The sequence below is a fragment of the Notothenia rossii genome, assembly GCF_949606895.1.
Source record: "Notothenia rossii genome assembly, chromosome: 6".
Taxonomy (NCBI): domain Eukaryota; kingdom Metazoa; phylum Chordata; class Actinopteri; order Perciformes; family Nototheniidae; genus Notothenia; species Notothenia rossii.
In genome coordinates this window covers 64,879,764-65,022,838 of record NC_136909.1, presented here as the reverse complement: position 1 = coordinate 65,022,838, position 143,075 = coordinate 64,879,764, and the positions used below count along the sequence as shown (strand labels likewise).

Genomic DNA, 143,075 nt, shown 5'->3' with positions numbered 1-143,075 from the left:
AGTAAGTTGTCAACGGGGGGAGTGGGGGATGTGCTAGTGACTTATCCGGGATATATCGGGATTTGTCCCGATGGCCAGTCCGCCACTGCACCCAGCCCAGCCCACGTAAATTGTCAACGGGGGGAGCCTCGCTGCGGGGAAACGGTGGTGTTCCGATCGGAGTGGGAATAATAATAATAATAATCATAATCATAATCCGTGCATTTTATCCATTAATTTCCCCAACATTGTGGTAAAAAAAACACACGTTTAATCCATGTTGGTGTACTACAACTACAAAAAGCATCGGTTTGTTTCTTCATCAGGAAATGCAGACCGGCTCAAACAAACGATTTTTAATCATCATCCTCACGATCATTTAATGTATCATATGTTCGCCGAATTGACATGAAAGCACTAATAAATGTAGTTTCATCCACTTGAGTTTACAACTACAAAAATAATCGATTTGTTTTTATATCACATCCGACGGGAGGAAATTCAGCAGCTCTCACTACTGATTTGTAATCCTAATTTAATCATCATCTTCACCACGATCATTTATGTTTATGTTCGCCGAATTGACATGAAAGCACTGACAAATATGAATATACTGTAGTCAACTTCATTAAAACGTTATTAACGTGCCTCAACTCAGTAATTCACCATTTCTACGCATGACAACACACTTTGTCCATGTTTGGCTCTCTCGCCGCACAGTGAAGCATTCCCGCATTGAGGTCACTTCCGGATTCCCCCAAAACTTCAAAATGAGTCGAAGGAATTTCCCCGCGATGTTCGAAATGATTGATATTTATCGGAACGGTATCGCAGCTTCTTTTTTAAGATGACGGTTCGAGATGACTAGTAGCCCAATATTTAAGGGTAAGGGTAAGGGGATTGTCCGGTGCCTTGCTCAAGGGCACCACGGCAGTGCAGGTGAACTGGGACCTCTCCAAGTAGCAGTCCACACTCCCATTTGTTGGTCTGGTCGGGGACTTGAACCGGCGACCCTACGGCTCACAGTCCAAGCCCCTACTGACTGAGCCACTGCCAATACATGGAGTGTATTTCATTAAAATTGTTCAAAGACAATATAACTAACTATGTAAAAGTAGTGGCAGGGTGAGGGAAAACCAACAGAAGAGCTTCACCAGAAAATGACTTCTGTTTACAGGTTAATGATCTGTGACACTTTGAGAATCATTTTTCTTCAAGGCAAATTTCACTGCAGGTTTGACGGACTGTGGAGCTAAACTAGAAGGATGCCTCTTGAATGAATTTGACTGGATGATGATTTTTTGGAACATGCTAACACTCGTCATGTAATTAAGTAGATTATTCTGTCACAGTCACATTGTATGGATCCCTTACAGGAGCTCTAGGTCTGTTGTGTTGTACCTGAACAGGTAGCAGCAGAAGATGAGGGTGAGCATGAGGATGAAGAGGCCGATGCCCAGGATGATGATGTAGACATTGAGCGGCAGGTGGAAGAGCTCTTCAGAGGTCATCGTGCAGTAGGGGTCGTCACACAGACACCCTGAGAGGATAGGACACATAAAAGAAAGATTACAGAAATGAAAAAGGGAAAAAATGTATTGCATACATAAAACATAAAGCAACAGGATGAAAAACATACATAACAGCAGCAGATAATTTCCATATTTCCTCAGATTTGTATTTTTGTCCGAGTGAAAGCCTCTGAAACTGCATTTAAAAAAAGGCATTGTGAGCTAGCCATTAAATATGTATTTAAACTAGTACAAATATTAATTCATGTGGAGGCTTCCTACATACAGTGAACGAATAATAATTGTGACAATTAAATACTATTTATCAAACTGCATCATATCCATCATATCAGCATATATAATATAGCATGACGGCATTATAGTCCAAACCAAATCAAGCTTGTTTTCATACAAAGAACAAGGCACTAATGGACAAAGCCTAATGTTAGTAAAAATGCAAATAAGTATATATTAATGTGGTCAAATGCATTTGGAATTTTTTTTTTTTAGACATGAATAGCCTCAGTTAACAAAGCAGCAGTCAGTTAATGTAAGGAATGTAGCCTACATCATGTGGCATTTAGAAACCCAGCAGAAATGACAAAGACATTTTTTTACGACTTTCAAAACAAAGTGCATACAGAGGGTTTTACAAATGGCATTTAAAGAATGTTGATCCATTTGAAAGCAATGAGAGGTTTAGCTATGTTGTGTGTCTGTTTGAATAATGTATGCATAAATGATTTTGAGTAGTGTTGGTGTTTCATTTCGTGGATGATCTGATAATTGGACTTGTTTTTTAGTACCCAAACCTGAAAGCTCACTTTTCATTGTGGAATTGTGGATTGCAGAACAACTTTTAAGATGACAATCTCACTGTTGACAGAATCAAAACGGTCCCCTTATAGATAGTGGGACAAGTGCATGACTGTATTATCTTACAGTAAACACTCTCACTCTTAAAGTGGAGCATAGGTCATCCAAAAATTCTGTTCACTTTTATCTTTTTAGAAAGTCATTGCATTGCAAGCCACGAGTAAGTCTCAAGTCTTTTAATGCAGTCCCAAGTCATAACAGGAAAGTCCCAAGTCCTAAAATTCGAGTTTCAAGTCCTAAGTTAGTCGTTTTGCATACTACACATTCATTTTCTGTTGATCACACCATAGTCATGTACAAGTACAATATTATATTGGTATCATTTTTCAAACTGGCAGTCAGTACGAAATGTTAGATCTTCAAGGTCCTTTCCTGCAACTTGATTGGCTGCTGTGAGATTAGTTCAAAGAAAGTTGATCTGGGGAACTCAGTGTAGACTTGCTGGGAAAGAATGTGTTAAAGTGTTAAAGTTGGTTGATTCCGGAGATAAGTGGATTTGGGGAACGCTTTAAATAAAAAAAATGTTTTAGGGGCAGGTTTAAAGTATTTTCAAGTCAAAAAGGCCAGTCCAAGTTGAGTTGTAAGTCTCATGATTGAGTCTAAAGTCTTCATGAGACTCGAGCCCAAACCTCTGCTAGCCAGTTTGTTTCAATTGTCCAAACTGGTCTCCTACCTAGACAAAGATATCCCATCATACAGCACCCTGTCTGTGTAAACCTCCTATTACGACGATGTGGCATACAGATGATCTATGTAACTTGTAAGGCTGGCGCATAAGCACCACACTGCAACTGCTAAGACTCGTATTTCAAATCGCAATGTAATACTACTTAGCAGATGACATGATCCTTAAGCTGCATAGCGTTTGTTTAACTTGGTGAAAGTTGAGGTCATGGAAGTACGTCATATCCAACTTTGTGTTCACATAAGAAGTGAGTAAGTGGGAGAAAGAGCCATGTTGTTTTAAAACGTCTACACTCCCATTTTTGAATCATATCTAGCCCTTTCTTCAATGTGATTTTAAAGCACTTATTATACGTGTGTTTTGGCTGAAGGAGGAAGCAGCTGTTCTCTTAGCACGATGTTAGTAAATCATTGATAGTCGACTGCTAAAAGGTAGGCCACTGCGCAAATGCATGCAGACTGGATAGGGCTGTACCTGAATACTGTTTAACAGGAACAGAACCTTTGGTTTTACACTTTAAACGTTCTGGCTGGAAACTGAAAGAACTTAATAGTAAAAGAATATGTTTAAAGGTCATTTTTGGAAGTATGTTTAAGGTCATATCAGTTGTAAAACACATAAACACAATGTGATCGTTGTTCTTATTGATCGTGTCATAAAACAATACATTAGGATTGGGTTGTGGCAGCTTAATTTAGTGGTAAGTGTCAGGGTTTGAGTTTTGTGTGTCTAGTTTTGGGGTTATTTTGCTGCTCTGTCCTCCCTGTCGTTAGTGTCCCTGGTGTGTCTGATTGTCTGATTGTGTTCACCTGTTAGCTTTGTGTTTCTCCTCCCCTGCCCGGCTGTTTCTCGTCTCGTGATTACCCCTCCCTGTATTTAGTCTTGTCTCTTCCTGTGTTCAGTGTTGGTTCATTGTTTGTCGTTAATGGCCCCCTTCATGTTGGTTACAGTCACCTTTGTTTGGATGCTACCTCGTACCTGTTCTTGGATTCTTGTTTTTGTTAAATAAAGCTCGCCTTATGTTTCCATTTGAAACCTGCTTCCTCCTCAATCTGCATTTGGGTCCTATTTTTCCCCAACCCTGACAGTAAGTTTGTTTAGGATGTCCTGATTGACTAGAATACGGAGAAAAAAACATGTGCTCTTTTCTTTTTTTTTAACACTTTAGTAATGTGTAAATGTCTGCTAGGAAATATGCTATTTAAACTATTGCCAGTTAACCTCTTTTTTAACAGCATTTTGAGATTAGCAAGCTAACATTAGCTTTGTCAGTTAGTTGACAGTTACACCTGGTGTTATTATTTGGAAAAAGTATTTGTAACCTGGATGTAACTCCAGTATTGTAAGTATTTGCATAGCCCTCTGACAAGAAATATAAGCCTATCGCATGTAGGCTAAAACCTGTGCTTAAGTCTAGTAAAGTAAACCACACATTTTCCTTCAAAGTTGACCAGTCCAGCTAAAAGGTCTGAAGCTGATGTGGGCTGCATGATTCCCGCTTGGCCCTGATGGCAAATACTTGGGACAGTTCATGAAAACGTAACATAAAATACAATGACCACAGTAGGATAAGCCAGTAAAGGAACCTAACCTTGCTAGAGTCAAACCAGATAAGTATTAGCTAGTGATACTATCACTATCATAATAGGTCAACCCAGTCTCACGGCATTTTGTGTTATAGTCACGACATTTAATCAAATGTTCACCAACACGATTTTCCCTTTTTTTTGTTCTTTTTTTTTGTGTCACACAGGCAGAAAGGTATATGTCTTTTAATGGTAAGCTATTAAAATTCTGAATCCATAAATGTATCTCCCATCATCCAAAACCCCTGACTATTATTTCAACTCAGTATTTACATTCTTTAATTCAAAGAAAATCAGTAATATTTGCAGTAATTGCTGATATATTTATGATCCACGTCATGTATTCAGTTTCGGTGGCAGTTCTTCCAGTTTGTCTAGAAGTCTTCTAATCAGGGCTCTATAAATAACTACGGCAGATGTGTAATATTTAGTGCAGCCGAACCCTGTATTACAATGCCATTATGTGATGACTTCCAAAGAGAAAATCAAGCACACTCGGATTAAAGTATTATTTTAATTTTTTTGAATGTTTTTCGCATAAACACCATATCCCAACGTGCATTGCGGCTAAACAATCCAATCACCGAGCTTACCATAGCTGAGGATCTTAGGTAATCAGTTCAGTGGGTGTGTATCTGTCTCCGGTTATTTTATTTTGAAATTCAGTTCCTGACGGTCGCCAAAAACCCCAGAGATTATAGAATTAAACAAATAAATAAAAACAAGGATAATTGTGTGTTATTGTTGAGTAAATAACAGTGTGTTATTTAGAAAAGAATAGCACATTTGAAGGAAAAAAATATTTAAAAAATATAGATTTCAGTATTCTGAGGCTCTGAGCCCCATTTCTTTTCCTCACTGATGGCAAAAAAGTCCGACATAAGATTTAAAATAAAAGACTGTTGGAGGGTAAAGCGCAAACAAAGTACAATTTGTTTGTCTGTCACTACTCTGTTAAAGTTGAGCTTGAATTTCAATCTCCGATTAGTAAGCAATAAAATGATTACTAGGCCAGCTTTGAACTTACATCAAAACTATGCACACGGTTCCAGTACACTTACCATTACACCACTGGACAGGATGCATCAGATATGTGAATGTTCGGTTGGCAAACCGAGAAAATCTTTGAGGTCGTGACCTCTCCAATATCACAAAGTCTGGTTACCACAAAAGCACAAGCTTTGTACCACCTTCTAGGTTCAGATTACTTTAACCCCAATAGTAGAGCGGATGTGCAGTGACTTCTGGTCAGGAGTAAGCAGATCTGATAAGAGACTCCCAGTTTTCGAGAAGACATTACTCAAAATTGAACCTCATTTGACCCTTAGTGTGCAGTGATGATGAAGTGTGCAGCCACTGAAAGACAAAGACAACAATCTTGTAGATGAACCTGTGAGCCTTGTGGATAAAAAAACACTGATGACAGTATGAGGAAATATACTCCAAATCACATCCAGCACTCTGGTTATGTACCTCTGGTCATAGGTGCAGTCCCAGCTCTTCTGTTTTGCCTCCTGTTCAAAACATTGTCACGAGGCTCTCCCTCCCTTCCTCCTCTTCTTTGCTCTTCTCCCTTCCTTTCCTCTCCTCTTCTGTCCTGTCTTCTTTAGCTCCCCACCACTGAAAATCCTGCCGAGCCTAATTATGGAGAGACAAAGGGAAGGACATGGATGTGTTTCCCGGCAGCGCGGCCAGCCAAGCAGGCGAGCAGAAAGGCAGGCAGCCTCAGTGTTCCTGTGGAGGGCAGAGTCTCATCCCTTTCCCTGCCTTCGTGCTCTGAACAAAGCATACAGGGAGGTAAACAACACAGGAACACAACGGGCTGATGTTAATCTTCTCCTGCATTTGCTTCTCACATTGCTTTCCTTCTCTCTCTTCTCCACTTCTCTACTGCCCTCAGTTTGTAAACAGATCCCTGCTCATGTGATTCGTTGTCTGCATCACAGATCTGCTTTCACCGCCCCCTCCTTCCTTCTTCCTCCCTCCCACTTTCCTCCCTCTGCCTGCCTGCCTGCCCTCCCTTCACCTCTCGCCCCTCTGGGTTTTTCCTTCCACCCCCCTAGTGCTTCCTTTGCAGCTGCAAGCTATTATTGAAGTGGCTGCAGAGCAGATGGCAGACAGGTAGATGTGAAAACTGTCAAAGTGAGAGTCTGCGATATGAAAGGCATTAGATGTTATTGATTCCATGCCATTTGTAGAATTGGTTTACCAAGATTAGTTTATACAAACTCCTCCTTAGATTATACAACTGATTACCTAAACTGACTCAGATAGGGAACTAGGCCATTACCAACAAGGCTAGAACAAAACCTGGGTGAAGCAGGAAACTGTGCCCAGGTGCATAAACCTCCTCAAGGTTTAAAGAGGCTCTGTTGTGCTTTTGGGGGTTTCCCTTCCCTGTAGTGTTAGGTCTTAGTGCATGTAAATGGTCTGCAAAGGCTAAAATCCCTGTGTTCCCTCCAGAGGGAGTTTCTCTCCCGCACACTCCCCCCCCCCCCCTGACTGAAATACCTCCAATGTACTCCTTTGTTTACTTCTGTAGTGATATCACTATATAAACTCACACTTCTTTTGGCTAGCGCTCCAACTCATTGTACAAGATAGGCTAAGGGGCGGGACATCTCCAAGCGTTTGACAAATCACAACAGAGTCTACCAGCTAACCAATCAGAGCAGACAGGGCTCTGGTTTCAGACAGAGGGTGAAAAGAGGTGCTGCAGTATGAGAAAAATAAAGACATTTTTGAACATTGAAGCATGTAAACACGTCACAGTAGAGACAGAAAATATAATTATGAACCTGAAAGTTTGCATAATAGCTCTTTACGTGTCTTACGCTAAATATTCCCCTAAACTCACGGGGTCATTTAGGAGCTTTGTAATGCAATGTCTAAAGAGAGCTGCATGTGGCCAGTTTGAGTCTTTGCCAAAGTGCGGCCGAAGGAAAGGATTTTGACCTTATGAAAAAATGACTTTTGAAAGTTTACTATTAAATTGATGTAAGAACCCTTTAACTGGGTGAATACATTAACCATATTATGATAGTTGGGAAGTAATCAGTTGAATATGTCAACACACACACACACACACACACACACACACACACACACACACACACACACACACACACACACACACACACACACACACACACACACACACACACACACACACACACACACACACACACACACACACACACACACACACACACACACACACACTTGTGAACTCGCCCTTAGGTTATAGACCAACTGAGAACTAATAATGCAACCACTGAGTTTTTTCCACCGAGGAAGCTCTTTAAAATCAAAACTGAAAGCTGTTAAACAAACATTTTAAAGACAAATATGTGCTCACATCTGCAGTTCAGAAAGAAGACAAAAACTAATAATAAAAGTTCTTAAGGTGAGTGAATTCAGCTAAGTTCCCCTTCTTATACTTAATATAGCTGTAAGAATTAAATTAAAGGAAAATAAAAATGGAAAAGAGATGACTCAGTGAAAGCGGTAGCTAGGAAACTTGAACAGAACAGAGTAACATGAAAGTAAACAATTAACTTTTTGTTTCTGAGGAGAATCACCTTCCTATTACCTGGAAGCTGAATGAATGGAAGGGTGAAAGGTCTGATTACAGCCCCCAACTAACTCTGTGTTTGGTTGCAAAACAATATAATATGTCAACCTATCTTAGCTATAACATGCAGTATGTGAAGCCAACTTCAAAGTGACATAAGGTCCATCTAGTGGCTGATTTGCAGATGTGCAGCATATGGCTACCCGGGAAGTGACGTTTGTTTAGAAGTACATTGAAGGTTTCTCATTTCTCTAATTCCCCTCCTCGACTCCTATCCTCGTGTCTTAGTCCCGCCAACAGGAGATGTGAGCGGAGGAGTCGAGGAGGGGAACCGAGGAGAGAGGAGTGGAAGCAGCAGGCGTTTAGAGAAATGAGAAATGCTCTCCTCTGAGCAATCATTTTAAAGAGACGTCCGTTAATGATGACAGGAGGCACAGCACTCTGTATGATGGAGAGAACTGTGTTCATGATGAATTATAGCCTATATTTACTTTGAATTCATCACAGTGCGGTATAATGAGACAATAACAGGCTACAGATGCGGACATATGGCTACACACACACACATATATATTTTATATATACATTTATATAAATATATACAATTTCAGATTCAAACAAGTATGAGAGCACTCTCATAATAACGTAGGTCATAGGGGCGGATCTAGACAAATATTCATGGGGTGGCAGGAGATTCTGAGGGGTGGCATCCCCTGGCAGAAGTATATGCTGATTTAATCGCAGTCATATCAATCAATGTTAACTTGGAATAAAATTATAAAATGACATGTGACATTATTGTGGCACATCATTAAAGCCTTAAATATAAATATACGAGGTGGCAGACATCATTTAATGAATTTTCACTGAACAATAAGTGAAGGAGTTTGTTTCACTCTTAGACCAGCAGGGGTACCAAATCTATGCAGACTGCTGCAATAAGTACATTAATTAGCTGTCTCATCGATGTGTGTCTGTATGAATATGATACTATTAACAATCACATTATTCCTATCAGCTGTCAATCACTGTTATGTTGACATATTCATTTATTATTGAATAAACTATATTTTTTGGATGAGTTAATGATGAATGTTCCTCAAGATGCTTGCTCACCCTCCTTCAAATTTGAAAGACAAGTAATTACTATCATGTATCAAAATTCAAAAGATTCAAAGGAACAGTTCAGCGCCCAACAACTTTACTGCAAACAGTTACAACCTTGAATTTACATCAGAAAGTACAAACATTAAAGAAGTGACTAACTGCATCAATTAGGGTTAAAAAACGTGTATTCAGCTAAAACATATAAATCGCTGCAGTAAGTTATTATCCAGTGGAAAGTCCTTACCTACTGGCCTAGATCAATCAAAGTGTTACTTTTTTTTGGCTCGGCAGTGAAGTTTTACACACCGTCTTACTTGACTTTCTCAGGACTTAAAACTGTTAACCTGTTAAGCCCGAGAGAGCCCAGTACCGGGGGCCTCCTGCAACATCTTGCAGGAAACAGTGTCTGAGGGCATGTTCATTTAATAAACTATGAATGTTTTATATCCATGTAACGGGAAAAAACTCATCTAACTGATCATTTTAATTTTTTTTCCAAAAAAAACCCCACAATGCTAACGCTGAGCCTCAACGAGCGAAAAATGCTAACAGATGACTGCACCGAAATTCACTCACAAAACCTTATTATTTATCTTTGGGGCACATCCAACCCATCGTGAGGAGACACAGAATCAAGGGGTACCCTTCATTATCACTCAATTATACGAACTCTTGGAGATAATAACAAGAACAGACATCAAAAACATATGGAGCTGGGTAGCTAAAAACGCTAACATGGCTCACCTGTGTTGTAGTCTGGTCAAAAGTGGTCTTCAATGGCATTACAACGATAAAAACGATGCTGAAGATAATCCATAGTTTAATCCAATGTGTCTGTGTACCTTTGAATGATTTCTGATAATCCATGAGCAATAAATCTCCTTTTTGGTTTTCAGAAGTCAGAGCTACAGACTACTTCACTCTGGTGCAAACCTGCATGCGCAGAGCCCCCACCTTTTTTTTTTACCACGTGTGTGAGTGGGGAGATTCCCCTTCGATTCTATTGGCTCTAACGGTCAGAAAGAGATGTCAATCACCACAATTTACCAATGGGTTCCAGAGAAACGGTAAAACCCCCATTTCCACCCAAATCACCTCAGAGGTGGAGTTTTTTTTGCTAAACCTCTCTAAAAAGGTCAAATGTCACTTTTTTTGCATCAATCTTGATACAGGGTACTTATTATATGTTGTACTTTGGATTCCTAAAGCTTTTAGTGTACCTTACCATCATCCAAGGGTAATTTCCACTGTAAAACATAATTTGTGGACGGACACTATAATTTACAGTTTTTACTATGTTCAATCTGAATTTTTTTTTAAATAAAAGACATCTATATTGATTCTGACGTTTCTACATCCAACTCACAGGTTTATCATTACTTTGAGAAAAAAGATTATTAATTTAACCCTTTTAGAAGGGAAGATATGGTCATTTGTTCTGGGAATGTCATTTTCGAGCCTGAGACCTGAAAAACAGGCTCAGGGCTAAACTGACCCCCACAAAGAAAAAAACATAAACACACATACAAGGTCATCATCTTAAAAGTTTTTTATACTCATCGAGTCATCCGTGAGCAGAGCATCAAGTTGGCATGCATGCCTATTACAGCTGAATGCGGCGATTACCATCTTGTTCAGCAAAATGCTTCACAAACTTATTAAGATCAACAGCTTTAGTGCGTTTTGATTCAATGCTGAGTACAGCCAAACTTGACAGTCTCTTCTCTGTCATTGTAGACCACAAATACCTCATTCCTTCCATGTACTTGGGACAAATAAAGAGAGTAATGTAGGCATGTTATACTGAGTGATATTATACACACTGCTCTGCTTTCTGCACAGACCTCACAGCTGTTCTCACTGTAAACATCGCGTTGTGATTAAAGCAGTTAATAAAACAATATCCAGGGGACGCATGCAGAGCTGTCATTGGCTGAGATAAATCCGGCCTTGCGTCACGACTCTTTGAAACATCACTGTTGCCGTAAATACATCCGCGGAGGAACCATAAGTGTATCCTCGATTATAGCTCCTCCAGAGAGCCTCCTCGACGCTCGATCCTCGATGTGCATTTAGAAAAATTAGATGTCCTTCAACATGGCTCGCTGAAATCCATTTCTGGGTCACTACCGGAGGACCGAGGATTCGAGGAGTCGAGGAAATTAGAGAAATTAGCAACCTTCATTGTGAATAATGAACCAGAAGGAAATGCTTAGAGTTCAAATATCACTGAGACTTGGTTTTGATTGTAATATTCCCATAAGATCCTAACGGGGATTTAAGTTCTATATGCAAATAAGTGTAGTAAATACTAACTTTATCAAACCCTTCTAATCTTACTTATTTTAAAGCTCTTATTGGCGAGTTCACTTCTGAGCGAGCTAGCCAGTGAGTTGGCAGTGTTCCATTGGTCAGTTTCCCTTCTGGGCGGGACCCCAGGTAGTGAGTCCGCAGTTGTTGATTCCGTGTGTGTGTGTGTGTGTGTGTGTGTGTGTGTGTGTGTGTGTGTGTGTGTGTGTGTGTGTGTGTGTGTGAGCCTGGCCCTGCCCCCTCCTCCCCCTTCCTGCCATCTTATCACTAGACAGAGGGGGGAGGGGTTCTCTCTAAAACACAGTGTCTGTAAAGGTGGGGGAGACTGCCCCCCCCCCTTCCTGCCATCTCTCTCTCTGTTTCTGCTGATGTGTAAAATATACAAAATAACGTTTTATATACTTACTCTCTTGTTAAAAGGTGATGAAGTTTGCAGCGTAAGCCGGCCATCAGTGTTCTAGTTTTAAGGTTTTGCATACCTCAAAGTGTGTCTAAAAGTATTTTGGCAAGAGAAAAAAGCCAAAATCCGCCTAGGCCATTAAAAAGAAACCGAATTCCACGTTTTACAAATGAACAGACACAAATGCAGACTTGACTACTTGGCAGTTGATTAAAGCAGATTTGTCCTTTTTCATCTCTCAAAGGTTTGGGTCCTGTTCAACACTGGGTACAGAAATATATTCAATATACAGTCATTTGTACGTAAAGATTTTTTAAGTTGTAAGCACTTAGAAATATACATTTGATTGCATTTAAAGTGGCTGTAGACAACTTATCATAATGAAGTAGTTGATTGCACAAATTTGTAATGGATGTAAAATAAAGACGACATTAGCATTTAAATTGGCTCCCTATAAGACTTGCTTTCTCTATGAAATTATGTCTGGTTCTGAGTAGTGTTCTCCCTTTCACAATAAAAAGCCCAAACACAATACTTTCTGAATCACTGCAGGAAGTAATGTGCTAAAATGCAAATACAAATAGCTTACAGTAGCTCCCAATTAGTTGAACAATTGGAAAACCGCAAGGACTGTGGAAACACCTACTGGCAAAGGATTGTGGATGCAAATTATGCAAAGAGGAAGAAAAAACATTCTATCTAAAGCTATATAACACAATCTACGTATTGACAGTATGAGTACAACAAAAACAGTATGCATGTTGATGCAAACGACGATGTTCAGTAAACGATCAATCAAAATCGAAGGATCCAATGTATTTTTAAATGGAGCAGAAATAGAACTAGTCTCCCAGTTCAAGTATCTTGAACAGGGAGTGTCATATTGGACTCGCACTTGACTTTTTAAGAAACATATCCAGAAAGTATCCAATACCATTAAATTCAACTTGCAACATTTTAAACAAATTAGACCTTTTCTTAACTGTCAATGCTGCAAAGTCATACCTCCACTGTATGATTCTATCCCACATTGAATACTGTTTTACAAACTGGTCGTTTGCTTGTGCCACACACACCTGAAACCCATAGAACAGCTGTTCAAGAGAGCTATCCAGGTGTTTGACAGAAAGCCACAGTCATACCACCACTGTACCATCCTTGAAAATCACAATTTCTTGAGTTTTTGACAATTTTAAGTCTTTTAAAAGTATGTTTTTTTTAAATAATATTTACATGGGCTGGCCCCCCTCCCCTTGGGGGAATTCATCCACAGAAAACACACTGGACGCAGCACTAGGTCAGAAACCAGAGGAGACTGTGAAGTCCACCACAGACCACGGACCACCTTTGGACAAAATGTCCTCTCCATTAAAGGCAGCTCATTGTGGAATAGCCCCCCAGCTGAGATACGGGATTGTCCCACTCTCAATAGTTTTAAAGGTCAACTTAAAGAATGGTTGAGCAACAAACAGACGTGTAATCACCGCTAAATAAATGCACTTTAACACAGGGGTATCTCCTCTTGCACTTTTATGTAGCGCTTTTTATCTTATCTTGCACTTTATATATCATAGCTGCTACATTGTACTGCCATGTGGTAAATGCTTGTATGCTGCTCATGCTCTTTCTGCATATCATGTATTTATTTTTGCTGTATATATAAATGTCATGTTCTTATATGCTGTATGTGACGGGACTACAGATGGAAATTAGCTCAAAACTAAAATCCGGCTCATTTACACTTGTAGGCATTATTTTTGTTTTAAAGTGTTCATCAATGTGCACTACGGTGGCCCTGAAGAAAATTAAACATTAAAATATGTTATCGATGTCCCCATTCCCAGTTTGTTTTGGGAATAATTGCGATGTTTACTATGTTTTGGTAGCTCTTGTAAAAGACTGCGACTCTAAAAGGCAAGTTGGTGATTTTAACACTGTTTCGATGAAACAATACATTATACAATATTACGACTTGTTGCCATATTTTTAACACAATATACTTGTACCTTTTTTTTTGTTGTGGTTGTAGGGCTTCAAGATATTTTGCATGTCATGCATAAACACGGTGTCATCTCTTCCTTGAAACTGACGTGCTGTCCGTTTTACAAAACAAGTTATTTTTCTGCTTCTTCATCCTCTGAATTTTCCTCCCCCGTCCCTCTTCCTTCAGCCAGCACAACAAGAATCAAGGTGGATCTGTGAAATGAAACACCTCTTCCCAAAGCGTGACTTCCCTATTGAGAGCATGCGTCTAGGGCAGTAGGGTCTAAAACCAATTGGCCAGATATACTAACATGCAGAACGTACGGTATATTTGAAGACTAACCATTTATCCAGTTCAAGCTGTCTTTAAGATGTGACATTGCGCTCTGACTATTTCCCGTAAAATGGTGACAAACTATTACTTATTCTTAAATTTGACCTCTTGCTGCTTGGTTGAAAATTATAGATGAAAAATAACTTTAAAAAAAAATACTCAAACAGTGAGGGACATTATACTGGTGAAAAAACTCTCAATTCTACAGGTGACTCCCCCCATTCAACGCAATAAGTCCCTCCCTCCACTCAGCAAAGCATATAAAACTAAGGACCCCACTAAGACGACAGTTTGAAAACTAGCCATGGATCTGAGAAAAACCAAGTCTGATGTAGCCTACCCTTATTATCACCAGGATAACGGATATGGGCTTAATGAATGGATGTTACAAAGTAGGGGAGAGGATGTTCCCGAAGAAGAGCTCTCCTCTATATCATATCCATGTAAGGTCTTTAGGACAAAAGAGGACTATGATAACATGACATATGAAGAATATCTTTCTTTAAAAGATGGTATTATAGATAACCTCTATAGAAACAATATATCTCATACCACTCGCCAAGATCGCAAACGACATTTAGCAGATAAGAAAAGCAAAAGTAAAGAAAACCAAAGAAAAAGAAAAAGAAAAATGAAAAGGAGAAGAAAAATGAAAAGCAAACGCAGAATGCGAATGAAAAGAAAAGGGACCATAGGACGGAAAACGAAAAAGACAAAAAGAAGGAAGGTGAAAAGAAAAAGGAACAAAGTGAAGAAATGTCAACTAACTATAGAGGATGGTGTTGTAGACCCATTACCGGATCATAATAATCTTATAGATCAGCTACCGCTAACCGACTGTTGCGAATGTGTTGAACAAATATCAAAAAGCAATGGCAGAGCTTTGCTTCAATATAATGAGAGAAAAAGCACGATACTACGGAATTGCCCAGATTGGCGACAGTGCCAGAGCATGTATTAAAAGACTGTTGGAGGATCTCTATTCTAGTGTCGGTTGCCATTACATCAAAGGAAATGCCAAAACGTGTGACGACATAGACAAAGCTTTTGAAGACCTGTCCTTACAGCTAAACAAATCCTATGCCAGATATTCAACAGACCACAAGAAGCACAAGAAGCCCCAGAAAGGATTACATTCAGAGCTAATAATGGTGAAACCGAAGAACAAGCAAAGCAGATTATAATCGTTGCGGGTGAAAGGATAGAGAATTTGCAAGTGATGTTAATGCATTTATCTGATATAAAAAATGCATTCGTTTACTTCCAAGAGACCCCTAAACATCTACTTGGGCAATGTGAATTGAACGATAAACCGATCACTGTAAATGAAAGGCGGAGAGAAGCAGCAGTGCAAATCGTTAAGTCTATTACCATGTATGCACTACGACATTAACTTGAAATGGGGTGAATGTTGTGTTTTCAATTAAACAACCAAAGCAAAATGAAAATGTGTTTTATTTTTGCTTTCATGTATAGTAATAGTATTGTAAACGAAACATTTAAAGTGGTCCTGGAATCTTCATTTTCCGAAACATTCTGTAACATTACCGAAGAAATGAAACAAACACCAAAAGTATATCATGTGCTCTCATTGTATGCTCTGTTTGTAGATGTAATGCATCTTTGTGTCAAAAAGAGCATACACATGAATACTTTGACTGAAGTGAAAATACTCCATGATGATATTTCCAGTAATCTGGGGAATTCTAAGCTGGAGACGGTCCTGGGGATGTTACAATCAGTATAACTATTGAATTTGTGTGTGAAAAAATAAAAATGTAAATAGGAAATAAAAAAAAAAAAGTTTTTACATTTGAAAAACTGTTGTCTTCATTATAGCAAGGGGAGCGTGTCTGATACATGTGTATTACCAGGGGTGCACATAACTTTCCCAGTGAGGTACTCAGATGAGTACCTGGAGTCAGTGATTGGTACTCCAACTTCTGGCTCCACTCAAAGTTATGTGATGAAGCCCTCTGCATGGGCGCGGGAAGGGGGGTGCTGAGGGCGCTGCAGCACCCCCTAGCGGCAGGCAGGGGGTGCGGAGCTCCCCTGTCTGAATTATTATTTGACGGTTATTGCTGCTCCCGCTGTGCATAATCTGTGTAATATGTAGCCAATAAATTCCACATTATTGGTAAAATAATATTTTGGCCTGCCCCGAATGTTTTTTCTGTAGCCCCGGACAATTCTACCTCAATAAATATAACACATTAACCGTGCTTTACGTGAACCTCATCAAGATACTAGAAAGGACGGCAGGACTGTAATTTCCCGTGTTCAGTGAATGCAACAGAGGCAAGACACCAGACCAATTAGAGAGTTGCATGGAAATAAAAGTGTGCTTGTGTCATTCAAGCTCGCGGCTCTGTGTGTGTGCGGAAATAGCGCATTTATTGTGTGTGAGAGAGGGGGAGAGAGAGAGGGACCGGTGCCAGCAGCAGGGACAGTGTTGTTAGCATCTGGTTAGCTAGCTGCACTAACGGACATACGGAGCTGTTTGTTCCACAACAAGCTGGAGGAGAGCTCTCCTCTCAGACTGAGAAGCTCAGGTGAGCTAAAGGACTCTCTGAGTGTTTAGATAGTTAACTTTAGTCTAAGTTATCTCAGTGGGTCTCAAACAGTTTGGTCAAAATGTATTCAAAAGATTATTTCCGCGGCACACCTTCATATGATCATTATAGTTATAAAAAAAATAAGAGAATAAAGGAAAAACAGTTATGAAATACTATATGGCAGTAAAACAAGAATACAGTTTGAAAGGGGAGTGATTTGTAAAATATCCATAAAGAAAAAGAACATCTGCTTACAGTTGTGTTTCATCTGGGTGTTGAGAGATGTATCCATAGATCTCTTAATGTTGCTCTCAAAGTGCACCAGATTGATGCTTTTAACTTCAATATTAGGGGGGGGGGCTAGTGGAGTACTTCGTGACCACAGAGCGTGAACGTTGTGATCAGCTGTTTTAGCGCAGTGAAGGGGCGGGGGGGTGGGGGAGTCTCCCTCCGCAGCCGGTTGGCGTAGTTTTGGCACAATTCCGTTGTACAGACCGACGTTAACAGCAGCCCCGTCTGTGCACACGGAGACCGACTTTGTTGTCCGGTGATCTAACCGCCTTCTGGAAAAGCTTCACAAGTATGTCGGTATGCAAATGCGCTTTGTGACACAAATAACGGTACGCATTTCAGATTGTTGCAGCGCATGCGTATCTGCGTACCAGTTATGTGCACCCCTGTGTATTACAGTCCTTCACATGCATTGTTGTCTTCATTATAACAAGGGGAGGGTAACAGGGAAGATGTATGATACAAGTGTATTGAAACGTGCATATTATACCCCCACAGAAACACAGAAACACGGAAACACGGAAACACAGAAACACAAAAACACAGAAAAAACACTGAAACACTGAAACAACACAGAAACACTGAAAAAAACTGAAACACAGAGACACAGAACCACAGAGACACAGAAACACAGAAACACAGAAACACGGAAACACAGAAACACAAAAACACAGAAAAAACACTGAAACAACACAGAAACACTGAAAAAAACTGAAACACTGAAACACCGAGACACAGAACCACAGAGACACAGAAACACAGAAACACAGAAACACAAAAACACAGAAACACAGAAACACAGAAACACAAAAACACTGAAACACCGACACAAAAACACTGAAACACCGAAACACCGAAACACAGAACCACAGAAACACAGAAACACAGAAACACAAAAACACAAAAACACAGAAAAACACTGAAACACTGAAACAACACAGAAACACTGAAAAACACAGAAACACTGAAACACCGACATACAGAAACACCGAAACACCGAGACACAGAACCACAGAAACACAAAAACACAGAAACACAGAAAACACAGAAACACAAAAACACTGAAACACCGACATACAGAAACACAGAAACACAGAACCCCAGAAACGCAGAAAACACAGAAACACAAAAACACAAAAACACAGAAAACACAGAAACACAGAAACACAGAAACACAAAAACACAAAAACACTGAAACACAAAAACACTGAAACACTGAAACACCGACACACAGAAACACCGAAAACACTGAAAACACTGAATACACAAAAAACAGGCTTGTGTGCTAGTATGGTTTTTGAATAAACACATCAATATTTTAAAAAGTCAAATAGTATCAGCCTCCCATCGACTTTTTAAAATACTTTTTGTGTTTATGTGTTTCAGTTTTTCAGTGTTTTTGTGTTTTTGTGTTTTTGTGTTTTTGAGTTTTTGTGTTTCTGTGTTTCTGTGTTTCTGTGTTTTCTGTGTTTCTGTGTGTCGGTGTTTCAGTGTTTTCTGTGTTTCTGTGGTTCTGTGTTTCTGTGTGTCGGTGTTTCAGTGTTTTTGTGTTTCTTTGTTTTCTGTGTTTTTGTGTTTCTGTGTTTCTGTGTTTCTGTGGTTCTGTGTCTCGGTGTTTCGGTGTTTCTGTATGTCGGTGTTTCAGTGTTTTTATGTCTTTGTGTTTCTGTGTTTTCTGTGTTTCTGTGTTTCTGTGTTTTTGTGTTTCTGTGTTTCTGTGTTTCTGTGGTTCTGTGTCTCGGTGTTTCGGTGTTTCTGTATGTCGGTGTTTCAGTGTTTCAGTGTTTTTCAGTGTTCCTGTGTTGTTTCAGTGTTTCAGTGTTTTTCTGGGTTTTTGTGTTTCTGTGTTTCTTTGGTTCTGTGTTTCGGTGTGTCGGTGTTTCAGTGGTTTTGTGTCGGTGTTTTTGTGTTTTTGTGTTTTTGTGTTTCTGTGTTTTCTGTGTTTTTGTGTTTCTGTTTCTCTGTGGTTCTGTGTCTCGGTGTTTCAGTGTTTCTGTTTTTTTCAGTGTTTCTGTGTTGTTTCAGTGTTTCAGTGTTTTTTCTGTGTTTTTGTGTTTCTGTGTTTCCGTGTTTCTGTGTTTCTGTGTTTCTGTGTTTCTGTGGGGGTATAATACGCACGTTTCAATACACTTGTATCATACATCTTCCCTGTTACCCTCCCCTTGTTATAATGAAGACAACAGTGCATATGAAGGACTGTAATACGCATGTATCAGACACGCTCCCCTTGCTATAATGAAGACAACAGTTTTTAAAATGTAAAAACTTTTTATTTTTTATTTCCTATTTACATTTTTATTTTTTCACACACAAATTCAATAGTTATACTGATTGTAACATCCCCAGGACCGTCTCCAGCTTAGAATTCCCCAGATTACTGGAAATATCATCATGGAGTTTTTTCACTTCAGTCAAAATATTCATGTGTATGCTGTTTTTGACACAAAGATGCATTACATCTACAAACAGAGCATACAATGAGAGCACATGATACACTTTTGGTGTTTGTTTCATTTCTTCGGTAATGTTACAGAATGTTTCGGAAAATGAAGATTCCAGGACCACTTTAAATGTTTCGTTTACAATACTATTACTATACATGAAAGCAAAAATAAAACACATTTTCATTTTGCTTTGGTTGTTTAATTGAAAACACAACATTCACCCCATTTCAAGTTAATGTCGTAGTGCATACATGGTAATAGACTTAACGTTTTGCACTGCTGCTTCTCTCCGCCTTTCATTTACAGTGATCGGTTTATCGTTCAATTCACATTGCCCAAGTAGATGTTTAGGGGTCTCTTGGAAGTAAACGAATGCATTTTTTATATCAGATAAATGCATTAACATCACTTGCAAATTCTCTATCCTTTCACCCGCAACGATTATAATCTGCTTTGCTTGTTCTTCGGTTTCACCGTTATTAGCTCTGAATGTAATCCTTTCTGGGGCTTCTTGTGCTTCTTGTGGTCTGTTGAATATCTGGCATAGGATTTGTTTAGCTGTAAGGGACAGGTCTTCAAAAGCTTTGTCTATGTCGTCACACGTTTTGGCATATCCTTCGATGTAATGGCAACCGACACTAGAATAGAGATCCTCCAACAGTCTTTTAATACATGCTCTGGCACTGTCGCCAATCTGGGCAATTCCGTAGTATCGTGTTTTTTCTCTCATTATATTGAAGCAAAGCTCTGCCATTGCTTTTGGTATTTGTTCAACACATTCGCAGCAGTCGGTTAGCGGTAGCTGATCTATAAGATTATTATGATCCGGTAATGGGTCTACAACACCATCCTCTATAGTTAGTTGACATTTCTTCACTTTGTTCCTTTTTCTTTTCACCTTCCTTCTTTTTGTCTTTTTCGTTTTCCGTCCTATGGTCCCTTTTCTTTTCATTCGCATTCTGCGTTTGCTTTTCATTTTTCTTCTCCTTTTCATTTTTCTTTTTCTTTGGTTTTCTTTACTTTTGCTTTTCTTATCTGCTAAATGTCGTTTGCGATCTTGGCGAGTGGTATGAGATATATTGTTTCTATAGAGGTTATCTATAATACCATCTTTTAAAGAAAGATATTCTTCATATGTCATGTTATCATAGTCCTCTTTTGTCCTAAAGACCTTACATGGATATGATATAGAGGAGAGCTCTTCTTTGGGAACATCCTCTCCCCTACTTTGTAACATCCATTCATTAAGCCCATATACGTTATCCTGGTGATAATAAGGGTAGGCTACATCAGACTTGTTTTTTCTCAGATCCATGGCTAGTTTTCAAACTGTCGTCTTAGTGGGGTCCTTAGTTTTATATGCTTTGCTGAGTGGAGGGAGGGACTTATTGCGTTGAATGGGGGGAGTCACCTGTAGAATTGAGAGTTTTTTCACCAGTATAATGTCCCTCACTGTTTGAGTATTTTTAAAAAAAGTTATTTTTCATCTATCATTTTCAACCAAGCAGCAAGAGGTGAAATTTAAGAATAAGTAATAGTTTGTCACCATTTTACGGGAAATAGTCAGAGCGCAATGTCGCATCTTAAAGATAGCTTGAACTGGATAAATGGTTAGTCTTCAAACATACCGTACGTTCTGCATGTTAGTATATCTGGCCAATTGGTTTAGACCCTACTGCCCTAGACGCATGCTCTCAATAGGGAAGTCACGCTTTGGGAAGAGGTGTTTCATTTCACAGATCCACCTTGATTCTTGTTGTGCTGGCTGAAGGAAGAGGGACGGGGGAGGAAAATTCAGAGGATGAAGAAGCAGAAAAATAACTTGTTTTGTAAAACGGACAGCACGTCAGTTTCAAGGAAGAGATGACACCGTGTTTATGCATGACATGCAAAATATCTTGAAGCCCTACAACCACAAAAAAAAAAAAAGGTACAAGTATATTGTGTTAAAAATATGGCAACAAGTCGTAATATTGTATAATGTATTGTTTCATCGAAACAGTGTTAAAATCACAAACTTGCCTTTTAGAGTCGCAGTCTTTTACAAGAGCTACCAAAACATAGTAAACATCGCAATTATTCCCAAAACAAACTGGGAATGGGGACATCGATAACATATTTTAATGTTTAATTTTCTTCAGGGCTACCGTAGTGCACATTGATGAACACTTTAAAACAAAAATAATGCCTACAAGTGTAAATGAGCCGGATTTTAGCTTTGAGCTAATTTCCATCTGTAGTCCCGTCACATACAGCATATAAGAACATGACATTTATATATACAGCAAAAATAAATACATGATATGCAGAAAGAGCATGAGCAGCATACAAGCATTTACCACATGGCAGTACAATGTAGCAGCTATGATATATAAAGTGCAAGATAAGATAAAAAGCGTTACATAAAAGTGCAAGAGGAGATACCCCTGTGTTAAAGTGCATTTATTTAACAGTGATTACACGTCTGTTTGTTGCTCAACCATTCTTTAAGTTGACCTTTAAAACTATTGAGAGTGGGACAATCCCGTATCTCAGCTGGGGGGGCTATTCCACAATGAGCTGCCTTTAATGGAGAGGACATTTTGTCCAAAGGTGGTCCGTCTGTGGTGGACTTCACAGTCTCCTCTGGTTTCTGACCTAGTGCTGCGTCCAGTGTGTTTTCTGTGGATGAATTCTCCCAAGGGGAGGGGGGCCAGCCCATGTAAATATTATTTTAAAAAAACATACTTTTAAAAGACTTAAAATTGTCAAAAACTCAAGAAATTATGATTTTCAAGGATGGTACAGTGGTGGTATGACTGTGGCTTTCTGTCAAACACCTGGATAGCTCTCTTGAACAGCTGTTCTATGGGTTTCAGGTGTGTGTGGCACAAGCAAACGACCAGTTTGTAAAACAGTATTCAATGTGGGATAGAATCATACAGTGGAGGTATGACTTTGCAGCATTGACAGTTAAGAAAAGGTCTAATTTGTTTAAAATGTTGCAAGTTGAATTTAATGGTATTGGATACTTTCTGGATATGTTTCTTAAAAAGTCAAGTGCGAGTCCAATATGACACTCCCTGTTCAAGATACTTGAACTGGGAGACTAGTTCTATTTCTGCTCCATTTAAAAATACATTGGATCCTTCGATTTTGATTGATCGTTTACTGAACATCGTCGTTTGCATCAACATGCATACTGTTTTTGTTGTACTCATACTGTCAATACGTAGATTGTGTTATATAGCTTTAGATAGAATGTTTTTTCTTCCTCTTTGCATAATTTGCATCCACAATCCTTTGCCAGTAGGTGTTTCCACAGTCCTTGCGGTTTTCCAATTGTTCAACTAATTGGGAGCTACTGTAAGCTATTTGTATTTGCATTTTAGCACATTACTTCCTGCAGTGATTCAGAAAGTATTGTGTTTGGGCTTTTTATTGTGAAAGGGAGAACACTACTCAGAACCAGACATAATTTCATAGAGAAAGCAAGTCTTATAGGGAGCCAATTTAAATGCTAATGTCGTCTTTATTTTACATCCATTACAAATTTGTGCAATCAACTACTTCATTATGATAAGTTGTCTACAGCCACTTTAAATGCAATCAAATGTATATTTCTAAGTGCTTACAACTTAAAAAATCTTTACGTACAAATGACTGTATATTGAATATATTTCTGTACCCAGTGTTGAACAGGACCCAAACCTTTGAGAGATGAAAAAGGACAAATCTGCTTTAATCAACTGCCAAGTAGTCAAGTCTGCATTTGTGTCTGTTCATTTGTAAAACGTGGAATTCGGTTTCTTTTTAATGGCCTAGGCGGATTTTGGCTTTTTTCTCTTGCCAAGATACTTTTAGACACACTTTGAGGTATGCAAAACCTTAAAACTAGAACACTGATGGCTGACTTACGCTGCAAACTTCATCACCTTTTAACAAGAGAGTAAGTATATAAAACGTTATTTTGTATATTTTACACATCAGCAGAAACAGAGAGAGAGATGGCAGGAAGGGGGGGGGGCAGTCTCCCCCACCTTTACAGACACTGGGTTTTAGAGAGAACCACACACACACACACACACACACACACACACACACACCTCCTTGTGAGGACATCAGTGAAGGTCCCCACACCCACACACACACAAACACACACACACACACACTTGGGGGCGGGCCCACCTGTCACTTTTTTATGCATACCAATGTGATTGAAACATTTTTTATTATACACCATAAGGCGCAACAGTGGGGACTTTTCACACCTGTGAATACACATCACCCCCCTCCTATCGACGGATCTCACACCTACTTGGGATATCACACCTACTTGAGATCTCACACCTCGATCAAAGGGGAGGCGGGACTTAGCTCATTAGCATAAGTAGAGAGAGGTGTGACCTGTCACAGCACCTGTCACTTTTTATGCATACTAATGTGATTGAAGCGGGATGAATATTACTACTGATACATAAGAAGGTCGTCCGCATAAAGAGAGACTCTCTGTTCTGCGCCATTTCTGGTTATCCTAGTAATGAGGGGGTTAGAGCAAAGCCTGAGGCCTGAGGCGAGGAGTAAAGCAGTTTATTCCAGGTCGTAAACTTTTTCCCAAAGCCAGATTTGTCTAAGGAGTAGAAGAGATAGCCCCACTCCACACGGTCAAAAGCCTTCTCTGCATCCAGGGATATTAATGCTTCTGGAGCACTAGAAGAAGATGGGTTATAAATTGTATTAAACAACCGTCTTAAATTAAAAAAATTGTGTCTATTTTTAATGAAACCTATTTGATCAGGGGAGATAACAGAGGGAAGTGTCGACTCAAGGCGTAAAGCTAAGAGTTTAGATAGTAGTTTGAAGTCTACATTCAGCAAGCTTATAGGATGAAACGAGGCACAGGACAAAGGGTCCTTATTCTTTTTCAAAATGAGGGAAATCGAGGCCTGAGTGAGAGTTTGGGGTAATTTAAGAGATTCAAATGAGTCATTAAACATGTCAATTCAAATAGGAGCCAATTTATGTAAAAATGCCTTATAGAATTCAGCAGTGTAGCCGTCTGGTCCTGGACACTTGCCACATTGCATGGACTTGGCTGCAGTAGCCAGTTCCTCAATAGTAATATTTCTTTCCAAATCGTCAACAAAGTCAGGGTGAACGGTGGGTATATGGAGTGAGTTAAAGAAACTATCCAAGTGTGAAGAGTCGGATGTGTTTTCAGAAGTATACAACGATACTTAAAAATCTTTAAACTCATCATTGATTTTCTTTGGATCAATTGTCGAGCCTGAAGAGGTCCTAATCTGGGGAATTTGGTGAGACGACGATGTCTGTCGCAGTTGATAGGCTAGCAATCTACTAGCCTTATCCCCATGTTCATAATAAGTATGTCTAGATTTCAGTAACATTTCTGTTGTGTGATCCGTAGCTAAGACCTCAAACTCAGTTTCTAAGGAGAGTTGCTCCTTGTATAAATCTGGAGAAGGAGAAGCAGAATAAATTGCGTCCAGCTGTGCAATGCGTTTCCTTAAATTATTAAGTCTTTCCCTCCTCACTTTCCTCTCATAGCCGCTGTAAGAAATTATTTCACCTCTGATGTATGCCTTTAAGGTCTCCCACAACAGTGACGCGGAAACATCAGGAGTTTTGTTTACACTAAGAAAGAGATCTATTTGTCCGGAAACAAATTCCACAAAGTCTTCATTTGAAAGCAAACGATTATTGAAACGCCATGGAGCACGGTTTTTATCAGACCCTGTGAAATGTATCCTCATAGTGACTGGGGCATGGTCAGATATGACTATCGCATTATGGGAAATTGATTTAACAGAAGGAAGAATTCTATTGTCTACGAGAAAATAATCTATACGAGTAAAAGTGTGGTGGACATTTGAGAAAAATGAATATTCCTTTCCAGAGGGATTAAAAAAACGCCAGGGGTCAGAAATGGCAAATTGTTTTTTAAAGGATTGAATTGCCTTAGCAGACCTCGACGGCTTACAATTTTGGGTCGATGATCGGTCCAGTTGAGGATCCAGCCAACAGTTGAAATCCCCTCCCAAAATAAGGAAATGTGAGGATAACCCATCATCATCCCAGTTTGGTCCATATACATTGACAAGAAGCACTGGAGTAGAATTAATTTTACCACTAACAATTACGTACCTCCCGTTTTGGTCTGTCGTCACATTTGAACACAGAAAAGGAATTGACTTGTGCAATAAAATAGCTACTCCCCTAGATTTCCCCCGTGAAAGAGGAGTGGTAGGTATGGCCAATCCAACTGGCTTTTAATCTGCTCTGATCAGAGACCCTAAAATGAGTTTCTTGTAGAAAAATTATCTGTGGCCACAGGTGCTTGAGATGGTGCAAAACTTTCCTGCGCTTAACAGGATTGTTAAGGCCCCTACAGTTCCAGGTACAAAATTGACACAATATAGAACAAACCTTTGTGGTAAAAGAACCACGTTACTCCCTCCCACCTTGGCAGAAGTGCCTCCCCATGCAAGACACACCGATCAAACCTTATAGGAATTGCTAAACGCTCCGTCGTAGCTACTACCATCCTAGGCTACTACTAACACAGCCTAAAGCTACCCAAAGAGAAAGGTGACTGGGTAAAACAAGAGTAAACACACACAAAATAAACAGAACATTAGTACGTTCATCACACGTTTAGACATGTTGTCAGCGACTAATTATCATGGAAAGCTACAATGACTTACTGGGAGATGCAGTCCAAGTTGTAATGAACAAAAAAAAGAAGACGTGTGACAAGGAGCCGGTTCTGCTAGCTCAGCCCTGCTCCGTCACACAGCACTTGGAGTGACTGCTTTCTTGAGTTTTGTATTGACAAAGTCATTTGCAGCTGTAGGATCTTCAAACCGATGTGTGTCTCCGCTCGGCAGCGTGATTCGGAGCACCGCTGGGTAGAGAAGTCCAAACTTAATGCCCGGACATGAGTGCAGCTGACGCTTGACAGTTCCAAAAGCAGCTCGCTTTTTAGCGACGGTGGAGGTGTAGTCAGCAAAGATAGAAATCCTCCTACCCTGACAGAGGAGGGGAGAAAGTTCCCCGGCCCGACGTAGGATCTCATTGCGAATGTGAAAGTAATGAACTCTTACGATGAATGGTCGGGGTGCATCTCCCTCTCTGGGCCTGTCCCGCAGTGTACGATGAGCTCGATCTAGCAGGGGCTTTTCATCCAGGCGAAGTATTTCCTGAAGTAGTTTGGCGATAAACTCAGTAGGACGAGGTCCCTCCAATCGCTCTGATATGCCCACCAGCCGAATATTATTCATTCTGGATCTCCCCTCCAGGTCCTCGCACCGATCATCAGCATGTTTAGCCTGAGTCGTTAGCCTGCTAACTGTAGCTTCCAGCTCCGTTATCCGGCCGCTATGGTCCGTAGCAGCTCGTTCAAGCTCAAGCACAGTTTGCCCGTGTTGCTCGACTTTATCTTGTAATGGTCCTATTGACTCTTTTAGTTCTTTTCGGACAGAGGTAATCTCGGAGCGTAGGCTGGAAGACAAAGAGTACATTTTGCCAAAAATGTCGACCTTCAGGGAGTCCATCATACTTTGCAAAAGTTTGGCGTCGAGTGCGTTAGCTTCAGCCACCCCTCGAGTAGCGTTAGCCGGGTCAGGCAAAGGCGAGGTTTTGCTGCGGCCTCCTCTCTGTGCTTCGGATTTTTGGCGAGCAGAAGACATTTCGGTTGTTTTGGTTAACAAAAGTCACGTACGACGAATCCTTAGTTTATGTTCTATTTCATTTCAACAATAAAATACCAAAATTGTGCAGGATTTATGAAATTAAGTCACATTCTCAGGAGCAGCGGAGAAACACATCTTACATCCTCAGTGCCCGTGACTCCTTCCTTCTGTTTTGGTAAAGTTAAATGTCAAATACAAACCTGACACTTTGCTAGGTATGGTTATACCCAAAAATACTTTAATAGTTTACCGTTTACTGACAAATAAAGCCCAGAAAGAACTGTAAAAACTGTTTGTGAAACTGACCGTTGAGCGGCCCGACCAAGCAAGGAGGCAGAGGCCAAACGTCCCAAATACAACCCGGTGTGGGCATTTATTAAAATCATAGAGACATGACTCACAGCCTCAATCCTGCTGTTCTCCCTGAACACATCCTGCAGCCACAAGGATCTCACCCACACAAACAGGAAACACAGAGCCTAAATGCCCACAGACTAATCAATCAACAAGACACAGGTGAGGGGGGAGGAGACAACACAGGGCACCAGGTGCACACAATCAGCAGCAACAGACATGGGTGATATGTCAACTTTACACAGAGGTAACTTGTACAATTAATGCAACTTAACGTCCATGATTTTCACACCCTCAACATATTATTCGCACCCTGATTATTCTCAACCGCTGTCATTCTTACACCAGCATGAACTCCCTATTTTTTCAGGCGGAGCCGAGGACCCGACCAGCACCTGCCAGACAACATTCCAATCAATACGGTTTAATCAGTTAATAAATACTACCTCAATAATTAGTATAAATTATATCAAATTTGCAAATATGCAATGTCAAACTTTACTGTGCAATCACGCTAATAAAGTGTAAACTGTTCACTAAAGTGCTGAGTGACTTTATCTCTGCAAAGGGAGGTTGTTGTGCAAACCCACATGTGCAATATTACAAGGCCCGAAGCCGTCAGTCCACAGTGACGAAGTTACCCAGTCACACTGTTTTATCCAAAATGTGTCCAAAATGTTAAGTCCTGAGTTTGAAACTGAGGCCTTCATTTTTCAGCCTCAAATATACCTGTCATTCCCATATTACTAAATACAACATACAGCAACAAGTGTCACTTTTTTGCAGCACTTTGTTTTAGTTACACAAGGCCTTTTTTAAAAGCTATTCACCTTTCAGTTGCTCAATTTAGTAATTTACCTGATTTTGCAATAAAGTTTCTGACTGCTGAGATTTATGTATTTATTATTATAATGTGCTGTTTTCATCAGGCTGGCTGAAGTTGTTTTTTTCAGCAATCTCAGCGATCCTGTTCACAGACGACTAACAGTCTTATAAGTGCCATTGGTTTTGTTTCCTTCTTGCTCTCCACTTTCTGGGGCGGGCTCCACCTTCTTCATTTGCAAAGGAAATACTGAGCCTGCTGGAGCCAGTGAAGAGGTCCTTTAAAAAACTCATGAACCACGAGGCGACGGAGATGTCAGGAAATGTCACTAAGAGCCCATTCTTCTCCTTCTGTGGGGGAAAAACAATGTTAGATAATGTGTGATGCTGCATCGATAAACAGCATCTTAAAGAAGACTTGTCATGCTTCATTTCAGGTTCAGGTATGTTGGGTTTACACTAGAACATGTCCACATGCTTTAATGTTCAGCTAACACGTTATTATTCTCAAGGTATCCAACTGAGTTGTATAAACCTACTGTCTGAAATGCACTGCTTTAGTCTTCTGTCTCTTTAAAGCCCCTGTCACACTGTCCCGAAATTGACACCAGATGGACACACGATAAAGGAAATGTTCAAATTCGGCACTGATCGTAAAAACATCGGGCCATTCGTGAGGGCATCTTAAGCCATCGTATGACCGCCGGTGGAGTTTCACAGGCTCCGGTGTTAACATATAACTTGTGGGATGAACAACTGAGGCTCGGCTCAATTGAATATTTCATCTCCTCCTTTCCCTCACTCGTCCCTTCCTTGCGTCTAATGGCGCATTTCCACTGCAGGGCCTCGTACGGTATAGTTAGGCCTTGGTAGGCCAGGCTTATTTTATCATATGCTGCGTTTCCATTAAAGCTTAGTAGCTGTGGCAGTAACTATAGTAACGCAGTGTAGGCGGAGCTGTGACGTCATCTTCAATGCGAACCACAGAAAACCAGCCGTTAGCTGTTAGCACTCACAGCTCAGCTCCTCATATCTGTTCAGAAACTAGACAAAAGTTAAACAAGTACAAACCACAGACTATCTGTGTCATGGCGAATACAGTCACTGGTTTATTTATGTCTGTAGGCCGTTGTTGTGAGTGTGGACAGTCGGAGCTTCTCCGCTAAGTTCTCCGCGCACCCCCCGCGAGAGTGAGAGAGAGGTGACAAGGGGAGCAAGGGGAGCACGTCTGTAACCCGACACCGTTGCATTGAATCGACATCTGACCAATCACGGCTTTGATACTGCCACTAGTGCAGGTGAAGAGATGACGGTGAAAAGACAGTTTCAGTCCGGCGCAAGCAAGAGGGGAAAAAAACAAAACATGAAGAAACTAGAGCATCACTCGAAGGTGGGTTATTGTATGAGTCAAATGTACAACTTGCGAATGTTGTATAAGTCAAATTGCCAATTGCCATATTAAAACATCAGCTGCAATTCACGACATGAAGAAGGCAGTCTCTGCATAGCATATAGGCTAATGGAGATGCAGTTATTTCCAGCATTCTTTATTTACCATTCATTCAAGTATGTTATGCCTTTTATCTGCTAATGTACAGGAGGAAGAGCGATAAACTTTCTGTCTAGTTGGCTTACATAACAGTTAAAGTTTACAGCCTAAAAAACATGGGGCATTTTTCCCCTTTTATTCATTTTTATGTCAATTTGCACATTTCATGGTGATGCTCAGCCTCTCCCCATGTCAACCACAACACAGAGAAATACTGATAGAAATGTGTGTGTAGTTGTTGATACATTGCTGACAGAGGGAACTACATTTGAATACAGATTTAAGAAAAATCAGTTTTTGAGCATGTAATAAGCATGTTTTGTCTTGACTATATTACAACTATATTATAATAATATAATATAGTATTTAAATTATTGAATTGATTATGATTATTATTATTAGTAGAAGTAGTTTATTCGCATTAATTATATTTTAATCTTTTTGAGGCTAGTATTTGGCAGGAAATGCAGACGTATTCACCTGTAAACGCATACTGAATGACATACATGCACATTTACCATTTACCTCACTGCATAAAAAAGTAACTGTGTTGATAATAATAATAAACAGGAATTATATTTGCAAAGTAGCCTACTTTGTTGGTTGGGGGGGGGTGCCTCATCTCACAATGTCGCTTGGGGCCCAAAGTTGGCCAGGGGCGGCCCTGACTGCAGGTAATAACAGTTCAGATCATGGGGACATTACATTACCCGCGGCCACTGTCGTGGACACTAACGCCCGACTCGCCGGCTTTGCCCGCCTCGCCCACGGAGGCGGAGCAGCCGCAGCCGTCTTCGTTGCCCCAAACACTGCCACCCCTCGGTGGCCCACAAGTGCCAGAGGAAATCAGAGCCTGCCCAGGTACAGTATATTTAAAAAAGTACTCAACTCGCCTGTGCAGTGGGGTAAGGCGCTCATTGCACGCAGCTCATGGTTTCAAAACAGATATTGGCTTGAATATTCATGTAAAAAAGATGTAGACATTTCGGTTCAAGTAAGTCAGATGCCTTCACCACAACTGGCTACAACAACTGGCGCCATGCTCTTGTACGTGAGAAGGGACTGGGAAGGCATGAATCAAGCAAAGAGCACATAGATCCATAGATCTCTTCATGAAGCTCTCAAAGTGCACCAGATTGATGCTTTTAACTTCAAAATTTAAAAAAAAATCTTCCCGGGGGAGCATGCCCCCGGACCCCCTTAGAGGAGGTGAGGACCCTTCTAGAGGAGGTGAGGACCCCCCTAGAGGGTGTTAGGTCCACTCCCCACTTATAAAAATAGCACTTTATCACTGCACCCTCTCTAATCTCAGATGCACCCTGAGTCATTTTGTTCTGGAACCGGGCCTGATTTGCAGCTCTCAACCATAGACTGTATATATAAATGGACGTAGTGTCCGTGACTTCACCCATAGGATTCTGCAGAGTTGCCGAGAAGCCCTTAGTAGGCGGAGTCGGCCACTAACGGCTTGACAGCGACGTCAGAGTCTAATCCCGCCTGCTCCAAATAAGGGCAAAGAGGCGGAGGCGAGGCGGGACCTGCTGCCTCCGAACTGGAAGTAAACAGAGCTAGCTCAGGCTAAGAAGCTAAGCTAACATGAAATACATGCATACCAAGTTACTGCTAACAGTGTAGTTCCCCTATACAAATGTTACATTCATAATCAAATGAGACAATCTGCAAGAGAATTAGCTATATTTTGTTATTCTTAATGCTTGTCATTCACACGTTAAGAAAAGAAGTACCGATACATAGCAGAACAATTGTGGCGATGTTCAGCTTAATAAGCCTTGTTCAACATAATTTATTTAGCTAATACTACAGCAGGCGAACCAAGTCTGCGTTTCGCAGCATTCCTTGATCTCCAGTTATAACGACAGACTCCATCGCCCGGACCTAAAGGAGCCGCAGTGGGCTAGCTCCGGGACGCCGGCTGGAGCTAGCCCCCTGCGGCTCCGTTAGCTCCGGCGGCCACCACTGGGATAATTGGGTCCCCTATTAACATTTGCTCCCGTTTAGCATTATGGGCGTCATAGCCATAGACTATAAAAGTCTTACCCAAGGCTGAATAATAAACTAAAATGTATAAGTATGTATTTGGGTTACGTCCTTAGCTGGCTAATAAGTAACAAGCTAAGATACCAAGCACACAAACACCTGCGAACGGGATTAACATGTATAATATTATCATTTTAGACTTCTTGGAAGTTCTGTTAGTACATTCAAGCGCACAGCACAACATTTTAATTGTCTGGTATTTGTAACAATATTCCCTAAAAGGCACAATCAGCACGGACACGGCTAAAGCTAAAGGGTCGAGTAAAGTACTATGACTAACTAACGTTGTAGCCTCTATGGTTGTAGCCTAGCAGAGTGGACAAGTTGCTGTTAGCTGACAGTGAGGCATGTACATGTCCATCAAAGTGACCACGCCCTAATTTATGCAAAAACTTTAAGACCTAATATAAATAAAAGGGTCGTGTTAGAAAACAATTCACTCACAGATTCATAATCATGAAGGTGGAATCTAACTATATCGATAATAATATTTATTGCATCCATGGGTAGAAACTTGTTTTTTTCTGCTGTAAAGTTGGGCATTTTAACATGGGGGTCTATGGAAATTGTTCCTTTCTGCAGTCAGTCCCTAGCGGCCCATGTATGAACTGCAGTGTGTGTTGCACTTCCGTATTGGCGTCCCGGCTGTTCCCCAGAGTTTGCCGCTTGCTCTCAACATGCCCAGACTTGTAGTGATTTCTCCTCATTTAATACTTTTCGTGTCATTCTGAAAGAAAGAAGTGAAATGTGCCAACGTGACGGCCGTCTTGGTGTGTGGTGCAAGACGGGAGATGTAGTTCATTGAGCGGTTTCACCAAAAAAAAGTGTTACTTCACAGTTTTACAACACATTTAAAAAAAAATTACTTGTAAAATTATCTTTTAAATTGACAAACATCATATGTGTAATTCGTGGCACAATTCAAACGGGATCGAAAAATAATCTTTCTCTCGCCATTGACAAAAACTAAGAGATCTATTGTTGCGTGAGACATAATTCAGCAGACGTCTCCACGTTTGCAGTCAGCCAAAGTAGTGTAAGTATGCTAACGGACAGAAAAACACACGACCACTATCGCTCAGAGTTTGGCCTGGAGTAAGAGCCGTTTATTGTTTCTGCGCATGCTCATTAGCATCACCACGTTTCAGGCACATTATGATGATGTCATACACATGAACATAAACATGACTTTGATATTATACAAATATGCTCAACACTCCCACTCAAAGAAATGTTGATAACTCTCTACAGTGGTACACAGAATCCAAATAAACAAAACAAAAGCTTCTCTAGCAGTGTTCAATTTGTATACCTGCAATTCACATTACTCTCCAAACAAATACCGATTGAACTTGTCAAATTGTGCCTTTGTCAACGGCTTGGTTAGGACATCAGCTACCATGTCTGCAGTAGGACAATATGTAATAGATATCTTCCCCTCAGCATGTGCAGATCGTACAAAATGGTATTGGATGTCTACATGCTTGCTTCTCTGTCTGGATACAGGGTTTTTGGATAGAGCTATTGCTCCCTGGTTGTCCTCGTATATCTTCACTGGTACATGTGGGCTATTATGGTCTACCCCTTTTAATAACTGTAAAAGGTACATGCTCTCTTGAGTAGTAGCCGCTAATGCCATGTACTCGGCCTCACAGGTCGATAGCGCCACTGTTGGCTGCTTCCTGATTTTCCAGGATATAACCGGACCATTTTCAGTTAAGCTGAAACAATATCCAGTTGTGCTTCTCATATCATTTTGATCGGCTGCCCAATCAGCATCACTGTATCCCTCAAGCTTTAGGCGTTCCACACTTTTCTTCTAATGTAGCTCTTGGTCTATTGTACCCTTTAGATACCTCAACAGTTGTTTTGCTGCAGCCCAATGTTGTTGTTTTGGTTCTGCTAAGTGTTGTGATAGTTTACTCACAATCCAGCTCAGATCAGGAATAGTACATGTCATAATGTATATCAAGCTACCTACTATCTCTCTGTATCCTGTAGAATCGATAACTTCACCCTCAGTGTCAAAATGTAACTTTTGCTCACATGGAGTTGACCTTGGTTTGCACTCTGACATGCCAAACCTCTCTAGCATCTTTGCTATGTGTCTCTTTTGGCTCATTTTGATCTCCCCCTCACTCTGTGTAAAGTCGATACCTAGGAAGTGTTTAAGTTCTCCCAAATCTTTCATTTTAAACTTCCTCTTCAACATCTCTTTGACATCACTGAGTGAGCCGTTGTTATTGGCCGCTATAAGTAGGTCATCTACCCATATCAACAGAATAACTCTTTCTTTCTCAGACTCTTTTCTGTAGACACAATGATCAGCATCATTTTGCACAAACCCATTCTCTGTAAGATGATCATGCAGTAACTTGTTCCAGTTTCGCCCGGATTGCTTTAAACCATACAATGACTTGTTGAGTTTGCACACTAAGCGTTCCCCTGTTTTAGATTTTGCCTCAAAACCTTCGGGCTGTTCCATATATATAACTCACAGTCTATTGGTGCATGGAGATAAGCTGTCTTCACATCTATTTGGTGTAGGATAAGATCATCCTGTATAGCCACCTGCATCAATGTACGTACAGAAGTCATATTTGCTGTCGGTGAAAAAGTTTCCTTGTAATCAATTCCCTCTACTTGACTATAGCCTTTAGCTACATATCTGGCTTTAAAAATCTCAGATCCGTCTGGGCTTTCCTTTACTGCATATACCCAACGACCTCCCACTGCTTGCTTGCCCTTTGGCAGTGTGGTCAGACTGAAGTTCTCATTCTCTGTTAAAGAGTTCATCTCCTTTTTCATTGCATCAGCCCACATTTTAGATTTCTTAGAGCAGGGGTTTTCAAAGTGTGGGAAGGTGAGCCTCCCCTCAGAGACCATAAGAACAGCTGCGCCCCCCCTCCCAATTATCATTGCTGTTATTATTATTATTGTTGTTGTTGCTATAATGCACGGGTATTCAATTGCATTTCAAAGAGGTCCAGTAAGAGAAAATGTAATTAAATGCTCGGTTTTCGCTGTCTACCTTCCGCCATTTGAAATTACTCCGACTGTTTCTCTCTTCTTGTCTCGTCTCTGTTTGTGTGTTTGAATCTATCGTGTTGACTGCACCGATTTGATTGGCTGAGTAGCGTCACCTCCTTAAAACATTAAACAATAACTTTTTTAAACCTTTTTAATTTGATGTTTTAAACATATTGTATAAAACTCGCCCACTACTTGGACTATTCCTTGCACCGCTCTAGAATAAGCCCGAATGGCCTCAACCATATTGCATCAGTAACGTGCACTTGTTATTATAACAAGATCGCAAGGACGCTGGTAGCGATCGGGAAATTGAGTGTTGTTCAGTTTGTGTGTTGTGGAACATGCGTGTGCGTGCATGAAAATATACCACACACCCAATTACAATTGCATGTTCAATTCACTACCATGGAAGTTAATACAGTTGTTAAAGTTGGAACAGCCTGTGGACAGCCGTTCTTCCTTGCATGTCAGTCGCCGACACCTTCTTACAGAGGACAGGCACATCTAGCTGCAGCACGACCCGTATATTTCCGCACGCCGTGTTGTCAAGACATTTTTTTTTTTTTTACATTTTCAACATCGTGGATACATCGTTATATGCTCCCGGTAACACACTGAACGTCAACTTTGCCTCCTTATTACACTCACCCCTACTTTAGTGGGAACAATGAGTCTGCGTATTTGAGGCACACAGGAATAAACGCAGATCATCCTCTGGCTGCAGCCTTTACCGGTACTTGCTTTTGATCAAAGTCAATGCGGAAAACCTGCACTCACGCAGGTAGGTGGAGGTGAAGGGAATGAGCACTTTTACAGCCTTTTTGGCGAGGTGGGGGAACTCGGTCTCCATGACAGCCACAAGTGGGCAAGTGTCACTTTACTCTTCTTTTTCTCGTTCTTTTGTGTCTCACGCTGCGCCTCCCCTGAAGCTCTCTGGCGCCCCCCAGGGGAGGCGCGCCTCACACTTTGAAAACCGCTGTCTTAGAGCCGACAGCCTGCATGTATGTTTTGGGTACGTCACAAGCAACCCTGTAGAAATAATCTACATTTTCACCTTCATCATTACAATCAGCCTTACACTGATACTCCGTTAAATATTCTGGAGCGTTTCTTTGTCTAGTGCAGGGGTCGGCAACCCGCGGCCATCGAGCCGCATGCAGCCCTTTAAGCCCTCTGCTCTGGCTCCCTTGAGCTTAGACAAAAATAATTAGAAAATAAAGGTATTTTTAGGACTATTTAAATGTTGTTGCATGGTTGAAAATGTTTCGTATCTTGTATTTTGAGGTGATACTGTGACACATAAATAAAAAACAAAACGGTTTTAATTAGGTCAACTAAAATATGCGTCATGTCCTGCTACGGTCCCGCGCCAGCGCCTTTTCCTGCGGGTGAATAACCTGACCGCCGGCTCGATGAGCGAACTATGGATAAATCAAAGAAAATAAAAGTACCGGAGGAACACAGGATTTAATTCTGCGTGGACATAGTTATATGCTTTCACAGCAAACGATGCTGGTTTACCGGTATGTTTGATATGTAGAGAGAAGTTGTCAAAGGTGCTGCAGCCTTTACGTATCGAGGAACAACACGGGAGAGGAAGACAGCTGACGATCTTCAGTCATAATTCAATAGGGTATGTAATTTATTTCAGAAAACACTTTTTTTTATATTCCATGGGATGCTCTTAACGTCCCGATAGCAATGAATATATTAAATGCTTTGACAATAAATACATAAACAAATTAATCTCTGGAAGCCGTAGCGATGTAAAAAGCACGACCAATCATCTGAGCCGGTGTCGGTACCAGATGTGTTCGGGGTACCATATGTGTTCGGGGGCCGTCTCTTACCAATGACGTCACGCATTGTACGCATTGTGATTGGCTGTACGGTAATTTACCCAGGGGTGCTCGGGGGCAAATCACATCTACAGATCATGACGAACCGAATTGAATTATTCCTATGCTCCTAGCGTGTGAAAATGTTTGTGAAAAACATGTTAAAAAAACATGAAAACGGAGCAATGGCTGTACGCCATTGGCTGTACGGCAACTCAAGAGGACCATCATACACGGTCAAATTCCGAACATTTAAACATAGCTTACACTTCATTCTTTACTTTGTCCGTTATTATATGTAGAAGATGAACTACCTCTCTGAAAGGTCCCAATGTGTTCATTTTGATGGGCTGTCTTCTGAGTGGTTAAACATCACTAAAGATTTTCTGACTTCTGACTGCTTTGGATATATAATTACACCACAATAAGGTTTTACTATCACAGTGCACTGAGATTTGTGACAAACTGTAAAGCACTTACGCATCACTGTACACTGTAAACCAAGGCGGTTTTGCCATCACTTACTGTACTGAGGCTCAGTCACTGGTACATTTTCATTTAGAAAAGCCATGTTGGATAAAGTACCATCTTATATCTGCTCCCTGATCTCTCGGCAAATTGAAAGTACTTATTGCCTGAGATCTCATGCTGTGGTTTTATTAAATGTGCCAAGTGCTAGGACTGTCTTAGGGAAGAAAGCTTTTAGATGTGCAGCTCCACTAACTTGGAGCAGTCTGCAAAAAGAATGTAAAATTACCAAGCTGGTACCACTACATGTTTTTAAAGCTCGGTTGGATGCTCCACAGTCAGATGCTGTTGGTACCTGTACATGTGGATAGATATGTAAATTGTAATCCCTGTATTTTTTGCTGTATGATGTCCTTTTGTTGTTTATGTTTTTATGTCTTCATGTGGAACCTACTGCTGCAGGTCTCCCTTGAAAAATAGATCATTGATCTCAATAGGATTTTACCTGGATAAATAAAGGTTTTGAATTGAATGTCGAGCATTGTCGAGCATATATATATATATATATATATATATATATATATATATATATATATATATATGTAATAAAACATAATGCACAATGGTACACAGTATCCAAACTCTTTAGGCACTGGTCAGAGGCATTCATGTAAAGCAGATCACCAGAATCCAATACTGGTAAAAACGTTGCAGAGATCAAATGTTTCCTTGTCTGAAAGGAGAAACCTAATTTTAAAACATCATTTTCAGTGTGTGACTTGAAAGATAAGTTCTGATCAATAATAAAACCTAGATATGTGTATGTAGTCACCCTTTCAATGTCAATGTCAGTCCCTTGAACAGTACAAATGTTGGGGAGAAAATAAGTTAACTTTTTGCGATTTGAGAATATCATGAGTTTGGAGTTGTCTGCATTTAATACTAACTTGAGTTGAGATAAATGGGATGGAATAACATCAAAGGCAGACTGGAGGAAATCAAGACTTGCTTTATAGAAGAGGATGAACAATAAATAACAGTATCATCTGCATAAAAATGGAAAGCAGCATTTGAAAGATTATTCGAGATTATTTACATACAGTATATGGTGAAATTATTGGTCCTAATATGGAACCTTGGCGCACACCCTTTCAAATCAAATCAATCAAATCAAGTTTTATTTATATAGCACATTTATAAACGATTTTTGGTCGAGCCAAAGTGCTGTACAAATAATAAAAAATAACCTACAGTAAAGACATTTTACAGCTAATACAACAGCAGTTTGTTCAGAATTTCAGTATGAGAAGAAAACGACACCCTTTGTCCTTAGACCCTCACATCGTACAAGGAAAAACTTCAAGAGAAAACCCACAGTTTAAAGGGAAAAATGGGAGAAACCTCGGGGAGAGCAACAGAAGAGGGATCCCTCTCCCAGGATTGACAGACGTGCAATAGATGCCGTGTGTAAATCGAGGAGATAATACATTTGCAACATAGGTAGACCAAATGTTAGGAAATGCATGCGTCTATAATAATAGGATGAATCCACGAAGATGTCAACAATCCTGTGGGAGCCTTCAGGGAGGCAGCACGACGAGACCCAGGCAGGACCGCAGAGACAGGTTCAGCCACGACCCGAAGTCCACGACTTAATCCAGAACTCAGGATAGAGGATCCAGGATGCGGGACCACAGCAAGAGGATCAGCCTCGACTCAAGATCACATCAAGACACAAAAGAAGAAACATTTGGCTGGGTTAATCGGAACATGAGAATACACAGATTCAGACAGACAGAAGGAAGATCAAGCACTCCCTTTGGAGTGATTTTTTTTAAATATTGAAGTTAAATGCATCAATCTGGTGCACTTTGAGAGCAATATGAAGAGATATATGGATACCTCTCAACATACATATGAAACAACTGTAAACAGATTTACTTTGTCTTTATGGATTCGATTGTGGACTTGATTGTGATTGCTGCACATTATCCCTTACTTAATAAATACTTTTTTTGATAATCTATTATATAGAAAAGTATATCATATTGATATATAATATATAATTTATTGATAATATATAATATAATCAAATATAACAATCAAAACGAAATAATTAGTATTAAGTATTAGGGCTAAGAAAATATTGTACATGTGAAATAGTTGTATGTATTGATTTAAATTGACATGCATACGCTAAGAAAAATAGTCCGTTGTTACTGTTTGAACTAACGTACCAACGGCACTGAACATATTACATATTACCTACCATATTACGTTTTATACTTCTTACCTTCGATTTCTCTTGTTCTTCTCCTCATTCGTCTTTGTTTTTCTTCAAGTTTTATTGTATTTCTTCAAGTTTTTATCTTGTTGGTCGAATGCACTTAAGCGTCAGCTAAATACAATGTAATGTAATGATCAAAAAACCCCTCTATACTCTAGACAGCGTGGGTAAATTACCGTACAGCCAATCACAATGCGTGACGTCATTACGTCGTGACGTCGTGACGTCACTGGTAAGAGACGGACCCCGAACACATATGGTACCCCGAACACATCTGGTACCGACACCGGCCCGGCATAAATAACTGGATGGCCTACCTGCCTGTCAGCCTTCCATCTGTGCACAAACTTATCTCGTGCCCTCATTGGTCATGTGCGCATTCGTGTGTGTTGGAGGAGGGACTCTGTAAGAAAGTCTGAAGGAAGAGGCAGATTTTTTCCGGTTGTGTATTTTCAAACTCTAGCGCACTCGAGCTGGTTTCTCCATTCTTACCTACCCCACCGTTAACTCTTTTTAGGGTGCAGCTATATGTTTTATTTATTTCAAAGTGGGCCCATTTTAATTATATATTTGTTTCCTCCAAATGTGCAGATGACTCCCCAAGTGCTGTGTTTAATTTATTTTAAAGTAGGCCTCTGTATTATTTTTGAATTCTCCTCATAGGAGTTCTTTGTTTCTTATTAGAGGTTAACAGTTTTATATAACGTAATAAATAGCCTAATAAATGCAAAAAAACTGTAGTTTCTGTCTGATATAAAAATAAATACAACTTTATTAGCTATCAAGCTATGAAATATGTTTTGCGGCTCCAGACAATTAATTTTTGTTGGCAAAAGGAGCAAAATGGCTCTTTTGGTCAAAAAGGTTGCAGACCCCTGGTCTAGTGGGATAGCGTTGTGCACTCTCTCCCTGCTCTCTTTGAGTACCATCTGTCTGGATCTGAATAGCCTCAATATTCTCCTCACTATAGGACTGTACACCCACATTAGGCTCTCTCTGATTCTGGTTCACCATTTTTGTCCCTGCTGGTGTTGTGGGAATAGTTTCTCCATAAGTGTCAAAATCCATATTATGATTTGTCTGAGTCTGACTATCTGCACTACGCTTTGTGATACATTTTACCAGCCTATGTTTCAGGACTTTCCCTGTCTCAGGATAAAATACTTGGAATGCTGGGCTATATTTGTCGTATCCTACAAAAATACCCTTTGCACATCTAGAATCTAGCTTCTTCTTATCCTGCTTATACCCGTAGCATTCAGAGCCAAATATTTTCATTTTGGACAAGTCGGGTGTTTTGCCAGTAAAAACACGGTATGGTGTCTGCTCTAGACGCTTACAGTAACACCTGTTACGTATCTGTGCTGCTGTTTGTACAGCATATGTCCATAACTGCTTTGGGAGGTTACTCTCTAATAGCATGCATCGTGACATCTCAAATAAGGTCCTCCAACCTCTCTCGGCAGTACCGTTCTGGTGAGGTGAGTATGGGGCACTTGTCTCGTGCCTTATCCCTTTCGTCCTAAGTAAAGTTTGAAACTCATGCCCGGTGAAATCAGCACCGTTGTCAGATCTTATGCACTTAATGTGTCCATATGGAGCAGTATCTGCTATGAATTTTTCAGTAGCTTTTGCTGTATCACTCTTTGCTTTGATAAAGTAGAGAAAAATCATCCCACTATAATCATCAGTAAATGTGCTATTGCATATCTGTACCCGTCTTTATCTGCTGGTTCTATTGGACCGCATAGGTCTGTATGTACTAGCTCTAGTACTGTCTTAGATTTTGCATCTGCCTGCCTGTTTATGCTTTGAGTAAATTTTCCCTGCGTACATAATTCACAGTTATGGTTAGACATGTCATGTTTCCCTTTGATCGACATACCTTTAACCACTTTCTCAAGTTTAGACACATCCTCAAAATTACAATGACCAAGTATTCTATGCCATGTCTGGATGTCATGACAACCATTACAAACATCATCAGTGTTTTCATCCTCTACTGTGCTAAGGTAATATAGCCTACCATACACATCCATTTTAAACTTAGTACCATTTTGATGAATCAGCCAATCATCACCGTCCTTGAAGCGGACCTCAGCTCCGCTGGCTGTCACTGCTTTCACAGAGAAAATGTCCTGTGGAAAAGACGGGATGCAAAGCGCTCGTTTGAGCCTCGTTTTCACTTGCCATCCCTCGCTGTCGAGCAGAACAACTTCGGCTTCTCCTCTCATCTTCGCCATCCCGGTCGTTTTCGTTCCATCTGCCTGCTCTATCACATGGTCCTCGGGTCTAAAGCTCTTATCGATTGTCTTAAACTTTGCCGGGTCATTAATCATGTGTGTCGTGGCACCACAGTCGACCATAAGACCTCTCTTATTTCCCATTTGATTTTGACAGTCACTTATTTTGGAAAATAATGATGCACCGGTATCATCCTCCATGTCTCCGTCTGCTCTTCTTCACCTGATCACGGCCCAGCTCTCGGCCTCTTCCTCTGTGTGGCGTGTCCCATCGTCGCTCGTCTTGCCTCGCTTGGATCTCGTTAGGGCATGTCCTAGCCATATGCCCCATCTTACCGCATGTGTAGCATTCAATGTCAGCTCAGTCCATCTTCTTCCCTCTTCCACGTCCTCGTGTCCTCGTCCCGCTAGTCCTCATAACGCCGTCCTCGTCCGCATTCATGTCACTCGTCCTATATTTTCAGTGCTTTCATAGCTCCGCAGTTTAGCTTTGAACTCACCGAACGTTAGACGGTCGTTTGTTTGAGTGACGTGCACAACAAACGGGTTGAATGAGTCCGGTAACCCCTTCACTACCATGGCAATCTGCAACCCGTCACTGATATTTTCTTCGGCCCTTCTCAAAGACGTGAATATAGTCTCCGCTCAAATAATATAATCAGTAACGGTCTCGTTGCTTGCTTTGTGGAGAGAAGAGAGTTCACAGTACAGGCTCCCGACTCGTGGTTTGTCCTTTCCCGCGTAGTGCTCTCGGAGTATTGCCAACGCTTTTCTTCCATCTCGTTTCGCGTCTCTCATTATGAGTGATAAACTCTTATTATCTAGACACTGCACCAATTCAGCATATGCCTCTGCATTCTTTGTTGCGTCTTCTTCAAGTGCTTGTTCGTCGTTGTAGTCTATCGCTGGCTCTTCCAGGATAACTTCACTGAGGCCGCGCAGTTCCATGTGCACCAAAAACCTCGTCTCCCATAACTCAAAGTTTTTCTCGTCATCGTCGAATAACAACTTAAACCACCTTTGGCCTCCTTGACTGGGCCCATAACCTGTTGCGTGAGACATAATTCAGCAGACGTCTCCACGTTTGCAGTCAGCCAAAGTAGTGTAAGTATGCTAACGGACAGAAAAACACACGACCACTATCGCTCAGAGTTTGGCCTGAAATAAGAGCCGTTTATTGTTTCTGCGCATGCTCATTAGCATCACCACGTTTCAGGCACATTATGATGATGTCATACACATGAACATAAACATGACTTTGATATTATACAAATATGCTCAACATCTATGGATACATTTCTCAACATCCATATGAAACAGAACTGTAAGCAGATTTTCTTATTCTTTATGGATATTTTACAAATCACTCCCCTTTCAAACTGTATTCTTGTTTATTAATAATAACTTTTTTTACTGTCATATAGTATTTTGTACCAGTTTTTCCTTTATTCTCTTATTTTTTTATAACTATAATGATCATATAAAGATGTGCCTTTTCCTCACTGGTTGTATAAAAAGCTTCTTATATTCGTTAGCATAGCTAGCTAACCAGATGCTAATAACAACAAAGTTATTGACTGTATGATCAGTATGACAGATGAACAGATCGCCACTGGGCTTACGACTAACTAAGACACAGCCACGCAAAAACTGCCACTTAAAAACTGCGGCATGTATACCTTGGGTATTGCAATTTGTGAAGTCCCGGCCCGGAGCGACGTTCTGGTGCTCTCCGTCAGAACTACACCCCTGTCAGACGAGACATATACCACGTGATGACACATTAGGCTCGTGTTGTGTTCAAGGACCCTGACCTTGGCCAGGAAAAACAGGCACTCGCTTGTTTAATTATTTTGCGGTCTAGTTTTCTTAAAAAAAAGTATTTTTTGCTTTTTTTTTTAATTACCTCGAGGGCCGTACCAAATGGTCTCGCGGTCCGTATACAGCCCGGAGGACGGAGGTTCCCCACCCCTGGTTTAAACATTGTCACAGCTCACAGCAGACCCGGCGTCATGGGCGGGCTCCATGGGGCCGGGCCCGCCCATCCAGGTTTTGAGCCCGCTGTTTTAATCAGGGCTGAATACCACATTTTTATTGTTTTATTATGATGTTTATTGTTGTTATTTGTAGTGCTTTGTCCTAATATTTATTTTTGTAGTAGTTTAATATCATTTTTTTATTTTGCTAGGAAATTCTGAATGAAAGGCTTCGCGCCAGACTGGTTTTTCGCTGGGTTGAGACGTGTGGGTTTTTGAGTGAGATGCGGCACAGCAGCCTGTCAGTTGACTCTTGCTAGGTTAGTGGTTCACGAATGGAATATGGCAACTCAGCGCCAGATGCAGGCACATTAGAAGAAAGTAGTTACGTTACCAACCAGCAAGCAAGTCAGCTGGCAATCAATTATATTTTGATGAGAAATTGACTCTCAAGCCGGCTCTCTCGCAAACTCCTGCTCTGTGCGCAAGCAGACCGCTGCACAGGCTCTCTGCCTCGCTCAATCTCTCTCTCTCCCTTTCTCTCCATCGCTCAACCTCACTCCACCTCTCCACCCTGTGCCCGCTCAAGTTTGCCTGCGTGTTTGCCCAAGTTGGCACAGCGTTACAAATGTGCCACAAAACCAACCAATGGATGTAGAAGACCGTCAACAGCCTTATGGCAACCTAAAACCCCTCTCTTTCCGTAACAACAATTCACGAGCGCCTCCCTCGTCGTCGTCGTCGTCCCCCGTTGACAAATCGCGAGCGTCTAACAGCCCCCCCCCCTGGCTCACAGGATAGGTACCTGTCAGCCAATAAGACAGATGTTTATTTCCATTCAACTCTCTGGTTGGTCTGGTGTCTTGCCTCTGTTGCATTCACCGAACACGGTAAATTACATTTCTGCCGTCCTCTCATGATGAGGTTCAGGTAAAACACGGTTAATGTATTATATTATTGAAGGAGAATTGTCCGGGGCCACAGAAAAAGCATTCGAGGCTTTGGTCCTGTATAATAGCGTCATATTAAATGCAGTAACTTTTGTATTGATTTGTTTAGTGAACTTTTTGGCGTTGCAGTTACATTTCTCCGCCAACAGATGGGGGTGCTGCAGCCCCCTCAGCCCCCCCCCCCCCCCCCACTTCCCGCGTCCCTGGTGACAAGAGGCGCATTCACACCGCAGTAATTTTCCCACAAAGGTTCATCAGAACTTAGTTCATGAGAACTCTTTAGTTCTCATGAACTAAGTTCAGATCGCGTTCACACCGGAATAAGTCCCTGGGGGAGGATTAGGCAAATGAAGCCGCTGACGTCACTTCTTCTTCTTCTGCGTTGGGTTTACTGGCAGGCCGCAAACAACTTCACGGCGTATACTGCCACCCCAAGTCCCCGGCCGGAAGTCCCCGGAGTTGGGGACTGGCTTCAGTAGAAGCTGCTGGGACTCCCAGCAGCTTCTACTGAAGCCTTCCGAGTAAATCGCTAAATCGCCAAAACGCCGACACCTCCTCATCTCCACCGCTCCCATGTTTTCTTTTGTGTTGCCATAAGTTAGTCTCTCTGCGTTTCCGCGCTGGGCTAATGCTAATACTGCTAATAATGCTAATGCGAGGATAATAAAATGGCGGCTTCACAAAACTTTTTGGGAGTTTTACGGGGCGTGGTTTGCAATCCGCCCAGCCAATCAGACATAAGAACCTTTTTCTCCCACGAAAGCCCCTGCTCTCTAGCAGGTATGGAAAAGGGGATAAAAAAGGTTCTCATGAACTACTTTTAGTTCCGTCTCTTCTTGGTGTGAACGCGACATTTCGGAACTATATCGGAACTAAAGTGGGAAAAGTACTGCGGTGTGAACGCGCCTTAAGGGCTTTAGCAACACTTGTAAAAACAGAATCTAAACGCTAGGCTACAGCCTAATCATAACCATGAAGAAAATATCCCCAATATCAAGCTTTTCTATTTTCTATTCAAAGTTTGCTAGTATTAAATGGGTCACATTTCCAAATTACACAGGGTCCCGAGTGTCAACGAACAAACTATTTTTGAGATTCCGCAAATTAATCTTTCTCAAAGTGTTCTCATGTATGACATTTCTCTGTGCACTATTTCTCAGAATATTTTACCCAATGATACTTTAAAAAGTGGTGGGGACGAAATTGGCAATTTCAAAAAGTGGTGGGGACATGTCAACAGCGTCCCCAAAGTAAATTACACATGTGCTCGCAGAAAAAACATATACATTCTGACTGCTGGTTTTACAGTAAATGGTCTGTGTGCATTTCTCCTTGGATTGAGCCTTTTGTCAATCACAATTTCACAATATTAAGATCTGCTTTATAATTTTAACAAAATGCATAATAATGTTTCTTTTCAATACATTTCATCGCTTTGGGTGAATTACTCAAACCATACCAATTTGAAGGAAGGCATAAAAGTGTATAAAGGAAGTAATTTCTCACTTCAGTTTAAGAGTTAGTACCTTCACATTGGTGGTGCATGGAGGGAGGAGGCTGTGCACCTGGTACATTTGATCCACATGTCCGGGCAAGTTACAAACACGAAGACTTACCCCCTGGCAAATGGAGACCAATGGAAGGTTTTTATTTACATTTGTCTAGGGACTTCAAATCCATCTCAAAGCAGAAAAAGAGCATACAAGTTGAATTGCTTACATACCATGTCGTGAGCAGGCAGATGCTGTGTGTTCAGCCTACTGCGAAAACTCTGTGATGGCAGGTCATATAACCTGGGTTGTAGGAGAGAGAGGGGTTGTTCCAGGAGAATGTCTGATCTAATATTCTCATGGGCCTCTCTGGGTTCCTTGGAGTCAAAATTAAATGCACCTACAATTAAGCCTTTTGTTTCGTTCATTTTTTTCATGGCCAAGGCAGCCTCATCAGCATTTGAATAAGTCACCTTGCCAAATGTTGATCCATTGTAGACTATTTTCTGAAAGTTATTAGAGGAAATATATATTTAGTTATCTATTGAAGGTAGATATTTCAAAGCACACTGTGTGAAATTAGTATTATGTTACCTGAACATTAATGACTTTTCCGTAAGGTAAGCACATGATGAGCAGATCTTTAGCAGTTTTATCTAGTTCTGTGCCACAACTTGGAAAGATGGTTATCGTCTGTCAGGGCAAAACATTTATTCAAAACTAACACCTGAAAGAGGTTATACTAAATAAATGTTCAGACAGTAGTTTGTACACTTTAGCATTATTTCTGCCCTACCTTCATATCACTTGCGTAGCAAAATGTCTTCATAGGAAAGTCATGTGGGTGATGTTTAAAGGTTTTACAGTTTAAATAGCTGGTGTCCCTGTCCATCCTGAGTGTAGAGCTGTTTATTAAACTCTATTCTAGCAAGGCAACAATATTTTATAAGGGTTTTTGATTTGAATTTGATATTGACATTCGCTCCCATGGAGACCAATAACATTCTAATGCGGAGTGAACTTTCTAATTGAAAATATTACCAAAGGGCAACAAAAGCAAGGTGAAATGTAGTAACATTTATAAAATATCCTCAGAAAAGCTATAATCATTTGTAATAAATGCTATGTTTATGATAAACATTTTAAAATGGCCAACTTTACCATTTAAATATTCATATTTTAACATTCTTACCAGTCTGACATTGGAAATATATTTACAGATACCCTAATTGATTCCTGATGAATTCCTTTGAGCTAATTGCTAACGTCAGCATGCTAATATCCTAAGAAAGACAACGCTAACATGCTAAAGAAAAGTAGGTGCTATACGGTTAAAGTGCTTTTAACATATCTGAATTCAGACTAAAAGCAGAGAAAAGGCTCTGAATGTGATTAGTTTTACATTTGGTTATAACTACAATATTTGGCAAATGTTGACATGTGCAAAAGTCAGGGTGTTGCCCAAGTCATTAGGGTTCATTCTATGGAAACCATGAATGACCATACAAAATGACCCCCTTTTTGCAATGTCCATTGCAAGTGTAGGTGTTGAAAATAAAAACATTTAGATTTGTTCTTTCATATACAACAATAACTGTTTATATCTAAATATTGTTTTGGTTCATTTACATTAATACCACTCCCTACAAAGAAGTGTATATGGAAATATGCAGATGTTCTTTAAAATGTTTTACTAATTTACTTACGACAGTGTTTACTATTTCATCAATCTCATGCCTTTAACAAACTAGTGATATAATCGATGGTAAAAAAATAAGTCATAAGAAAAAAACTCTTCTTTATATGTTATATGCAGTGTGATTTATTGAGTTAAGACACATAAGAAATGTTTGCATTTTTATTTAACCTTTATTAAATACAAGGGTCCCATTGAGACACAATATCTGGCAGGGAGTACTACTGGTCAAAAGAGAAATAAACTGGTACAGATATCATCATTATAAAATTAAATTAACTTAACACAACAGACACAAAAGATACATAACTAACCAATGATGGTAGCAAGGGATTTTAAAACATGTCAAGAGAGGGTAAAGTTAAGTCTGTTTACAGCTCATTCCGAACTACCATACAATTATATTTTATATTATATCTGAACTGACCAACACAGACATAAATACTAAGGTTTACAAAGAAAGACATGAAAATGTAGAAATACATTTTTTGCTTATCAGAATAAGTAAAAACCGACTTACAGGATTAATAAAAACACATTAAAAGGGTCATGGGAAGACAAGTAATAAACTCCTTTGTTTTGGGGTAATTCATTCAGATCTGTATTCCTGTGTGGACAAGATTTAGCAACATTTTGTTTGATCGTTACATTTTTTAACAGAAGCCTCCAAGTGTGAGGCCTACAATTTGTGAATGAGGCTAAAGTGGTTTGAATAATTTTCTGTAATATGTCTGTAAAAAACACAAAGTAAGCCTTTTGTTAACAGTCCCTAAGGCTAATTTGCTCCAATCAGGATATTGTAATGACCAGGTTTACATTTGACCTGGGTTTCTTTTATGTAAAACACTATTTTAGAACATGTATGTTACACAACGTCTGGCTTGATCCCACTTTGGTTGCTTCACACTGTAGTTTATGTAATATATAATCTTGCTTAAGCTTTTAGGGCCACATTGTTAAATCTGTGTGCCATTTCCCCAGCAGAGGGCCCCCCAGGATCACATGTGCACATGCAGAGATTTGAAAACACTTGAGTTTCAGAAGATGGCGCTGTTATTTGTTTATAAAGGTCTGAATAATCAGGCTGTCAAAGTCAAGAGTATTTTTGTCCTATGTTCACAGATTGTAACTATCACCAAGAATAAGCATGTAGAATGATTCAATCATTTTAATCATTCAAGCATACATAAAATCTAATATATTTTGACTTTTGTTATTGTTGAGTATGCTTCATTTCTCATTTTACTATTGCATATTTCAAAGCTGATATTGCATGTCAACAGCAGTATGAGCCAAACAAATGACAAGCATTTTTAGAGGATTGCCACAGAGAGGTCAGCCCCCTAGTGTAGTGCCATGATAATATATGTAAATGACCTACCATGGCTGACCAGACAGAACGAGATTTAACCAGCTTACGCCTGACTCTGGTTGCTTACCTCCTAACTTCACACGTGTGTAACAATAAATTCCAGCACTGAACTAAGAGAGAAGCTCAGGTTTGTTGACAGGGAGGGCCTGGAGGCAGTTGACTCTTGAGGAAATGACGTGGATTTTCATAGTTCGTTTCGTTTTTAATTATATCCAACTGGAGTGAACTTTATTAAGTATGGCCAACATTAAGTGAAAGGCATTAATGAAAGCTTTCTGTAGATATAGATATTTTGTAATTTGCCTTATAGAAATGGGGCCACGTTACACTTATGATTAGATGATTGACAGAAAAATAATCGATAACTTTTTTGATAATCAATTAAATGTACATTTTGATCAAAAGTGGCAGAAAAGCAGTTTTGCCTTTATTTCCTGCTTATATCATATTACAATATTTTTGTCTTGGCTTTGGACTGACAAAACATTTAGAGCCATAAACATGGGTTTTGAAAAACTGGGATGGACATTTTTCACTATTTTCTGACATTATATAAACCAATACTAATAATCGGCAGATAATTCAATAAGGAAACAAATAGTTATTTGCAGCCCTAGTCTTGACACACGCAGATGCTTGCATGATTACTTTTATTTGCACTCATACAGTACGTTTTTGATACCTTATACAAGCTTGTGTGAGTGGATAAGATAAAAAAAGAAAGAAAACATTCATGTATTTTTGGCATTTTATCAAAGTAAAGATCACAACTGTAAGCATGTAGTGTTTGTAAATAATAAATCACAACAGTTAAAGCAGCAAACAGCACTGGACAGAGTTTTACTTACAGCCCTATGGACATGTCTTATCTCCCAAGCTGTAAGTATGAAGTTGAACTTCAGACACTGGCTTTTCCTAGACTACTTTATTCCTAAAAAGTGGGCTAAGCTGTTTGTGTCCATAATTGTGCGTGTTCTTCTTCATCCAAAGGTAGAGGCTTCTAGGAATGGGACAGCAAGGAGGGCAAAGTAAACGACCCTCATGAATCAAAACACAGATAATAGGCTTCAAAATCTTGTTTGTTAATGACAAAGGCTCGGATATGTGCCAACTGTCTGGCATAAGAGTCAGACTGATCCAAGGACAGCAACAAACCAACAGTGCACAGATACAATAGGTAACATAACTTACATTTGAAGATGCCTTATACAAATTGAAAATTGAATATTTTAGGTTTTGCTTTCTTTGGAGGATTTCTTGAGGGATAATGACCCTCTGCAGCCTTCTACATTACAATCAGAAATCCACTTGTCATGTTAATGCATTATAATCATGCATTGTGGGCTTAACAGAACATTATAATGCTTACAGTGAAAGAAACTAGACTAGTAACCAGTTAGGTTGCAATTAGATATTATAAATCAACATTAAAAATCAAACATGCACCTCAAAAACTCATATGAGATGAGTTTGCACAAAAAGAATGTAAGCGCCAGAGTTCTGCAATTAATAATAAAGATATGTATATGTTTTTCTATGGGTCGCCAAGACATAAAGAAATGAGTGGTAGACAGTGTTGCTGGGTAAAGACTCAAACGCCCTTCGAAAAAATCCTTCCTGAATGACTTTACAGGGTTGTGTACTGTCTCCACTACACACCAAATCCAGTATTTTTCCATCAAGTAGCGCGCTGGAACACGTGACCACAAAGGAGAAAAAAACGCTGTCATGTTTGCATCCTCAACTGACAGCGGTGCATGGTGTATACGGCTCTTAATTTGCCAAATATAGCCAATGCTATTACAGTTCTGGTCTTTACTGCTACTGACACTTCATATTTATGTATTACACCGTTCACTTTGGTACTGTTGTCATTTCGTGGAACAAATTCTCCTCCAGGTCGTTTTTCTAACCCCGTGCGTTCATGATCGTGTAACCACTCCCACTCGTGGCTGGTGGAAAATTACCAGCTTACAAGCAACAGGCAACTGAATGGTACTTGCGGTTTATCACATTTAACACTGCTCCTGCATAAGATAGCCACTTTCGTTTCAGGATATATAGCATTTAAAAGAAATACAACCACTACAAGAGGATAACATGATAACATGACACTCGTTTTATGCCTCGTATTAAATACAAGTGCACCAATCCGGTGTAGCGTTTACATGAATGAAGGTAATACAACTTGACCCTCAGGAGAAGCAATAAACAGTGGTCGCTTACTTATTCGCTATTCCGATAAGCGGAGACATGTACAAGTCCATTCTGCATGGGAGTCTGCCCTCTTTTTCTCTACGGGCGGAGTAGTCGCGTGGGCGCTTGAGCGAATTGAAATAAACTGACAGCTAAACCATCCAATAGGGCAACAATAAGGAAGTCTCCACCAAAGCTGCAGCCAATCACCACATGATGTGGGCGTAACCCCAGTCCAAACTTTACGCGGCGCCATCGGCTGAAAACTAAACCGAGATGGAATCTCCCAGTCTGAACCGGTTTCAACCGGTTGAGAGTTAGTTGCTTGAGAGAGGATAGGAGGCGCAGGCACACAACCTCTACACCGCCCCGCTGGAAAATTATAAGAGTAACGAATTAACTAGTGAATCAAGGTTTACTTTGTTTCGTAAAATGTATCGGAGGAACATATTGCTGAGTTCGCCGTAATAGTAGTTTTAAAATCCACATCAGTGGTCCTTACCAGCCAGATATCACTCACTGCTGGAGCTGGAGATAGTCAACGCTGCAGAAATAGGAAATATTTTCTAATCAACAGTGATACTGAAGTACTCACTATATCTTGTAGCTTCTTTGGCAAACGCCACTCTTTTCAGTCAGAGCCTTGGACTTTAGGTAGGTAACTGGGATGAAGTGCAAACCTGCCATGCCGTGATTAACGTTTTTGGCTTTACCTTTATAAGTAATAAAATGCATTGTGGTGTTGGTATAAAGTTGTGTTATCTTATGGTTTAAGTAGCCTGTCACAATGCTGCTGAAAATACACGCTAATTCGTAATGCAATAGCATCAATGGGATAAGCAAATAGCCATCGACTGCCTGCTAGCTAGCATTTACCACTTTATAAGGATTAGCTAACGTTGCCTGTCAGAGAAAGTACTGCAACTTAACCTTACTAAATGCATTACTAACCGATGCTGCATCTTGCAAGGATTCATGCGACAATGCAGATGAATACAACGCTGTAACATTAAATCTGTGCCTCTCCCACCACAGCAGCATCACTCGTGTATCAGTGATGTGAGCGGATGTCAAGTTGATGTCGCTAGGTACTTAGCTTCAGCCAATGTTAACTCAGTACAGTGTAAAGTGTGGGATAATGTAACTATTGGGACAAACCGTTGGTGGTCTTCCTGTAGTGCAGCCGCGAAACAAAGCCTCAACTTCCCCAAACAGTGTTGTTGAATGATAGAATGATGTATGGGCGCCCTCCGTCCCTGGTATCCTAAGTGGGAGTGGCTGTAGTCAGCAGTGAAGTACCACATGTGAACTGTGTGTGCGACACTCAGTTTACAGCTAGAATTAAAGCGTAAAGGCTAGTATTGTTAGAATTTCCTTTGTTTGCCGCCTGCACGCTGTTTACGTTGGTCGCGTTATATGTAACGTTGGTAACTGTCAATATAGTTGTAAGTTGCATCCATTATTCATTTTGAACCTAGACTGCCTGCCTCTTGTGTTGCGGTTGGTGTTTGGAGGAGTGAACTCCGTCACTTACAGATGTAAACAACGTGACGTCGCCAAGTATATCCGGCACGTGGCTCGGTTAACCTTCTTAATACTGTCCTGGAAAACAGTTCCTGATTAGTGAAGCACAGTAGGAGCACTATACAGCCACTGTCGCTTATTTACTAAGTTTAGATATATTGTTTAGTTGTTTAAATATACCATCAAAGGACTGCAATTTACTTTTGATTTTGAGAATGGTGTACTGAAACATTTACAACTTAATATTAACCTGTTTTTGGCAAGATAGTGTTTTGCCAGTCTGGTAAAAGCTTTTTTATCACTAATAAAATGACTTGAAGTTTTCATTCTTACAGTAACAGACTAGTATTACCACCCACTGGCTGGATTAATTAAGTTAATTTGTGTTTGTAGCTTGAGTCCCTACTTAGATCCTAAGTCCATACTCCTGGGGTAGACCAGAGTCCAACAAGTGTCCAAAAAGTTTTGTTGTCAAATTGCAGTTTTTTTCCTCTTAACTCAGTTCAACAGAAAAACAAAACATTTATTTGCTGATCATACTTTTTTATAAGCGACAGACTTGTGACACCATGTGCTAAACTTCTTAATGCGACAGCTCACTGTTGGGTCTATCGAGATATATGTTTGTTAGTCAGCTGTTTGGAATTGTTTCTAAACACACAGTTCACATGACTTTGCCTGTTGAATTTGTTCTGTGCACTCATGACCCCTCCCTCTGCTGTCCCTGTTGCAGAGCTCTATGCCAGCAATTATGACAATGTTAGCAGACCATGCAGCACAGCAGCTGCTGGACTTCAACCAGAAATTGGATATCAACCTGCTGGATAACGTGGTGAACTGTATACATCATGGGGTGGGACCACAGGTATGTTTTTAAACATATACATTTGCCTTATAAACCATCTGACACAAATAATGTTGGTGTGTACTTTTCAAATGTATAATAATGTTTTAAATGAAAGCACAAGTGGTTGATTTTGACAGGCATTGTTCTCCTCTGTTGCAAGTTGGCTCTTAACCCACACCTGACTTAAAACACAACCCATGTTAATTCTCCCTTTTTGGTTCTGTTCACATGATGGTTGCAGCACAGACAAGTCTAGAAACGTCTGTTCTGTTTTCTAGGGGCGCTTGCACAAGCATAGTCAGCTTTGCTAATTTGAATCAGAATGAAATCTATGCTTTTGGTTAGTATTCCATTTAGTCTGGGTGTTTAATAATGTAGAAATAAAAGCAGACCAAAGAAAATAAATGAATTCTGAGTGCACCGTTCAAAGGAGCATATGTATTAATAATCACAGAAGTTTTTATTATTGGTCAACAGTTTGGCTGTGTAAACAAGCAAATCAACAAGCGTTGCAAAAGCACTAAGCAAGCAACATGGAGAAGGACGCGCCACAGATACGTTTGGTGATACTGGCAGTGATCCTGTTTGGTGTTCCTACCAAACCATGTCCTATTTGGTCCAGATATCGAGCAAACATTGAACCTGTGCAGTAGTCTAAGTCAGTCCTCGCCCAATTTTTTCTATCCTGCCATTCACCTGTCTCCATCTCAACAAATGCATGCACAGGCAGTCCATAATACCTTGCAGTTTGGTTCGTTTTCTGCAATAGGCTTGGATTATGTTCTCACTGCAATCAAATTGCACTAGGGTTTTCTTGCAAGCGGTTTGAGAACACCTTTGGCAAGCAATGACGATGATTAATGCGTTAAAATCTGTTTTATTTTAACCGCACCAGGACCTAAGTTCGAATAAAATGTATTATATATCGGCTTTTGATAGCGCCCTCAAAAACATTGAAAGGTTTCTTCATGGAACCTTGATGATGCATCTAAATTGTCATTCATATTTGTATTACAGCAAAGAATGGCACAAGAAGTGTTGACACACCTAAAAGAGCATCCGGATGCCTGGACCAGAGTGGACACCATCCTCGAGTTCTCCCAGAACATGAACACCAAAGTAAGCTCCATTCCTAAAAAGAACCTTGGTGAAAAGACACTAACCTGTGCTTTAAGGAAGTGTATAGTATTACAAATACCTCCTGTAAAATGAAAACAAAACACAACACTAGGCCACAGTGTTCTTTTCAAACCATATTCTTTTAAATTACGTAGAATAAGCTTTTTGTGGATCTTTGTAATGAAAGCAGCCCAATGCACTGTGTGAGTGCATTTTGTGGGTGCACATGGCCCCCAGCAGAAGTGGAATACTATTGGCACCATACCCTAGCTCTTGAGCTATGCAGGACCTCTGTCCTTCTCATAAAAGGAATTCTGTTGGATCGGAACCTACCAGAGGAACAATTGACTCTCCTTTTGAACTGACCCTGTTGTAATGCAATACACTACAACATGAAATAAACCTTTTACAACTGTGCCCTGTTGGGTCTGAACGGGAATGAGCCCACTGTTATTTTACCAATTTCTCTTAACCATTCGATTATATCAGCTATATCTATTTTGGTACCAGTATCCTTTATGGACACTGGTCTATATTTCACTGCAAACTCAAGTAGGGGTGTAAATTGAAGCAATTTGTTGGATATTCATTAGAAAGACATTACACAATAAACATGCTTACTATATCATTTGCATGCCTTATTGCACATACATTCGAGACTTAAAATGCAAGACAATTCAAATCCCCGTTTTATAGAAGTGAAAAAGGCTTTTAATGTTGCCCTATACTCTTGCTAGGTACTGTAGACATATGAGTTTATCTGCATGGCCAGGGATCAGATGATGTGCAGGCTGATACTGTAACGCCCTCGTGTTTACAATCTGATTCATTAGGTAAGTGGGGAAAAACAAAAGTAACAGATCTGAGAAGATAGAGCTGCAGGCCATAACGTTTAGTTTGAGTGAACAGCACATCGTCAAGAACTTGAGATAAAAAAATATCTACACAGATTTAAAATCTATATATTATTTTCAGTTAAAAATATATTTGATTTTCCAAATGAATAGGCCCAATTAAGCTATTGTCATTAAGATCCCTTTCATCTGTCTTTTGACGTTCTCAGGTTTGTGTTGCACTGACACAGCACATGAAGCAAACTGCCTACACGGAGGACCCAGTGATTTGTTATTCAGACACATTCAGGGATTCACAATAGCATTTACAAAACAAAATGGACTGATATTTAAAGAAAATCAAGCCTATTCCTTAAATCTAATGATAATAAAGGAAATGGTAATGTAGTGTTAAGGGAATTTAGGTTCTGAGTGTGAAATAAAGTGCAATGCATTCAAGACTTCCTCAAAGTACATGCGTGAAATTTGCCTTTTTTCATTTTTGCTTGCCTGTAATTGTGCATTTAACACTGACATCCATTACTAATGTCTAAGTTGATTTATCAACAGTACTGTTTCTAGTTCTACATTTGTAATTTGCCAAGAAATAAGGGCATTAGATAATAAGAGGAAACAAACGGTAACCACCTCTTGAATTCTGCATTTATCTTGTTTCGTTCATTTTAAAAGTGCGTAATTCCAATTTTTTTTTTGTAACTACAATAGTTATGATTTATTTTTAACAAAAACAATGTAATGAATTCAAGCTGTGACTATTTGATATTAATCACAATGTTCCATTATGTTTATGGCTTGTAATAGGAAGAAAAGGGGTGTGTCATCCTGTGCATCATGACACAGCTAGGCTTTGACGGCAGGCCTCCACAAGGTCTACCCTTTTTTAAATTCCCTTTGACTGAATTCTGTTCATCCGTTTCTATTGCATCTGTTTCATTGGACAGAGGGAGGGTGCAGGCTGCAGTCAGTAGGCTCCATAGATAGACAATGTGTTGATGGCTACCTTTCACCTGTAGGGATCATGGCTCTGTTCCCTCCCCCCCTTCTCTCCTTCTACAGCACATCCTCTTCCTCTTCTCCCCACAGTTCTTCAGCCAAGACCCTTTTGTAATGTGCTTTGCCCGCTAAAAAGTCGCAAAGTATTTGACAGTTCCCTGCTGATGTCTCTTCTCTTACCTCTTGTGGTGGTTTGTGCAAAGCGTGGCAGTTAAAGGTGGAACCAAATGTATGCAGCACTTTCGAGTGACACCGGTCAATGGTGTACAGTCAGTGTGCCTGAAAATGAGATTTCACCTTTAATCTTCCAGCACCCATTGTCTGTAAAAAAGCTCTGTAATCCCTCTCTAATAACATCCTATACTACATGTCATTTTATTTTTTTGAATCATTGTACTCCTCAAACGATGATCCCTACAGTTGAAACAGTCAGTTGAAGTACCGCTAGACCAGAAACTAACTATAAATAAAAATGTTTCCTTTTTTAATTCTTCATACTTCTCTGTAAAGCAAAAATGAATCCGGGGCATAACCTTTGGTTGGTCTTGCTGTTCCTTATGACACACCAGTTAAAGGGATCTAATTTAGGCTTGCCTCAGACTTGAATCATAATCTATATTTTAGCATTGGGGAAATTAAATCACACATTTTAGGGTTGGGTATCGCTGAGATCATTTTTCGGTTTGGATTCTGGTCATCGATTGTTGCTCTTAAAGGTGGGGTAGGTAATTCACTTCAGAAACACTTTTTGTTATATTCCATGGAATGCTCTTAACGTCCCGATAGCAATGAATATCTTAAGTGCTTTGACAATAAATACATTAAAGAAATTCATCTGTGGAAGCCATAGTACTGTAAAAAGCACGACCAATCATTTTAGCCGGCCCGGCTAAAATAACTGGATGGCCTACCTGCCTATCAGCCTTCCATCTGTGCACAAACTTATCTAGTGCCCTCATTGGTCATGTGCGCGTTCGTGTGTGTTGGAGGAGGGGCTCTGTAAGGGAGTCTGAAGGAAGGGGCAGATTTTTTTTTTTCAAATTCTAGCGCACTCGAGCTGGTTCCTCCATTCTTACCTACCCTACCTTTAAGAGCTTGTTCAGATCCTTGGCATGCTATAGGAGTAATAAAATATAATAAAATGTGATGGAGAAACACCCTTTTATATTTTTTGAAGATTTAAGTTGCAACAAAAAGTCATTATTATTTATTTTGATATTTAAAATTATTTGTATTATTATAGTTATTATTATTATTATTATTATTATTATTATTATTACTACAATAGTTTTTGTTTGTTTTAGTAACAAACATGAGGTAGATTAATTTGAATAATATCATAATCCCTGTTTTACAGTAGTTTTTGGGCATTATGACTACAATGAATATTGAATAGTAACACTGCATGATGTTTTTGGGCAGTATGACTACAAATAAAGCAATCTGTTCAAATCCTATGTTCGTCAACGGTGCTCACGCAACAAAAGAAACCCTGTGTTGTTGTTGTTTTTTAAAACACTGCATGATGTTTTTGTGAACACATGTTATTTCAGGCACCTGAAAGATAATAAAATACAATCCAGGACGTTGAGATAAAGTATCTTTGTTTTGTGTAGTCAAACATGCATTCATTATACACTTTATTCTACAAATCATATGGTTGACCTTGACCACATTACGCCAAAAAAAACACTTGTCGATGCCCAACCCTCCATAATGTTTGTAGGCTCAGTCAAATTGAAAATAGACCTTATTATGTCTTTTACACCATTGAACTCCCCCCAGGAGCAAACAGAACCAAAGCTGCTTAATGGATTGTTGTATTTTTCTGCTGTCTTTTGCTGTCTGGTGTGATGCTGGGAGAAACAGCACGACTTCTGCAGTGTTCCAGCTTAATGCTGCTTGCAGAGATTAAAAAAGACAAAGTGAATGTTCTGCGTACTACAAAATCTGCATGATGTGTTTCAGTCCAATTTAATCTAGAATGCAAGTTATTACAGGCTGGTCCACTTCATACTGTTTTTGGTTAGTATTATAAAATGATACAGTGCTTGTTTTTGAGTGTTGATATAATCGCTTTATTCTAATGCTTCTCCCTCCTTGCATGTTACAGTACTATGCTCTTCAGATTCTGGAAACGGTTATCAAAACAAGATGGAAGATTCTTCCCAGGAATCAGTGTGAAGGTAAAAACTGCTTTTTTCCCTTCTTTCTCACAAAACGTTTTAATTCTGTCAATGCCGGTGCTTTTTTAAATGTGGTGACGTGCCGTTTCCATGTCAAGGAGAGTTCCCCCACTAAGCATGCTGGTTTGTTTTCTGCTTGACCGGATCTCACTGACCACTGCAAGCAGGGATTGATTCTGTAGCAGCTGCTTTAGAGAGGAAACCACCAAAACACCCAAACACTGATTTTGAAAGCTTTCTGAAGAGGCATCTTTAAAAGTTAAAGCTAACTGTGCTCGCTTACGTTGCTTTTAAAATGCTAAAACTTCCATGTATACAATTTCTATGCGATAGTATCTTTCAAAGGAATGGTATATGCAGTGTTGCTCCTACCATTGTCTTGGACGGAGCCCCTTGAAATTCAAGGTGTTTTAAAACAAAAACAAAATTATAATTATATACATATATATATCAGGGTGTCTGCGGGGTCTTAAAAAGTATTAAAAGTTGATAAATCAATTTAGCGAAAATTAAGGCTATTAAAAAGTATTAAAAAGTATTAAACGGCATTTTCCAAGGTATTAAGAAGTCCCACAGCAACGACAACATGAAACACCCTTTAATTTACTGAAACGACATGTCGGGAAACCCCCTCAAGGCGGCCCCATGCATAGCGCGCAGTAAAATGCTGCTTCTTATTTTAAGTTTCGTTGCCTTGCTCCGCTCTGTGGGGGAGGGTGGGGGGGGGGGCACTAAACGACTACGGTAAAGATAACGGGTCCCAGGTCCCAAGGTGGGTAGACTAGCATACGCAACGCTCTGGGGGGTCCAAAGGCTCCGTGTGTAAGCCCAATATGATCATTTTCTTATAACGATGAAATAGCCCCGCCTCCCTCTCCCCACGTCTCCTGCTGCTGCTGGGCTGTCAGAAGAGGGGGAGGAAAAGAGAGGCAGGCACTGTTTATTAAATATTATTATGCAGAGAACAGAGTCGTTATCAATTTGTTTAAAAGCTCAATAAATAAGAAAGAAGACCTCTGACCGGCACTTTTCAAATTTTGTACGGAAGATTTAAACTTTAACGGACATGTTGACCGGCGGACATTTTTTTTAACGGAAACTCTGCCGCACGGTCCCCTCATTCCTTGGAAGAGGTGGAGAGGTGGGTGTTTTTCATCTGCTGTGGACTACAAGGCCGGATTAGTACCTCCAGGGGCCCCTGGGCACTGAGCGCTCATGGCCCCCCCCCCCCCCCAACCAGTGGCGGACTGGGGTGAAAAAGATGCCCAGGGTTTAATTGACAGACAGGCCCACTTAATGCGCGGCATATTGTATTTTTTTTCAATTCCGAGCGGCCCTCCGGCCCACGAACAGCACCGGTCCACCGGGAAAACTCCCGGTATTCCCGATGGCCAGTCCACAAAATGTGACATGAGTGAGGGTGGGGATGTGATTCGGCTATACACCGCCACCGCGTAGTAATAAAGTTGAGCGCATACATAGTGAGACGGTTTAGAAAATATATTAATTTGACCCTATAGAAAAGCTGTGTTATTTATGGTGAGTGTCATTTAAAACAATGTATGATGAGTGAGGTTGTGCCCGAAAAAAATCGGGCACAACCTCTTGTAATCTTGTCACTGAGGGCCCTCTTTGCTCAAGGGCCCCTGGGCACTTGTCCAGGTTGCCCATATGGTTAATCCGGCCTTGGTGGACTACCTGAGAGAACACGCCGTCCACCGCGGAGAATAAACAGAAGGGCAACCATGCTCCGGGATCTTCTTCGCTGCTTTTGGTGTATTTTGTGGCGGGAGCAGCGCCACTTACAGGCCTGGCATATGTACTACAGCGTTTCCAGCATTTCCAGCGGTTTAGTGTGAACGGACACGTTAATGAATCGAATGCGTGTGAACGGAAGACTTTTTTGCGCTTGCGTATGCGTTTTATCGTATGCGTCCTCGTGGGGTCGGGGTCCAAGCCAAACTATATCCGGTCACAGAGATCTGCTATTTTAAAGTAAAGTCAACACATATCGACCCTAATATAGTCTATATTAAGAACGAGAAAAGTCTTAACATATATATCCTTTTTTGTAAACATACGACAAATGTGTGAGGGTGATGACGTCAGAGCATCGTCCTATGTGCCAGGGCTTAGCCCCGGACAGCCCCAGCCCAATTTAACCCCTGGATATTTGTGAGGGAGCTCCTATATGGCATTACCCCGCTGAAGCTCACCAAAGTTTAATATATTTCATAGTTCAAAGTTTTGTCAATTGTTTTGTTTATTGGTCAAATACTCGTTTCTAATGGTTTCTGAGGAGTTTTACTGGAATGAAAGAGCACAGAGTACAGAAGCAACAAAGCAGCATACTGCATTAAACCTGACCTTCACAGAGAGGTTGAAGTTCATGTGGAGAGGAGGCTTCAGTAGTCTGTCTGCACTCTGTTTAGTTTTGCTATCTTACAATCAATATAGTAAATGTGAGGTAAAGTGTGTCGCCAATGTAACCGGTTAGAACTCAAAGTTGCGATGAGGTCTTAAAATGTATGGAAAGGGTCTTAAAAAAGGTCTTAAAAGGTATTACATTTGACCTCAGGATTCCTGCATATACCCTGTATATATATATATAGCACCAAATTGCAACTAATCTATATCTACTGTCACTTTTCACATTGAACATGTGCTCTTTCATTAAATAAACTGAACGCTTTCATTTTAAGTTGTGAGTTCAGTGTTTTTGACCCTAAGAAACACTGATGCATTAATCAATAACAATAATCCAGAGCTCCTCTCTCTGCTCCAGAGGATTAAAAAAAAAAAAATCCCAATACCCCCCCCCCCCCCCCCCCCGACCTCCCCCCCGCTCAGGCAGCACCCCCCCAAAGCAGTAAGCCTTGGGGAAACACTGATATGTTTTTGCTGTTGTCTTAATGCACCTGTAGGAGTAAGAGAGGCAGATTAAAAGCAATGTCTTTTTTCAAACTACCTCTAGCAGATGCTTATTTTATACCTTAGTTGGATGGGGATGTTTCATTAATAAAGATCACATATGGGAAATTGTTTACCAGAACATTTCTACTTTTAAAAATGTTTACACTTTAATTGTTGTCTAATTGCAAATGTCACGTATCTAAACATCTTTAAAACAAAATGTACTGTCCCTTGTCACACCTGCTGCTTGTACAATAATAATCTAAACACAGAATGGGATGACACAAAATTGTCTTAAAATAGTTTACAAAACAAACAATACCATTTTTAATTTGATAATCATGTGCAAATCATTTGATTCTGCCTTTTGCTCAAAATTCGTTTTTTCCCATTGACCGAAGACTTCCCTACTTCTGACCGTAGATGCCTGAATTTTGTGGCAAACCCAGTGCAGGGCGTCCGGCAAGTATGTCTTTTCCCCCTTGTGTCAGAGTATTGCTTTGTTTTCGGCTCCGCTCACTACACCCCAGCACATCACTTTCAGAACACAGATACCAGTAACAAATGCGAGGGAGCTGAAAACACATGTTTTGAAGATGCTCTGCTCACATTGACAATCTTTAATGTCTATAGAAATCTCTGGGGAAAGCATTTGCCCTATAGAAGTTCAGTGGCAGTCGCAGCCCACATCTACCATATGTTTACCACTTTGTAAATGAAGGACAACAATGCAAATGTACTGGAACAAGATTGGCCAGATTCCATAGTTATGAACTGCAGACTGTGTTCAGTTACATGCTGCAGGCTCATTGTCATGTCAGGATGTGTTTGGATTTACACATTTCATTGGTGCCTACTCACAGTGTTCTTCTGGTATCTTTGTGTGTTTGCCAGGTATAAAAAAGTATGTTGTTGGTCTCATTATCAAGACTTCATCAGATGCATCAAATGTGGAGGTGAGTACCTTTTTAGAATTCAAATTAAACGTTTTTTTGGGGTAAAATGGGTTCTAAATTAGTATAGAACTTAATTACAACTTTGAAATGAAAATGTCTCTAGGGTAGGCCAAAACAAACAGAAAAGTATTGGTGAATTAAAATAAAAGGTTTAACAAAAAATCTAAAAGTTGTTGACCAATCACAACAGAGCTGGCCAGCTAACCAATCAGAGCAGACTGGGCTCTGGTTTCAGACAGAGGGTGAAAAGAAAATAAAGTGCTTTTTGAACATTATAGCCTGGAGACATGCCACAGTAGAGACACAACATACATATGAACTTGCAAATAAGCAAAATATGGTACCTTTTTAAATAGTAAAGTTGTGGTGAAATACATTTCTTTGAGATGTAGTGAGCAAACAACTAAATACATTTTTGTCAAGTATTCCTTTAGGAAGTGTTTAACCTACACTGACACTAACCTCACAGCATGTGGCTCTCTGCTGTTCTAAACATAAATGCTCTGCAGCTGTGTGAATCAACTCAAGTGAAAAGCACTGATTAGGTTTAAAAAGTGTATCCCTTCTTCTGGATTACGGTCACTCATTAATGAGCGGCACACCTGAAAGCATGCATCTCTCACATGAGAGCTTTCTGAGCAAACTGTATGATCATCACATGGGAAGCAGGAAGCATGTTGGGTAATGTGTGTAGGGAGTTTCAAAACCTTACCTAACCTAAGTTGTGTTGTAATAAATCAATATGTTTCCCTTAAGTGCCTTAGATTAAAGACAAATAAATAGCTATTCAAAATTGTTGTCAAACTACTCAGGATTATAAAAAACAGAAGAAACCGAAACTAAGCTGGAATTTAAAAAGGATATAGTGGATGAATACACATTTGCTTTTAACTACAGCTTAGTTTAGTGAATAAGGGTCAGGTTTGATGATGGCAAGGTTTGAAAAAAGCCTCATTCTGATACACCAACACCTGGCTTTGATTTTGTATTACTAACTTCATTCTGAGAAAGCACATAAAGCCCAAGTGGTAACATGATGTATCTACTTTTGAACTTCAAAATAAAATGTTTGACTTTTAATCACGTTGTTGTCTTTTATCCCTACCACCTTTTTTAAATGTATCTCTATGGGATTCTTGACTGTATTGCATTTGAACATCTGATAAATTGTTAAATGCTGTGATGACATCATGGAGCAATTGTGATGTGAAAATGAGATCGTAGGACATTATTTAATTATCCCATGTTTATTTGTATTTTTCAGAAAGAAAAGGTGTACATTGGAAAGCTGAACATGATCCTTGTTCAGGTAAGTCTTTATTGCCAATGTCAAAGAATGTCATAATGCAAACAAAATAATCAAATCACATTGTTGTAGCACTGGATCTGTGTCAGATCAACATGCGTTCATATGCAGGCATTCTGCATTATTGGCTTACCCCCTTCACACATGAGCTGTGACATGAGGGAGAAGTGCAACGGTTTTTATTTTTGGTAAGGATAAGCCAGTTTTATCAACCTTTTTGTTACTATTATTGCAAGGACCATATTTCCAAATATTTGAGTAAAAAACGTAATGCAAAAGAATGGCAAGAAATAAACTGGGTTGTACATGTATTATGCCGTTATGAATCCAAATAAATGTGTTCAGATAAAAATGTCACTTTTTGATTTTATAAATCCTTTTTGTGTGACTAAATAATGTTAGCTTGCTAACTCACTTAACAAGCTTTTCTCTACCTGGTGGTGTGATCGTAAAACTTTATAGCTTATTGAAATTATGTATTTTCATTTTTCACTTTTATTGAAATCCTTGAGCACTCTGGCCTAGAAATAACTAGCATCGTAAATTACCCGAAATAGTTATTTAATCTCAACTATTTGGCAGTACCTCTGCGGCCCACTAGATGGTGTCTGAGGCCCACAAGTGGACCACGCCCTACTGTACCGTGCTCTGTTAAAGGTCTCATGTCATGGCCATTTCTACTGATCATAATTCCATTGTTGAGGTCTACTAAAATAAATGAATACTGTTCAATTTTCCAAACTCACATTGGTTTCTCATACAGCATCTCTGCAAAGTATGTGTATTCACTCTCTGTCCTAAACGGCTTGTTGGAGCTCGCCCCCCCCCCCCAGTGTGCTCTGATTGGTCAAGCGACGTGCAGCTGCTCGTGAGGAGCTGCTGTGAGGAGCAGACAGGGCTTCCGTGTCGGCGAAACAAATACAGCAAGAACAAGCAAAACTCATCCTGAGCACACACAAACACTCACAGCCGAAGTGAAAACAATAAGTGTGGCTTGATATTGAGTAAGAAAAAGGTTTAGAACGCTGTGAGTATGGGTCTCTGCGGAGAGCATTTCTCCGCCATCCCAACATAGTCCGAAAAACGTTTACCCATTTAAACAGTTGTGGTAGATACCTTGTTTGTTTTAAACATCATAAATACACAAACAACAAGGAATACTTACAGGTTGTGTACCCGAATCTCCCGCTGGTCCAAACAAAGTATGAACAGCATCGCTCTTCAGTGCCCTATACGCTGTGCATATCCGGCATGAATCGATGAAAGGTTTGGGAAGCTTTGTTTCGTGAAAAGCTGGCAGAGGGTGCGGCCATAGCTCTGGGCGTGGCTACTGGGTATCCCTACGTAGCGATACCCAGGAAGAAAATGAGAAATCTCCAACGAGGCGTTTTGGGGAGGTATTTTCTGTATTAGAGTTTTACTCGCTACAGGGTGTACTTTGGGGGTTTATGACTCTGCAGACAGTTTACATGCAGAAAAACCTGCATAACACACAAGGGGACGGATAATAAACGGAAAAGCAAGACATGGGACCTTTAAAACACCAAAATGTTTTCCTAACACCACAGTGTTGCAAGCAAGAAAACTAGACAAGAATATATTAACTTTGGTCCTACTGGAGAAGAAAATACATTTGTATTTAGCTAAAAACAACAAGGTAGTTGCTTGCTGCTGGAAACCCCTGAGTCAAGGAGGTCGGTTAATTCTCTTTTCACAGTGGTTACTGAATGTTCGGCAGAATGTAGACGATTACACATGTATAAATAATGAATGATAGAAAACGGCTGAAGCCTTTTGCCTTAGAATACTTAAGGCAAACTAAAAGCTCTAAATGAGTGAGTTCATGATAATGTCATTGGTGTGGATTATGGATTAATGGCTCATCTTTAGCTATAGTGAGAAATCTGATGATTATCGTGGAAAAACGTTTTGGTCTATACACCACATACACTAACCCTAATAGTTTTTTAGCAATCTGTATGTGTAACACAACACTGTACGTACGGTTCATAAAACAAAGTAATGGACGCTGACAGTCTGTTGTTTGAGCATCTTAATGCTGCCTCAATTCTCCCCTCATCTTTTGGAAGGATACTTTTAACCTCAAGATGTCACAATTAATCTGACGAACACTTTTCCAGGTCAGCTAAGCTAAAATTGCATATGAATTCTCTTTGAATGTCTCAGGCCATGCAACGGATGTTTATAAATTGTAGCTGTAGCTTCGTGATCGAAAAGAGGATCACAACGAATGGAGAATCAGCAGTGTATTATGTTTTAAATAAACATCAAATAATATCTCAAGTCATTATTGATAAAGCACTTTTTAAATCTGCTCGGAGGTTATCAGCAATAACTGATAAGTCCAGAACAACATATTATATATCAAGTCGTTTCAGGCATGATTGTACCTTTACTCCACAAACGCTGGGTCGTAGGAATGAGCGGTTCACTGCTGTGTGCCGTCGGATCAACAAATTAGTGTAGACTTCTTCTGGTCCTTGCTGTGAGTCATTAAGATGTTTATCAGAAAGTCTTGAGTCGGAAAGATTTGACCACCGGATTTATTGGAAAGAAAGATGGGTTTCTTCAACTGATACCATTCCCTGATTCTTATGGCTGTTTCCAAGAAGATCATTTCCCATTTTTGTATTTAAAACAAATATTGATATTGATTACCTGTAGTTTATGCTTGTTGTTCTGAGTGATAAAAAGGCTAAGATATAGAGAGCAAATATGGATGATTTAAAGTTTCATAGCTCTGACCTTCTTCTTCTTTCGTGTATCGTCGTCATATGTCCAGCTCAGTGTCACAAAGCCACGCTCTCGTCTCTGGTCCCACTTGGAAGAGGCCAGCCTCTGAAGGAGGTCTGTACAGAGGACAGGTGGTGATTATGTGGTCGGCAGTCTGCTCAGGCTCGCCACACTCGCATACTGCGCTGTCTGCCAGGCCCCACTCCTTCATTGATGATTTGAAACGACCAACCCTAGTACGGAGGCGGTTCAGTAGGGTCCAGTGCCGGCGTGGTAGATGTTCTCCTTCGACTCCATCTCCCGGGTCTTGGATGTGATGGTGCAGATGTGTGAGCTCAGCCGACTCCCATTCCTGCTTCCAGGAAGTTGCTAACCATGCCCTTGTAGACAGGTCCTCAGGGATGGAACCAAGCATCTCTTGTGCTCTCCTGTTGTAGGGGTGACGGGACTTGAGTCTGCTTGGGGTCGCTGCCTTAGTTGTGGTTTCATGCAGGATATGCCAGTCATGTTCTTGGGCTTTCCTTGCAAGTGCAAGGGTAGCGGCCTCTCGTCGGAGGCCGGCCGGGGCAATTCCCGCTAGGACTGGCAGGTAGGACACGGGGGTGGGCTTCAGGCAACCAGTTATGATCCGAAGGGCGTTGTTAATGACAGGATCAATCTTCTTCACATGTGGGCTTCTACACCAGACTGGGGCACAATATTCGGCAGCAGAGAACACCAGGGCTTGTGTGGATATTCGTAGCGTCCTGGCGGAGGCACCCCAGGTTGTACCAGCGAGGCGGCGGATAAGCGAGACCCTTGCTGTCACTTTGGCTCTCACTTCTTCCAGGTGTTGTTTATAGGACAATGTCCTGTCCAGCCGAACACCGAGGTACTTGGGGGCTAGTTGGTGCTCCAAACGTTTGTTGTCAATGGACACCGATAGTTCCCTTTTTGCCTCTCTGTTGCACAGGTGGTATGCGGCCGACACAGTCTTCCCAGTACTGAGCTGCAGACGCCACATGCGCATGTAGGCAGCCAAGATGCCCATGTCCTGGTTGAGACCCTGTTCCACCGCTGACCATGTTGGTTGACGCAGTATGATGGCCAGATCATCCGCGTAACCATATTTACTGGATGTTATCTCCGGGAGGTCGTGGATATAGATGTTAAACAGCAGTGGTGAGAGGACAGACGACCCCTGTGGCACCCCGTTCCTCAATCTTCTCAGTCTGCTTCGCTGGCCATCGCTGGTCCGAAGGATGAAGCTGCGGTTGGACAGCATCTCCATTAGGAACTTCACCATATGCCGGTCTGGGATTGTCCTCAGCAGCTTCAGGTGAAGTCCACGGTGCCAGACGGTGTCATATGCGGCCGTTAGGTCGAGCAACACTACCCCAGCTTTGTCTTTGGCCTGAAAGCTGTCCTCGATGTCCTGGGTGAGCAGGGTTACTTGATCTACTGTTGATCTGCCCCGCCGGAAACCAGCCTGTTCCCTTGGAAGCTGTGGGTCTACTACTGGCTCTATGCGGCTGAGGATCATCCTCTCCAGAATCTTTAAAGGGACGCAGAGCAGCGAGATGGGTCTGTAGGCCTTGGGGTCTTCCGCAGTTTTGCCTGGTTTCAGCAGAGCGATAACAGCAGCACGGCGCCAGGTCTTCGGCAGTTTGGACCTCTGGAAGCAGGATGTAAAAAAGGAGCAAAGCCAGGCAGATGTTGTCTCACTCTGGTGGGTCATGAACTCCGGATGGATATTATCATGCCCCGGGGACTTGCCTTGCCTAAGGTTGCTAATGGCCGCCCTAAGTTCAGCTGTTGTAAATTCCCCGGAGATGTCAGCATCGACACTGGGTGCCCTAGAGATGGAAGATACCTCGCGCAGCGTAAAGCGGGCGAAGTTCTTGTCTGCACCTTGGAATTGGCTGTTCTTCAGGAGCTGGGCTGCAATGGCATCTGCTGTCACAGGGCTCTGACCTAACCAAATATAACTGTCAATTGCTTACCTGGCAAAATGAGAAGGTGCATTTAATTATCGGAATAATATAATAGTATACATTTCAGTGCATTCTACTCATCTGTGTCCACACTGGATTCTACTTCTGAATGTAAAACATTTTGACACTACCGGCTCGTGTGTGTGTGTGTGTGTGTGATGTACATTCCCATGAGGGAGACAGCCATTGGCTCACTGGCTACATGAGTGACTTTGCATTAATGTCAGTGAGACTGAGTCACTGCTTGCGTCAGCTGAGCTCATGTTTTGGCCCTCGGGGACTGTAGAGCTCCAGATTCCACACTCGTCCCCAGGAGACTGTGATTCAGATGTTTGTGCACGGGGTGTTTGTAGTAGTTAGGGGATTGCTTATAAATATGTGATTTCGTTAACACTCTAACATTCTGACTGTTTACTCATGAATGATCAAAGTGTAAATCAGAAACTGGGGCACATGCCTGACTTGGGACTGAAAGGGTTGTTATTTTTAGTAGAGTCACAGTAGCAAATGTCACAGTTACACCAACATACTGCATGTGTATGCCCCGTGTACATATAGATCCTGAAGCAGGAGTGGCCCAAGCACTGGCCCACCTTCATCAGCGACATTGTCGGGGCGAGTCGCACGAGCGAGAGCCTCTGTCAGAACAACATGGTCATCCTCAAGCTGCTCAGCGAGGAGGTCTTTGATTTCTCCAGCGGCCAGATGACCCAGGTCAAGGCAAAGCATCTAAAAGACAGGTCAGCATGATGATCATCACACACCTCCGGAAGCATAATCATCTTATCTGTTTTGATGTCAAAAACCTACAGTAGGGTCTATGTATTAGACCAAACCACCATAATATCATAATAACCTTCAAGAATACAGAGTGAGTGTTTCCAAGATTTTTTTTTGTAATGGAATATCACTATACATAACTTTATACATTCAACATTTATAGCTTTTTTTGCAAAATGTAAGACTAGATTCTATTCCAGCACTTGCAGAACATCGTAAACTAGAAAGGCAGATGTCCGTTGTGTTTTATTGCATTCACCTTGACTGAACATCAGAATACATTCATACATTTAATGGAGAACAGAAGACCTTCAGGTGAAATAAGATCCGCCCTATTTTACCAAGAAAATGTCACTTTTAACGACAGTGACCACAAGAACTGTGTCAGGATATGTAAGATTTAGCCCCGCAAATGATAAAATGTCCTGTGCACTCGTTTTACAAGAAATGAAGGGGAGTTCATTTGAGAGAGAGATTCTGCCGAAGTGCAGGCAGATCTGTAAAATGTCAAAATGTGCTAAATGCAGACAGTATTTTTTACTAATTTCTGTCTTTCAGCATGTGCAACGAGTTCTCCCAGATATTCCAGCTGTGCCAGTTTGTTATGGTATGCAGATCTTCATATCCTAAAAATGTTTTGCATCGCTGTACAATAATTTAACATTGCTTACCGAGTAGTGTTTGTCCTTCACCTGTTTATCGTCTTATTGGTTTGCACCTTAGGAAAATTCCCAGAATGCCCCTCTGGTCCACGCCACTCTGGAGACCCTCCTACGTTTTCTCAACTGGATTCCTCTTGGGTACATCTTTGAAACCAAACTGATCAGCACATTGGTGTATAAGGTATGTTCACAGATGCACACAACTCATTCAAGGACTTTAGACTGATCCAAAATGAATTGTTTGGAAAACAATATTACTGACCTCTTAACAGTTTTATAGCAAGCAAGCTTAAAAATACTTCCAAATCAAGTTATATACACACACTAATAATCAATACATCCTTTACTAACCTTCTGTTTCTTATGATTTTACAGTTCTTGAACGTGCCCATGTTTCGCAACGTGACTCTGAAGTGCCTCACAGAGATTGCCGGTGTGAGCGTGAGTCAGTACGAGGAGCAGTTTGTCACACTCTTCACCCTGACCATGTGTCAACTCAAACAGGTGCGTAAGGCTCAGATAGGGCAATGGTCACATTCTCATTTCTTGTTGTAAACATACTAAAGAAACTATTTTGATCTAGATGCTGCCTCTGAACACTAACATTCGTCTGGCCTACGCCAACGGGAAAGACGACGAGCAGAACTTCATCCAGAACCTCAGTCTGTTCCTCTGTACGTTCCTGAAGGAGCACGGGCAGCTCATCGAGAAGCGGCTCAACCTCCGAGAAACATTAATGGAGGTAAGAGAGAATACTGTCGGACACAAGGACACTGTTCAACAGATGTACAGGAAGAATAAGAGAAGAACATTGTCTATATAAAGAATGAACAAATACGTTTCATGTAGACTAGAGTGTTGGAAGAAGCTCTGAGATATTGTACTTAAGTACATGTATCAACGCTAGAGTGACATTACCCCATTTGGGAATCATATTAAAAATGTTTGGATTATAATACTGATATATTAATGTGTTCATCACTTTAATTTTGCACCTGCTAATGGTGGAATTTATTTAAATTATTTTATATAAAGCTGGGTAGCCTTACGTCTAATAATATATAATAATGTATTATTTTATTAATTTCTTGTGTTAATCTGAGTCTGCAAGGCAGCTAGTTATTTAAACTATGAAATACACATAGTGTAAAAGGACTCAATAGTACAAAAGTAGCATATAATAAAAATCAAATGTCAAAACGTCATGTGTATTTAACTACAGAACATAAATGTATGAAGTAAATGTACTATATCTATCGAACTATCTGTCTATCCATACCACTGTATAGAGCACAGCCTCCATTTTCTAATTGTCCCCCCCCCCTCTCCCAGGCCCTCCACTACATGCTGCTGGTGTCGGAGGTGGAGGAGACTGAGATCTTTAAAATTTGTCTCGAGTATTGGAACCACTTGGCTGCTGAGCTGTACAGAGAGAGTCCCTTCTCCACGTCCACGTCCCCCCTGCTCTCCGGCAACCAGCACTTTGACGTGCCCCCTCGCAGACAGCTCTACCTGCCTGTACTCTCCAAGGTACCACACACAGACAATTACACTCTGTTTTAATCCTTGATGTAATAATTAATGCATTGTTAGGATGTCAAATACTTTAGAGTGTGCACTGTTGAATTTATGAAAGCAATGCATCTTTAAAGAAATAATGATTTTCTGACACGTTAGAGGTTGTGCAGCAGTGAATTGTTTCGAGGTGCAGAAATGTTTTAGTAGAGTCTCAGCTCGCAGTCATACCAAGAATCAGTTGGCACTGGTTAAGCAACAGGTGGCTGCCAAACTGCTGCCAAAAGACTTTCTAGTCACAACGTTGCTCAACTTGTTTTCCCTTTGGTTTCAATATTTTACCTTACAACACATAGTGTATGGTGTGTGTGTATAAAAAGGGACACACATATCATGGTTTGAATATTAAAGGATCATATACAATGACATGTGTGCGTATGTGTGAGCGCAGTGGCTCTGTTCCTCCATGTGTGTACGTGCTGACAGATGTTATTTCTTGTGACAGGTGCGTCTGCTTATGGTAAGTCGGATGGCCAAGCCGGAGGAGGTGTTGGTGGTGGAGAACGACCAGGGAGAGGTGGTCAGAGAGTTCATGAAGGACACCGACTCCATCAACCTCTACAAGAACATGAGGGAAACTCTGGGTATGCACTGTTTACATTAATGTGGTTCCTGTATGGCTTTTCATTCAAATCCATTCTAGTACATTTAGCATTGATTGTGCAAAAAAGGATTCCTTGTCGTTTTTATTATTTAATGCTTTGATATTGTTAGCACTGCAAGCTGGCAGTCATACAATAAAATGTTGTGCTTCCTTAAGATAACATGTGGAATTGTCACTTACATTAACTGTCACTGACACTGAACCCCAAATTGCTCCTGAAGGCACCACAAGTCTATTTAAATGATATTAGGTTAGATGATGAGCAGTTTGGCACTTTGTTTGCCAGCCCTGTGTGTTAATGATTAAAATTAGCATGTGAAGTAGATGTGCTAAGGCGTCAAAGACACAAGGCGCTATTTGAAAGTACATTCACAACATTTTTTTTTAAGAAGAAGAAGAAGAAGAAGAAAAATACATATTTTGGCAATGTCAATGCAAGGCAATGGATGATGTGAGAACATATTTATAGTATCTGTATACCATGCAACACAGAGACATATATTGATAAGTTTCACTCGGCATTCGACGGTTTCTGTTCAAACCTTTTTTTTCAGGTTCAAACATTGTTTTAGCTGCAGAGAGATGTGCTTGTGGCTTTAAGTTCATTCACACAGTGATAATACTAATATTTTGTCCTCTGCCATCCTGCAGTGTACCTCACTCATCTGGACTATGCAGACACAGAGCGTATCATGACAGAGAAGCTGCACAACCAGGTGAACGGCACCGAGTGGTCCTGGAAGAACCTCAACACGCTGTGCTGGGCCATCGGCTCCATCAGCGGGGCCATGCACGAGGAGGACGAGAAGAGGTTCCTGGTCACCGTCATCAAGGTACACAGAAACCTCAACCTACCACAACTTTAACAACTATAAGTGTGTTTATATTAGGGCTGGGAATTTGAAAGCAAATGTGTATTCGAATATTCGACCCCCAAAAAACGGCTAACCAATTCACCGAAATGTACATATCCTAAAAAAAAGATGAGGTTTGAGTCTGCGTGATCTGCGTGTAGGGAGGGGCAGCAGCCATATCATTAGATAGAACTAGATCTGATGGATTTGGACATAAACGCGAGTGAAGTATAACCGGACGCGAGAGAGAGAGATCAGCACCTGCAGCTCTGCCCGCTGTGAGGGACCGGTGAGCGGAGCAAAACACACCTTTAGACCTAACACATTTAGCTATGACACTGTCGTGTACATTGAATTATTCCATTTGATAATATGTAATCAACTTAAGCACCCCTCCCAAAAAACAAAAAAAAATAATTTCTCATATTCGAATACCTGAATAATTTCAAATATTCGATTAATCGTTCCCATCCCTAGTTTATATAGGTCAATATCACCAATTACACCGTCGTCCTTAGAATTTAGACAAGACAAAACTCCTTAAGGAAACCCTGTAGTTATGCAGGGGAGGGATCCCTCAACCAAGAAACAGAAAAGCTAAATATGTCTTGTGAACAGAAAAAACTATATAATAAAATGAAAACATAAACAATCACTGAGTGTGTTCAGAAAGGTTTAGGTAATAATAATGTAAATTAGTCAAAACTGACTTAAAAAATGCTCACAACTACGATTAAAATACAAAATCAACATTTAAAGCTGTTTAAAAAAAAAAAGATATATCATTGCAGTTTTTCCTTTTCTGCTCTGGTCATGTGGTCACTCTGATGTTAAAGAATTGTTCACACCATTGTGTAGAACACTGAACATTGACTGTGTCTTCGTTTCAGGATCTCCTGGGTCTTTGCGAGCAGAAGAGAGGGAAGGACAACAAGGCCATCATCGCCTCCAACATCATGTACATCGTCGGCCAGTATCCTCGCTTCCTCAGAGCACACTGGAAGTTCCTCAAAACCGTCGTCAACAAACTCTTTGAGTTCATGCATGGTGAGAGATTTGGGAAACATACATTGGTTTTAAAACGTGGTTCTATGAATACCACAGTTTTAAATTAGGTAATTTAAATGCAACATTATATCCCCCTTCATGCTCTTTCTCCTTCAGAGACCCATGACGGAGTTCAGGACATGGCCTGTGACACGTTCATTAAAATCGCCCAGAAGTGCCGGCGCCACTTTATCCAGGTGCAGGTGGGAGAGGTGATGCCCTTCATCGACGAGATCCTCAACAACATCAACACCATCATCTGCGACCTTCAGCCTCAGCAGGTCAGCATTTTTATTTCTACAGTTCTGCTCGAAATTGAGTAAGGGTTGCAGCGAGGGGATCATTAATGAGAAAAGAACCCAGACAGATGAGCAGAGATTCCTGTCTTACTAATGAATGGCTAAATGCACATTATCCTGCTAAATTCTCTTAGTAAATAAACCGATTTCACTTACAATATGGAATTTCAACAACGGCAACATAACTTAAAATGTCCGCAGCACTGATCAAGCTTTTGTTCTCCAGACCTGTACCGAAAGTCAAAAAGTCTGTTCCCATGCCACGTTACCTTTTAGTGCTTACTCTCCGGTCTTTCTTCTTCTGTTCATTTCTCTGTCGTCCAGCCTTATATCTTTTATCCTCTTTCCTTTCTTTTTGGGTTGGTATTCTTTATCTTGTTAGCTTTTGCTTGTCCTTACTGAGGACAGTTCAGCGGTCAAGTGTTATTTACATAGAAACTTAAAAAAGTTTTGCATTGTATTTTCTGATAGAGTATCAGACAGGAAACAGTTTTTATCTTAGCAACAACTGACCTTACATTGACCAAACGTCTTTCTGTGGATTGATATGATGCTGTCTTAAGTTCAAAGCGTCAGCGTTAGCAACAGTCTGCTATCCCTTGTAGCAGTCTGCTATCAGTAAATAGCTGACCTCTGAATATCTCTATTGACCAATCAGAGTTGAGTATACTGTGTATAAATTCTATTATTCGTTCAATCAGGTTTTAATGTTGACAATTGTCCCTGTTTCTGTCCAGGTGCACACGTTCTACGAGGCAGTAGGTTATATGATCGGAGCCCAGACAGATCAGACAGTTCAGGAGCACCTGATAGAAAAATACATGCTGCTTCCAAACCAGGTGTGGGACAGCATCATCCAGCAGGCCACCAAGGTAAGAGACCCTCGCACTACCACATGCTGAAGTTTAACTAATGAACCAATCTATTTATCTATGATAGACAAAGAAGAAGAGTGTGTTAATCATCTCTCCTCCTCAGAACGTGGACATCCTGAAGGACCCGGAGACTGTGAAGCAGCTGGGCAGCATCCTGAAGACCAACGTGCGGGCCTGTAAGGCCGTGGGACACCCCTTCGTCATCCAGCTGGGGCGGATCTACCTAGACATGCTCAACGTCTACAAGTGCCTCAGTGAGAACATCTCTGCCGCCATTCAGACAAATGGTAAGGGAGATGTGTGTTTGGGATCATACAGCAGACTAACAACATGCCTGTGGATTCATCTCGTAGTGTTTGTTCCACAATGTTGCATGATAGCTGATAAGCCTTGCTGAAACTAACTTTTATTTTCATTACCAATTAATCTATGGATCATATTTTAAAGATATATTTTGGGCCAGAGAGACACAGTGGTGAATTTTGAACTGGCGTACAGGGCAGCAGACAGGGCAAATGTTATTATTTTTCTGTCAATCACTAATGGTTGCAGCTTTAGTGAAGGGGCCCTTTTATGCTTTTTGGGGTTTTCCCTTTCCTGTAGTGTGTTATATATCCTCAAACGCCTCCACTGGACTATGGAACAGTCGCACTTCTATTGGCTAGCGCTCAACAGCATTGTACGGGATAGGCAAAGGGCGGGACATCTCTAAGCGGTTGACCAATCACAACAGAGCTGGCCAGCTAACCAATCAGAGCAGACTGGGCTCTGGTTTCAGACAGAGGGTGAAAAGAGGTGCTGCAGCACAGGCAGTATGAGAACAATAAAAAGCTTTTTGAACATTAAAGCATGGAGACAAAAGGCACAAAATACAGATATAACATGGAAATGAGAATAAGAGGGCCCCTTTAAGGTCGCACAGCAGTTATTAAGGAATGCAGAGGCTTCATAATGTATTGCCTCATATGTATTGCCTTGCCCTTGTGGAGGACTTTTTGTTTGGGTTATAAAGCCAGTTTACAGATCTGTACACTGCAATGTGTGTCCCTTCATTGTGGTTCAGGCATGCAACTCAACTGGCTTTAGATAAGCCAGTCCTTTATTAGTATATAAGTGCTTAGTTAGTATGTAAGTGCTTAGTTAGTATATAATGGCGCATTTCCACTGCAGGCCTAGCTCGGCCTCGCTCGGTTTGGTTAGGCCTTATTAGGCCCGGCTCACTTTAATGCTGCGCTTCCATTACAGTTTAGGAGCTGGCGCGGTAACTATAGTAACGCAGTGTAGGCGGAGCCGTGACATCATCTTCAATAAGCAGCCGTGAGCACTCCAGAAAAAACAAAATCAGCCGTTAGCTGTTTGCACTAAAGCTCCTCATATCTGTTCAGAAACTAGACAAAAGTTAAACGAGTACAAACCACTGATTGTCTGTGTCATGGCGAATACAGTCGCTGGTTTATTTATGTCTGTATAGGCCGTTGTGACTGTGGACGCGTCTGAGCATATAGCCTATATTGCGTTAGCTTAGCCAATCTCCATTTTAGACAACAAAACAGATCAAGTTTTATTTATATAGCACATTTTTAAACGATTTTTGGTCGAGCCAAAGTGCTGTACATATAATAAAAATACCCTACAGTAAAGACACTTTACAGCAAATACAACAGCACAGTTTGTGCAGAATATCAGTATGAGAAAACGACACCCTCTATCCTTAGACCCTCACATCGTACAATGAAAAACCTCCGGAAAAACCCCCACAGTTTAAAGGGGAAAATGGGAGAAAACCTCAGGGAAAGCAACAAAGGAGGGATCCCTCTCCCAGGACGGACAGACGTGCAATAGATGCCGTGTGTAATCGAAGAGATAATACATTTTACACCGTCGGTAGACCAAATGTTTGGAAATGCATGTGTCTGTCTATAATAAGAAGATCACGCATTTTAAAAGGTTTTTCGCCTGCCGTCTGTCTGCAGACTTGTCAAAGCATTAATTCATGGTTTTTACTAACCGGTATCAGTATGTCTTTACTTCGGCATCATTTTGAAACGTGTATTACAATTAAATCACTGTCAAATATGTTCATCTTGTTGTAGTTGTAGCCCCCTTGACAGCGATTCTCTCTCTAGTTTAGCAAACTCATCCCGACTCAGCCCTGTTTGTTGGCCTCGATAGAACCAGGATTTAGTCTGGCCAGAAAAAAGGTGAAAAAGTAGCCCCGGGCCAAAACTAGGCCAAGTGGAAGCGCAACCAAAAACGGGCCCCGCACGGCTCGGCACGCTTAAAGCGAGCTCCGCGCTGCAGTGGAAACGCGCCATAAGTGCTTAGTTAGTATGTAAGTGCTTAGTTAGTATCTAAGTGCTTAGTTAGTATGTAAGTGCTTGCTTCGTATCTAATTGCTTAGTTATTATCTAAGTGCTTAGTTAGTATCTAAGTGCTTAGTTAGTATCTAAGTGCTTAGTTAGTATATAATTTCTTAGTTAGTATACAAGTGCTTAGTTAGTATCTAAGTGCTTAGTTAGTATGTAAGTGCTTAGTTAGTATGTAAGTGCTTAGTTAGTATCTAAGTGTTTAGTTAGTATACAAGTGCTTAGTTAGTATACAAATGCTTAGTTAGTATATACAAGTGCTTAGTTAGTATACAAGTGCTTAGTTAGTATACAAGTGCTTAGTTAGTATCTAAGTGCTTGGTTAGTATCTAAGTGCTTAGTTAGCATCTAAGTGCTTAGTTAGTATACAAGTGCTTAGTTAGTATCTAAGTGCTTAGTTAGTATACAAGTGCTTAGTTAGTATACAAGTGCTTAGTTAGTATACAAGTGCTTAGTTAGTATACAAGTGCTTAGTTAGTATCTAAGTGCTTGGTTAGTATCTAAGTGCTTAGTTAGCATCTAAGTGCTTAGTTAGTATACAAGTGCTTAGTTAGTATCTAAGTGCTTAGTTAGTATACAAGTGCTTAGTTAGTATACAAGTGCTGAGTTAGTATCTAAGTGCTTAGTTAGTATCTAAGTGCTTAGTTAGTATACAAGTGCTTAGTTAGTATACAAGTGCTTAGTTAGTATCTAAGTGCTTAGTTAGTATACTAGTGCTTAGTTAGTATGTAAGTGCTTGGTTAGTATTTAAGTGTATCTAAGTTTTTTTGTCACATGCTTTCATTACCATCGAAATGAAAGATCACACTCACGAACACAATCTATTATTTTGAGCTTTTTTTATTGGTGCTTCAGTTGCAACATATTTGTTTTATTTTTCCCTTTTACTTTATTTTTTCATGCAGTAGCATTTTAGTATTTTGTCATTTATTATTGGCATCTTGTTTGTTAGCCTGTCTGCTTTTTGTCTTCTTGCATGCGCCTGTTCTGGTGACTAATCTCTGAGTCTTTCTGTGTCTGAATGAAAGAGTGTGAGGTCTCTCGGTAATGATCAAGGATTTCTGCACTTGCATTCGCTGCTTATTCAGAGTAGGGATACAAATGGTGATCTGGGCAGGACATGCTTAACTAAATATTTTAGAGGTTAACATGTAGGTCAGCTTGTCTTTGATCAACCTTTTTCCAGAGGAAGACAGGGTATGACATTTATAGAAGTACAGTGCCGTGCAGAGGGCTTTCCAAAAGAAAGTCAAGCAAGTAGTTTGATTGTGATCCCCACACCTCATAAAACATCATTAATCCACAAACAGTTTTTCAAATGTGATACCTTAAGTTCATGATAGGGCTGTTGTCTATTTTGAGATCATTCAGTGAATTATATACCAGTTAAAAAATCAAGAAAAGTCCAAATTGATGCAAAAATACTGTAAGTCTAATATTACCGTTGGGTACGGCTGGGTGTTATATCAATAATGTGATAATTAGACTAGATGTATATTTGGATATTTTGTGATATCATGATTTTAAAGACTGTCATGTGGCAATTTTCTAAACTTACCAGACTGTTCTTGTCATGAAAAGTCTTACAGTGTTACAATTGTGCGAAATGGTCAACACTACAATATTAAATAGGAGATATCAAAAATGTGATATTTGTTTTTTCCATAGAGCCAACTAGAGCAGTTTTGAGATTTGTAACATTCTTTACAATAGCCTCAATGTCGTTACAGTTTATATATAGCAGAAGAAACAATGGTACGCAAACATTTTCACTGATCAATCAATGAGCATTTATCTGAAGCACAGGCCTGTAAATGTTGCAGAACCTATACTTACTTCCTCGCAACAAAATGATAAGACAAAGTGTGTGTGCATTCAATATGTGTGTCCTGTGTGTGTTGCAGGTGAGATGGTGACGAAGCAGCCCTTGATCCGGAGCATGAGGACAGTGAAGCGGGAGACTCTGAAACTGATCTCAGGCTGGGTCAGCCGATCAAACGACCCCCAGATGGTGAGAGACGTGGAGGCACATCACCTGAAGTTTATCTATCCTGAGGAACAAAAAGCCCTATTTTGGGTTTTTACCCCGGTGTCCTCGGGAGACACTACACTCTGTGGCAATCAATGAAACGGTTGACAGTAGAACTAATCCAGTTGGTATTTTTAGATCAAACACAAAGATTTTATGTGGCACACTCTGTGCCCTCGGCTCTGCTTTTATCTGCATATTCATCTTGAATCAGAGTTAATAGACATGCAAAAATGATATTTGCACCTTACTTGTCAGAACTGAGCCTTTAAAAAGTCTCACTTAAATGTGAGTGGAGTGGGCGCTCCTTTTTTGTTCTCCCTGCTGATCCTTCCTGTTGTTCTGCAGGTCGGCGAGAACTTTGTTCCTCCGCTGCTGGACGCCGTCCTCATCGATTACCAACGCAACGTCCCCGCTGCCCGGGAGCCCGAGGTCCTCAGCACCATGGCAACCATTGTAAACAAGCTGGGCGGACACATCACCAGTGAGATCCCACAGATCTTTGATGCCGTCTTCGAGTGCACCCTAAACATGATCAACAAGGTAAGACCCCCCCCTCAGTGGTTTACTGTCGGATATGTGGTTATCGCTATTTAAAAATGTTGTGTTTTTCTTTCCCATAATCTGCTTGAATAACAATCTAAAGCAGTTATCAAGAAAACAAACACTTCAGCAGTGTATCTAGCAGTTTAATTTGCACATAGATAAGCAATCTAGATCATGTGGCCTTCACTGCAGTCTGTTAATCAGAGCGCTGTATTGGACTGATATATTAATGCACTCTGACTGTATGGGCTACTGTCAGTAGAAGACTGTATTTTAAATATCTATAAACTCAATGAGCAGTATACAGGATGGGTTGATTATAGTCATATACTTCCTGTAAATATATATTCAATTTTCCCAGTGTTTTACATATATTTTCATATATACAAGTCTAAAAGTAAAGGGATGTTCCATCCTACAGAGAGTTTATTGGAATTTGCAGTACTCTTGGTCGGAGTGTTCATCTGCAGCCACTCCTCTCGTGGGTGTGGAGATGTTCAGTGATGTTTGTGTGAAACTTGTATGAACTGCTTATGGAAAAAAAAAAGCGGGTGCAGCTTGAAAATGTTAGTCATGCAAATTTCTCAACTACTCGCTGGTTTCATCTTGAAGAAACAACGAGGAAAACTAGTCTGAGCCTGCAGAGCGCCTGAACGTTTCCTAGAAAAACAACCGTGGCAGGGCTGGGTTAATCCACTAGGGGAGCCTGGGGGGGGGAAGATATGCTTTGGACCTGTCGCATGGATCTCAATCAATCAATCAATGTTTATTTATATAGCCCAATATCACAAATGTTACATTTGTCTCAGTGGACTTCACAGTTTGTACAGAATATCAGTATGACAATACGACACCCTCTGTCCTTAGACCCTCACATCGTACAAGGAAAAACTTCCGGAGAAAACCCACAGTTTAAAGGGAAAAATGGGAGAAACCTCAGGGAGAGCAACAGAGGAAGGATACCTCTCCCAGGACCAACAGACGTGCAATAGATCCCGTGTGTAAATTGAAAAGATAATACATTTGCAACATAGGTAGAACAAATGTTTGGAAATGTATGTGTGTATAATAGGAAGATGAATCAACGAGGATATCCATCCAGGACTTATCATCCAGGACCACAGCCACGACTCAAGATCCAGGAATCGCGATCCATGACACAGGACCGCAGGATCATCCATGACTCCAGATCCCGGCGTATATAGACACCAAAAAGAAAGAAATTTGGGGAAGCTGGGTTAATAGGAACATGAGAGTCCACAGGTATAGACAGACAGAGAGAAGGAAGAAGTAAGATGTCCCCCGACAAACTAAGCATATATCAGCAAAACTAGGGGCTGAATCTAATCAGCCCTAACTATAAGCTTTATCAAAAAGGAAGGTTTAAGCGCACTCTTAAAAACGGATAGGGTGTCTGCCGTCCAAACACAAACTGGAAGCTGATTCCACAAAAGTGGAGCTTGATAAGAAAAGGCTCTGGCTCCCATTGTACTTTTAGAGACTCTAGGAACAACCAACAACCCTGCATTCTTGGAACGCAATGTCCTAGTAGGAAAGTAGGGTATAATGAGTTCTTTAAGGTAAGATGGCGCCTGCCCATTAAGGGCTTTGTAGGCGAGAAGAAGAATTTTAAATTCTATCCCGCGTTCTATAGGGAGCCAGTGTAAGGCAGCCAGAACACGAGTAATGTGGTCCCTTTTGCTAACTCTGGTTAGTACACGAGCTGCAGCATTTTGAATCAGCTGAAGCGACTTGACTGACTTCTTGGTACACCCTGATAATAAAGAGTTACAATAATCCAGCCTTGAAGTAACAAATGCATGGACTAGTTTCTCTGCATCGTTTTGAGGCAAGATATGCCTGATTTTTGCAGTGTTACGTAGATGGAAGTAGGCGGTCCTTGAAATTGATTTTATGTGGGCGTTAAAGGATAAATCCTGATCAAATATAACACCAAGATTCCTTACAGTCTCACTGGAGGCCAAATTAATGCCATCCATAGTTAGTATATCTTTAGATAATTTGTTTCGTAGATTCTTTGGGCCAAAGTAAAATAACTTCAGTTTTTGGTCGTGTTTAACATCAAAAAATGTAAGGTCATCCACGTTTTTAAGTCCTTGAAGCAGTCTTGAATTTTATTTAGATGATTAATTTCATCAGGCTTGATTGATAAATATAGTTGAGTATCATCCGCATAACAATGAAAGTTCACAGAATGATTCCTTATAATATTGCCTAACGGAAGCATATATAATGTGAACAAAATAGGTCCGAGCACTGAGCCCTGTGGCACTCCATGGCTAACTTTGGTTTGCGTGGAAGATTCATCGTTGACACGTACAAACTGAGAGCGTTCAAATAGATAGGACCTAAACCAGCCTAAAGCAGTTCCCTGTATGCCAACGAAGTGCTCTAGTCTTTGCAATAGGATATCATGGTTGATAGTATCAAATGCAGCACTGAGATCGAGCAAAACAAGAATAGAGACAAGTCCCTTGTCTGAGGCTATTAGAATGTCATTTGTGACTTTAACCAGAGCTGTCTCTGTGCTATGATGTGTTCTAAAGCCAGACTGAAAATCTTCAAATAAATCATAGTTTTTTTAAGTAATCACACAGCTGTTTTGCGACTGCTTTCTCAAGAATTTTTGAGAGGAACGGAAGATTAGAAATAGGTCTATAGTTGGCTAAAACCTCTGGATCGAGGTTGTGCTTTTTAAGAAGCGGTTTTATCACTGCTACTTGGAGTGATTGTGGAACATAGCCTGATAATAAAGACATATTCATAATATTTAATAAAGAAGTGCTAATTAATGGAAAAACTTATTTTAACAGCTTAGTTGGAATCGGGTCTAAGATACACGTTGATGGTTTAGAAGAGAGAATCATTGAATTTAATTGTTCAAGGTTTATGGCTGAAAAGCACTCTAGTTTACTATCTAGTGTAATATTAGAACTTATGTTTCCGGGAGCTGTTGATAACACTATACTGGTCAAAGCCAAGACGTCATTAATTTTGTTTCTAAGAATAACAATTTTATCGTTAAAGAAGCACATAAAATCATTACTACTGAGTGCTATGGGAATAGAAGGCTCAATCGAGCTGTGGCTCTCTGTCAGCCTGGCTACAGTGCTGAAAAGAAATCTTGCATTATTCTTATTCTCATCTATTAATGAAGAGTAGTAGGCTGCTCTCGCTTTACGCAGCAGGATCTAAAACCTGTTTCTTATTACGCTTAGTGGGGCTGCACAATTAATGAAATATTATTTATGTTGTCTTCCTACTACAAATGAACATGATGGACTGCGGTATTCCCTCATAGATAACTGCAATTTAAAGGTCCCATGTCATGCTTTTCCGGTTATTACCCGTCCCCTTGTGTGTTATGTAGCTTTTTCTGCATGTAAACGGTCACAAACCCTCAAAGTACACCCTGTAGCGAGTAAAACTCCAACACAGAAAATAACTGTCTGTGCTGCCCCAGAACGCCTCGTTGGAGATTTTTCATTTTCCATTTGTTTCTTCCTGGGTATGGTGACGTAACCATAGCCAAATGGACCAATCCGCTATTACGTTACGTCCGCGGTTTACTCAGCCTGAGACGGCGGGACGCGGCGAGACTCACATCCAGGCTGCGGGTGTGTGTGAGTGCTCAGGCTGGTTTCGGGCTGAGTTTCGCTGTGTCTCGCTGTCTCACAGACCCCACGCAGCAACCAGGAAACCACACCAGTAAGCAAGCTCACACTGTCCGCTCTTCGCAGCAGCGAGCTTCGCAACGTCCCGCTAACACGGCACCCAAACCCCACGCAGCATTCTCATCTGTTTGTCATTACTGGTGTCATGTTCTGGTTGCTAACGCCATTCTAACACATACTCACTGATGTTCCGCTGTAACGGTGGTGGACTCATCAGAACAGAGTGGGCGAGCTGACCAATCAGAGCACACAGGGCTCATCGGGAGCTCCAACAAGCCGTGTAAGACAGAGAGTGAATACACATACTATACAGAGATGCTGTATGAGAAACCAATGTGAGTTTGGAACATTGAACAATATAAATCTATTCTAGTAGACCTCAACAATGGAATTACGATCAATAGAAATGGCCATGACATGGGACCTTTTTAAATCAAGCACTTCCAAAACTAATGTCCGGCCACCAGGGGCGGTTTCCATGTTTGGGCTTCAAACAAGTGGAGCTGTGATGCCGCTTGGTGCCTCTGAAAAACATTTCTAAATGTTGCGGCTGCAGATTAATTTAGTTTAGTTTATTTAGGGGCGCCTATTGTTTTCTAAATGAAGTGGAAAACAATATCTTAATTTCACGATTTCAATATATGATATTAACCACAGCCCTTAATTTAAGTAATGCAAAACCAGACAAACTGTTGTTATATTGAAGTACTAAAACATGTGTATTGTGTATTCCACGCAGAACTTTGAGGAGTTCCCGGAGCACAGGACTCACTTCTTCTACTTACTCCAAGCGGTGAACTCTCACTGCTTCCCTGCATTCCTCGCCATCCCACCCGCACAGTTCAAGCTGGTGCTGGACTCCATCATCTGGGCCTTCAAACACACCATGAGGAACGTGGCTGACACTGGTAAGGCTCTAACACACACACACACACACACACACACACACACACACACACACACACACACACACACACACACACACACACACACACACACACACACACACACACACACACACACACACACACACACACACACACACACACACACACACACACACACACACACACACACACACACAGACACACATATATTAATGTTCTTATTGAGAAACGATGTCTGGAGCATGAATACTGAATGCTGTGACACCGTGGAGACGCTGTCTCTGCGATGTCAGGTCCTGCTCCTGGCCTGCAGGAATCTACAGTAAGAATGTTTCTGTGAGAAAGTTTGAACTGCAGGAAGCTGAAGTGTCTCCTCTCCTCCAGGTCTGCAGATCCTGTACACGCTGCTGCAGAACGTGGCCCAGGAGGAGGCGGCCGCGCAGAGCTTCTACCAGACGTACTTCTGTGACATCCTGCAGCACATCTTCTCGGTGGTCACCGACACGTCACACACCGCCGGTGAGTTGTCCCTGTTTATCGAATTTTGACTGGAAAAATCAGTTAAAGTCTGAGAAAATGAAATCTCTCTGGTCATAATAAAAATAATTCCCCCTAAGCACATTTTGGAGTGTAATACAATTAGGCTGAATACAGGGGTCAGCAGCAGCCACGCTAAATGATGCCACAGTGCAAGTCTCAGCAGAACAGAATCAAAACAGTTCTGGATTTCAAACCGGCAGCACAACTTAATTAAAATGTTATGAGCCACACATGCACATGCAGTTTTGGTTTGTTCACAAATAGTTTTTTTCAGTTTTTTATTTTATGAGTATATGTAGGCCTGAAGCTGAGGGGATTTATTTGTTGTTGTTAGAGTTCCGACGTTGGCTTGCATTATTAATATTTATAAAATAGTTTGCACTATGCATGAGTCTATTTAAAGCTCTCTTTTAAATCAAAGTTTAATCTACATGATGACCTGACAATGTCATTTTGATATGGGCTTCCTATCAGTTCTTTTCAAGCTCAATAATAAACACAGATAATATTTGTGCAGGATTTCTCCGACACGTGAACTAGCCTAAACTGTTTGGAAAAAACAACTTGCAATCATTCTTCTCGTTATCATTGAAATATACCAAAGTTATCAGAGTATTGTTTTATTTCCGTACGAATCGAGGAAATATTATTTATAATTTGAAGACGTGTCTTCAGCACCAAAAGACTTAATTCAAAATAATATTGACACTTTGCCTTTTTATTTTGACTGAAACAAATATTGTGGCTCCTGCTATTTGAATATTGCTTTTCCGATTATGATTCAAAGAATTGTGCAGCGCTGACGTCGGAACGTAAACGCTGGTTCACACTCTTCATCTGAGGAGAACATTGGGATATGAACGGCTTATAGAGATGAATAATGTAAGCTCCTTTAGTAAAGGCTGTATGTCGGTGTGTGTCCTGCAGGCCTCACCATGCACGCCTCCATCCTGGCCTACATGTTCAACCTGGTGGAGGAGGGGAAGATCACCACGGTGCTGAACCCCAGCAGCCCCAACAACCAGGGCTTCATCCAGGAGTACGTGGCCAACCTGCTGAAGACCGCCTTCCCCCACCTACAGGAGTGAGTACACACACACACACACACACACACACACACACACACACACACACACACACACACACACACACACACACACACACACACACACACACACACTCACACTCACACTCACACTCACACTCACACTCACACTCTCTCTGCTGCAGGAAAATGCACGCTAGCTAACCTCCCTGTGTGTTTGTTTGTTTGTTAGTGCGCAGGTGAAGGTGTTTGTGACGGGGCTGTTCAGCCTGAACCAGGATATCCCCGCCTTCAAGGAGCACCTCAGGGACTTCCTCGTGCAGATCAAGGTGAGGATGTCAAAGGATTGGGATAGAGCAACCAGATCTTGTTTTGGTTTTATATTCTTTAATTTATTTCATGTTTTCTCACATCCTTTTTTACATCAAAAAGTTTATAAACATTGTTTGCTGTTTGACAGTTTGCTTGACAAGGGTTTACAATCATTTTAAGATTTGACACTTCAATTCAACAAACACTAAAAATAACGTATGTATATCAAAATAAAACTAAACACCAGTTATACCAAGATCACCTTATTAAGGAATATTTATTTAGTCCAATATACCGTAATTTTCGGACTATAAGCCGCGCCTTTTTCCCCATTTTTCGACCCTGCGGCTTATATAACGGTGCGGCTAATCTATGGATTTTTACAGCTAACGGCCACTAGGGGACCTCCTAAATCTATGGATTTTACAGGTTACAGTCCACCACCTTTAACTCTATGGGCTTTATGGCCGGTCCGCGCCCCCCACCTTTAAGCGGCGGGCTCCAGCAGGAAAAGCTGGAGGCCGGAAAAGAGTGAGACAGGTAGCGCGCAAAAGTAAAAGTGGAACCGAGAGTGGTACGAGAGACAGAACGAGAGCAAGACAGACAGACATTATGAGAGCGAGACAGTTTGTCCCCGTACCACTGGTTGAAAACCACTGCTGGAGATCACTGCCGGTACGTGCGCTGGGAGCGCACCGTTTAAGTTTGAAAGTTGAAAAGTTTGTGTGTCTGAAACGCTATGTGATACAGTACAGTTTACACAGCACAGTACATGTTCTGTAGCTACTATTGCACTAAATGGTAACACTTGAATACGTTATGCAAATATGCAACTTGTTTGTTGAAATGTTAATAAATGGGAGCTTCCTCAAACAGCCATCTCTTTCCCGACAATCCCCTCTGTGCACGAACCCTTATGGTAATTAAACATTAAAACACCTGCGGCTTATAGTCCAGTGCGGCTTATATATGTACACATCATTCAATTTAGCTGCTGCGGCTTATATTCAGGTGCACCTTATAGTCCGAAAATTACGATACATAGAAAAATATTTGTTTCTGTTCATCTGTCTCATTGTTAAAAAAGACATCATGCAGCCTGCTCCTCTATTGGGAGAATCACTACATACAGAAAGCCAGTGGTTATACCCCGTATCGAACGATTCATATTCTAATGGTCTACCCATGTGTACATTTTCTTCTGAGGTAACATGAAGTGCACAGACTGCAGCTCAGGATCTCATATTTAGCTGCTTAGCGGATGTTTCCAGAAATAACATGTTGGAATAAAAAGTGCGTACGATGGGTACAGGAGAGCGGTCAGTGTCTCCTGAGTTGATGGCTATTTTCCAGGAGAACAGATCTTTTAAGATTCAGTCTGGATAAGGACTCAAATAATGGTTTAATTGATTTAGAATTAGCCAATAATAAAACATTATTATTATAAATAATAAATAAAATACACAAACAATTACAAATACTTTACAGTGCAGGAAGATTCTACTCTCAACCTTAACCTACAAAACCAGAAGAATATACAACAAATATGAAGTCAATACTTATGGCAAACTATTTGAATAACATCTAATAAAAACAACAATAAATGCATTCATTGGCCTCTGGGAGTTCTGACATGTATTAGACTGACTTCTCACTTAACAGGGATGCAAACTCATCAGGTATGAAAAAGGTGACAAGGATCCGAGCCCCCGGCTCCTCCACCCCACGGAATATCGGCTTTAAAATGAGGAATGACAGAGGATTTTAGCAGTCAGAACAACTAAAGCAGCAGTGTTAATAATAACAGAAACGCCAAAGAGTCACATCTAATAGAAATATATAAAAGCATTTATTTTAATTGTGTAGCAGTCAGTTTATAATTTTGGCAGCACTGTTGAGCATTTTGAAAATGTATTTTCATGCCTCTGTGCAAGGCTTAGTTACTTTACACCATGTGGCTATAAAGATAGAAAGACTAAGTTCATAAACTCAACAAGTACTATAATTGGGCACAATTTTGAGATACTTGTACTTTATTTAAGTATTTCAATGTTTTGCTACTTTGTTCTTCTACTCCACTACAGTTCAGAGGTACATGGTGTACTTCTACTCCCCTACATGTATTTAATACCTTTAGTTACTTTACAGATGTGGATGAATGATGTGAAATATAATCAAGTGTTAAATCAGACTTTAGTTCCACCTGGAGTAAATCCACAAGCTCCCCTGCAGTATACAAAGTCATTCAAACTAGCTGCACCTTTAGCAGCTTTGAGAACACTTTCATGATCAATCATTATAAAACATATCATATCTATTATTCTGAAATGGACCAATCGGCACAATGACTACTTTTACTGTCGCTACTTTCACTATATTTTGATAATAATACTTTTCTACTTTTACTTGAGGAAAATGTTGAATGCAGGACTTTTACTTTAACAGTATTCCTACACTCTGGTACTTCTACTTTTACTCAAGTACAAGATCTGAGTACTTTTACTCAAGACCAAGATCTGAGTACTTCTACTTTTATTCTAGTACATGATCTGAGTACTTCTACTTTTATTTTAGTAAAATATCTGAGTGCTTCTACTTTTACTCAAGTACAATATATATATATATATACTTATACCACCTCTGTTTATAGCCTATGAAAAAAACTATTAGAAATAGAAGGCTAAAGCTAACGTTAGCAGATAGTGACAATGTATGCTAGCTAGCTAGCTAGCTCAACGATTCCTTAAATAATATTGCCACAGAAAAACTTTTCAGTTCACATCACGCTCTGCCGCTCCGACAGGGAGCTCTGCTCTGAACACCTGAACGGCCCGTTCTAACAGCTGTTCACCAGCGGTCCAGTCTGTGCCACAGTGACTCCGGACGCGCAGTTAATATTAACGAACGCACCCGTAGGTAATGTAGCTTCTGAAGCTAGACCATCATCTCGGAGCAGCAGAGCCTTATTATACATCCATGAGCAGAGCCGACAGGCAGGAAGACTCGAGCACACAGCTCGTACTTCATTATAATGTATAAACACCATGCGTGTCATGATGGCACATAGCAGCTCACGGCCGCAGATTACTCCGGGTCCCAGACCCCCCCCATACCCCGATAATATTTTTATTGCAGATCTACATGAATCACACAAACGACCTATTTTGGATTCAAAACGGCGAATTTCGCCGAAAGGTGACAAGTTTGCATCACTGCACTTAATCGTCAAAAGAATGGCTAAAGGGAATATGTTGCAGGTGTTTTGCACTAGGATGAGTGGGTATAACAAATGGATCTTTGGACGTGTAATCTGTCTTTAGAGCGCTAACCACTTCCTGTCTCTCTCTCTTCTCTCCGCTGCAGGAGTTTGCGGGCGAGGACACCACGGACCTGTTCCTGGAGGAGAGGGAGGCGTCGCTGCGGCAGGCCCAGGAGGAGAAGCACAAGATCCAGATGTCGGTGCCGGGCATCCTGAACCCTCACGAGATCCCCGAGGAGATGTGCGACTGAATGCCGGCTCCACAGGACTGTACAGTACTCCCAACAACAAACAAACAAACAAACCCTCACCACAGCAAACACAACAAAACCCAAGAGAGGCACTTGAGCGTGGCGGGCGCCCCACCCACCCCCCCCCCTCCCCCTCCCCTCTGCGGAGTACCGCCTCATCGGATGTTTGTTGACCAAAACAATGCCAACAATATGTAAATGATTACCGCGTCACCCTGTGGCCCTTTTTACATAATCAGCGTTTTCTATGGAGACTTTTTGTGTAATATCTTTCCGGAATTGTTAATCTGCGCTTCTGTTCCGTCGGTCTCTGGCCCATCCCAAGACCTGTTGTAACCGTTAGAAACCTTAACCTTTTTGTTTTTGTTCCCTTCACCTCCCATGTTCTCTTCCCCCCCCCCCCCCCCCCTTTTCCCCATATATTTGTTTATATATAAATACATTATATATACAGTCCAAGCAGGGTTTTTCGTTAAAAACGGCATACGCGTCAAGTCGGCTTCTAGACCTGTGATGTGACAGACAGGAAGTGGAGGCCCTTGCACCGCTTGTTTGGTGCCCCACGGCGTTGTGGGAGAATGTGAACGGATAATGAATGAAGGCGGAGAGGTGCGGCTCCATGTGTCGGCATCTGTTGCTCTCCAGGTGTGCTTCACCTAAAAGAGAAAGTGTTTGGGAGGGAGGAGGTTTTTTAGGGAAAGCAAACCGAATATGTGCATATCATCCCAATTGTATAGCATCTTTAATACCATGGGAACATTTTCATTTTTTTTGTTGTGGGTGTGTGCGCGTGTGTGCTGTCGCCTAGTCGACATCAGCGTTTTGTTTTCCTCTAAGAGGATTGTTGCTTCATTATGGGATGTTTTAAGGAAGTGCGGAGGTATTTATGGGTTCTTAGTTGGTTGCATCTTTATAACAACTCCTGTTTAACTCAGATGGCTTTTGAGATTTTGAATTGTACTAATTTAGATTGTTTACCATGCAGTAGTGCTTCAAGACACTACACTTTAGAGCAAAATGAAAAAATAAACTGGGTTTACATTTAATTTTTGTATTTTTGCATTTATCAGTTGTACCTGTTTTGAGTTCAAGATAAAAAACAAAAGGCTTTTTTGTCCTGAGGGCGAATGAACTGCCAACGAGTTAATTAGGAAAAGAATGTATAAATCCAAATAAGTACCCAATCTCTGGCAAATTTCCCTTCTCAAGGTGTTACATTTGTTGTGAACTTTTTGAACTGATTAAAGTTGAGAATTTTATAACCCCGCCTTTGCTCTCATTCGTTAATTCCACAGAGATTACTTTTCAATACTAAATTGAAAACGAAAGCAATTTTAAGACTTTTGAACTGGATATTAGAACTCTGCTCATTTTGGGGTTTCATATTTGTATTCTGTGGCTCTACATATTTACAAAAAGCTCTTTATTTGTCTCATACTGCCTGTGCTGCAGCACCTCTTTTCACCCGATGGAACCGTGAGTGTTACGTAGTGATGTAATTATGTTACAAGTAAACAAAGGAGTCCAATGGAGGCGTTTCAGAAAGGAGAGAACTTTGGGGTTTTAAGCTGTGCAGACCATTTACATGCACAAAAACCTACATAACAATACAGGAAAGAGAAAACCCCAAAAGCACAATAGGGCCTCATTAAGTTTTGAAAATGTGGAATTTTCATCCTGAGATAGTAGAGATAGAATTACCCACACATACTGAGCATGAAGTTCTAGTTGAGAGTAAATGAAAGCCCCTCCATGAACAGCACTGACACTTCTTGATCCAGACTCACACCTGCACGGCTGAGACCATCCCATAAATCATAAAAGGAAAGGTGGTTAATGATGATGGATGTACTCCTGAGGCATCGGGTCATTTCCGCTCAGACATATTTGGCCCCCGGGTGGCTCTGTGTAAGCGGAGTCCGTCACTAATCCCTGTTAACATGCTGCTATTGCATTACAGGTTATGATGATGCTCTGCCTCTGAAAGCTAAAACCCCCGACTGACAGAGAGGAAGCTGGACTCTCATTCCATCTCAGTGTACACGTTACTGTGTAGTGGGTTCAGGAGGTTCAGGCTTCATCTGTCAGACGCAGCTACAGTGTAGTTGTGCAATACATACAAAACATCTTGAGAATGGAAGAGTATTGTTTTGATAAAGCATTTTAAGAATAAGGTCAAGCTTTCAGCAAATACATATTTAACTCCTGCCTGGCTCCTATAATATGTTGTCGTATTGAGAACTTTACTGTAACTGCCTTCACCTCTGGGAACCATTCTGATATTATGTTACTTGTTAGACGCTTTTATACAAAGCAACTTTCATACTCAATACTGTGGACAACCCCCGCAGGAGCAATTTGGGGTGAAGTGTCTTAACCAGGGACACAATGACATGCTGACTGCAGTGGGGTTTGAACCAACGCACTAACCCACTACGCCACACGCCTCCCTGCAAAAATGGCTGCAAACTTTCTTCCACACAGCATTTGACCAACATTATTTCCCCAAATGTTTGTCCTTTGGCATCACTTTTAAACCCATAGACTGCAGCTTAAACCACATGCAAGAACATTTGGAGTCTAATTTCATTCAGGATTGAACTGAACCAACAACTCAAGGTTCAAGCAGCTCTGCATCCAATCAAAACGTTGATAAATGATCTGTACCTCTGACTGGGAGAAGGTCATCCATGCCTTTACATTAAATCTCCTAGATTTTGCAACTCATCATGTTTTTCTAATCTTTATGTTTGTTTAAGTTCTTTCACTACAGAACTACAGTCCCGATGTCATGTCCGCTCTACATCCAGGAGGACAACATGTCACCGGGACAGTTATCTCTTCTATGCATTGGATTTGAACTGTCCCATCTCTAGATGACCGCGTGACGAGGTTTGTCACACTGTGGTTTTTTACTCTTCTATTTGGTTTTTTGAATCTTTCCTTTAAGTCTTACTGTTTTAGCTCATTTATATACAAATAAAATGGATTAATTGCTGCATGTTCCATCACCTGTTCTCCTCATATCAGTGATATCATTTTATTTGTGCAAGGTTTGGTTGAGTCAGCAGCTCTTTCCTCTGTTAATTAATATTTCATATGTTTGCTATGATGTTTTAATATCTGATCCTCTCTCTGGGACCATAAGTCAGTCGGGCTGTAACTGGACCCCCTCCACCCCTCCTCTCCTGACCCAGATCCAGAGATCCTCAGCCATTCTCGGCATCCGCTGTCGAGGAGAAGAGAGAACAGCTGGGGCACCCCCCCCCCTCCACCATTTAAAAAAAGCCCGCTCTACATCTCGTATGCTCTGCTGTGTCCACGCTGCAGCAGGCAGGGTTATTAATACCCCGTGCGTAAGTTGGACAGGAAGAGCGGGGTCAGCACACACACTGGTCAGCGCCTGTTACACAGAGAGCGGCTGACCCCCCCCCCCCAGTGGCACATACCAGCCCCCCGCCCAGGGCTTTTTACTGAAGAAACTGCCTCCTTTCTGCCTTTTGATCCAGAAAAATCAACCACGTCTAAAAACACAAAACAATTGTTTGATTAGTTTAATTACACTTGATGATTCCTGAATTATCTGATATCACCTGGCAGAGGTTTGGCAGACAGGTTATGGTCAAACTGGGGCAAAGTTGATTGTCGAGAGCCCCCCGCGAAGGTGAAACACTGCCCCCCAGTGGACAATGACTGGACGGAAACCATAGTCAAACAAGTGTCATGTTTTATTGGTCCCAGCGTTGTACAGTGCAGTCACGTTCCAATACAGACAGGAAGGACTAGACCTATGTTTCTACCAGAACTGGGGGAACGTTGCTGAAACAGAGTTTAATGTTCTGTTGATTGAAACAAGCCAACCTGTGTTACTGCAGTGATCTTATCTCTCCCTCAAAGAAGCTTTTCAGTCCCATATGTGTGGAGTTTACTGGATCCACTGGCTATGCTCCTGTAAGAGATGACAGTTAGAAACAGAACAAGCTACAGAAGAGAAGAATCCTACAGATACACTGTGGGGGGGGGTCCACGGGTCGTGTTTTTCAGAGACTGACTGCAGCTGCATAAATAGGAAGCTAGCTGTGACAGAGGGCAGCGGTTTGATGGTGATCAGTACATAGTCACCTGAGTTAAGCACAGAGGGGGGGTTAGGGTTAGTGTCCACAGCTGGGTTATAAGTGGAGGCCGTGCTCAGAGTCGGGGGGGCCAGTAGGAAGGAGTTTTGTGGTGCGGAGCCCTCGCAGAAGGATCTTCCTCTTTGAGAGCTCTTCGTCAGTGTTCATGCTCGCCTCTTAGACGGCTCAGAGGTCTTCTCCCCGTCAGCTGCTCTGGGTGCTCCGGATCTGAGCGTAGCGCACTTTAGATCTACAGAGAGAGAAGATTGGATGTAATTGATAAAGTAAATTAGAGTGGCCTTTCGAGGAATGTTTCAAGAAAGAGATTAAGAATTGGGGGTTTCATTAGTTTTTTTATGATTTAAGGTCGTCTTAAAAGAGAGGGTCGTTTTTTTGTGTACAAACATCATACAAAAAGTCAGTCATTTTTATAAATCGGTCATAGTATGTTGAAAAAAACATAAAAGTTGTATGTTAAAGTATGTCAAGAAAAAGTAAAAAAAAAGGTAATTGCATAGTATGTCATAAAGAAGTCTTGGTAAGTCGTAATTATCAGAAAAAAACAAACAGATGTCGAAACAAAGTACTAGTACAGTATTTCGTAAATATCAGATACAAAAATAATAAGTATGATCGAAAAAAAAAATCATAGTATAGTATGTCAAATAGTTTTGAAATGTAAAAAGTCATAGTATATAGAATGTCGAAAAAACCGTAATGGTGTAGTGTGCCGAAAAAAAAGAAATAGTATAGTAAACAGAAAATAAATGAAAAATCGATGTGTGTGTGTGTGTGTGTGTGTGTGTGTGTGTGTGTGTGTGTGTGTGTGTGTGTGTGTGTGTGTGTGTGTGTGTGTGTGTGTGTGTGTGTGTGTGTGTGTGTGTGTGTGTGTGTGTGTGTGTGTGTGTGTGTGTGTGTGTGTGTGTGTGTGTGTGTGTACAAAGGAGTACCTGGGTGTTTTCTCTGAACTTTGTCTAGCTTGAGAGGAACCCTTAAACTGGGCTTCAAGTCTAGAGTAGATTCCACCTGTAGGCTGCAGCAACACACACACACACACACACACACACACACACACACACACACACACACACACACACACACACACACACACACACACACACACACACACACACACACACACACACACACACACACACACACACACACACACACACACACACACACACCATCTGGCGTCAGGCAGCTGTACAAACTAGGGCAGCAGGGCTGACAGCTCTACACCAATCATTTCATTATATTTCCAAAGTCCTGTGCTTGTGAACAGGTACTTGCTTCTTTAGGTTCTTTAGATCTGCTCTGCTCCTGCTCTCCAAACCTCATCTTGGTCAGGTAGCCGATGATCTCCTCCATGCGACGCTGGTCTGGTTTCAAAAAGACAAAACAATTCAAACACAGCAAGATCGAACTAAATGTTAACTCAGTGAACACGTCAAAACGAAGGACTAAAATAAGAATATTCATAAGACTATTTAAATAGCTGATAGATTATTGATATGAATGACATTCCGTCCTACCTTCCTCCCTCTGAGCGTCCTGGTTGTACCTCATGGAGCGTGAAATGTCCCACTTACTTTTCTGGACACTCACTCTAAAAGACACACACCAGGAGCAGCAGTGTTAACCAGATCTCAGGCGAACGGAGGAAATACACACACACACACCTATTCAAGTGGTTTATCAGATACATTCAAAACGAGTTTTAGTCAACTCAACTCCCAGCATCTGATACTGTACATACAGAAATATTTTTAAGCATGAATATGAGAAAGAGCTTGTGTGTGTGTGGAAGTACTCACATGAAAGGTGTGTTGTCCCTGGACTGTGACTGAGGGAAAGAACATCACATTTAGAAAACACAGCGAAGCAGGTTTCAAAGTTGCAGTTTTCCGCTCCAAGGGATAGTTTGGTTCTGCCCGCAACTGAACTCCACTGTAAGTACCTGACTATGGATAGAAGTACTCAGAAATCCCAGGCTACATTGTTCCTCATTTTCTACAATAACTCATGGAAGTTCACAAACTATAAATAAGTATTGTATAAGTTGATTTAAAGTCACTATATTTTGAAAAGCAAGATTTCTATAACTACATTTGATATAAATGTGTTAAGGTAACTTGAAATAATACACTGTTACAGAACAAAAAAAACCACGCCTTACACTGCATCCTACCAGAGTCAAGGGTGTAAAGTAACTAAGTACATTTACTCAAGTACTACACTGAAGTACAATTTTGAGACACTAGTACTTTACTTGAGTATTTAAATGTTTTGCTACTTTGCACTTTTACTCCACTGCATTTATTTATTCCCTTTAGTTACTTTACAGATTTGGATGAATGATGTGAAATATAATCAAGTTTTAAATCAGACTTTAGTTGAGTCCTGTGTTCTGGATCCTGGACCCTGAATCGAGTCGTGGCTGAACCTGTCTCTGCGGTCCTGCCTGACTCATCATACTACTTCCCTGCTGGGTCCCACAGGATTGTTGACATCCTCGTGGATTCATCCTCTTATTATACACACATGCATTTCCAAACATTTAGTCTACCTATGTTGCAAATGTATTATCTCTTCGATTTACACACGGCATCTATTGCACGTCTGTCCGTCCTGGGAGAGGGATCCCTCCTCTGTTGCTCTCCCTGAGGTTTCTCCCATTCTTCCCTTTAAACTGTGGGTTTTTCTCTGGAAGTTTTTCCTTGTACGATGTGAGGGTCTAAGGACAGAGGGTCTCGTATTGTCATACTGATATTCTGTACAAACTGTGAAGTCCACTGAGACAAATGCAACATTTGTGATATTGGGCTATATAAATAAACATTGATTGATTGATAGTTCCACCAGAGGCCTGTACTACGAAGCTGGTTCAAGCTAACCTGGATATGTTTGAGTTAGCCGGTTGGCCTAATCCAAAACATACGCGCTCTCGCTAAGCGGTCCTACGAAGCGGGTTATCAAGTGGATCGCTCAAGCCAGCCGTGTCCTGTCTAGTTAGGTTTGCGTTAACATGAAAGGGGTGGTATTTGGAGCATTCGACCAATCAAAAACATGGACAAGCGTACTGACAGTGTCATACTTCCTGAATGTAAAGTCAACTATAATTAGACAAATGTGAAGACGTTAAACTTTAAACATCCATGACTTAAACACTTTATCCAGAATAAAAGCCACATAGCTGCACCTGCAAGGTGAATACAGCTGGTAAAAGAAAAAGAGTTTGAATGCGTACATTAACAGGTTTATGATATGCCCCGTCTAAGACACGAGTGGATCTGACTTTAATTACATTTGATTCGAGTGTTTCCTCAACTTAATGTGTTGCTTAAAATAATACTTCTGCATACAGTATGTGACACTGTGAGTGTGGCACGGCCAGACACGGCTCAGCTGACTCAGATAAGGAGATATATGATACATTATGATGTGATATGCCGCGGACTGTACTTAATGTTACTCTGATCCGGTTACTTATGTTGTGGCAGATATTTAAGTAAGCTTTCTTAATGCTAATGTTATAATAGTCAGATTGCTGTGAAGATGGGAGGTGATGTTCTATTAATGTTCACATTCACACTGTCAGTGATTTGTGCGGGCCGTCTTTCCTGCAACGGCAGCTTTCCTGCATTTCCTTTCTCCTGCAATATGACTTGATCGCTTTAAACTCCGCACACTGAGCTCTGATTGGTCAGCAGGCAGTGCTTTCACTGAGTTGAGCTCTTAGCCTGCATAAGTTACCATGGAGATCTAGCCCGCTAAAAAGAGAACCAGCGTCGTAGGACCGGAAACCCAGAGTTTTCCCTGAAGTTAGCCGGCTAAGTGAAAATCCGGCTTCGTAGTATAGGCCTCTGGAATAAATCCACAAGCTACCCTGCAGTATACAAAGTCATTCAAACTAGCTGCACCTTTACCAGCTTTGAGAACACTTTAATGATCAATCATTATAAAACATATCATATATATTATTCTGAAATGGGCAAATTTGGATCTGAGTACCTCTTCCACCTCTGACCTTAGTGAAACAACAACAAAAATCAAATATGTTATGTTGCATTCTGCAGTATTTGGTCCACCTACGATGTTCAACAGTAATGCAGTCAGTGACTCACTTTCTCTGCTTTGTCTTTGCGCTGGAAGTTTGGAGAGGACATTTGTTTTTTCAGAGGTCTGTGGGCCTTCTTGGCCTTCTTAGCAGCTGGAAACACAAAAACATGATGAGCATGCTGGCGCCATCTGCTGGCCAAACACAGCAACTGTTTGATTCCATCCTGAGAAAGGAAGAGCTGAAAGGAACAACAATGAAACGTTACAAATAGATTCAATGGGAATGCAGAGTGAGGGAAGAACAGTAGAGGTGCTACATAGAGAGAGATGCTCATTGAGTGTCCTCACTGGACTTTGAACGGTTCAGCTGAAACAGTGACTCAGCATGAAATGGAAGCTGCTACCAGGACCACAAAGGTCAAAGGAAATAAAAAGATATGACACGCTCATGAGGTCAAACTGCATACTGTATAGTGTCTACTGTTCAAAAACATACATATAGAAAGTGTGTTCATGTAGATTATGAGGAAGAAACACAGAAAAACATCTATTTGACTTTGTTACCTTCATAATGACTGCATTTATAACTATGATAGCTTTCTATTGCTGTCCATGAGGTTATTGTGATTACACACAATTACCATAGAAACTGCATTAAACTGTCATTACAAAAACAATCATTAAAAAGAAATGACAAGAACACAGAGGAGCCTGTGATTAAAACTTACAGCAGCTTTAAATGACAGGAGCCCATCCATGACTTCTTCTTCTGTCTTCCAGACAGGCAGTGCGCCTACTTTGTTATCATTAGACCTCTCATTGTATTTGACCCTGTTTCTACTCCTAAGTCATAACTTCAGTATTATTAAACCTGGACCCTATTGTTCATGTCTTTGTGTCTGATGAAGACAACAGAGTCTATTTGTGTTAATAGGTTTAACTTGTGTAAAACATTTTCCATGTGATGACGCACCATTTCAGAATGACACTTCTCTAAAGGAGACTTGTTGGGACTCAAAAACAAAACATGGTTTAGTGAACTGCTTTAGTGAAACTAAAACACACCTTCTGTCCCTCATTACTTCTGCCACACAGCACAGGCATACATATATAAACCAGCAACACGTAATCTGCCACTTAATGAGCTACAGAGCTCCCACACCTTGTTTCTTGGACAGCTCCTCTTCATCCCCCACCTCATCCTCAGTGACCTCTGACCCTGTGGTGTACTCCTCATCCTCTGACAGGAGGGACTGCTGCCTCTGGAGGAGTAAAGGTCACATTGTAAACAATAACCCTCTTGATGACACTGAGCTAACAAAACAAGTCCTTCAAATCACCTCGATGAGATGGTAACTGTAAAGACAGCTGGCTAACAAACATGTACAGTGGGGCAAAAAAGTATTTAGTCAGCCACCAATTGTGCAAGTTATCCCACTTAAAAAGATGAGATGCCTGTAATTTTCATCCTAGGTATACCTCAACTATGAGAGACAGAATGAGAAAAAAAAAATCCAGAAAATTACATTGTCTGATTTTTAAAGAATTTATTTGCAAATGATGGTGGAAAATAAGTATTTGGTCAATAACAAAAGTTCATCTCAATACTTTGTTATATACCCTTTGTTGGCAATGACCGAGGTCAAACGTTTTCTGTAAGTCTTCACAAGGTTTTCACACACTGTTGCTGGTATTTTGGCCCATTCCTCCATGCAGATCTCCTCTAGAGCAGTGATGTTTTGGGGCTGTCGCTGGGCAACACGGACTTTCAACTCCCTCCAAAGATTTTCTATGGGGTTGAGATCTGGAGACTGGCTAGGCCACTCCAGGACCTTGAAATGCTTCTTACGAAGCCTTTCCTTCGTTGCCCGGGCGGTGTGTTTGGGATCATTGTCATGCTGAAAGACCCAGCCACGTTTCATCTTCAATGCCCTTGCTGATGGAAGGAGGTTGTCACTCAAAATCTCACGATACATGGGCCCATTCATTCTTTCCTTTACAGATCAGTCGTCCTGGTCCCTTTGCAGAAAAACAGCCCCAAAGCATGATGTTTCCACCCACATGTTTCACAGTAGGTGTTCTTTAGATGCAACTCAGCATTCTTTCTCCTCCAAACACGTCTAGTTAAGTTTTTACCAAAAAGTTCTATTTTGGTTTCATCTGACCATATGACATTCTCCCAATCCTCTTCTGGATCATCTAAATGCTCTCTAGCAAACTTCAGACGGGCCTGGACATGTACTGGCTTAAGCAGGGGGACACGTCTGGCACAGCAGGATTTGAGTCCCTGGCGGCGTAGTGTGTTACTGATGGTAGCCTTTGTTACTTTGGTCCCAGCTCTCTGCAGGTCATTGACTAGGTCCCCCCGTGTGGTTCTGGGATTTTTGCTCACCGTTCTTGTGATCATTTTGACCCCACGGGGTGAGATCTTGCGTGGAGCCCCAGATCGAGGGAGATTATCAGTGGTCTTGTATGTCTTCCATTTTCTAATAATTGCTCACAGTTGATTTCTTCACACCAAGCTGCTTACCTATTGCAGATTCAGTCTTCCCAGCCTGGTGCAGGTCTACAATTTTGTTTCTGGTATCCTTTGACAGCTCTTTGGTCTTGGCCATAGTGGAGTTTGGAGGGTGACTGTTTGAGGTTGTGGACAGGTGTCTTTTATACTGATAACGAGTTCAAACAGGTGCCATTAATACAGTTAACGAGTGGAGGACAGAGGAGGCTCTTAAAGAAGAAGTTACAGGTCTGTGAGAGCCAGAAATCTTGTTTGTTTGTAGGTGATCAAATACTTATTTTACCGAGGAATTTACCAATTAATTCATTAAAAATCCTACAATGTGTATTTCTGGATTCTTTCCCCCCATTCTGTCTCTCATAGTTGAGGTATACCTAGGATGAAAATTACAGGCCTCTCTCATCTTTTTAAGTCGGAGAACTTGCACAATTGGTGGCTGACTAAATACTTTTTTGCCCCACTGTACATGTAAGAATATAAGCAGATGTAATGAAAGAAGTGAAGAAAAAGTCCTACCAGTTGCAGACTCCAGTTTTTCAAAAGGGAAAACTGATTGAGAAAATAAAGTAGCTTAAGTCAGAACCAGAAACATAACATGCTGGTAGAAGAGAAGCATCAGAATAGCAACACACTGAGAGAGACTCACGGTGCAGCCCTCCCCCTTCAGGCGTCCCAGCAGTGTGGGCTCCAACAGAACATCACAGTCCGGAACCTTCTCTGTACCGGAGGGACTCTCTTCAGGACTAACACACATGCAAACACAAAAACATGCATTCAGAACCTCTCACAACAACTGCTCCTGTGAAATAGTATCAAACACACTACGGCTCACCCCTCTGGAGTGGGGGTGCTGCACACACACACGGCGTCTCGGTGCAGCAGCAGGTCGTTCAGGACTCGGGTCTGAGCGAAGGTCGCCTCGTCACAGTCCTCTTCATCAGGGACGTTCACGATGTGGTCCCGCATCTTACAGCCCTACACAGGAACACATTCACGCTGTGACTGAACTCCTCAACACACAGTTTGAAATATGTATTGGCAACAAATATGTAGAGTAAACCTAAGGTTGGGGTCGGCCAGGGAAGCCTCTGGGTGTCTGGAGTGTCTAATAAAAAAGCTGGGAACTGTTTGTAAATGTATGTAACAATAGAAAAGTTGTATGATATCAAAACACACGCTTGACCCCCCAGCTCTTAAACTTGACATTGCGCTTTTTGCTCTTTGCTCACAGCAAAGGTGGGCGCAAAGCCTTGCAGGGAAAGCATTTAGTTAGTTATAATTCTGTGGTTACATTGGCTGCTTGCCCCTGGTGTTTAATATGGCTGTAATCTCATTGGTTGCATGAAAGATCAGTGGGAATGGAGGTCAAAGTTGAAATAATTAGAATTTTGAGTGCAGTGCTTGGCGACAACTTCAAGGGCACTGCTTATGACAAATATGAGCACAAGATGCGCAGAGCTGTTTTACTGCTGGTCATGTGAAGGCAGCTGATTGGGTTAGCAGGGCTTCGCTAGCTCCTCTGCTTGGCACTCTGGTGTCAGTGTTGGACATTGTAAATGGTGGATTCGTATCGATTTCTATCTTAGTGGTCAAACACATATGTGTTCATACACAGCACCGTACACCATGAAACGTAGTGGCTGCATTAACACATTCTAGTATTTTATGAGCAGTGGGCAGCCACTGTAACAAACCCGGGGCACGGCGGCAGTGCCCAGGAGGGGAACTGGCACCTCGTAAAATAACTGTGTGTGTGTGTGTGTGTGTGTGTGTGTGTGTGTGTGTGTGTGTGTGTGTGTGTGTGTGTGTGTGTGTGTGTGTGTGTGTGTGTGTGTGTGTGTGTGTGTGTGTGTGTGTGTGTGTGTGTGGTCCATACCTTTGGCATACCCGAGGGGTCGAAACGGAGCACCCTCTGGTTGCAGCAGGGGTAGATTCCTGCACCATGCCAGCCTTTCTCAGTGGCCATCCCAGGGTACAGCACAGTGTCCGGGTGGTACTTGCATTGGGTCAGGTCTGCACACACAAACACCTACAGACACACACAGACGCACACACACACACACACACACACACACACACACACACAGACGCACACACACACACACACACACACACACACACACACACAGACGCACACACACACACACACACACACACACACACACACACACACACACACACACACACACACACACACACACACACACACACACACACACACACACACACACACACACACACACACACACACACACACACACACACACACACACACACACACACACACACACACACACACACACACACACACACACACACACACACACACACACACACACACACACACACACACACACACACACACACACACCTTTAGCTGGGGATGAATACAGCCAAAAGTGTTTGTCCTTCCATGCATCCACTCACCTGTTGGCACCGGGAGCAGGGCAGGTAGTTGATGGTTCCCCAGATCCTCCAGTATACCAGGACCCAGGACTTGAGCTCCTCATACAGGACACTGATGTATTCATGCACATCCCAGCTCTTCTGTCTGAAAACACACACACATGGATACACTGTGTTTTAGAGTGAATGGGATATTTCTGTTTATCTTCAGCTGAACAAACAAGGAAATACATGAATCTGTTTCTTTGCTGTATTACTTAGTGTGTGAATAGATGATCTCTCCTCGAGAATCAATGTTGATTTTCCCAGGAACACAAGAAATGTTCCTCTCTGTGTCTTTGGTCAGCGTCTTCAGGCAGAGACCACACCTGGGAATGAGCACACACATAAATGTTCAACAGTGAGACTGGTAAGAGAAGACGCGACTAAATCCTTTAATAAAAGGGAAAGCTAGGTGGAACAGAGGCGAGCTGCTCACCGGTACAAGGTCGAGGCGTTTCCAGGGGAGTCTCTGTTCTGGCAGTTGGGATCGAAGAGACGCTCAATTTTCTTCTGAAACAATTTACTTTGGGAAGGAAATTAAAAAAAAGCAAAATAAGTACAAGCATCTACTTATGTAAATTAATCCAGAGAATGTTTGAGGATTACTTATTATTTTTAGATAGTTTGAAGCTTCAAAGCTTTATTCATAACGTTTACATTTGTAATTTGAACTCTTTGTATTTGCATGTGTATTCATTCTGTTTAAAGGAGGTATTTCTGAACTGTGACAGATTAAGATTAAGTTACACTAATATAATAATAAATATAGTATTTATAGGACTAGATTCCAGTGGTGCCTGGTGGGGTAGTGACCAGCTTGTGTGATCCAAACATGTCAAAATAAAAAATAAAAGATCGAGCTAATAATTTCCACAATTAACATGTTTTTACAGTATTTTTCAATCCATATTTGTTGCCATTAAGCCTTTCCAAAAGAAAAGGTTTTACAGCGGTTTGCTTTCCTGCTTGCTGCACCTATATTAAAAGGGGCAGCAGCAGTTTAACACTACCATAAAAAACAATAACAAAATCTGTTTTGGCTCTTATACAATTATTGAATATATTAAGTTGTACCACAAAAACAATCATATAATGTAACTGAATTAACTCGGTGTTCCTTCAAGATGTCATTACGTTAATACTTATTTAATGTTATGAATCACTTTATTCAATTTAAGGAATTGATTGGATGATTGACTTTTAATGGTGACAGTATAATAAAATATGACAACAGAAATGTGAAGCCTCGAATGCTCTCCCATATTGGTACCTTTTGAACTTGTCTTTTTTGTCCCGGATGTCGTCGGCCTCGTTGTGGTTGAAGAGCTCTGCGATGCGGGTTGCCAGGTTGCTGTTGATGCAGTTCATGTTGCAGGGCGTAGCCACGATGGAGCTCATGTGTTTGTGGCAGTACTGGATGCACTCCTCCACCTGAACATGGACACACATAAACCACATTTGGAGACTTTTCCAGAAATAAGTCATTTAATTTAAATGACCCTAGAAATATAGTGATTAAGCCCTACTTTGTAATTGTTAGAATGTTACCTTTAAATACAGCATGGGTATAAAAATGTACAGCAAACTGTCTAAATAAATGTTGGGGCTAAATAACGTCCATGCAACATCAATTTAACAAAGCTCTATATAAGGGCCTTCTGCTTTAAGAGAGAGATTACCTATCATCAGTACTGAACATCTCAATAAGTCTGTTTTACACTTCAAAACAAAAGGCAGAAGCACATCACCACAGCAAGCAATGGCACATCACAACACTTACTAACGTATCCATCTTCAAGAACTCGGAGGAGATCAGGATTGAGATCACATTGCTGGGCTCTGTAACCGACAAACACTACATGACCAACCAAGCAAACCCCAAAACAAACACTAACACAGAACACACAGCCAGTGACCCACCAAAAACACAACACAGCTATTCCCATGTGTAAATATGTCATATTGATTATGTTGTTGTAGTTTTTCGGGGATTTACCGAGGCGGGGTTTGTCCCGGTTCCCCTCTCCCGCAGAGTTCCTCCTGACGTAGTTCATGAGCCAGTCGAAGATCTGCACGTCACAGTGGACCGAGATGTCCACCTCCTCCCACCTCTGGGCGTCCACAGACAAATACTCGGCAAAGTAACGCATCTCTTTGACTAGAAGATCTCTGGGGCATGTGAAGTCCTGTTTCAGGTTCTTGGTCTCATCACACACATGGATCACCATGTTGGGGCTAGATATGGGACGAAAGGAATACTTTGTGTCAGAAGTATCACTGCATGTTTCTGATAATCATGATAACATGCTGGAAAAGCGTTAAAATGTAACTGAAATATAGTGGAATGAAATATGTCTGGGTAGGACACACTCATTCAATCTTATATTAATGGACATTCATTTGAAAGGAAAAACCACAATCTTCAATACTTACTCTCGTGGTTTCTGAGGCTTGTCTTCCTCCTCTGCTGAGACTCGTCTTTCTTTCTTCTCCATGGCACCAACCCTTCCTGTGGCCGCTGATTTTGAACCTGTTGACACCAAAAGGAAAAATGTAAATAAAGTCACACACAGTAACAAATTGTGTCTTTTTTTACTTTGCTGTTTAATATTTATAATAAACGTTATGTATGGGTTTGGTTTCTCCTCAATTTGCATGTTAAACTTAACTAAACTGACATTTGTGTTTTGGAAAGTCCAGTATAAAAAGGGGGGAAATTAAAAGTATGATCTTTACTCATTCTTTATGGAAAATCAGCCCACAGCGAGTACACATATGGCCAATTTCTGGTTAAAACTGCCATTGTTGGCCAATAAGGGATCCAGCATCCTCAATAACCCCCAAAACCACTCCAACATTGTCCAAATCGGCCAAGTCATATTTTAACTATTGTTTACATAGGCTATAATGCCATTCACTTCTATGAACGCAACTTATGCTAATTGTGCAAATTGCCCAACATACAAGTTAGCATCTGGCAGTTTCTATGTGCTGGGGACCCGTACTATACATTTCTAACATCACATTTTGGTGTACTCAACATTTCCGGGTTTACTATGCTGGCCACTGGCCTGTAGTGTTTGAAGCTGTTCATTCATGATAGTTTTAAATGTGTCAAACTGCAAAATCATACTTTAAGTGGGTTAGGAATTATATATATATATTTTTTTCTTTATCATGTTTATTTTGTTTAATCTTTTATTATTACTAGGTACCAACATGTATGTTTTTTGGGTCTTTTGTTTGTACTGCATTGTTTATTATTGCTCTAGCATTTTATACAAGGGTTCAGCCTCTTACGTTTTGATGGTATACTTGACTATCTGGACATGTGTGTGTTTCAATTTCAATAAACAAAGTGATGTATTGTACTCAGGATGTCACTAACGGACCTGTCACTTTGCTGCTGCTCTGGCTGCTTCCTGTCTCCACCACCTCCCCAGCCTCCAGCAGCGTGGGGGGGCCGTCTGAAGGGGAGGTGCTTCCTTCTGTCAGGGCATTACACTGGTTGTCCACATGAGGAAAAGCCCCTGTGGTCTTCAGCTCCTCAAAGCGACAGGCACACTGCAAGATCACACAAGAGACACAGTATTATTTCTTACCAACAACACACCTAACGTCACTAAACGGTGGAATGATTGATGGATGGGAGGGGACAGATGGAGGGGCAGATGGATGGAAGCAATGATAGTTACCCAGCATTCCAGTTACCTCCTTGGAAGTGAATCCTGGAACCAGCTTGGCAACATTGTCCCAGTTTATGGGCTGGGGCACCCCCCACAGAGAGCCCAGCACCATGTCCAAAACCAGGACGTTGTTGTCATAAGGAAAGTTGTTGTTATCCGAGGAGAAGCGTCTCATCTCTGCAGAGGCAGATAGATGAGAAATAAAAGGCAGTAAGTCAACGATGAATGCCTACAGCTGCTTGATGATTGCATTTTATATTTTCTTATCATTATGGAGCATGGGGAATGGCCACTGTAAAACACCACATAGTACAGCTGCAGTACATTTGGACAATGTCTTTTTTCAATTACGCTGTTTACTCTGAAATACTTTCCAAAGGAAATCAAATGAATTCCAGATATAAAACCATTAACAATAAAGGTTAAGTGCTGGACAAAATCCAACCAATGCTCTTTCCATTTTTTAATGACATTAACTGTAAATTACCAAGGTGTATTGGTACATGTGAATGTTTACTGGTGAATTGTAGTATGTATAAAATGTGCTTTTGTATTTCTTTTACATTTATTCTCAATTTGTATTATTCATAGAAATATATTCTTAGTGTTAATTACAATTTCATCACCTTTAATGGTAATTTATTGACTTTTAAGGTATTTTGTTTGGTCACAAAATCACATACACATACGAGGAACTTGCTTTGGTATAAGAAGAAGAAGAAGAAGAAGAAGAAGAAGAAGAAGAAGAAGAAGAAGAAGAATACATAGAAAAACTAAATAATCTTAAAATAGTACTGTTATAACAGCTATTTTAACAACCATTTTAAGACTATCCTAACAAATTAAAAATAAAGACAATATTTACACAAAATAAAATGAAGTGATAAACTAAGTACAGTGAAATATAATAAAATATGACAAATACTATATGCCATATTTAAAGTGGAGAGCTGTGCTCATTTAAAAGTGGTGTAAAAAGTGTTAAATTGCAATACTAATTCATTAATTCAAAATATGTCAATATTTTTAAAAGGTTTACATTATTTTGAGAATGCTTCTCATTATTTTGATTAACAAATTATTAGTTTAAAAATAAATAGAAATATTTTAAGAAAGTTTCTTATAACTTTGATAGAGTGGAAAGTTTCCATTATAATGATTTACGGGATATTTTTTATTTATTCATCACTCGGGTAAGTTTTGAAATGGGCTCCATACTAATGAGTCCTTCACTAGAAACCAAAGTTGCTACGATGTTCTACCATTGAACACATCGTAGGTCGTAACAAACTGAAGGGTCTGCAGAGGTTAACCAAAGATAATGATAGCAGCCAAAGATGTTCGCACTTTACATACATTTTCTGATTCAGACGAATGTAATAAATCCATTTTATGCAAAAGAGAAACTTCGTAATTTCAGTGGAGTAACGTTAGTGATGCTAGTGCAGGCCGAGTCCCTCTGTCCGCCCCCTGCTGCATCAACATCACATGATTATAGGTCAAATTCATTCAGCTGGTTCTCTACAAACATTTCAAACGCTAAGAATGGTTAGATATAGTGTACATACTTATCTTGGAGAGGGATTTTCTTCCCCGTTGTCTCGTACAGTGCAGTAGGAGTCGGTGCCTGTCTCATGTCATGGTGTGTGGATGATGCTGATGCTGCGGTGCTCTCCTACCGGCTAACTGCAGCTACTGCTGCTAATGCTAGCTCACTTTGAGGGACCTGCTGCCTTCAAGTACTCCTAGTAAATGCCTAGTCACAAACTCCAGTGATACAGTCAGTCGCATATATTTTCGTTCATCTTTTTATTACAGATTATGCTCTAAAAACCACCCCTGGTGATAGCATATATTGCACTGTCATGATCAATTTTGCGGTATTTATTCATATAAATGGTTATGCTCACTTTCATAGAAGTGATTTAAAGTTATGCGGTCAAAGGAAAAACATTTTTTTTAAAGTATATTTTGCCAAATTACTATTTCCGACTTCAACAAAAATACCTTTGAGCTCAGTGTCACCCATGAAAGCATAACTTCCAATACTTCATGAAGGCAGCATTGGCTTCAAGCAACTAGCATATCGGCTAGCTAGGTAACTTTATGTAGCTTCCCATCAGACGTTTGTAAATGTTTAAGCCCCTAGCTCAGTAGAACGGGGAAAAGTTACCGACCGGCTGCACTGTCTAAATCTGAACTTTGCAGTAAAGTCAAGAAACATTTTACTCAAATAAACGATGTTAAATTAGTCCTGTTCTTCGCTGCGTCCCTACGCCGCAGCTTCATACTATTGCCCTGATGTCGCACTGCAGCAGGTGAGGCGTCCTGTTGCTTAGAGACAGAGGCCGTACATCGATTATTTTTGTCCTCAACATTTTACAAAAACGTAATAAATTCACATGGAAAAATGTAATACTAGCAGTATTAGTAAAATGAAACCTAGAAAAAAAAAAAAAAGCTATCTTGCTATCTTGGCCATGTCTGTGGTGAAACCATAGAGTGAAACCCTGTTATTACTAATGAAACTCACTTCATAATCCAACTACATTGAACAAAAATATAAACGCAACACTTTTGTTTTTGCCCCCATTTTTCCTGAGATGAACTCAAAGATCTTAAATATTTTCTACATACACAAAATAACCATTTCTCTCAAATATTGTTCACAAATCTGAAAAAATCTGTGATAGTGAGCACTTCTCCTTTGCCGAGATAATCCATCTCACCTCACAGGTGTGGCATATCAAGATGCTGATTAGACAGCATGATTATTGCACAGGTGTGCCTTAGGCTGGCCACAATAAAAGGCCACTCTGAAACGTGCATTTTTGCTTTATTGGGGGGGTCTGGGGGGTTTAAAAACCAGTCAGTATCTGGTGTGAGGGTTAGGGTTAGGGTTAGGATTAGTGGTAGGGTTAGGGTAATGTTGTGAATCGAGTGGCCCATGGTGGTGGTGGGGTTATGGTATGGGCATGTATGTATGTATGTTATGGACGACGAACACAGGCAACTCGATTCACAACATTACCCTAACCCTAACACCAGATACTGACTGGTTTTCGGACCCCCCCAGACCCCCCCAATAAAGCAAAACTGCACGTTTCAGAGTGGCGTTTTATTGTGGCCAGCCTAAGGCACACCTGTGCAATAATTATGCCGTCTAATCAGCATCTTGATATGCCACACCTGTGAGGTGGGATGGATTATCTCGGCAAAGGAGAAGTGCTCACTATCACAGAATTGTTCAGATTTGTGAACAATATTTGAGAGAAATGGTTATTTTGTGTATATATAGAAAATGTTTTAGATCTTTGAGTTCATCTCATGAAAAATGGGAGCAAAAACAAAAGTGTTGCGTTTATATTTTTGTTCAGTGTAGCTACTAATGATATATTAAGCCATTACACAAGGAGCCCAACATGATTTTCTTAAATATTTATTTTCAAAATAATTATATCAAGTATTTACAAAATTACTTTCTGGACCAACCAAAATCTGAAAATGTGCAAATGTAGCCCCCTTCTCATTCTGAATAACCCAATCACATTTGCTTCACAGATAAGACTATGTGGAGAACTCTACTACATGTAGGGGCAAACAACAAATAACATTATTATGGCATCAAATAAAAGACCTTGGCTTTGTCCTTACAGCGTCAGTATACAGATGATGAATCAGTGCACCACATTAACTTAAACATTGAACTAATTCATGTTAATGAACAATTTCAACATATTAAATACAAAATCCGACATTATCATTAGTACAGTTGTGTATCCTAATTAGCGAATACACAGAACCTTTTTTCTTGTACAAGCTCTGAATGAAGATATGTAAGGATTACCTCATTCCAGACACACTTGTTCTAAACAGTACAACAGGAAACCATTTAGTTTATCATCAGGTCCAGATTGTGTTTCATCTCATTTGAATAATTATAGATTTGTAGTACAACTTGAGCAATTCTTAATTAGGACTATGCTGTTTCCCCTAAGATCTCCTGTCAGCTCATTGTTAGTCAGGCTTCAGACTGAAACACAAATACTGAATGAGCCAACCCATAATAATCACACATAACCTTGCATAAAGAGAACTGCATACATGCACACACATCACAGGTCCGTCTTCTCAGGGATGTTTAGCACTATCGAGGGCATACTGGAGTTGGATGTTCCCACACTAAAGGGAGTGGGGGTTTCTCTGTACACTAAATCTAGCAGGGCCTCTTGAGAAACAGGGGCGGAGGCTGAGCCGAGACCCGGTGGAAAGCCTGGGGCATGACTTGGCTGTTGGTGAGAAGAAAGCGATGTTACTGAAGCCTGTGTGGTGCCTTGCTGGACCTGAGCAAGCCTCTCCATCTCTGCATGCTTCAAGCCTCTCCTCTTCCCCAGGACCTTGACGTAGTTGGCTGGGACGAGTCCTGTGGTCTGGCCATCCAAGCTGGCCAGCAGCCAGCCACGCACCTTGGGCTGTTGCTCTAAACACAGGGTAGAATACAAGGTCACAATCTGAGCTCATCAACATCAAACACACACACTAAGCATTTTCTTTTTAGAAATCTTGAATTTTTACACAAAATGCCTTTCATGATCACTTCCTCCAAGGAGGTTTTATATTTTGCCTCGGTTTGTTGGTCTCAGCAGAATTACAGAAAAACTACTAGCAGAAACCTTGGTTTAGCATAGCCTAAGGAAGAACATGTTGGAGATCTTAATCAAGGGGGATGGAAGCACAAAATCATTTTCACTTTTGCTAACATTGCAAGGCAGGCCGTGCTGCATTCATGTGGTGTCAAAGAAATCTGACAAATGGGTACCAGAATGGGAAAATTCACATGAATGCCACCTTAAGTTAGAACAACTTGGAAACAAATACTCATATGTTGTCTAAATGCTCTGAGCAATTCAATACAACACATGTTCTTTGTAGCATCCATATTGTTCCCACATTGCGACATAAGATAAGATGGACTATTTTTAATCCTTCGTGGGGAAATTGTTTCTCTGCATTTGACCCATCCTAGTGTTAGGAGCAGTGTGCTGCCATTTTGAACGGCGCCCGGGGTGCACTGTAGTGTAGTGGTGCCTTGCTCAGGGACACCTCGGTAGCACTTGGTCTTGCCGGGACTTGAACTGGTGACCTTCCAGTTGCCAAGCCAACTCCCTATCGACTTCGCCACCACCGCCCTCATAAAGACATACAAAAACCAGCAACTCACCATTAGAGGAGCAAGTGCCATTTTAATTGAATATTTGTTTGATACTCTTCACTCAAAATACACACTTTTAAAGGCTTTTTGATTGGATATGTCAATTTCAGTTATTTCTATATTCTAGTTTAATGCTAACATAACTTTCACTGCAAATTACTAGAAGTTTATTTTGTTAAAATACAAACAAAGTCAAGGAACTTCCAATTCTGTCTTTAAACACTTTTCAAGGATTTATTACATTGACTGTAATGGTCTAGTTTACCATTCTGTAGGAGAGGAACGTGAGGACAGAATACATTCTCATGTTATTATTAGCGAGCTCTCACCTTTAGGGGCGAGGTTGAGCATGTCTCCGGCCCGCACAGAGATCTCCTCCTCAGACGCAGCAGAGAAGTCATACTCTGCTCTGGCCACCACATGGTCATCCTCCCCATTCGCCCAGTTAGTGGCTAAACAAAGAAACACAAAAGAATTGTTACTTATTATTGTATTAAGAGTAAAAGACAGGCTACGTACACCAATATCAGCTTTTCTAGTACAGAATTAATTGATGTTTTTTAAAGATATCAAAACATCTTCAACTCTAAGTCTTTGATATTTTCTTGCTACTTTCAAAAACTCAAACAATAACAGAGACGAGTACCTGCCGCAACACTTGCTCTGTCTGTGTGTTTGAGGGAGGGAGAGGGTAAGCTATTACATGTAATGTTTCTGTAAGGATGAGTACGCTTTTTTTCCTCTAGCAGAAAAGTGCTGGTCGGGCGGTGTGGTGTGCAGATCAGATATCAGAGATTTCTAAGTAGAAGCACATAGAGCAGCCGCACAAAAAGGTCAGAGCATTTGAAAAACTACCATGGCACTATGTAGATAAAAAGGAAAATACTAATAATAATTTCGACATCATGTAGCTTCAAAGTTTAAAACTGTACGATAGAACCATTTCATTTGCCTGTAGTCTGCCATATACAGCTGGAGGCTTATTGTTTTGGGGGATTTGGGGGGAATTTATTTTAGTATTAAGTGGTCCTTGGTCTGAAAAAGTTAGAAATAGATAAAGTGTTTCTTAACTGTTGGGCAATGAGACACAGAAATGTTTTCATTCCAAATAATTGGTAAAGCCAGCAGTAACGGTGAACTCAACTGTGCTAGCAGCTGCTTGCTAAGTGTTGGACATTTCTTTACAAACTGAGAGCTGCTGATCTAAAGTGTAAAATAAATTAAGGACAGCTCCTGAGTTAAAGAAAGTATGTGCATACACATTTAAAAGTTCACCATCTCATGTGTAAAATGTGGAATATGAGCCTCACCGCTTTCCTCAGAGCCAGGGTCAGAGCTCAGCAGTTTCCAGATAAGGTAGGGTCCACCCAAAACTACAACAAAGAACAGAAGGATAGGCCAGGACTTCACAGGCTGGCCCTCAATCCCCGCTCCATCCCCTCTGGACACACTTGTAGCAAGGGCATCACTTGAACTGTCTGCCCACAAGTCGTCCACCTCAGCATCTGATCTCCGGCCCAGCAGCCTCTGTAACCGTCGGTAGAAGTAGCGCAAGGTGCGTACCAGAGCGAAGGCTGACAGAACTCTGGTGAGGTGTGAGCGCAGCCGTGTGAGGTGGTTGGCTACGTCCAGCACAGCTCGGAAACTGCTGTACACGGCTGAAAAGGTGGCGTCCAGCATCATGCTGACAGAGCCAAAGGCCTGGACGATGCTCTCGATGGACTGGAAGGCTCCGCGACTGCTTTCCTCCGCCTGCTGCACGAACCGGCTGGGGGCAACCTCTTCCGTGTGAGGGGGGCGGCCGTACCCTCCTCCCATGCCGTAGCCACCACCACCACCATAGCTGTATGGGCTGTAGCCTCCATACATGGAGCCCCCATAGGGGCTGTAAGACGAGGAGTTAAAAGAGCTGTAGGACGGTCGGTAAGACTGCTGGGCGGAGCGAGGGGGCACCGGGGGAACCATTCTGGTCAGGACGGGACGGCCTACAGGAGCGGGGCCTGGAGCCAAGCCAAAGTTTGCAGATCTGTGTAATGAGACAAGACAAACGGTTAAAAACATTGTCAATTATTTTATTTTTTTTATCAACATCGTCCACAGGACTAGGGTGAGAACTTTTAGGATTTAAGTCAAATGACAGTGTTGTTGTTGTTATTTGTATCAAACTGAGCTTATATGTTATGTTTGGCAGTATATTGCCCTTTAAAGTAATACATGGTTTTGTTGTTGATATTTTTGTTAATCAAGCCCAAGAGTCCATATTATGTATTATTTTGGTTGGATGATTTTTTAACATTTGGTTCCCCTTTTATATGTATTTTCCCATTCCAATTGCAACGTAATTCTAAGTATGTGCATTAATATGATTTATATAATGCTATACATTATTTATGTATTTTATTTAAAAAACATTACAGATACTACTAATGCTTAGACCTATTACGTTTATTAAAATAAATAGCAGCAAACTTTCACGTGTGTGATTGATTTGTAAAGACAGTATTTTTTAGATACAAGTAGTTATGTCAAAGTTATAAAGTATGAAATGAAAATATTCAAGTAAATTACAAGTAGCTCAAATATACTTGAGTAAACGTAGGTTACTCATTCATTGCACCACTGAAAACTACCCAAAGTTATAAGGGGCAATTCGAAATTATTAAAAGGTTTTAGTTTACATGCTGCGATGCATTTAATGTACAGCGTTTCGATCCACACTTTATGTAACTTCAGATAGCAGACACGCAACATGGCGTCATTAGGCCTAGCTTGTTTGTTAGCTATTAGTAGCACAGGATAGCTTACTTTATTTAAACGGCTATCGTCGGTAAAAAATATTTTTGACAAATACTAATTAGATCATTGTTCAGTGTTTTAAACCACCATGTCAAAGTCTCAACTGTTTGGAAGATTGTGCAACAACTTTAGTGTAAACTAGCTGGTTTAAGCTAGCTAACAACAACTGCGAATCAGCTGTAGTTAGTAAACAAAAACCGTGTTAAACTAAGGCTATAGCGTTTACCTGTAATTCATAGGTGCACCCATTGCCCCTGGGATCATCCTTTCCCATGGCTTCTGAGGAGGCTGTGGATCCATGGCAGAATAACTTCCACAAAGTGTAAAAAATATAATGCGAACTCTGTCCCCCTGAAAGACTGTCCCGCTGCCTTCAGGTTCCTCCGTAATTTCCTGCTTCGGATCGGATATCGTAACTCATGTGTTTATAGACGTATTCAATAGCCCTAAAGGTACTGGTCAGTGGTCAGTGTATGCTTTGGTGATTGGATTTTCTTTTCACAAAAGTATATTCAAAAACAAAAAACGACTGGATATTTAATTTTCGTTTTAAAATGGAAAAACCAAAATTGAAATACAAGGCGTTTTTCTTTATCATGGTCCAAAAGGGATTTACTCAACTTAAAACACGGGATGATTTTCATTTTCTACTTTTCAAAACAAAAAATAAATCACTAGAAAACAGAAACAAAAAAACTACCGTATTGTTAATATTCTGCTACCGGAAGTTACCTTACAAAATAAGAGTGCAGAAAAGGTCAGAATCCGTGTATCTACGGTCCATTTGTTTTTCTTTATTAAACAAGTAAACGGAAGAGCCAGCGCCGTCTATTATAGGGCTCTGCATATACCATAGGCCTATACCCTACCTTTAACAATCCTGTACGTTTTTCAAACTCGATTAGTTCACCCTCGATGGTTAAACAATGAAATGCACTTTTCATCTTTGTCCAGCAGAGGGCACTGTGATACCTCACAAAACTGTCTGTAGTATACCATAAATATAACATATATATATATATATATATATATATATATACCGTCTATGAGTTATACATACACATATTGCGGATAAAAGGGTATGTTCTCTGTTGAACAAAGAAGACGGATTTCATTAGTATTTTACATATTGATATTTCGTCACATTGACAGTAGTCAATCTCAAGTGGTTGGCTAAAACAGAAACCGAAGTTTGGATTTCATTATCTACCCAACTGCCCAACATTCAGGAAGCCGGGATTTAAAACGTTAGCTGAATAAACAGACTACTATTAGGAAGTAAACATTACACACACACTATGCTCCTATATATAATTCCTCTTCATGATATGATGCTTCTGTTGAAACGTGGCTGAGTTCTGCTTGTTATACTCTAAATAATAACATTACTATAGAGACATGCTTACAAGGATGCATGTTTACAAAATAACTGTAAAATAAGTGATCAATTCAAAAATATTAATAAAATGCATTTAATTGGAAATTCAATACAACTTTACTGTTAAGCAGTGGCGGCGCAAGAGATTTTCTTTCGGGGATGCTGTGGGGTAGCTTGACGTTTCATAGAGGGTGCTCAAACATTTAGGGTTTCCCATTAATGTCCCGTGCGCTACAGTTGCATTTTCTACTGCAACACTCCCCACACGCACATGCATACCCGCGACTGTTACAATGAAGGCTCGATAATCAGCTCACATATAGGAGTAAGCAGGGGTAAAGTGCAATTTTTTTTTTACAAGTGGGGGGTGGACCTACCATCCTCTAGGGGTGTCCGAGGGGCATGCTCCCTCGGGGAAGTTTTTTTTTTTTAAATATTGAATTTAAATGCATCAATCTGGTACACTTTGAGAGCAAAATCAAGAGATCTATTGATACATCTCTCAACAGTCAACACCCATATGAAACAGAACTGTAAACAGATGTTCTATTTCTTTATGGATATTTTACAAATCACTCCCCTTTTAAACTTTATTCTTGTTTTACTGTCATATAGTATTTCATGCCTGTTTTTCATTTATGCTCTTATTGTTTAATATCTATAATGATCATATAAACGTGTGCCTCAGAAATACTTATTTGCATTAATCGTGACCAAACCGTTTTGAGACCCACTGAGATAACTTAGAATAAAGTTAACTATCTAAACACTCAGTGTCCTTTAGTTCACCTGAACTGAGGTTATCTGAGACTCTCAGTCTGACAGGAGAGAGTTCTCCCTCCACCTTGTTGTTGAAAAAGCTCCTTATATCCGTTAGCGTAGCTAGCACCAGATGCTAACCACAACGATCTCCGGTACCAGCGCGTGCTCTCTCTCTCTCTCGCCTGCTCGCGCACGCACACAAAACGGCTCGTGCCACACACACAGAGCAGAGCTTGAATGAAACACAGAGACCCAGAAGTAGGCTACTTGTACTTGTAGCATATTATTTTCGAATCAATCCTTTTTCAAATTATGAATTTCACACATAAAAAAGAAAAATACATACATTTTTTGGGGGTGTTTAGGGGGTGCTATGGCTATCCTGGGGGTTGCACCCCCTAGCACCCCCTTGGCTCCGCGACTGCTGTTAAGCTGTTACTTATAAATTAAATAGGCTTTATTTAACTTCAAAATACAACTACTATTACTATTATTCATTAATCACATGTATATACTTTTGAAGGTAGGGTATAGGTAAGAATGGAGAAACCAGCTCGAGTGCGCTAGAATTTGAAAGTACGTAGCCGAAAAAAACCTGCCCCTTCCTTCAGACTTCCTTACAGAGCCCCTCCTCCAACACACAAAAACGCGCACATGACCAATGAGGGCACGAGATAAGTTTGTGCACATATGGAAGGCTGACAGGCAGGTAGGCCATCCAGTTATTTTAGCTGGGCCGGCTAAAATGATTGGTCGTGCTTTTTAAAGTGCTACGGCTTCCACAGATGAAATTTTTCGATGTATTTATTGTCAAAGCATTTAATATATTCATTGCTATCGGGACGTTAAGAGCATTCCATGGAATATAACAAAAAGTGTTTCTGAAGTGAATTATCTACCCCACCTTTAATATCATATTGAAGTAGGCCTATATATATATATATATATATATATATATATATATATATATATATATATATATATATATATATATATATATATGGGGATTAGACTGTCTTACTGTGGACATTTCAGTTGACCAGGAGCTTATTTAGCGCCTTGTAGTTCCAAAAGCATTTAGTTTAAAATTAAAGAATTTATTCTAACAGGTTGTTTATATTCATTATGATATGTTTTGCATTCATAAAGAAAACGTGGGGGTGTGTAGCCTAAAAAGGGGGGAGCTTTAAGGGATGAGGTGGGGACTTTTTTGCAGAGGCGGAAAGTAACTAAATACATTTACTCAAGTACTGTACTTGAGTACAATTTTGAGGTACTTGTACTTTACTTGAGTATTTCCATTTTATACTACTTTATACTTTTACTCCTCTAAAATCCAGAGGTAAATCGTGTACTTTTACTCCACTACATTTCTTTAATACCTTAAGTTACTTTGCAGAATTGGATTGACACTGTGAAATATAATCAAGTGTTAAATCAGACTTTAGTTCCACCTGGAGTAAATTTACAAGCTACCCTGCAGTATACAAAGTCATTCAAACTAGCTGCACCTTTACCAGCTTTGAGAACACTTTCATGATCAATCATTATAAAACATATCATATATATTATTCTGAAATGGACCAATCTGCACAGTGACTACTTTTACTGTCGCTACTTTCACTATATTTTGATGCTAATACTTTATTACTTTTACCTGAGTAACATTTTGAATACAAGATCTGAGTACTTCTCCCACCTCTGCTTCTTTGCTAGTTTAAGCAACTTTTGGAGCTAGTGTTGCTATAGCTCCTTGTTTTAAAAACAATTCTAATATGTAACATTGTATTTAACTTTCAATTACTTTTGACACCCACCCTTTACATTAGTTTGTCACATGGGACACTAATAACTATTTTCTATATATTTCTCCTTTTATTGGTGACATAGCAGCTCTGAGATTTTACCTATATGACGTGTCAAGTTGGTTTTGGATGGATTCCCCTTGTAGCTTTCAGCATCAAATCAAGTGTTGAGTGTTGCATTAACCCTGTAGTATGGTTAGGGTGGAGGGGGTTGACTCCACTGCTCTGAGTGTAAAGAATGCTGCTATGAGCGAAGCAGTGGGTGCAGAGGTGTGTGCTGTGGCTTGAGGAGGGAGTCCTGTGATGTCAAGATAGTGTGTGTGTGTGTGGGGAGAGCTGTTGCAGAGCTATTTCATTAGATTCACTGGGGGTAGGATGACGGAAGATGCCTGTGTGATGCCACAATGTAGGTGTGTGTGAGTGGGGCTGTCGTTTGTGGCATGACGGTGTCAGGATCCCAGGCGAAAGGTGGGGATCTGAAGCCTGTGATGTCGAAGTGGGTGGGAAGGCGCTCCAGCTGATGAGGGTCCTGGTATTTTTTTGGTTTGTGCTGAGCATCTGTGACCTTTAGTACTGTGTAGGATAACAAGGTCAAAGAATATTAAAGATCATTACATGAAGCAAATCGATACAAATGAGCTTGAGAAATACATTACATGGTCGAAATCATGAGAACACTCCTCCTCGATTGTTGGATGCAAATAGTCTCCACTGCTTTGGTTTGAAGCTTTCCAACAGTTTTTGGAACCATTCAATGTCACAGAGGTTGTGCTCCCATCATGAATATTAAAAAGTATATATGGTAGCCATCAGTTTGCAAAGATAAGGTTAGGCATGGACCTCAAATGGTTAACGTTAGGATATGTTTCCCGTTAGGACTCTCACAAGAGTTTTCAACAGCCCCAGACAAAGAGGACTTCAAATATGTGTAGATACTTTTGGACAAATAGTTTAAGAAAGATGTCTTCAAAGTCTTTCAGGACAATGACCCCTTAGCTAAAAGATAGACAGAGCAGGGACCCCCTACTAAATGTGTAACAAATTGGGTTTCATTGAACTAAGTCTTTATCAATGAGGGTCGCCTATATTGACACATTTTTAATTGCTAATAATACTAAGCTATTAAAATAATAATTTGTAGCTGTAAATGACGGAGATTGGTTCTCCCCACAAATCTGCATTTGAAGGCTCATGGTTCATGTATATATTGATATTGATTTAGGATAAGTTAAAGAGCAAATTGAAAATTACAATTAAAAAAAGTGAATGTAGGATTTGATATGTTTTAAGAGACATAAGGGCAGGAATTCAGAGGGAAAGGAGCAATTTTGAGCTCTTCCCTTAAAAGCGGCTTTTTTTTAAGGTCATACGTCAAACGCGTCATATTGCATCACAAAGGGTAAACATCTCCGCTCTCTGACCGCGGGCATAGTTAGTAGTTGCGTTGAGTAGAGCGGTTGTGTTTTAGTGAGCTGGTATTTTTCGGTAGTTTTACATTGTATTTCACCATTTGTAATCATGGTGCAGTATTGTGTTTGTGCAGGTTGCACAAATAACAGCCTGTCAGGACATCGAGTCCACAGTTTCCCTAACGGGAAAAGGACCGGAGCTAGCGTTCGTTCCTGGGTACGTTGTGCATCCACCTCCCTGCAGCACATACTCTCCACATCTTTATCAGGAAACCGTATTACTTCTCTCTTCCCCCCCCCCCCTTCGCTGCTCTCTCTCTCTCCCCTCCGTTACACGGCACCGTAAGACGTAGTGTGGAGTTGCATTAGGTAACGCTGTGGTGGCTGTACTGCTCCAGCCGTCTCCTTTGTGTTTGTTTGTTTCCCCCTGTCTGTGTTTTTTGTGTGTGCGTGGTGGCTGTCACTCCTGGCTCCCGGCTTAACCTCCACTCACTCAATCAATCAATCAATCAATCAATGTTTATTTATATAGCCCAATATCACAAATGTTACATTTGTCTCAGTGGACTTCACAGTTTGTACAGAATATCAGTATGACAATACGACACCCTCTGTCCTTAGACCCTCACATCGTACAAGGAAAAACTTCCAGAGAAAACCCAGTTTAAAGGGGAAAATGGGAGAAACCTCAGGGAGAGCAACAGAGGAGGGATCCCTCTCCCAGGACGGACAGACGTGCAATAGATGCCGTGTGTAAATTGAAAAGATAATACATTTGCAACATAGGTAGTCCAAATGTTTGGAAATGCATGTGTGTATAATAGGAAGATGAATCCATGAGTATATCCATCCAGGACTTATGATCCAGGACCACAGCCACGACTCAAGATCCAGGACTCGCAATCCATGACACAGGACCGCAAGATCATCCATGACTCCGGATCCCGGCGTATATAGACACCAAAAAGAAAGAAATTTGGGGAAGCTGGGTTAATCGGAACATGAGAGTACACAGGTATAGACAGAGAGAAGGAAGAAGTAAGATGTCCCTCGACAAACTAAGCCTATATCAGCAAAACTAGGGGCTGAATCTAATCAGCCCTAACTATAAGCTTTATCAAAAAGGAAGGTCTTAAGCGCACTCTTAAAAACGGATAGGGTGTCTGCCGTCCGAACACAAACTGGAAGCTGATTCCACAAAAGTGGAGCTTGATAAGAAAAGGCTCTGGCTCCCATTGTACTTTTAGAGACTCTAGGAACAAGCAACAACCCTGCATTCTTGGAACGCAATGCCCTAGTAGGACAATAGGGTATAATGAGTTCTTTAAGGTAAGATGGCGCCTGCCCATTAAGGGCTTTGTAGGCGAGAAGAAGAATTTTAAATTCTATCCTGTGTTCTATAGGAAGCCAGTGTAAGGCAGCCAGAACAGGAGTAATGTGGTCCCTTTTCCTAACTCTGGTTAGTACACGAGCTGCAGCATTTTGAATCAGCTGAAGCGACTTGACTGACTTCTTGGTACACCCTGATAATAAGGAGTTACAATAATCCAGCCTTGAAGTAACAAATGCATGGACTAGTTTCTCTGCATCGTTTTGGGGCAAGATATGCCTGATTTTTGCAATGTTACGTAGATGGAAGTAGGCGGTCCTTGAAATTGATTTTATGTGGGCATTAAAGGATAAATCCTGATCAAATATAACACCAAGATTCCTTACAGTCTCACTGGAGGCCAAATTAATGCCATCCATAGTTAATATATCTTTAGATAATTTGTTTCGTAGATTCTTCGGGCCAAGTACAATAACTTCAGTTTTGGTCGTGTTTAACATCAAAAAATGTAAGGTCATCCACGTTTTTAAGTCCTTGAGGCAGTCTTGAATTTTATTTAGATGATTAATTTCATCAGGCTTGATTGATAAATATAGTTGAGTATCATCCGCATAACAATGAAAGTTTACAGAATGATTCCTTATAATATTGCCTAACGGAAGCATATATAGGGTGAACAAAATAGGTCCAAGCACTGAGCCCTGTGGCACTCCATGGCTAACTTTGGTTTGCATGGAAGATTCATCGTTGACACGTACAAACTGAGAGCGTTCAGATAGATAGGACCTAAACCAGCGTTCAGATAGATAGGACCTAAACCAACCTAAACTCACCTGCTGCAATCAGCTGTGCACCCTCCCCGACTACACACCTGCTTTCCATCAAGCCATTTACAACGGCATATCAACGGAGGCTCCAAAACCTTTCTCCGCCAGATCGTCAAGTATAAGCCGTATCTCGCGTCTCTCCTCCGGTACACAGCACCGTAGTGTGGGGTTGCATTAGGTAACGCGAGATACGGCTGATACTTGCGCATTAGTTTCTGTTATGGATCAGAATCAACAGTCCTGCCAGTAACGTTTGTATATTATCAATGCTACTTTAGTTATAGCCTGATATATTATAGCTAACTTCACAATGTTGTTATGTGACGTTAGCTAACATTCTGTAGCTAACGCCGGTCACTCACCAAGATAGCTGCCCAGTTCTCCACGGGTTCTCCTCACACCACAGCTCAATTTCTCTCCGATGGCCGTTATTTCTTCTAATCCTTGGCTGCTCCTGGTCTCTTGGACGCCTAGCAGGCTCATAATTATAAGGTTGTGGTCCGTCATATGCATTCAAATATTCATGTTCAACTTCTTCTGTGTCTTCTGTTTCTAAACTAGCATGGGGATGCATGTTTATTAATACGTTACACCGGCCGCTCTCCCCCTTGTTTCCCCCATGTTACGTCACATGCGGGAGGTCACGTGCCGAGGCTTTTTTATGCGGAAGTGAACATTTCTTACAAAAACGACGCCAGATGTCACTGTAGTGTATATTTCTGTATATGTTTTTGAAAATCTAGTGTATTCATCATTTTCCTACACATTTATTCACAGGTGTCTTTAACCTGGAAGTTGCTCTCTAAGTCTAAGTTATTTTGTATGTATACAATATATTAATATAAATGGCAAATATATAGATAATCATGATTAGTTTTGACTTTTTGAATGTAGATTTCTAACTCAAATTATGAATTCTGGACCATTGCACTTTATATTTGATATTTGTTTGCTATAACAAAAACCACAATGAAGATGGCACAATATCTGCCCCAAGAAATACCACATTTGCATTTTTTACATCTTTCTAAAGGAATAAAGTTCACGTGCCAATCTGCATAAAGTTAATTACCTTTTTTAGGAACACAAAAGGTCTTTTTCTGAATCAGATCATAGAATGATGCCCTAACTATGTCATAAAAGCATATAGTCATCTTTTCCACCTATAAGATCACTGAGTTGAAACCTCTCTATGAAATATGGAGAGCAGTTATTACTTTCATTCTTTGAGAGCAATTTCCCTGATCCTACAATTTGCAAACTTCCTGCAGCACATTTTAATTATAGGTATAGTACCTTATGTGTAGCTAGAAAGGCTCCTCGTGCAAGACCTAACTCATGTTTCGGAGCCGGGAAAATCCCACAAAGCTTTCACTGTGAATGTTTGACCAGAGCAGTGTGTACCTGTGTGTTCCTGGGTGTTCAGCAGGTTGGTGTCATTGTTTTAGAGATCATATACCAAATGTGAACAACTCAAGTGTGAGTAACCAAAGCTCACTCCTTGCTAATGTAAACTAATGTGGGCAGAAAGAAGCGGAAAGACCACTGCTTTCATTTACTCTGCACCGATATGCTGAGCTATACAAAGCTAACACTGTATGCTACATATTTAGTCACAAGTGAGTTGTTTTTTTACTTATGGTGTACACCATATTTATAACTTTAACACTAGTGTTAAAACTTGTCTAGCTTGGTGCCTTTCATGTTACCTGAACAGAATTTGATGTTATACGGAATACAAATAATGTTTTAAAAATTGTACACATTGTACAAGTAGCCTTTAAACTGTAGATACTTTATAGTTCCTGTAAGTACTGCTTTCTTCTGCATTTTTACGTTCACATCTCAGGTGAAATTACTCGATAGCAGTATTTTGATAGTGTCAGTCACTGCATTTCCCTTTTTTATGAGCAGCTGCACGTCTACATACTCCAACGTAGCCAACACATGCATGGTAAATACACAAAACGTAGTTCTGTATGTTCCACCAATAGTTTCTCTTGACAGTTCCACTTTTTTATGAGCCTCCATCTTCCTGTCTGTTACAGAGACCAAAACACACACACGGAGAGAAAGGAGGAACCACTGTTTGTTAAAAGCACCCACAACACTTTGAGGCCAATCCAGCGTGCTGCCCAGCAAAACTACGCCATAACCAGTCAGGAACAGTGGAACTTCAGAGCGAGTAAAAGAATGCTGCGTTCAATTAAGTCATAGGTCAGGTTGGACCTGTTAGTTCAATCTGTGCCAAGGAAAATAAATGGAAAATGGATTAAGAGCATAAAGGACATTTTAGGGATCCTTAAACGATTTTATCGCGTCACTTTTGTGTTTACCATCTATTGTGTTTTAAACTATTTAAGAATATACAGGGTATGTTTTAGGCTGCCACATACAAATGTCAGACTGCCCTTTGATAGATAGATAGAGAGAATACTGAAAGAATACTGGTGCACTGGCCAAGTTTCAACACGAGGTCATCAGATGGTTTTAACTTAAGAGTTAATACTAAAAAATCCATCCATTCTATGCCTTAAAGAGCAACTTCCAGGTTAAAGACACCTGTGAATAAATGTGTAGGAAAATGATGAATACACTAGATTTTCAAAAAAATATACAGAAATATACACTACATTGACATCTGACGTCGTTTTTTGTACGAAATGTTCACTTCCGCATAAAAAAGCCTCGGCACGTGACCTCCCGCGTGTGACGTAACACGGGGGACACAAGGGGGAGAGCGGCCGGTGTAACGTATTAATAAACATGGATCCCAATGCTAGTTTCGACACAGAAGACAGAGAAGAAGTTGAACATGAATATTCAAATGTATATATATGACGGACCACAACCTTATAATTATGAGCCTGCTAGGCGTCCAAGAGACCAGGAGCAGCCAAGGATTAGAAGAAATAACGGCCATCGGAGAGAAATTGAGCTGTGGTGTGAGGAGAACCAGTGGAGAACTGGGCAGTGATCTTGGTGAGTGACCGGCGTCAGCTACAGAATGTTAGCTAACGTCACATCACAACATTGTGAAGTATTAGCTATCATATATCAGGCTATAACTAACGTAGCATTGATAATATAGTAACGTTACTGGCAGGACTGTTGATACTGATCCATAACAGAAACGAATGCGCAAGTATCAGCCGTATCTCGCGTTACCTAATGCAACTCCACACTACGGTGCTGTGTACCGGAGGGGAGACGCGAGATACGGCTGATACTTGACGATCTGGCGGAGAAAGGTTGTGGAGCCTCCGTTGATATGCCGTTGTAAATGGCTTGATGGAAAGCAGGTGTGTAGTCGGGGAGGGTGCACAGCTGATTGGAGCAGGTCAGTGGAGGTTGAGCCGGGAGCCAGGAGTGACAGCCACCACGCACACAAAAATAACACAGACAGGGGGAAACAAACAAACACAAAGGAGACGGCTGGAGCAGTACAGCCACCACAGCGTTACCTAATGCAACTCCACACTACGTCTTACGGTGCCGTGTACCGGAGGGCAGAGAGACAGAGCAGCGAAGGGGGGGGGGGGGGGGAGAGAGAAGTAATACGGTTTCCTGATAAAGCTGTGGAGAGTATGCTGCAGGGAGGTGGATGCACAACGCACCCAGGAACGAACGCTAGCTCCGGTCCTTTTTACTGTGGACTTGATGTCCTGACAGGCTGGTATTTGTGCAACCTGCACAAACAATACTGCACCATGATTACAAATGGTGAAATACAATGTAAAAATACAGAAAAATACCAGCTCACTAAAACACAACCGCTCAACTCAACGCAACTACTAACTATACCCGCGGTCAGAGAGCGGAGATGTTTACCCTTTGTGATGCAATATGACGCGTTTGACGTATGACCTTAAAAAAAAAGCTGTTTTTAAGAGAAGAGCTCAAAATTGCTCCTTTCCCTCTGAATTCCTGCCCTTATGTCTCGTAAAACATATCAAATCCTACATTCACTTTTTTTAAATTGTAATTTTCAAGCAAGTTTAAGCATAAATGTAGAAAAAAAAAAAACCTGCAAGATGCTCTTTAATGTTTGTATAAGCGTCAGATCTAAACACCACTTCTATTTTCATTTGTGGTTATCCAAACCAAAAAATCAAGCTGCAAATGAACATAAGTAAGTGAATAAATATTATCAAAATTAAACTTTTGCATTAAGATTACTCTGTGCAAATTCCTCTGAGTGTTGCTTCCAATGAAAAGCGTGCCCTGTGGTAACCCCCGTCTGATTTTGTGAGATAAAGGCGCGCTAACTCAGGTGTAGTGTGAGCGGATGCCGGTGTCGTCAGCAACCATTTGCAGTGAGAAAGAGTCTCTGCGGGCTTCACAGGAAGGGGGAGATAGGGGAGGAGACAGAGGAGGAGGGGCTTTACTGGAAATAGGTGGCTAAACAGGTCTAGCTTGCCTTTTCCAGGACATGGTAAGGAAATATTGAAAGAGACACACTGCACCCAGCATCTATGTGTGCACAGGACGACGCAACATACAGTACATGCATGTGCAACAACACAATCCTGCTTTGTGTGCATTGTGAGATCTTTCTGTTCACTCAAATACTAATGCAGATTTTTGCAGAAGTGAAATATCCTGACTGTCAAATAATGACTTCTTCAATGTCTATGTTAGGACATTTGATCCTCTGAATATTAAACAACACTAGATTTGATGGTGCAATACTTTGCAATATGTTCTTAATTCACACCTTAACAAGCAGTTAGATTGCTTGCAAATATATATTTGTTATTAACATCCATCTCTCTTTCTTAAAAAACCCCATTTAAAGGTCCGCTTCTTAATGTTTTCAAGTGAACAGTTTGGTGAATTGACTCATGTATACATCAAGGTACTTTGAGTGGTTTTCAATAATGTAAAAGGTGTTGCTACCAATAAAATACACAGAATTATAATGATCTATTTTCAGCTCATTGTGTTTTTTATGACCTGCAACTTTACTATTTTGGTTAAGTGTCCTATTTCTAAACAAATATAATTAACCCACTGTGCGTTCCTGCCCTTGAAACAGTTGAAAGACAAAGTAAGCAACAAGCTGGTCAACATAATGGAGCATTTAGCTAATAGCATCCAGCACTCGAAAAGAAAAGCTTAAGGCAAAAGGAGGAGGACTCTGCTAGGTGGCCATACACATGACAGTTTAGGGTGTCTCAGATCACAATAATTATTCTAATTTTACCATAGTGTTACTTTTGCGCTTTAAACACAAAAAACTAAAATGCTGTCTGCGAATGAGTTGGGGCAAATTAATTAGAACCAAAAGCCTGTGAGCGAAATTGTTGACAGTGTTCTGTGCTCTGAGGTTAAATCAAGATTCACTGTGGTTCCGTACAATAAGACAGGAAGGAAGCTACATACAGCATTTCACCTCAGCCTCCCAATACAAGAGAAAACAAAATTATCTCCAATGTACATCCTGGATTCCTTGGTAATGACGCTTTAGGACTTACTGCTAAGAATCGAAATGTTTGTATTGAAATGAAAACGTGAATGAAACTGATGTAGTTATGAAATCGCACAACACAGAGACTGTACTATATAGCGTTCGTGCTAAAAAAGTATGTCAAGGCTGTGATCAATGATTTTCTCATCAATTGAATTTAAGGGCCAAATATAATACATCCCTAAAGGATAAAGCCATTACTTTAGACGTCTCCTGATGTTTCCTTGAGCACTTAATTCTAATCAAATCTTAAAATGTAGCCTTCAATACATTTTTCATGGCTCAATAAACTAAGATAATCTGGTGGTGTCTTGAAGTTAATCCTTGATTTGCGGTGACCGTCAAAAACTTTTGTGAAACCCACTGCTCAAACTATCTTAACCCTCAACCAGGGTCAGATCAGTGCCTGAAATCAAACATGTGCAATACATCCTAATAAGCTACATGAACTCTGCTTAAAGGTCAATATAGCATGCACTAGGGAATTATTTGCATCAGTTTACTACATTTACCATTGAAACAGGGCGACAGTAGCTTAGTCCGTGGGGTTAGGCTATAAGAACATAATTACGGAGCTTGGACTGTTAGTTTAGAAAGTACCCTTCAATCTGTGGTTTTGTTGCACCTGTATCCAGGGGCGCCGCCAGGGATTTTTGGGCCCCATGAAAAGATTTTCTTAATGTTTTAAAACTGTTTGGGCCCCTGTCAGTCACGGGCCCTTAGAACCGTCCTAACTTTTCACGCCCTTACGGCGCCCCTGCCTGTATCAGCAAACATCTGCCCTGGTTGAGTGCCACTAAGCACTGGCAGGTGACAGCTGAAAATGAATGGATTAATTTTAAATGCATATCCAGTAGATATATCTTAGACTCTTGATGCCTGATTGAAACCTAAAGGTCATAATCAGTTTTATATGCTTCAGACTTTCACATCATATCATGTAAAATATGATACAAATACTAATTTAGCATGGCCAAGATCAAATGGAGAAATATGTATCTTTAAAATGACATGACTAATAGGATATTTGAAGACCTTGATACAATGGTTTTTTGCAGGTTTTTCAAGCTAAACGTTGACTTAAAACAATGTATCACTTGTATCACTGGCTTTGCTACAGTATAGTCATTACATTTCCTTTATTGGGCAACTGGTGACTTCTAGATTTGAGCATGCATATTCTGCACAAAATCCAAATAATAAAGAGCACTGCATAAAATGTGCGACCAAAACTAAAGTGTGTTTCTCTACACACAGAATAATTGTGCTTTATGTTTAAACCATAAAAACATGTTGAACTATAATTATGTTTAGGATTTAGTTGGCAAAATGTTATTTTGCCAATCAGTACATTTGTTATATAGTTAGATGAATAATAATCTCATAAATAACTGTTAAAAGCCACATCAGGAATATTGTTAGCTTAGCAAAGCATAAACACTGAAAGCAGGGGGAAACAGCCAGTTTAGCTCTGCTCAAAGGCAACCAAATTCACCAGCACCTCTAAGTTGACTAATTAATACATTATATCTCTTTTGTGATTACAAAACCTAAGTATATAAGTTAGTCAGACTATGTTAGCTTCAGACATGAGCCATGCTGTTTTCTCAGCTTCTCTTTATGCTAAGCTAAGCTAGCAGTCTCCTGGCTGTTGCAGATCAAGTTCAATAGCTTAGTTTGGATTTTTGTTTTTGTTTTGAATGATTGAAAAAAAAAGAAGGAAGAAAATGTTTTGTCCATGACCAAAATCATGATAAAAGGTTAGTTGAGGACAGGCTCATGATAGCACAAACTGAAAGTGCTAAGTCATGTGGTTCAGTCTACTCACCACTTTGTTGTTGAAACATGCTTTAGTCAGAGTAACAAAGACATGCTCACTGTCAGGCTGTCACCCTATGATCTCTACCAGAGCAGCGATACAGCCTTACACACTCATGTCTATCAGGTGATTGAAGCCCAGTGCATGAGGAAGAAATCTGGGGATTTTATACACTATTGTAGATTTGAACAAAGTTGGGGAGCAAAATCTTTAGAAAGTCTGAATATATACCATGACCATGCAAAAAAACATGTGTTTCTGATTTGCTGGCAGGAGTAAATTAACCCTTCTTCTAAACCATAACTCTGGTAATATTGAAGTACAGTTAACTATAGTAAAACTGATGCGACGTGTGTCACTTCTTCTATTTACCCCTGTTCCCATTCTTTGTGCTAAATGGCTGCAGGCACTAGTTTCATATTTACCAAGCAGACATATTTCTGAGAATAGTATAGATCTTTTAACATAATTCTTGGCCAGATAACAAAAGTGTACCTATAACTGTCCATGTAATAAGTGTGATAACTCTTTTGTGTACCAATACAAAAAAATTATGTTGTATACAATACTTGTTCTCCTCTTCCTTTCTGATCATATATCAGGGCACCTGGTCATACTTTACCACATATGCATAATGCTTGTATATGAAGATGATGTGAATAATAGCCTATAAAATACAAAATAATTGGAACAAGACAGACTCTGTTTATTAAGAAATTATTTAGTAGAAAAATCCCAAAACAGCAAATCTTACAAAGTGGTCATCAAAAATATTCTGGAGGGCATACACGATAGGATACACTAGGCTTGATCAGCCCTGTGTCTATTCACAATGTCCTCTAAGGCAAACGTTGAACCACAGTATGAACTTCAGCTGAATTAATGAAACATCAATACAAAACACAATTGAAATCTGTATATATAAAACTATTAGGAGAAATTATCTGAGAACTCTGGAAAACACATGTGATCACTGTTATGACATAGTCATTACAAAGGAAAGACAACACTAAATGTGTTTCCAACCACTTCCTCAATGGAAATTTCAGTACCTTGCCAGTTCTTGAGCGTTTCAGCATGGTTTTTGCTTTCACTCTCAACTATGGCTAACATATATGTACAGAGTGCATAAAAAAGCAAATATTTGCTAAAAAGAAAAATCAATAAAATGATAAAAATATGTAAGCATCCTTTACAAAGCAATAAAAAGAGTAAACACATGATAATAAGCTGTACAAATTCAACCAACATCCATTTCCTCCCCGTTTTTTCTTTCAAGATTCAACACTCCAAGAAAACATTAAAAAACGATACAGTATGTTAACAGTGAATCCAGCTTCACCTGAGAAAGACAAAAAAAAGAAAGTAGTACATTCACTTCTGCGAAAATAGAATTTTGCTTGGAAACCATCGGCATTGTATGGTTGTCCTTACAACCTTCAGGTCTCTGGCTTGCAGAAGCCACATTTCATTTGAGGTAAGTTTGTATTGACTAGTTTGGACAATACCTACTGAACAACAGCAGCTGTAAACCAATCAGTGAATTAGGCGGAGTGACTAAAAGGACACTGAAACAACGATGGCACACCTCACCAGTTCAGAGCTACAAGTTGAGTTGGAATCGTACCAAACTTTAACTAGGGTTTTTGAAAAAGGCATCATTGATATAAATGTCATATCAACAGCACTACTATTTATTTTCTCAAATATTCGAAGAAATAATGTTTTTTTTTTAATCAGTTTAATAGTGTCTTTTCAGATTAATAATGGGAAGCAAAGACACTTTTGCCCCTTTTCCACCAAACCAGTTCCAGTTCTAGCTCCGTGCTAGTGCTCTTCTGGTTCTGAAAGTTCTTCTTTTTAGCCCAAGTTTTTTTTCGACTGCGTCGGGTCGATGATCGCGTTGCTTTTAATCATACAAAGCTTTTCTCCAGAGTGGCGTGGTGCATTGTTTATTAATGTGTTTCAGCAGCATTTACCGACCACTGCAGTGCTGCTCATCCACCAGAGTTTATTCTCCCATTAACTCACGGCAGCGGCCGCTGTAAAGTCTTCACTGTCTGACTGTCACACAAGCAGCTGATACATATCCTCCATCCCCATAAGTGAATGTGTTTCAGTATAAATTGACGCTGTTTGGCATCACAAAGCTGTTATGAAAGTTTCTCTGGTATAAAATGGGTGATGTTAGCATAGCAACCGAAGCTAATCTGACAATCTTGACTATTTGTTGCTATCCTATTGTGGCATAAGCCGTTTTCTACAGGCACATTTTACCGGCGTATGTTTCATTAAGATCCTTCTTGTGATAGTCGGACATGGCAACCTGTGTAGCCCATTTATTGATTCACTCTGATAGCTGCTATAATAAAACAACCGGTTTTCGGTGCTTAGGTGGAAACAGGAAGACCCAGAGCTAAATCAGGCTCTAGCCCGGAACCGGCCCTGGAACTGGTTTGGTGGAAAAGGGGCATGTGACAAGCGGCACTGCTGGCGGTTAAGATGTAGGTACGAAACATTCTGGGTGGTATCTTTACCATTTCTTTTAATGGAACATTTTCCTAATTAAGTTTACCGCATAGACAATGCTTTTGCCTGGTTCGAGATTCCAAACGGCCTCCAACCATTTCTCTCTTGTGCCCACGGATGTAACATCCCAAGCACTGAGCCCTAATGGGCCCGAATAGGTGAAGCAAATTGTCTGGCTTCGCAAGACTAAACAAGACCAATGCACTGCTGGAACTGCTTTTTTTGTTTATATATTATTATCAAATAAATGTCACTCCTTTTAGTCAGCTTGCCGGGATTGTTTTAACCAGTCATCCAGAGTTGGGAAGTGGCCTTCTGAGGCCATGCTGTTGCTTGAGTATGGATTTTGCTGATTTTTAAGAGGATGAATGTTGCCACCATCGCCTTGCCTCAATGGATCCATGTCGATGCCATTGCTCATACGAGGAAGCAAGTTGGTGTAAGTATTTTCTTGGCTTTCGCTTGGGGAATGCATCAGAGAAGCATGGGTCTCTTGTGCCACTGTGATCTGTGGCTCCTGCTTCAGCTGGAAGCCAGTGTGAGATCTTCCTCCTACAAAGCCCTTCAGAAACTCTTCCCCTTCCATTCCCCCTACGAAGGGGAAAGTGGCCAGCCCCTGTGACCCCCCTCCACCTCCGGGTACTGCACCGCTAAAGGTGCTCTGGATTGGATTAAGGTTAATGAAATTGGGCCACGCAGTTTGGAGACCCTGGTTCTGGTTGCCTAGATTGTTCTGGGCTTGAGTATCAGAAACATGCTCTTCCCTTTGCTGCTGCAGGTTGTAGAGCGACTGCGAATCTAACTGACTCAATACAGGGGCCTGGGGAACTGTTTCCAAACACTGCAAGTCCCTGACAGAGAGCTGAGGGAGGCTAGGAGCCACTCTCTGGGGGTAACCAGATCCACGGTTCTGCTGCTGTTGCCTATTGATATTAGGACGTGGCAGATTGCACATGGCACCTGACTGGTTTATGGTGACCGTATCCATTGAGAGTGCTGGGTTGGGATTTGCCCATAAATGGCTGACAGGCACATTAGGAGCTTGAGGATTCATCATTACATTCTGAGCACCGTGTTGGTAGGCCCGGTTGAATACAGGCGCTTGTTGCTGCATCGGAGGTGTGGGCTGTTGCCTCGGGTACATGTTGTTGGGGTCTGGAAAATATATGGTAAATGTCAAATGGACTCCATGTATATAGCACATTTGTAGTGTTCACCTAAAGCGCTTTGCAATGCAAGCCAGCATTCCCCCATTCATACACTGGAGACAGAGTCTACCATTCAAGGTGCTAACTGCTCATCAGGAGCGATTCACATTCACACACACACACAGAGATGGCAGGAGGTAAGGGTTTTGGGTTCAGTATCTTGCCCAAGGACTTTCAACATGAATACAACAGGGGCGGTACTACCGATTAGTAGGCATGCGCTAAAGTAGCATTAGGCATTATAACAGGCAAGGGTTATTCTGATCTTTATGTAAGCCTTGCATCTTGCTAAAGATCTAACATTACTTTTTGAGAAAAATTAGTTACCTTTCCGCATGTGGCTCAAAGTACTTGTTGGCACTGCCTTTGGCCTGTTCATTGTCAAACCAGTGAAAGGACCACCTAAAGAAAGGCCAGAAACCTTTGTTAGAATGCATACATGTATAGTGACATACAAAATACATGCACATGTAGGCATACCAGATGTTTGTACAGAAAAACTTAAAACGTACCGGATAATCCTGAGATCCTCATCAAGTGCTCTATTTTGCGCTTTTTCTCATTGTAGCCGTAAGGATCTAAAGCAAACACAAAATGTTCACGTAAATCTCACTTGATTCAGACTGAAACCAGTTCCTTGACACTATTGTCAGGCAAAGAGGAATGGGTTTGAATATACCTGAGACACACTTCATCTCTCTGGCCTTCTAGTCAGAGCGGAGCATGACACCTGACTATTCCCTGTGTTTTAGTTTTTTATATTTCTGTTGTAAATTATTGTCTTTTATTGTGATTGTAGTAATGTGTTTTTATTAAATGTACAGCACTTTGGCTTGACCAAAAATCGCTTTTAAATGTGCTATATAAATAAAACTTGATTTGATTTGATCTGAGTTGTTACTTTTAAGGGTACCGACCAAAGACATCAGTAGTACCGTTCACGATTAAACAAACAGTGTTAATATTCTAGTGGGAAATGCAAAGCTGAACAGGGCAACGCTTTCCACATGTGCTTTCTACGAGAATGATTGTGTGTCCCACTATGCCCTGTTGACGGACTTAAAAACAATATGGTTCAAATTAGGAGATTTTGACTTATTTTTTAGGACTGAAGTTAATGGTACCAGTATTGGTTCAAATGAACTGTAGATAACCCAAGAGTGGAATGACGAGAGTTTGAGTTTAGTAACAAAAAGTTGATCCATGCTTACCTTTGTCGTCAGGCAGATATCTGAAATCCATTGCTTCACTGACTTCCTGATCGGAAGGTCGGCGCAACTGCATCTGCACGGTGACCGATTCTGATATGGAGGGGTTATAGTAGGGTGGAGTCTTGAAGACGATGGCGACTTGGCGATGAACATCGGCCTGGGAGAAGGAGCCTTTGGCCTCCCAGCCTTCGGAGCAGAAGAATCGCACCTCAATGTCATCTAGAGGAATAGTGGGATGATGGGAAAATAAGAATGGAGAATGAATGATCATGCAAATAGATGGGAATTATGGCTATAAGGATTGATTTATTGATAGTGAATGCAAATGGAGAGAAAATAGATGCAAGTTATGTGAAAAACAAACATTATACTGACAAATATAATGCTGATTTACTGATTGTATGTACCTTTCTGTACTTTGTCACAGAGTAAGAAGATCTCATCCCCTCCCTTGACACTGCCACTGTTCCTGTTTACCCGACAGATCCTCAGCTCTGCAGTGTTTGGGGCCCCTGATGATGCAGAAACAAGTTGTAGGAATAGAATGCAATGGATGCAACAAATCCAATAAGTCAGACTGCAATCTACAAGCGAGACAACATTTGTATTTCTAAGAGTGATACAATCACAATCTGCCTTTACTTAATCTAGTCTATGTCCCGTGGCTCAGCATAACTTGTTCAGTGTTTGCCTCAGTTTAGAGACAGACCACAGTTGACTGTTGAAGCCTCAGCAGGTTGAGTCACATGTCACATGCCTGCTGTCAGAAGAGGAAGTGCTCCATGGTAACAGTGTTGTTTGAGGGTAAGTATATATAAAGACCATTCCTTTCTCAATGTGTGTGATGAAAACTGAACTTGTTCGCTGAAGTGCAACACTCAAAACACATTAAAAGAATATATATAGGACACACATATGCAGATTTTGCAACAAACACTACACAGCTACAGACATTATGTAGCTGTATTTAATTGTCCAACCACGGCTACTTGTGCAACTTATCAATTCTTGCAAAAAATATTATCACTTAAGTAGGTCAATAATGCAATTCTAGGCAATGGAAGGAACTGAAATGAAAATAAGGAAAAAATATTTCCAGCTATAATTAGCTTTATCAAATTAAGTCTAAGGTGAACACGCCTAAACTAAGGGAGTCGTTATTCCCGTAAGAACAATTATATGGCAATGTAAACAGGTTCTCGTAACTTGCATTTGCCAGACACGATGTCAGCATGAAAACCCTTTGACGCAGACATGGATCAGACACTCACTGTTGTCGTAGATGGGGTTTGTGACGATGGGATTGAGCTGCCGGGTGTATTGGCCGCTCTCGTCCTGTAGGGAAACCTGGATACACAGGCGGACCACGTTCAAGTCGTACTCTTCCGTCTGCAGCAGCTGCTCTCGTGGCACTGAGGTCACACACACACAAAAATGCAATGTAAGTAATATGAGAAATTTATATCTGCGACCCCCTATGAAAATACTCTTTGCCAATAAGTGAAATTATTTGACCAACATGAACAAATGAATGCAGAAGTGTCAAAGGTACATAATCCAGTTATGACACCATCATCCTTGCAAAAAAGATTGTAGTAATTAAAAAAAAAACATAGCTGTAATACATTATCATCTTTTTAAAATGACATACATAATGCTGTATAATTAAGTATAATCAAAAACGTTTTGCAGGTTTATCATACAACACATTTGAAGTATGTTTATCATGCATTAGACAAGGTTTTGCAAATAATATCATGGAGCAATTATGAGCTATTATGACTATAAGTCATTAAAAAATGCTTTATCATGTTTTTAACGATAAATATACACCGGTGTATGCATATTTTAATGCATTCTTAATAGTTTTATATTGCATTCTGTAATTTGGATGCAATTTTAATGTATTAATTATAATCACAGAATGATGAAAATAAACCAAATATGCAAAATGAATTATGTGTTGAATACTTATTGACAAATGTGTCAAACCATTAAAAGCATAGATAGACAGATATGTGTTCTCATGCTTCTCACATCTGTAGGCTGTCCCCAAAACCTCAACTGTGGATAAACGCAGACACGTCACAGATAATCTTTTTATTTTCAAGCAGCCTACTCTTTTATACACACACATACAATCAAGCGTCACACATACCGCCCCATACAAACCTTGCTTTGACTGAGAGACGCCCACACACCGACACACACACCAGGCTTTCACATCTGCCTACTTTCTCTTCCACCATCTCTCAATTTCTATCTTTCGCACTCATGCCGAGGCCATACCCGCCTACAACTTGTGGCCAAGGTGACGCTCGGCGACGTCACCTCAGGGTGGAAAGAAGTGTATGTGTGTGCATTTGTGACTCCCTGCACGAGTGACCATGGGGCATACTGCCTCCTGACGTGTGTGAAAGTGGTGGGACAAAAGTCTTAAACACATTGGTATACAACCAAGACACAGATTTAGGGAAACTCCTCATCCTTACTGAATGTGTCAATTGGTCATGCTCAGTTCTAACAGCTAATTATTTTACAGCTCTGCCTCTACATGTGCTGTTGGCATCAGCTATTATTTTTTGCAAGACTCAATTCCAAATGAAGTCACAAGGCATCAGCTCATTTACAAGTCGGTTTGATTTTAGCTAAGTCATCAAATTGTGACTTGTATCTGGAGTCCTGTGTAATTAACAAGCAGAGAACAAAAGGGCAAAACAACTGTCACTCCAAGTGTTATCAGAATGTTTAGTTAGACATGATGCAGTAAACATGTCGACACCAGTTTTGTTGGTTTGCTGTCGATATGAAGCTTCAAGATTTGTTAAAAAATTCTGAAATTTGATATCAGATTTGACCAAAACATGACAGCCTTGCTCTTAATGTTCTATGTTAGATGGCATTTAACATTCACACTCTGAACTACTTTATCAACTGCAATTTTACTTTGATACAGCAGTAGAGAAATTGTTTGACATTTCGGGAAACACTCTCATTGCGTTGGGTCCGAGAATTAGATGAAAAGATCAATACCAGTTTCATAAATGTCCATTACATATTAATTAATGATAAAACATCCAGGAGGGTAGCTTATCAAAACAACTGGATACATGGGGAAACAGATAGCCTTGCTTTATCCAAAGCATCATCAAGCGTCTACCATCACTCTCGAGCTCACTCATTCACAATTAATATTTAATTGTGTCAACCGCACAAACACAAAGTGTACAACAAGACATAATGTGATACGTTTAAACAAATCTGTTGATACTTAAAGCTAATTTCAACTTCCATGAATATAATAGGTTCAGTTTAACTTGCATTGTGGTGGTTTACAAGCAGATGTAACTTTGCTACTTTGTGTCTCGTACATTTGACATTGAATATGTTGTTCCTCAAGGAAGCATTGTAGGACCTATTCTTTTTTCTTTACACATGCTCTCTCTGGGTACTGGAGGTCAATATATGGATGTTATATCGATATCAACGTATGAGGGTAGATTAAGACTTATATTTTGGCTGTGAGTGTGTGTGTGCACGTGTGTGTGTGTGTGTGTGTGTGTGTGTGCACGTGTGTGTGTGCACGTGTGTGTGTGTGTGTGTGTGTGTGTGTGTGTGTGTGTGTGTGTGTGTGTGTGTGTGTGCTCAGGCTGAGTTCAGGTGAGTTTCGCGGTGTCTCCCTGTCTCGCAGACCCCACTCAGAAACCAGGAAACAACCTCAGCAATCCAGCACACACTGTACGCTCCAGCAGCGAGCCCCGCAACGTCCCGCCAACATGGCACCCAGACCCCACGCAGCATTCTTATCTGTTTTTCATTGCTACTGGTGTCATTTTCTGGTTGCTAACGCCATTGTAACACATAATCACTGATGTTCCGCTGTAACGGTGGTGGCCTCATCAGAACAGAGTGGGCGAGCTGACCAATCAGAGAACAGTGGGCTCATAGGGAGGGGGTGCAGGAGCTCCAACAAGCCGTTTAGGACAGAGTGGATACACATACTATACAGAGATGCTGTATAAGAAACCAATGTGATTTTGGAACATTTAACAATGTAAATCTATTGTAGTAGACCTCAACAATGGAATTATGATCAGTAGAAATGGCCATGAAATGGGACCTTTAAGTGTCTTGACTCTTTACTTGACTTTGAATGCTGCAATAAAGTAAAGTGATGTCATTTTCAGAATTGACCAGACTGTTTAACTTTAACTATGTTTAACAAGCTTAACTATTATTTGCATTTACCCAGTTAGTCATTTTATGACTTAACTCATTATTATTTATCATTCTAAAAATCTTATTGTTTGAATATTTTGCATATATATCGTCACAATATTTATATTGAGGTATTTGATGTCCTCTGTATCAGCAAGTACTACTTCTGGGCAAATTTTGTAGTCACCATATGTTAAAATATCACTGCCATGCTGATGATACACTAACAACAACAAAATCAACAACAGTGACACTGTGAAAATCAACCTCTGGGTGCTGAATGGTCTCCGGAACACAAATGTTGTGGGTAGCAGAGAAAGACAGACAGTGGAGAAACTGAAGGAGGGAGAAATGAAGAATTGCTTGTGTATGAAAGCGGAACTGTTGTATCAAATATTGATGGAACATAAAAAGTTGGTATGTGTGTTTGAGATGCTGGACAGGTGCAATAAAGTGGCTCAGATGTTAAAGCAGTGGTGAGTGAACCTGTGTGGTGGAAAAAGGCCCGGAGTTAGTGGGCACCCCGGCTGCACAATGCTGCAGCTGCAGAGGGACGAGGTTATCGGCTGCGATGCAGACGAGGACAGTAACGGAGGGGGTCGGTGATGGGTGGGCAGTGGGGTAAGTGGTTAAGAGTCAATGTGGGAGCAGAATATGAGAGTATGAAAGGAGGGGCGGCAGGTGCCAAATCTCACCACAAACAGTGTCTCCATTGCATGACTCACAATTTCATCAAGTTTCATGGCATGCATCGCTAGTTCTTGTGTCTTACTGAAATGGAAATCTGATGTTTTGTCAGTCCAACTCAAAGATATTCAGCTTATTATGATATAAAGCAGAAAAAACAGAAAATCCCTATATTTGAGAGTCTGAAATATGTAAATGAAAAATGTAATAACTTCAATGATTCATTGATTATTGAACTAGTTGGCCGTGTTTTTCTGTTGAGTATAACTGGATAACTAAACTAATCGTTGCAGTTTTATTGGATACAAACATAGAAAAGGATTGAAAAAGACCAAATGGAAAATATATATATATTTTTTTCTCCTCAGGAAAATAATCTAATCTATACCCACGCCTCTAACTTGTCAATCATTTGGAAATATGTGAAACAATTTACTAGGTATATCCCCCAATGTTAAACGGGAAGACATACTAATACAGAAACATGTTACAACATCACACGCAGACATTATTCACTTCTGTGTCAACACTACTTCAGCTGAGGTGAGCTTTTGGCTAATAGACATTAACACAAACACAAACATTAATGTAGCACAAACAACATTTCACATGCATGATATGAGTTGCGGTCAGGGGGTTTGTGTGTATGTGTATGTGTGTAAGGTGTTTTTTGTTAGAGTGGGGGGAGTGCATGGGGCATATCTCCCCGTCACAGGAAGCAGCTGAGTTTCAAAGCAGAAGTGAGCTGAAGAGAAGGCAAGGTTAAATTCATGTGAAAAAGAAATTCAGCTGCCCATAGTACAGTCTCTAGTAATCAACACATTGCATCTGTGTTTAGTTTTAGCTATGGCTACCTGAAATCTACAGTAACAACAATGTGTTATTGGCAAGGCTTTGTCTGTAGAGTAGCCTACTGTACATATCATGATACAGGGACTACTAGGCATTTCACAGTAATTACTTTACGCTAAACTACCCATCATACGATATATGGACAGGACCTCATTTCATGTTATCGGCTTATCGTACCATATATGGAGGCTAGTTTCAGCATTTTTACGTTATCAACTTATCCAACAGTAAATGGAAACAACCTCACTATTCTTTATGTTATTGACTTATTGAACGATGCAAAAACAAAACCTCAATAATCCTTTGGTAAAATATGTGGTCATGACCTCCAATATCTTAAAGAATTGGTTTATCATACCATTTAGTGACATTAGTTCCATCACTTTTATGTTATTGTCAATTTACTTATATGGAAATGACGTCATATATGGACATGACGTCACTTTTTTTGTCTTGGACCTATCTTACAATATATGTACATGACTTCAGAAATCAAATGTTTTTGCTTTATTATTATAGAATTGTGTAATATATCTTTCACATTTGATTTGATTTGAGAAAATCTTTAAATTTGAGAGAGTGAAAAAAACATGTTCTGCTACTTTGAAAGAAAAATATTATTTTCATCTATTAATTGATTTTTCCAAATATTTGGCAGTAACATTTTGTCCATTGACCAGTCCCTTAGTCAACCAATGAGTGAAGTTCAAATACAAACTATTTTGCAAACATGAAAAGTAATAAATCAAAGCATTAGAGTAAATTATAAATCTGTCATATATGTGTGGTCAGCGGCATATCTGGCTAAATCAAATTAATTCAGTCAACAGTTATCGCAACACGCAAACATGGAACACTAAAACTAAAGCACATTTATGTGTAACTGCTTGTAAACCCTCCATTCCCTCCATGATTTTTACAGACCTGTAAAGCACCATACCCTACTTTTATCATCATCTCTGAGAGCTGGGGAAGCCCCTCGGTCCACCCTCCCCCTTTAATGGATCCTGCATTCCCAGCTCTCACGTGGCATCCTGCACTGTGCTGAATTGAGTAACTGTGACTAAGAATGGGGAAGTAGCTCAACGCCTGTTTGTACACGAGAAGTGCTGCCTGTCTGCAGCGGAGCACCGCAGAATGAAAGTGCATTGAGGAAACAGCACGACTGTACACAGTGTGGTTGCAGGAGAGCGGAATAATGAGTTGATGTTAGAAAAATCCTCGCCGTTGCTTGAGAATTGGGTCAATCAGCATTCGAAATAAATTATTTTGAATTGTTTTTAACCTGTTTAACAGTAACAGCAGCAGGAAAAGCAACAGCAGCATTGACAGTGAGCAGCCACAGTCACAGTTAGTAACTAAAATGACACTCTTAGCTTTGTATAATGGCAGATATGCCATATAAATACCTTTTAGTAAAATATTTTAATCTATTTGACCCTTGTTTTGTTTTTTTCCCTTGTTGCTTGAGTTGACTCAGCAATATCTGTTACACAGTAACACAGTCACTACACACCATAAGCTACTGGTCATTTTAGACAAAGTAGCAGCCAAAAACATCCACGGTATGTCAATCTAAGATGCAGAGTGGAAACACCAACAATTCTGAAAATCTTGATATGTTGCAAAAAAAATGTTATGCTTGGCTGAGGTGAAAGAGTTGGTCTATCAATAAAATAAATGAAGTGTAATGGCAACATATTTATGACGTGTGACTTCATCGTCACCTGAAGCTTCTGCATCAGATCCAACCAGTCGTCAATCACTCCACACTGTGATCTCATTTACACTTCCTATTATTATGAGAGTGATCTGAGTGACTTTTATTTAATAACTTCATCTTGTTGCGCCCTCAAATTTGGCTATAGAATTGACACCTTCTATTAGCTAGCTACGGTGCAGTGGATTGAAACAAGATTAAAAGCTCTTTCTTTCAGCAATTTTTGTGATTGTGATTTTGACGGAACATGAAAACAGACTCTTAGTTGGACGGTTTCTGCATTACCTATCTCAAACTTGGATGAATT

At 40.6% G+C, this 143,075-nt stretch overlaps 5 protein-coding genes across 12 annotated transcripts in view; 1 reads left to right on the top strand and 4 right to left on the bottom strand.

Moving 5' to 3' along the window:
* Positions 1-6,577, bottom strand: part of LOC307042794 (RING finger protein 122-like) — a 12,121-nt gene extending 5,544 nt beyond the window's left edge. The window contains exons 1-3 of one of the 3 annotated variants that reach the window (XM_079686897.1): positions 6,111-6,576; positions 5,699-5,993; positions 1,354-1,519 (exon numbers count right to left, since the gene is read on the bottom strand). In XM_079686897.1, coding sequence (XP_079543023.1) covers positions 1,354-1,519; positions 5,699-5,723 — 191 coding nt within the window. In that variant the 5' untranslated portion in view covers positions 5,724-5,993; positions 6,111-6,576. Of the gene's footprint in view, positions 1-1,353; positions 1,520-5,698; positions 5,994-6,110 lie in introns of all 3 variants that reach the window. The other 2 variants (XM_079686899.1, XM_079686898.1) reach the window with 2 other exon arrangements.
* Positions 6,578-48,280: 41,703 nt separating this feature from the next.
* On the top strand, positions 48,281-91,971 carry xpo1b (exportin 1 b). 3 transcript variants are annotated; one of them, XM_079691028.1, is made up of 25 exons: positions 48,281-52,046; positions 53,916-54,047; positions 55,047-55,148; positions 59,109-59,181; positions 62,989-63,050; positions 64,315-64,359; positions 69,642-69,823; positions 70,422-70,470; positions 70,587-70,706; positions 70,901-71,029; positions 71,109-71,267; positions 71,858-72,055; positions 72,546-72,684; positions 73,356-73,537; positions 74,449-74,605; positions 74,723-74,886; positions 75,642-75,776; positions 75,883-76,066; positions 80,050-80,156; positions 80,523-80,717; positions 85,155-85,323; positions 85,687-85,821; positions 86,770-86,926; positions 87,120-87,216; positions 90,563-91,971. In XM_079691028.1, exons 2-25 carry the CDS (start codon positions 53,922-53,924, stop codon positions 90,707-90,709), a joined length of 3,213 nt encoding a protein of 1,070 aa, XP_079547154.1. In that variant the 5' UTR covers positions 48,281-52,046; positions 53,916-53,921; the 3' UTR covers positions 90,710-91,971. The 3 variants fall into 3 exon arrangements, with proteins under 3 accessions (XP_079547154.1, XP_079547153.1, XP_079547155.1); XM_079691027.1 differs by having other exon boundaries at positions 48,281-52,312; XM_079691029.1 differs by lacking the exons at positions 48,281-52,046; positions 53,916-54,047 and adding an exon at positions 56,804-56,870 and having other exon boundaries at positions 55,064-55,148.
* Positions 91,972-94,418: 2,447 nt separating this feature from the next.
* On the bottom strand, positions 94,419-109,853 carry sanbr (SANT and BTB domain regulator of CSR). Of its 4 annotated transcripts, XR_013809451.1 has the most exons (22): positions 109,104-109,852; positions 107,561-107,712; positions 107,242-107,413; positions 106,283-106,379; positions 105,846-106,084; positions 105,630-105,688; positions 105,120-105,280; positions 104,286-104,372; positions 104,065-104,175; positions 103,829-103,952; positions 103,278-103,430; positions 102,234-102,376; positions 102,048-102,144; positions 101,918-101,950; positions 100,046-100,145; positions 98,949-99,034; positions 96,639-96,667; positions 96,357-96,430; positions 96,115-96,203; positions 95,772-95,847; positions 94,832-95,071; positions 94,419-94,658 (listed from the first exon to the last, which is right to left on the bottom strand). XR_013809451.1 is itself a non-coding variant. In XM_079688614.1 (21 exons), the coding sequence occupies exons 2-21, from the start codon at positions 107,708-107,710 to the stop codon at positions 95,026-95,028; spliced, it is 2,133 nt and encodes a 710-aa protein (XP_079544740.1). In that variant the 5' UTR covers positions 107,711-107,712; positions 109,104-109,853; the 3' UTR covers positions 94,419-95,025. The 4 variants fall into 4 exon arrangements, 3 of the variants coding, with proteins under 3 accessions (XP_079544740.1, XP_079544739.1, XP_079544741.1); XM_079688614.1 differs by having other exon boundaries at positions 94,419-95,071; positions 95,772-95,854; positions 109,104-109,853; XM_079688613.1 differs by having other exon boundaries at positions 94,419-95,071.
* Positions 109,854-110,958: 1,105 nt separating this feature from the next.
* pex13 (peroxisomal biogenesis factor 13) lies at positions 110,959-115,989 on the bottom strand. The gene is made up of 4 exons (XM_079687916.1): positions 115,770-115,989; positions 114,058-114,773; positions 113,077-113,199; positions 110,959-112,015 (listed from the first exon to the last, which is right to left on the bottom strand). Exons 1-4 carry the CDS (start codon positions 115,841-115,843, stop codon positions 111,651-111,653), a joined length of 1,278 nt encoding a protein of 425 aa, XP_079544042.1. The 5' UTR covers positions 115,844-115,989; the 3' UTR covers positions 110,959-111,650.
* Positions 115,990-131,028: 15,039 nt separating this feature from the next.
* Positions 131,029-143,075, bottom strand: part of rel (v-rel avian reticuloendotheliosis viral oncogene homolog) — a 16,412-nt gene continuing 4,365 nt past the window's right edge. Inside the window, exons 6-11 of the mRNA XM_079687670.1 lie at positions 136,563-136,703; positions 135,699-135,803; positions 135,292-135,510; positions 134,593-134,658; positions 134,408-134,482; positions 131,029-134,027 (exon numbers count right to left, since the gene is read on the bottom strand). Of these exons, the coding sequence (XP_079543796.1) occupies positions 133,132-134,027; positions 134,408-134,482; positions 134,593-134,658; positions 135,292-135,510; positions 135,699-135,803; positions 136,563-136,703 (1,502 nt within the window). The 3' untranslated portion in view covers positions 131,029-133,131. The remainder of the gene's footprint in view (positions 134,028-134,407; positions 134,483-134,592; positions 134,659-135,291; positions 135,511-135,698; positions 135,804-136,562; positions 136,704-143,075) is intronic.

What these genes read in the sequence shown, in the direction of transcription:
- pex13 (XM_079687916.1), bottom strand. Translation starts at nt 115,843, where the DNA reads ATGGATCCACAGCCTCCTCAGAAGCCATGGGAAAGGATGATCCCAGGG. An exon ending in GGTGCACCTATGAATTACAG is followed by an intron (nt 114,774 to 115,769) that starts GTAAACGCTATA and finishes CTCATTACACAG; the next exon opens with ATCTGCAAACTTTGGCTTGG. An exon ending in CCCTGGCTCTGAGGAAAGCG is followed by an intron (nt 113,200 to 114,057) that starts GTGAGGCTCATA and finishes TTCTTTGTTTAG; the next exon opens with CCACTAACTGGGCGAATGGG.
- xpo1b (XM_079691028.1), top strand. Translation starts at nt 53,922, where the DNA reads ATGCCAGCAATTATGACAATGTTAGCAGACCATGCAGCACAGCAGCTG. An exon ending in CAGATGCATCAAATGTGGAG is followed by an intron (nt 63,051 to 64,314) that starts GTGAGTACCTTT and finishes TGTATTTTTCAG; the next exon opens with AAAGAAAAGGTGTACATTGG. An exon ending in ACTTCCTCGTGCAGATCAAG is followed by an intron (nt 87,217 to 90,562) that starts GTGAGGATGTCA and finishes TCTCCGCTGCAG; the next exon opens with GAGTTTGCGGGCGAGGACAC.
- sanbr (XM_079688613.1), bottom strand. Translation starts at nt 107,710, where the DNA reads ATGAGACGCTTCTCCTCGGATAACAACAACTTTCCTTATGACAACAAC. An exon ending in GAGCAGCAGCAAAGTGACAG is followed by an intron (nt 106,380 to 107,241) that starts GTCCGTTAGTGA and finishes TGGTGTCAACAG; the next exon opens with GTTCAAAATCAGCGGCCACA. An exon ending in AGGGACAACACACCTTTCAT is followed by an intron (nt 96,431 to 96,638) that starts GTGAGTACTTCC and finishes TGTGTCTTTTAG; the next exon opens with AGTGAGTGTCCAGAAAAGTA.